The following is a 144,179-nucleotide window of genomic DNA, read 5'->3' on the forward strand; positions in this document are numbered from 1 at the left end:
TTTGGAAAGCTGAATTTCCCTATGTCTAAGTGAACAGTTAATGTTTCAAATGTCTTGGGCAATAATGGTTTCCCTTAGTAGCAAGAGCAGTTCTGTCTTTGGGGATGCCCATGGCAAATTTCCTTTCTGTGGGACTCTTTACCACAGAAAGTGGTAGCTCTGTCACTACCAAGGCTTTGTTGAGACTCTGGGCTACATCTGTGTTCTATTGTGAACCCCATGGAGTTTTGCTTAACGTTCATTACCTATGAGGACAGGAGGACTGGCAAAGGTGGGCGTGGTGGAGACTGGACATGTGTTGGGTGCTGGTGATAAAAATGTGATCCTTGGTTCTTCCCTAGGTACAGAACAGCCTTGTGTTTAAGTAGGGTGCCACGAAAAACACACAGTCTTTGAACTGAAAGTTACTATTACAATTTTCTGCTTCTCAGCACAATTTGATACTTTTCTAGGCATCTGAAGTAGTTTTGAACAAAATTTAAATTACCAAAGGAAACATGGAAGAAGATTTAATCTCTTGACTTGTTTGCATATTTACTAAAAAAATAGAGGAAAAGATTATTATTATTATTATTCTGTGGTGCTGGGGTCTGGGGCCTCATGCATGCTAGCAAACACTCTACCATTGAATCACATCCCCACCCAAGGGGGTGGGGGGTTATTTTTTAAATAAAATATTCATGCAAACATCTGGAATTCAAATTTCTCTTCTTATTTTTGTGTCAATAAATAGCATATTTAAAATGATGCTTAAACATTGGTTATTAGTCACCTTATTTCAAGTAACTAGGGATTTTATGTATAATGCAAAAAGGTCAGTTTTTTGACAATAATACATTTATTATAAAACTATTCACAATTATTCCTATGTCCCTTTAAAATTTTTAAATATTAATTGGTTTTATTTTTTAAATACATGACAGTGGAATGCATCACAATTCTTATTACACATATAGAACAATTTTTCATACCTCTGTTTGTATATAAGGTATGTTCACACCAATTCATGTCTTCATACATGTTCTTTGGATAATGATGTCCATCACATTCCACCGTTCTTGCTAATCCCCTGCCCCTCCTTTTCCCTCCCACCCCTCTTCCCTATCTAAAATTCATCTATTCCTCTCATGCTCTCCCCCTCCCTACCCAACTATGAATCAGCCTCCTTATATCAGAGAAAACATTCAGCATTTGTTTTTTAGGGATTGGCTAACTTCACTTAGCATTATCTTCTTCAACACCATCCATTTACCTGCAAATGCCATGATTTTATTCTCTTTTATTGCTGAGTAAAATTCCATTGTGTATAAATGCCACATTTTTTTTTATCCATTCATCCACTGAAGGGTATCTAGGTTGGCTCCACAGTTTAGCTATTGTAAATTGTGCTGCTATAATGTTTTGATGTGGCTGTGTTCCTGTAGTAAGCTGTTTTTAAGTCCTTTGTGTATAGGCCAAGGAGAGTGATAGCTGGGTCAAATGGTGGTTCCGTTCTCAGATTTCCAAGGAATCTCCATACTGCTTTTCATATCGGCTGCACCAATTTGCAGTCCCACCAGCAGTGTATGAGTGTACCTTTTTTTCCACATCCTCACTAAAACTTATTGTTGTTTGTCTTCATAATAGCTGCTATTCTGACTGGAGTGAGATGGTATCTTAGAGTAGTTTTGATTCGCATTTCTCTGATTGCTAGAGATGATGAACATTTTTTCACATATTTGTTGATTGATTGAATATCCTCTTCTGAGAAGTGTCTGTTCATGTCCTTGGCCCACTTATTGATTGGGTTATTTGCTTTTTGGTGTTTAGCTTTTTGAGTTCTTTATATACCATAGAGATTAGTGCTCTATCTGATGTGTGAGGGGTAAAAATTTGCTCCCAAGGTGTAGGCTCTCTATTCACCTCACAGATTGTTTCTTTTGCTGAGAAGAAACTCTGTATATCAGTGACAAATCCTCTGAGATGGAAATGAGGAAAACTCCCCCATTTACAATAGCCCCCCCCAAAAATAAAATATTTGGGAATCAACTTAATGAAAGAGGTGAAAGATCTATACAATGAAAACTACAGAACCCTAAAGGAAGAAATCAAAGAAGACCTCGGAAGATGTAAAGATCTACCTTGCTCTTGGATAGATAGAATTAATATTATAAAAATGACAAAAGCACTATACAGATTTAATGCAATTCTGATCAAAATCCCAATGGCATTTCTCATATAAATAGAAAAACAATCATGAAATTCATCTGAAAAAATAAGAGACCCAGAATAGCAATCCTTAGCAGGAAGAGTGAAGCAGGTGGCATCACTATACCAGACATTAAACTATACTACAGAGCAATAGTAACAAAAACAGCATGGTATTGGCACCAAAACAGATTGGTAGACCAATGGTACAGAATAGAAGACACAGAGACTAACCCACAAAATTATAATTATCTTATATTAGACAAAGGCACCAAAAAACATGCGTTGGAGAAAAGATAGCCTCTTCGACAAATGGTGCTGGGAAAATTGGAAATCCATATGCAACAAAATGAAATTAAACCCCTATCTCTCACCATGCACAAAACTCAACTCAAAATGGACCAAGGACTTATGATACAACCAGAGACTCTGTGTCTAATAGAAGAAAAAGTAGGCCGTAATCTCCATCATGTGGGATTAGGCCCCAACTCCCTTAATAAGACTCCTATAGCACAAGAATTAAAACAAAGAATCAATAAATGGGATGGACTCAAACTAAAAAGGTCAGTTTTTAAAAAGATTCATTAACATAAATTATAGAAGAGTATAAAGATTGTATGTATGATAGAATAATAAACTAATAGAGACTTACAAACTCCTTCAGAATTTAGATATATTTCTTATTGTCTCTCACCGTGGTTTTCAGATCATGTGTGTGTTTGTGTGTTTGTGCATGTGTGTGTGTGTGTTTGTGTGTTTGTGCGTCTGTGTGTATGTGTATTCCCTGCAGCCCTCTCACCCCCCACGTGGACAGGATTGAGAAAAGGGTTAGTATTCAAAACATTCCTGGCCATGGCTAAAGCATCTGATGAACTGCACCATAGCCTTTTCACTAGGGCAGGGATGCTATACCCAGGGCAGGGATGCTATACCCAGGGTTGCTGCATTGGCATGATAGATCCTGTAGCTTTTTTAGGCCACTCATTTTAGAGTCATGTTCCGTTCCCCAGCATGGACTCTGACTAGAGCATTAATGTGGGAGTTGAATGGGCCTTTTCCTTTCAAAATGGTGAAGGACTTTTTTATGAGGTTGATTCCTCTTACAGTTTAGAATTCTAACAAGAATTCAGTTAGATTATTTCCCTTTTACCTTAAGTGATCTATGAAATGCCCTTAATGATAAGAATTATAACCTTTGAGAACTCTGAACCAATAAGGGAGATATGATACTAAAAGTTTCTAGTGACATTTCTGCTGTGTTGGTTAGGGAGGTTCTTTTGGTGAGAAATCACAGAAAGTGATTGGAAAAAATAGAAAACTTACTAAATCAATCCTGAATATTCTCATATGATTCAAGGAAGAGTTGAACAGATAAGTCTTGGAAAAGTGAGGAACTATAGACATTTAGAGACTATGTCAACTAGTCTTTGGGGGTGCTGGGTCTTTTAGTGCCAAATTACCAATTGATTTAGTAGAAAGAGTCTTACCTGACCAGTGTGGGTCAAAGGCTTGGTGAGAAGGATAGGACCACATGGCACATATCATATGGGTACTGGAGGGAAGGAAGGAATGTGATTTATAGGCCACCCCTGTGAGAGGTGTTGAATTTAGACATCTTAGCTTTCAATTCTCTGTGAACTACACATGTACACACACATTTTCTCTCTCTCTCTCTCTCTCTCAGTAGTTTTATTTTCCAGTTATAGTTATAGGGAAAAATGATATGCAATACCAAACAAGTATAAAGGAATATCATCTTCCTTAGTATGAGGTCACTTCCTTACCACGAGGTCAATGGAACAGAAATGTAATAAGTGGGAAGTAGTGTAGAAGTCATATGTAGTGAGTAAACATATACCACTGAAATGCTTTGTGCTACCAAGATCCCAAGCTTCATGTATCCTTTACTTCACCTCTGGGGTCTCAAAGGTCCTTCTTACCATTATTCCCTGATTAATTGATTAATTTGCTATTTAAAAATTTAATTTTATTGTAGTAAGGACATTTAATAAGAGAACTACCCTCTTAATTTTTTTTTTCTCAGTACTGGGAATCAAACATAGGGCCTTGTGTATGCTAGGCAAGCACTCTACCCCAGCCCTCTTAACATTTTAAGTGTACAATACATTATTGTTAACTATAGGTACAATGCTGTGCAGCAGGTCTCTAGAGCTTATTCATCTTGCTAAACTGAAACTTCATGCCCACGGATTAGTAACTAACTATTTCTGCTTCCCCGGGACCCTGGCACTACCATTCCACTCTTCAACTCCATGACTTTGGCTATTTTTGATAATTTATATAAGTGAATCAGATAGTATTTGTCTTTCTGTGACTGGCTTATTTCACTTAGCACTGATTCATTCATCAGTGTTTTGTGGCTTTCAGTATATAATTTTCCCACTTCTGTAGTTAAATTTATTTTTATGTAGTTTGTTCTTTTTGTGCTATTGTAAATGGGATTGTTTTCTTAAATTTTTTTAGATAATTTGTTGTTAGTATATAGAAACACTACTGATTTTTGTATGTTGGTTTTGTATCCTACAACTTTAACGAATTTATTTATTGGTTCCAATAGTTTTTAAATGTAGTCTTTAGGATTTTCTATATATAAGAACATGTCATCTGCAAACAGACAATTTAATGTCTTATTTGAATGCCTTTTATTTATTTTTATTATCTAATTGTTTTGGCTAACACTTCTGGTGCTATATTGAATACCAGTTGTATGAATGACAATGTTTGTATTGTTTCTAGTCTTAGAGGAAAACCTTTCAGCTTTTCACCATTGAAAATTATGTTAGCTATGTTCTTATTACAAATTTTCTTTTCTTTTAAAGGAGGGACTTCTGTCATTTTGTTCTTTGATTTTTGTATGTTTTATAGCTTTTTTTTTCATTTCTTATTTCCTGTATCACTGTCTTCTTTCTTATTTAATTGATTTTTTTTGGTAGTGAAACATTTAAATTCATTTATTTCCTCATGTGTATACTTCATATCTATTTTCTTTGTAGTTACCTTGGGACTACATTTAATGTGTACTATAAATTGGATTTATACTAGCTTAACATTAATAATATAAAAATGGTGCTTCTTTACATCTGTCTCCCCACTCTTTACAATTTCTGATGTTCACAGTTTCACTTTTATAAATGTGAGTCCAAAATATAAGAATAACTAAAAAATGTATTAGCTTCTTTGATTATAATGAAAACTAAATGGGGAGTTACAAACTGAAGTTACAATAATAATAAAGCTAATAATAATAATAGCTTTCAGACTACTTACTTTTTTAAAATATTTGTTAAATAACAGAAAACAAGTAGAATTACAAACAATTGTTAGAATAATTTTAGTTTTTATGCCCTGTATTTACATTTACTGAGATGTTTATTTTTTTTTTTTTTATTTTTTTTTTTTAAGATTCAAAGCAACCGACACAATAAATTTTATTGTTTCCATAATAGGCTCTAGACAAAGTGAAGACAATGGAGACAATGACAACACACTTAAAACTGCCATCACAAATTAATCTGTTACAAATTTCCAGTGGTTCCACATATTAAAATGTAAAATGTATGAGGAAAAAAACCAAGAAATATAAATATTCAGATTTTTGCAGCACAATGCAAGGTCCTTAAAAAAAAAAAAGTTACAGAGAACTGTATGTAACTCTGACAGTAATTCAAAATAAAATCACACCTTTTTTTCCTAAGCTCCCCCATGATCTGGATCTGGGGATTGCAATAATAGAGAAATATGCAAGAATAAAAACATGTTTAGTGCTCAGAGACAAAATAATTTTCCTAATTTTAATGCAAGACACAGAAAAACAAAAGACCAATTCAAAAAAGCTAATCATTGCTATATGCAGATAAATAAAACAGATTTGACAACAGTTTTATAATCAAACCCAACTAACATTATACTAAAATATATATGTGTGTGTGTGTATATATATATATTTATATATGCAATACTATTTTAGAAAAAAGGTGCGTTGGTGAAAATGATTCTGAAAATATTCACTGATGCACATTTATGTACAAAAACTTCTATATAAAAAATTAAACTATTTTCAATGAAATTCCATGTTTACAGCCCATCTGAAAACTGTACTTGAAAGATAAATAGGTCTACCTAATGTTTTCTCTCTGAAATCATGGCTAAGGCAGTTCTCTTTCCAATGTTCTCTTTTTATCTACTTGACACCACTAATACTAATATAGACAGTATTACACAGATGCAACTTAACATGCCTATGCATTATTACCTGGAGCTGTGTTCACTGTTAAAACTGGGGATTGTTTATAGTTGCTATAAAGAATATTTTTCTTTCTTAAAATATATTGTTTCTCTATTCCAAGTTAAGCACTTACTTAAGACATTAAGAGGCTACAAAGCCACTCCATTTGGTGTCAATATCATTAGCCCTATAAGAAAGAACTCTGTATTGGAATAGCTAGAAAAGTTCTCATTAAAATAATAGTGCATCCTTCACCTGCATAGAGTCAATTTGGCTTAATAGCTCTTTGCCCCCAGAACACTAGTCTGGAGTTCAAATATGCTCCTGAAGGTCCATCTTATATGAAAAAAGATCTCATAGAAGCAATATGAGACTATTATAGGATAATAAAAATTGTTAAATTTTGTTTGATGAGTCTTACAGCATTCCTCATTCAGAGTAGCTGCTAAAGGATAGGAGGAAACAAAATGGATAAGACTGGGACAATGAAATTGAGTTGGTCAAACTATATCAGTAACCATTTAATAAATCTTTAAGCAAACAAATGAAATGACAGGGTACCTGTAGCTCATCATTCTATAAGCAGTGAGGATTTGAAGCTTTTAGGTGAAAAATTGAATACCCTTAAAAAAGGGGAACAGTCTGAGGCAAAAGTTGTAGATCTGTAAATATATATTTCATATGCACACACAATTGTGTGTTTTATTCTGTATATTTACATACATATTCACAAGATGCCCTGCAGTGTAGTTCAAAAGGCCTTTAACAAACTACTTCTATTATAGGCCCTAGAATTCATACCACCGGTATAAGAAACCAATGTGCATATATTCACATAATGTAAACCTTATCAACAAAAACATTGCTATTAATACTAGGTTAAATAATAGGCGTTAGGTTAATTTTTTAAAACTACTATTAGTGATGTAATCACAACATTTCTTACACGGAGAATCAAAAATAATGGGGAGGGGGGACAAAAAAACAAAACAAAACCCACCACAACTGGAGTTCAAATTCACAAGAAAGAGATGTTCAGTATGGCAAACAAAGTTCAAATTCCAGAGTAGGGAAAAATATCAAAACTTTATAAATCTCCTGGGATGCAATTTAATTAATGCATCATTAGAAAAATAGATTCAGAATGAACGGTGCTGCTGAGGATTCTCTTAATACATCAACCCATATGTTTATCTTTTTCCTCTTTTGTTTCCAGCTGGAGGTTTCTTCAATTGAAGGAGTTGTCCTCCTGTTCCAAAACCTGCAGAGGCAGGATTGGACACCCCAAATGTCAAACCAGCTGATGCCGTGATGCCAGGATTGCTGAAGTTAAACCCAGATGTACTTGAGCTGCCAAAGCCTGCACTAAGACTTCCTGAGGGTTTATTTGTTGCTCCAAATCCAAATGTGGAGGCCCCTGTGGTGCTGCATCCAAAACCAGAGCTAGTTCCAAATCCTCCAAGGTTTGAAGAACCTAAGCCACTTGATTGCAAGCCAGTGCCAATACCTGAGCCGAATGGCGTTCCAAAACTAACTCCCAGAGATGGCTGTGGCCCTGTAGCAGGCTGTTGCTGCTGCGTAAGTGTTGCAGCCATGGCAACGGCTGCTGCATTTGGCATGGTGCTGAAAGGGGTTGGTCCAGTAGTAACTCTGGGTGCATTCTGCCACTTCTTAGCTTCTGCTCGCCTGGCTTCAAATACATCTACAGCATCTCCCAAGAACATTTTTCTGTAGCCAAGGTACTGTTCTTTGAGTACCTTTACATTTTCATGAATAGACTGAAGTTGTGCAGCTAAAGCTACAAATGTTTGATAAATTTTCTGCATAGCCATTGACAAATCTTGAGGGGTTATATGTGAATTATTTGCTTGGGTGGCAAGATGGTTTTCTAGTTCTTCAATCTGCTGTCTGTATTGTTGGAGCTGTACCTCAAATTGCTGAACCAAGATTCTGAAGTAGTCAGCAGGAGCTGTATTTTCATGCTGAAGTCCAGGTGGTGTTTTTTGGGTTCTTAAAGCTATTTCAGCATTCTTTAACTCCTGAGCAGTTTCTACTTTCAATTTATCAATATTAAGAGTGTTTCTCTGTAATCCACTGGCAGCCAATGATAGAAGTTGCTTCAGAGCTTTAATATCTTCTTGTACTTTAAGCATTGCTTTTGAAGACATTCTACTAATTTCTTCTTGGACCTGTTTTTGTTCCTTCACAAATTTCTGGAGATTTTCAACATCCTGGCAGATGACAGGAGGTAGATTTTCATCCTTCAGTGCCTTACTATCCTCTGGTCTTGTTCCTGTTTTGTCACTCTTTTTATCTGATGAGCTACTAAAATCTATACCACCAAGGCCTTCATTGCCTGCAGCTGAAGTAGCTGCTGTAGTTCCCAAAGTCAGGCCTAAAGCATTTTGTCCAAGTCCTGATGCTGCTGTGTTTGTACTCTGGAAAAGTGAACCTCCCAAACCAGCTAAGGCTCCCCCTAAAGAAAGGCCTGTTGATGCAGCTGTAGTTGTGGCTGTTGTTCCTCCCAGATTATTTAGAGTAAATCCAGTGGATGCTGCTGGAGTTGATGTCAGAGCAGATGAAAGAGTGAGACCGCTTGCTGAGGTAGAAGTAATAGGAAGAGCAAATGGTGTGGCAGATGCTGCAGGTTTATTGAATCCTAAACTGAAGCCAGTTGTAGATGCAGATGTAGTGGCTGGTGTTCCCAGAGTTAGTCCTGTAGTTATAGTTGTTGCTATTCCTGTGTTTGTTCCTCCTAGAGTGAACCCAGTGGCAGGCTTAGATCCAAAGAGTACAGTTCCAAAACCACCAGAAGAAGTAGACGTAGTTGCTGGAGTTGCAGTGCTTCCAAGAGTTCCAAAATTGAGCCCCACAGAAGGGTTGCTAGATGCTCCAGTCCCGAAAGAAAAACCGCCGCCAGTGCTGGTCCCACCCGCAGCAACGGTGGTGGAACCCAGCGTCCCGGACCCGAAGGAGAAGCCCGTGGCCATGGCTGCCTCGGGCTGGACGCTGTCAGCAACCTGAAAAAGGTCGGAGACCCTCCTCTAGCCTTAAAGTCGAAGTGGACCGGGCAGCATTGTTCTTGGCCAGTTCCGACTTGGCGGGCACTTCAAGCCCTAGAGGCGACCGCGAACCACGGCCAAAATGGATGGAGCCACTAAACCAAAGCACGCCCAACGGCCGCCGCGAGCTCCTGAGATGTTTATTTCTTCATATAACTCCAAGTTACTCAGGTACTCTGTAGTGTCTTTCACTTCAACCTCAAAGACTTCCTGTCAGCATTTCTTGCATGGCAGGTTTAATGGTAATGAAGACCCTCAGCTTTTGTTTATCTGAGAATGTTTTAATTTCTGTCACTTTTGAAGGACAGTTTTATCTAGGATTCTTGGTTGACAGTTTTTTTTTTTTCTATGAATATATGAGACCTCTACCTACTAGCTTCCAAAGTTTTGGATGAGGAATTTGTTGACAATCTTATATAGGATCCCTTGTTATGTGATGTCCTCTCTTTTGTGTTTAGTATTTTTTCTTTAATTTTTGATAGTTTATGTTTACCAGTGTGGGTCTGTTTGAATCATCCTACTTCGAGCTCAATGAGCTTCTTAAATGTTTATATTCATGACTTTCATCAAATTTGAGATTTTTAAAAAATATTGCTCCTTTATTCTTTTGACCTTTTTTTCTATTTCTTCTCCTTCTGGGAGTTCCACAAAGTATAAGTTGTTTTACTTAATAGTAACACATAGTGCCCCTATGCTTTGGTCACATTTCTTAATATGTGTTCATTCTGTTTCTCAGACTTGACAGTTTCCTTTGTCCTCATTTCAAGTTTTTTCTTTTGCCTGTTCAAACATGTTACTGAAGTCCTCTAGTAAATTTTTCATTTCAGTTACTTACTTTCCAATTCAAGAATATCTATTTGGTTTCTTTTAAGGTTTTATATCTATTGATATTTTCATTTTATTCATACATTGTTTTATTTGCTTTCTCTGTGTCTTCTTTTAGTTCTTTGAGCATCATATGACCATTGTTTTGAAAGCGTTGTCTAGTAGATCCACCATCAGTCCTTTTTTTCAGAGATTGTTTTTAATGTTCATTTTGTTCCTCTGAACTCTTCTATTTCTTTCATTTCTTTTATTCCTTGTGAAATTTTGTTGAAAACTATACATTTGAATCTAATAATGTGCTATCTCTGGAAATCAGATTCCCTTTCCTGGGGTTTATTGTTCATTTAAAATAATTGTTGTAGGTTGTCTCTGTGTTAAAAATCAGCCTAGGACATAAACTTAAGGTCTTCTCAGGTATTTTCTGAGACTTTATCTTTCCTTGCACATGTATGATGACTTTTTAGTTTCCTTTCTATATATGGTTGCTTTTGATTGTCCTAGCCTTTAATATCTGGCTCCCAAAAGGGAAAAAGAGAAAAATTAAGGGGAAAAGTCATTTGGAGGGGAGGGAGTTGCAACAATGTGGGGAGTGAGATGCAACAATGGCCACCAGCTCTGTCTACACCTATATAATCAGAAGCAGAAATCAGAGCACAGCTATTAAATATTTGGAGGACAGGGTCCCTTTTACTCAACATGGCTCCTACAAACTGTATACAAATTGCTCCAGGAATACATGCATGGCTACCTGCCATGGGGTAAGAATGTGGGGAATGGACAACCCGTTAATCTGTGGAGAACTGAACTGACCAGAACTAATTGCATTTACCATCCAAGCCTTCACCTGAAAATTACAAGTCTTCAATAGACTTCAAGTTCTAAAATAGTTACATCTGACAGATTGTGACAGAGTAATTGTTGGATTGGTTGGAAAGACAGATTCCTGATATTTCTTACTCCATCACCTTTTCAGAATCTTCTTACTCGTGTGTGTGTGTGTGTGTGTGTGTGTGTGTTGCTGAGAATTGATCTCAGGGCATTAGATATTATAGGTAAGTGCTCCATCAGTGAGCTATACCCCAGCCTGTTTCGTTCATTTTTGGTATAATATTCTCGCTTCACAGTTATTTTTTCTTTCTTTCAGCATTTTGAGTATATATCCTACCCCCTTCTGACCTGCAAGATTTCTGCTAAAAACATCCATGATAGTCTTATGGGGTTTCTTTGAATGTGATAAGTTTCTTTTTCCCTCTGGCTTTCAAATTTCTCTGTCTTTTGACAATTTGATTACAATGTGTCTTGATGTGAATTTCTTTGGGTTTATCTTATTTGGTGTCTTTGGGTTTCTTGGATCTGAATGTCTATTTTCCTCTAGATTTGGGCAGTTTTAAGCCATTATTTCTTTAAATAAGCTTTATGGTCCTCTCTCTCTCCTTCTAAAACATTTATGATGTATATATTTATCCATCTAATAGTATTCCATGAGTCCTTTTATGTTTCTTCACTTTTTTCATTCTTTCTTCTGACTTAATTATTTACAGTGACCTGTGTTTGAGTTCACTGATCTTTTCTTCTGCACAGTCTAATCTGTTATTGAATCTCTCTAGTGAATTTTTCAGTTTAGCTATTGGGTTCTATTTCTGTCCTTCACTTTTTAATATTTTCTCTCTTGGTTGAAATTTTCCCTTTGGTCACACATGTTTTCCTGACTTCAGTGAGCATCTTGAAGAGAATTATTTTTAGGGAATTATTTTAAGGGAAATCATATAATTCCATATTATTAAGGGTCAATCTGAGATGATTTATCTTATTTCTGTCTTTGGAATATCTTTTCAAAATTCTTCAACTTTCTTACTCCCTGTTTTGCTATCTGTGCATTAAACAAAATGGGTAGCTCCCACAGACTTCTTGGAATGGTTGCATACAGGAAAGGACCCCCCATTTATTAGCTTGCCCAGAGATTTTTCATGCCTCTACAAAGTCTTTCCTTTTCCAGAGAGCCAGAGAAAATCAAGCAGCTATGGTATTTGTCTACTCTTGTGAAATTTTGCTGAAAACTATACATTTGAATTACTTGATTGATTAACTCAGGGAAGGGTTATGGCACCCTCCAGCTGAAGCTGCCATCTTTATTTTCTTCTGGATGGCTAGACTGTCCTGGACCCATCAAAGTTTCAAGATTGGTGAATCATATGCCAGTACTTTAGGCAGATTTGGGGAGCTGACACTCTGAACACATAGATAAACATTTCCTCTCCAGAGAGAAACTGAGAGCTGGGCTTTTTAGTCCATTTACTATGTGTAGAGCAGGGGGAAGGGTCATCATTGTCTTCCAGCCATGCTGCTACCTCTGTTCTCCCCTGTGTGGCTAGACTGTGCCAGACACATCAGAGCTCCAAGTCTGACAAGACAGAAGGCAGTGCTTTAGGGAACTCCTTTAGAAAAGTTGGGATGCTAGACATGCAAACTAATCTCTAACCTTGCCTGATGAAGCCATGGGGACTCTTCCTGATTGTATGGTGCTGCTCTTGGGGCAAGGTTCATGGCAAGAAGCTTCCCAAGTTTCTCCACAGGTTTTGATTAGTTTGATTTTGTGTTCTTTCAGGGATGTAGAGTCTTTCAATTAGTTTATGTCTCCTCACAAAGGGAATTTTTCTGTGGATTGTTGCTGAATTGGTGTCTTTATAGGGTAAATGAGGGTCCAGGTCTTCCTACTTTGTTGCCTTTCTTATGTCATACTATTCAGATTTATCTTTCTTGACATCTTATTCCGGGCCAATCTTTATGTTAAACACTAGGAACTTAACAACAAACATTTTATGGTTCTGCCTCCCAAAGAATTGACAGTCTAGAAGGCAATTCTAGAAGGCAGTCTAAAAGGTAAAGGATAAGTCATGATTTCAATGGGAGTAAATTTCTGAGTAGGAGTAGATGCTAGGGAAGACTTCCTGGAAGAGTATATAGGAAAATGAAGTTGGGAAAGAGGACACACAGATGACCATGAGTGAACATTTCAATCATAATATGCAAGATTCCAAAAGCAATGGAATATTTTTTTTTTTAATTTTGAGAAATGCAATTCTCCAAGTATAGATTATGAAGAATAAGGTATGGAGCATCATGTGAAGCTAGGTAGATCAGCTAAGATCAAATAATAAAATTATGGTGAGTTAGATGAAGGACTTTTCTTTTGAAGACAGTGCAGGTTTTATTGAATTATTTCAAATGTAGGATATATGATCAGATATTTGAGTTATAAAAATTACTCTAGAGATTGGACCAAAGCTGGTAAGACTGGGGGCAGGGACACTAGTTAAGAGAATAGCTGCAATTCCAAAGAGTGAGCAGCAAACTGAACCAAAGCAGTGCTAGCAGTTACAGAAAGAAGTAGAAGAACGTAAGAGAGCAATAGGGTCTGTTATTTGATGGTAAATGTAGAGGGGTAAATAAGGAGTGGTTGAGGATGGAACCAGGCTTCTGGCTTGGGCAACCCAGAGGATAATGTGGCTGGTCACTGAGAATAAGACTAGAATGGGACAGAAATAGTGAGTTCAGTCCATGGCATGGTGCACTTTAAATACCCATGGAACAGGCAAGTTGAGGTGTCTAGCAGTTATTACAGGTCTGTGATCAGAGAAGGATCTGAGATTAAGATGTATATTTGGGGGCTGTGATGTGGCTCAAGCCGTTACACGTTCGCCTGCCATGCGCAGGGCACTGGGTTCGATCCTCAGCACCACATAAAAAAAATAAAATAAAGATGTTGTGTCCACCAAAAACTGAAAAATAAATATTAAAAAAATTCTCTCTCTCTTTAAAAAAAAAGATGTATATTTGGGAGTCAATGAGAGTAGCTAAGAGAAGTATTAAAAAGAGCTTGTTTCTGAATTATTTTTCTCAGCTCTGATGGGGTCCGCAAATGGTCATGCCATAAAGATACAGGGTCTTCATAATTTCTTTAAGGGAATGCAGTTGGGAGGATCTGATATTGGTATCTTTGAGAACAATCACCAGTGAGACTGAAGCTAACATAAACAATCCAGGAAAAACTTCTCTTTTGCAAGGCAAATTTTGGGTGATGCAAAGGCAGAGAGGAAATTTCTTTTTTCATATCAAGTATTGTGTTTGTTCAAATGAGGTATTAAAAGGAGAAAGATATCCCTAGTGCACCCTTTCAAGCTACACAAGCAGGCACTTGGTTTAGCATCTGGACATACTCCTGTTCATGAGGGTTGGAGCTAGTGTAGCTGGAATACTGATCAAGTAGTAAACTATGTTCTGTCTGCTTCCTGGAGTCACTGATAATCATATTTGTCTGTAGATTTAGTTCCTTGACCAGGGTCTGGCAAATGGAAGGTTTTCAGGAAGTGTTTGTTGATTGTGTGGAGGGTTTTTCATTTGGCAGAATGAAAAAGAATTTCAGTGTTTTGTCTTAGAATAGAGTCAGGGTGACTTTTAGGGTGGATTGGAGGCAAGGTCCAGATCTTCTTGTCTAACATGGAATGCTTGTGATTTGTCTGGCACTCTGGACTCTAGAACTGTGGAAATAACACATGATTCTATTGACAAAAATTTTCATGTTCAATTTTTGTTTGATGAACTGATTTTTAGAAGTTATTAGTTAAACATTACAGCAGGGGTTGGGGGAGGAGTAGCATCAATGGCTGTGTCAGGGTTGTTAAGGTTGTAATTCATGGAATTCTTAAACTGAAACCAACTTAAGCAAAGCAAAAATATAGTTTTATGCCTGGTTTTAAATATGGCTCAATGAAGTGATTCTAGAAAGTTTCTCTCATCAGTTTTATTTCTACTTTCTTTGGGTTGATTCCATTTTCAGGTAGGCCCTTCTTTTGTAGTTTCAAGATAGTTACTAGAAACTATAAAAACCTCCAAGCTGAAATTCTAAGAAAAAAGAAGATGTTGTGGCATTCCCTGCTAGAGTCATTTTGTCATCAATAAAACCATAATTATGATCAAGAGAAATGACAATACAGATTAGATTAGACCTAATCTTATGCTCTACTCTGAGGCCAAAGTACATGGGCTAGCTTGGAGGAGTAGGTTGCTTTCCTTAGAGGGAAATCTAGGTCCAGTGACCAGAAGAAAGGGGAATGAATGCTGCGTGACAAAATTAATTTATGGCATGTGATTATTTCCCACTTCTGCACCCAGAGCAGATACTGACCCTCTGTTGTGGTACTTCTCCTTGCTGTCAATGACTTCTCTTTGTCAACGACTTCTCTAGTCAGCCACTAGCAATCCATCAGGAGTGGCAAGCAAGATGAATGCTTTATGCCATCACTTGCCTAGAAGCAGAAAATACCAGGAAAGCCTTAAAGAGAGGTGTGCTTTCTTTCACCAGTAAATGAAGGCAGAAGCAGATGAAAGAAATTCTATGGTAAGGCCAAAGCTGGTCATTGATGAGCGTTTTTAGTTACCTGCCTCTATGTGTGTTAGTTTATTAATAAGAAATATTTTATTTATAGGTTCTGAAAAACTCGCTGGGTTGTGGAACAGTAATAAACTTGTTCTTTTCAGAGAGACCATGAAGTGTTGGGAAACATTCTGTGATTTCAGTGGGCACAATGTGGCCAGAATAACTCCTTATTTTCCTACAAGAAAAATGCAAAACAAAAACAAATGAGGTCAGACTTAAACAGATTGCTCCTCCAGGGGCCCAATGGTCAGGATTTCAGGAATTCTGAGTGGCATCCTGTTCTGTGCTCTGGCACCTGACACCAGCATGAGGGGAGTCATTCTTGCCACCACAGGCGTCCAAGGAGACCCTGCCTCCCTGTGCAATGTTCCAACACTTCCATTACTGGCTTGCTTAGGCCAGAAACTCTAAGATTAAAGATTCGTGTGTGTGTGTGTGTGTGTGTGTGTGTGTGATTTTAAAGCTTAACTTTCTTGGTCTCCTCTTAAAACACCCTTAGAAGGGATCTGTGAAGAACAGACCATTAAATTCTGCTGGCCCTTTACAACTCTAGCAGGAGTGTTAAATTATCCTTTGAAAGCAGCTTTTATTGTACAGGAAGTGGGAAAAATGTTGTGGGGTGGGTGCCACAAAGGAATAAAAGTGTCCAGAAAGAAATGGCCAAAGACAAATGCTGCTTCTCACTTAGCTGCAGCCTTGGGCATGTAATTTGAGAACCTCCAAATTGCAATGTGATTGTTTTGTCCATCCACCCACCATTAATTGAACAGATATTTATTTTGAGCACCTAGGTATTTTGAGGCACTTAGGTATATAAAAAGATACTGACTCTGATTGAGAAATAGATATCTATAAATAGATATCTATATCTAAATAGATATCTAATCACATGCAGTAAATAATAATATCACTCTATTTTGTAAATTTAAAAAAATTTCAAGTTAATGATTCTAAAATGACCCTAAAAGTATTTGTACCCTCCTATATAGAAAATGTTATTTTCTTAACCATAAAATGTATTTTCTTAATATTCTTTCAGAGTTGAGCAAACAAGTTAGCATGATAATACTGAAGCATTTCACTTTGTCAATTCTATAGCATATGTAAATTGTTCCAGCAATATCTACATTTCTTTCCTCTTTCAAACTCTCTTCTATTCCTCTCTTTTCCTTCTTTCTTCTCTATAACCATCTCTCTGCCTCTCTTTCTTTCTATAACCTCATGTCTTTTCTCTTCATTCTTCCTGCTCTTTAATTCTACTTTCTTCTCTTTTTCCTTCCCCTCCTCCCTCTCCCCTCTTTTTTCTCCTTCCTTGTTATCTCTCTCTTCTACTTTTGGAGTTTGATCTCATTTGCTTCTGCTTCATGTTGAAAAAAGGAGTAGTTTGACCTCTACACTAGTCCTCTCTTGACCCAACAGAGGACCAAGAGAACTCCACTCTTTGAGTACACATCTATAAATTACTTCAATTATCCAGTTTCTCACATTACTGGGTCAATCTCTTGGCCAGGGGAATGAGCACCATAATGAAGTCCACCCGTGTTGAGGGCCTTAGTTACCTAAACAGCATTCTCATCAGTGCTAACTGGAACTAGAGAGGATGGTCTCTCCTACAAAGTGGGAGTGTTATAATCAGAAAAAATTGGGAGAAGGAACACTGAACAGGAAAAAGCAAAGCAAAACAAAACCAAAAAAGGCAATCTCCATCTTCCTGCTCCATGCCTAGAAGACAAGTATTTTCAAGACCATACATCATAAGAACTACCTTAGAGTTTTAAGGAATTTTTTTTTTCTGGGAAAAAAAATCACGGAAGACAAGCTGATATCCATGAATATTTATTTCTATGCTATCCTAAGTCATTATCTCCTATTGAACATGATAACTAACATGTTCTTTAACAACTGGTGACATTCCTTCTGATGCAAAGAACAGGCTGTCATAAAAAAGCAGTTTGTGAAAGCTATACAAAGCATTTAGAATGAATAGTATAAATAATTAAGGGATCAATTCAATTCAGTTCAACAAATATTTATTGTCTATTTTTTACTTTGAACACAAAATTAAATTTTACCAGGAGGAAAATAATAAAGTCAATAGCTGACACACATTTTAAAGGAAGAGATCTACTGAGGAGATCTATAGCATAAGTACTCAGACTTGGGGTGGTGATGTGGGGGAGTGCCGCAGTCTGGCTGGGCACAAATCAGGAGCCACTGAAGCAGGAACAAACTTTATTTTTGAACTTCAGGAAAACACTTCACACAGCTCCCGGGGAATCCTCCCGAACGCCACTCGGCTGGTCCAGGAACCCCCAGCAGGAAATATCTCTCCCCGAAATCCCTCCTCCTGCACTTCCCCAACCAATGGGAACTCTCGGGGAATCCCCAGAAATCCCCACGAGAACTCCAAAATAGTGCGAGAACTCAAAAGTTGCGGCAGAGGCAGATAGTAATGCCTCACCTGTCAATCAATACTGTTGGCAAAATGCCAGGGGCCATACAGACTCCGCCGTGGCTCTCAGCAGGGGAGTAGTGGGGGTTGACCCTGCTGGTGAATGAGCACCACACTCCCTTGGTGCCTAAAGGGAGTGCTCATTTGCACCATCTCCCTTGAATCTGAATGACTGTTGGGTGAGGTGGGCAGGAGAATCTGCATTATCCCCAATGAGCAAAGGAAGTCCAGGGAGGCCCAGCATCACAAAGATCACCTAAGGGAGCACTAGGTTTTCTGAGTGCAAGGTAGGAACTTCCCTCAGTGCCTCAATACCAAGCTTTCTTTGTCAGGAGAGGATTGATGGAAGACCAAGTCTCTTCCTTCTTGGAGTGCCCTTCTTCCTTCGGCTACTTAGGATTCATCTTCTATGGCCTTGCCTTCACTGGTCACAGATCATCCCTGGCTTTCCCAGTGCCGGTATCATTTAAGGAAGTGGAACCCACAGTTGGTTAACCAACAAACTTTCCTTGGGGCACTTCAGTATTCCTCTCAGCACATTCTCACCTCCCCTAACACACACAGTCCTGGTCCCAACCCCATCAGGACTTTGGCTAACATTCTGACTTTGTTTTAGGCTAGGAACTTCAGAAAGCTGACTCTGAGACATAGGTAGTAAGGCAGAAGGCTTTTCCAAGGAGTGACAGTGGGGAAGGAAGAGAAGCTGAAGGAGGATTGGGTGCTGGGAGCCATCAAGCTGCACACAGACCCAACAAAGCCTCTCAGCCCAATGAAGAATTCTGGAGCAAAGACCCCATACTATTGCCTTGCTCAGTTATAGTCTGAAGGCTCTCAGGAAAAGCATGATCTTGGCTTGGAAGCTGAAGAGGCTGACAGCTGGAGGCTGCTGGTTTGCCAAGGTCCTCACAGCTGAGCACAGCTCTTCCCCAAGGTGGATCTGAATTACACTCCACCATTATGCCACAAACATCTTAGAGAATGGTGATTTATGTTGGGTATTTAATTGTGTTATGTCTTCAGGTGTCATCTCAGTATGAGTACAACCTTGGGGCTGGGGTTGTAGCTCAGTGGTATAGCACTTGTCTAGTATTTGTGGGGCACTGGGTTCTATCCTGAGCATCACATAAAAATAAATAAATAAACAAGTAAATAAATAAGTAAAATAAAATAAAGGTATTGTATCCATCTACAATTAAGCATTTTTTAAAAAGAATATAACCTTGTTAGAGTTAGGTTTGTTTTATAGACTTGTAAAAATCCCTTTCTATATAGAAATAAAATATAAAATATATATTATAAATGTATACTATATAAATCTAATAAAAGTAAATTTCCTATTTGATCATTGCTTGAATTAGGGAAGAGAATGACTTGGTGCCTCTGAAATAAAAAGAATGATGTCTTCAAAACATCCACAGAAGAGAGAGAATTATTATCCCTCTTGGATGAATTTGACCAGTTGGAACTAAGACTAAATGATAAACCTTGGATTTATTTAAAATTTAATCAAGCTTCATTTTTTTTGTCTTTTATAGTGCAAATAGTAAATGTATTAGTAGAAACAAATTCTTGATGTTTATACTTTGGAAGATGAGTAAGTCTAGGCCAGTCACAACTCTTGGATTTAGAGTCGATTGCCTAAGAGACATGCCTTTCAAAAGAAGCTGGCTCTCTGTCCTTGAGTGATGGGCTGGCCAGGATGTATGCTACCAGCCCTCAGATGCCTCTTTGTTTCCATTGTGGCTGCCATTGTACTGCCCCTAAGTACTCTCAAGCTCATGGAATAAATTTAGGGACTGATGAGTGCCACTGGGAATCCTTCTGTGCAGGAGGAGCTGGGAACTGGACCAGTCATGAACCCTGGCAGATACGTGGGATCACCACGGTGCAGCATTTCCACATGCTAAGTCCTCTTCTTCTTCATTCAGAAGCAAGAGCAAATCACTCAATTTATTTTGATGGTTCAAAAGCTTTAAAATATGTTTTCTGGGTGACAAAATATGCTTGATAAACAGAACCATCCTTTAGAAAGTAGTGCTCAAATAGCTGGCTTCCATTCTGGGCATAGAAAGGTAACAATTAAAATGACTAATCTCATTAAGTATTGCAATAAAAGTGCTGACAAAACCTTAACTATATATTTCACATCTTTTAGTACCCCTGTAATTACTGCTCTAGTTAAACACACACACACACACCTTTTAGAGCACATTTGACTCCTATCTGCCTTTATCATCACCGTCCTTCCCATTGGATAGTCAGAGACTGACATGTTGACCCTCCAATATCAGTTATTTAACTGTCCTGAAAAGGTAAATATGCTTTTGAATAAAATATCTTTAAAAAATGCCATTTCCATAATATGAGATGATACTTTGGAGGAATAATAATTGATACTGGTTGACCAGAATCGGGACTTGGACATTTACTAAGTATTATGTTCTGTCTATACTTCATTATCTTTTCCTGTGCAAATGAACTAGTTTTATATCAATGAAACAGAAATCTAGCAATGAAAATCATCTCTAGGAAATTATTTTAGAAAATGTTCACTTGAAAAGATGTTTTAAGTTTACCCAGAGGTAAACCAGGAGGGCTTTCTTTTTTCTATTTCTTTTTAAATTAAGTTGATCTCTTTATTGCTCAATATGTTTGGAATTGTTCCTCAAATGTCATTAGTGCTCCAGGTGTGTTTATAGTCAGAGCTGCTTTTCCTAATATGCTTTCATTTCCACATTTTCTTTAAAAAGCCTGCAGAGAGCAGAGGGTGAGAAGGGTTGCACATGTCCCATCTCTTTAAGACCCATTGAGAGATTGGCCATTCCCGGGAGAGCCTCTGGGCCTATTAACACCCTGTCTTTGGTACCAATGGTACAGCTTCATCCTGCCAGTCAGATTATACAGAACATCTGGGGATGATTAGGAGCCCAGGAATTGTACAGACTGGACTTAGATGCAGGGTCTGTCACTTAGAAAGTATGTGACCTTGGGCAATTTTATTTAGCTTCTCTAAGTTTCAGTTTTCTTACATGTATAAGGAATGATATTAGAACATCTCATGGATGCTATGAGAAGAAAACAATGTGCATAAAGCTCTTAAGATACTGCGAAGCACAAAGAAAGTATTCAAAAAGTGATAGCTATGTTGAAATTATTATAGAAATACAAACAGGGAATTAAAAAATACAATGTAGAATGTCAACAAAAATTTTTAGGCATAGGAATCTACTTTGGGAGAACTCCTGTTTTACTCAAGATTCTTTTGGTTGTAGAGAAACAAAACTTCATTTGAACTAACTCCAGACAGAAGGGGACTTAATGAAAATTTGTAGATGAATCTCACTGGGTGAAGGGGAAATGTGGAATCAGGAGCCAAGTAGGAGCTGGGAGTAGAAGCCAGGGCAGGGGCAACTCCTTATCCACATAGAGTCTTACTGTCCATAAGGCCTTCCCATCCCTGCTTCTGTCCCTACTTTTGCTCCTTCCTTTGTTTCTGCTGACCAACCAGATTTCTCCACTTACTCATCTTGCATGACATCACAATGGCAACGCCTCTAGATACACAATTTGTGAGAGAAAGTCTGATTGACTGAACTCTTCTGTTTGAACCAGCCTGCTCAAGTCATAAGGCAACCTGTCTAGCCAGTGGGTTGGCTCCTTTTTAGATAGCTCTTCATTCATGATACAATCAGTCTTGGCTCATGCAGTTTAGGGTCGCGTGGATGGGGAGAGCAGGTTTTTTAGAAAAGAGTAAGAATATCTAGTTCAGTGTTTCTAGGGGAGTTGACAGTTTTACTTGTAGCAGCTTTGTTAACTGGGTCCAGGCTCAGAGAACTAGGAAAGGCCTGAAAACTGGTGGTCCCCCGACTCTTCTACCAAATGCAGCTATAAGACAGTTGCTTTTCAAAGCAGTAGGTTAGAATGGGAAAGAGCAAGAAAAGATAGTGCTGATGGGAGAGTGTAGGGGGGGCTAGGAGTAGGAAGTACCTCAGGTGGGCAAGGATGCTAAATCAATGTGGCCCAGGATGTTGAGTCAATGTTTCTCCTCAGAAGGGCCAGAGGAAAGTAGGCAGGGGCAGTTCTTTAGGTTCAGGGAAATGGCTAACCCAACGGAGAGAAGTTTTTCTAAATTTCTGAAGCCTGGAGCCCGAGGGGTATGATTTTTCATCTGTTTTCTGGGAAGGGAAGTGGCCATTTGTCTGATGGAGCTGCTTGTGTGCTTCATCCTCCCACGGGCATTTTTGCATTCTCTAAAGAACTGGGCGATAGTGGTAGGTCAGTGAGGACTTGGGCCCCCCAGCTTAGCCAAACAAGGAACTCTTCCCATTCTCCCCAAGGAGGGATGGTTGAGTCAGTGGTACAGTTGAAATGAGAGAGAAGGAAGTCTGTGGTTGTGGAGAGATCTGGAATGAGGCCTAGCCCTTGAACTAACTGATACAGCATCTAAAGCTTTCACTACCAGTTAAACATCTCTACATTTTTGCAATGGTTAGGGAAGGAGGAAGTTTGATTATGTTAAAGTCTCCCAGTCTCATTCAGTTGTAATTTCCTTTTGGTAAAGAATGTGACCCACTGGGTCAAGTAGATGGGAAGGGAGGGTCTATTCTCTCCTGGGCAGTAACACCACAGCCTTGACCAAGAGAAATAGAAATTTGGTTATGGATCCGTGCCCATGTCTCTGCCCATGACAGAGAAAGGAGAGGATGATGATCAGCAACATGGCAAGGGGAAGTCCAGGGAATGGGATTGCCAGTAGATAGAAGTAATGATAATTCAACCAACAACAATAACATTTACCATTTATTCAGTACTATCAAGAACTTTTATATACTAATTTCTCCCCAAACCAGGAAAAGTAGCTGTTGAAATATCTTTTGCACAGATGAAATAACTGAAGCTCAGAGAGATTAAATAACTTGTCTAAGTCCATATAGTGTTTGACTTGGAGTCTGTCTACAGGTCTATCTGATGCCAACCTATGGAAGTTCTATTACCATTTGTCAATTCTCCAGACTGAGATTCTAAAACTAATACAGAAGGTAAAAACAATAAGAAAGGTCTAGATGGAGAGAAAGAAGGAAGTGACCCAAGTAGGCAGAATATGAGGAAAGAGGCATAGGATGGGCAGCCATTTGGACATAACAAGTTTACTGAATGAAAAGTTCAGGTCATCTGAGTTTTCTGAATAAAGAAGGAAAGGTAGAGGGCTTTAGAACCCCTCTGCTACGGAGGGAATTTTTGTTGGAAGGTGCTGAGAAAAGGATAAAAAAAAAATCCATCCTTCCCTGGTCCCTGCCCCATAACCTGAATTCCTGTACAGTTGAAAATAAGCATTTTATAGAGTTAAGGAAAAGAAATGAGGTGTCCTTGGGCACTTTTTCCCCCAAGCTAAGAACCAGTGTACTTTTCTTTTACTAACATTCAAGTAACTAGAAGTATTCTGGATGGAACTAAATTTCAGAAAGCTCCAAGGAGGCACACAGGTGCAATGCCACTTGTGACAGCTGACAGGCCACATCCCCACCCCTCCGGGTCCTGCCTCCTGCTCCCTCCTGTCCTACAGTAGCAATGCTGACAGCTGATCTACAGAGACAGGCAAATCTAATGTTACGTGCCAGGGACTAATCCACGGGTCAACTTCTGAAAAGTGAACTCTTCCCTTTGGGGCATTTACCATTTTCATTGGAAAAATTATACTGTACTAAGAAAAATTTCTAGTAATATCTGCGTTCTGCTGAGTAAGGGGGAAAGGCCCCATTACGTTCTCTGTGAAGATTTCCCTGAATATAAGACCACTAGGAATAAAATAGTGAGGAAACCTTAAGGCTGATGTTTTTAGCCTGAAGAGTGATGTCTTATTTCAAAGAATGTCAGCAAAACCCCAGATACTTAGGATCATTTGTATCTACGCATGACTATAACCCTCCCCCCAGAAATGTCACACAACGTGCCATTTTCCTGGAACAGTGTAGGATGGGGAGACACCTCATTTCCTAGATTGTGCTCTGAAGAAACTATTCCCAAGAGAATTCCTTGAAAAAAGGACTATAGTTAAATAAATTTGGGGATTGCTACAAAGAAGAAAATCATCTGTTAGAGGTTCATGATATACATTAGTTTAGCAAAGGAAATCTGTTTGTTTAACTCAAAATTTCCCTACCTTATTAATCTAGGAAAATGTTTTGCTACCAAATACTACTCACACTCTACAGTGGGCTGGGTACCTGTGCTTCTGAACAGTGTCATGAAGAAGCTGTTTGGGAAACACTGACATCATCTTTTACAGCATGCTCTGAAGTCAGCCAGGCCTGGGTTCAAATCTTATCTCTGCTTTTTTATTTCTAACTTTCTTAGCCTCAGTTTCTTCAATAATGTGTACTGTGAAAATGCAGTAGTTCATATATAAAGTATTCCTTTATTTGGGCACTTACGTTATTTTTACAATTTAAAAAAAATATATGACAGTATAACAAACAAATCACATGTAAATTATAAATATGTTTTGATTGTAACTGACAATTTCCTTTGACTAAAAATAACTGTGTTAGGTAATACGTGTTTCGAAGTGTGAGTTCTGACTATGGTATATACTCTCCAAAATGGTCATGTTCCTACTCAACAGCATGAGTCTCCTCTCCAAATCTTTGTCAACTCTTAGAAGGGCTTTTAATTTTTTTTTTGTAATCTGAAAGAAGTAATTTTTTAAAATTTGCATTTCTCTAATGGCTAGTTCATATATTTATTGGTCATTTTAAGTTACCTTTTCATACATTTTGTCTGTTTTTTTAAATTTTCGATTTTTTTGATACCAGGGATTGAACCTAGGGGCACCTAACCACTGAACCACATCCCCAGCCCATTTTACGTTTCATTTTGAAACAGTGTCTTACTAAATTGCTGAGGGTTGGCCTTGAACTTTCAATCTTCCTACCTCAGTCTTCTAGATTGCTGGGATTATAGGCATGTGTTCTGTGCCCAGCTGTTTTTAAATTCATTTTTTTATATTTTTGTTTTTCTTGATCTATAGGAGTACTTTATGTATTTAGGATACAAAATAGTCATTAGTTTTTTTCTTTGTGAATATTTTCTCTCAATCTGATGCAGGTCTTTTTATTGCTTATCAGTATGTGTTTATATTTAGAACATTTTTACTTTGATGTAATCTTATTTATCAATATTTTTCTTTATGGTGTGAGCTTTTGTGTTTTAATTAAAAATCCATTCTTATCCCATGGTCAAAAAGATTCTCTTGTATTTCCTTCTAAAAATTTTAAGTGTCACTTTCCTCAATAGATCTTTTAATCTATATGGAATTGATAATAGAACTCAAATTTATTTTTTTTCCTCCCTATAATTTCACTACCTCCTATCCAACAGTTTATCTCTCCCTCACTGGTTTATATCCCTCACTGGTTTATATTGCATAAACAGAGTCCACCCTGATCCAAGCCACTGTCTTTTTTTCCTGGATTATTACAATAGTTTCTTAAGTGTCTCCTTGCTTTGGTTCTGATTCCCTAGGATCGAATTTCATTCCAGTAGCCAGAGGGATCTTTATAAAACGTGTCTGATCATGTTGTTCCTCTGCTCAGAATTCTTCAGTGTTTTTTTCATTGCACCTAGAGTAAAAGTCAAAGTCCTTCTTTTGACACTAAGGCTTCACATAATCTGTCCTCCTCCCCTGTTATTACTCTCATGTCATCTCTTACTTCTCCCCCTCCACTCCGCAGCCTGATTAGGCCAGGCCTGTCCCCACCACAGGGATTTTGCTGTTGTTTCTTCTGCCTCAAATGAGTTTTTAGCTCCCTTACTTTATCAGGAATTTACTGAAGAGCCCCTTTCCTAGGTCACATGCCAAGCAAAATTATGACTTCTCCTTAATACTTCTCCCCATTCTTGATTTTACCTAACACTTATTTAACTTACAAAATATTTACTCATTACAAAAACTTTTATGAAATTAGATATTTTAGAAAATCTGTTTTTGCCTCCCCGCCACCAACTGTTTAGTTCCAGTACCTGTCATATCAACCTTCTACCTATGTCTGGGTTTGTTCCTGGGCTCTCTATTTTGTTCCATCACTCTTAATTGCTTATCTCTGAACAAGTATAACACTGTTTTGATTATTAAAATTTTGCCATAAAAGCCTTCTTATCTGGTGGGAAAACTTTCCTCCTACCCTCCCAAAAAAGAGTTCAAAACTCTTTGTCTATTGCTGCTTCATATGCATTTTAGAGTTGGTCTGTCAAAACCCCATTGGTATTTTTACTTGGAACGTACAAGGAGAGAATTTCCATTTCAGGGAGAATTTCCATCTTCACAATGTTGGGTCTTCTCATCCATGAACATGTGATGCATAGTTCAGTATGTGAAGGAAGCCAGTTGTGACAGGTGAATTGTCTCTCATCTTCTCACACCAGTTCTATTCCTTCTGCTGAGTTTTGTAGAACTGGTTATACTGGGGCAGGACTCTGCAGCTTTCTGTGCTTACTGTCATAACCTCCTCATTAAACACCAGCTCATGACGCCCCTTCACAACTACTGTGCTCTGCAACTGACTCGGGGTAGCTGTTGGTCTATCGCCAAGTGTAGTCTTCTCTGAGTGATACTTTCATCTGTGGGAAAAGCTGGGTCATCATCCTGGAAGCAATTTTTTTAACTCACATTTAAATTAATTACCTTGGGAGTAAAAGTGAAAGTTTAAAAGAAGACTGTCATCTATAGCATCCAATCTCTTTTTTAGTTAACTTGGCTAACTTGTTCCTTATGACCCATGGAAATACTTGAGTTGAAAATTGAAGTGCTTTAGCAACCCTTTTAGAGATTACAAGTCCCTTATGTGTCATGATTTGAGCCCATCCCATGCCAGTGGCTGACATTGTTAGCCAAATATTGCCCTCCTTTCAATTGGCCCTCAACCAGGTCTCAGAATCATTTCCACATGGTGCACTAGGAAGGTCTATTAATTGGCTTTGATAAAGGAATGAAACCTACTTTTCTACCTTGGTCTAATAAGTTTAGAAGCACTTAAAAGTGGGATGAGACCAAAATCATAGACTTCTCTGTGGTTTCAAACACTAGGAAGCTACAAAAGAAAGTGCTAGCATCTTTACATAAAGGCAGAAAGTCTGGAGTGGAGAAGCAGGTTATTTACCAACTGAATTTGTAGTAGAAGTTTTGTTTTGATAATAGGTTAGAAAACAAAGTATTCATGGGGGCTCAGAGGATTCAGAGGAAGCTTAGCTTTCTATAAAACGTAGTTAATCAGGGGACAGACAGATGACCCAAAAGCAAGTACTGGTATGGGATGCAATGTATAAATACAGCTTTTCTCCAAGAATGGTTAAGAGACACAGCTACATTAAGAGGCTAAAGAAGAAGAATTGCATGATTATGTCAACAGATGCAGGAAAACATTTAACAAATTTCGACACCCATTTATAATAAAAACTCTCAAAACTCAAACTAGTAATTATAGAACTTTAATAAATTACATGGATAAAAACCCTACAGCTACTGTCATATTTAATGCTGAGACACTCAAAGCTTTCCCACTATGATCAAGAATGAGCCACAGACGTCCCTTCTCACCTCTACTTTTCAATATCATATTGTGAATCCTAGCTAATGCAATAAGACAAGAAAGGAAATAAAGGAATAGCAATTGGGAAGATACAAGGATATAAAACTCTTTGCTCACCAGTGATATGATTGTCTATGTTGAAATTCTGAAGGAATTAGCAAAAAAAGCTACTGAAACTGATAAGTAATTATAGCATTGTTGAAGGATGCAGGGTTAATATACAGAAATCAATTTGTTTCCTATATCCCAGTAATGAACTGATGGAATCTGAAATTGGAAGCACATTGTCATTTACATTAGCACCCAATAAAATGAAATATTTAGGTACAACTCTCACAAAATATGTATAAGAGCTATATAAAAAACTATAAAACTTTGATGAGAGAAATCATAGAAGAACTAAATAAATAGATATTCCATGTTGATGAAGAGAGGCCAAGAAATAGACCTACTTAAATATGTTTCATCCATATTTTGACCTATGGTGAGTATGACATTTTACATTTGTTCAAACTCATAGAATGTATAACCTCAAGAATAAACCCTAATATATACTATGGAATTTGGGTGATAATGTGTCAATATAGGTTCATGTATTGTAACTAGTGTACCCCTCTGGAAAAGGGTGTTGGTGGTGAGGTAGGTTGTGTTTATGGGAGAACAGGTGTAATATAGGAAAATATCTGTACTGTCTGCTCAATTTTGCTGTGAACTTAAAAATATTACAAAAAAATTATAATGAAAATATAATTATTATTTTTTCCACACATTCTTTTTCCTTATTTCTTTTTTTTAAATATTTTTTTATTTGTAGATGGACACAATACCTTTATTTTGTTTATTTTTATATGGTGGTGGGGATAGAACCCAGTGTCTAAAGTATGATAGGCAAGCACTCTACCACTGAACCACAACCCCAGTCCTTTCTTTTTAAAAATTTGTTCTTTTTAGTTATACATGACAGAAGAATCTGTAAAACATGGAATATATATTATTCTAATTGGGATCCCAGTCTTATGGATGTACATGATGTTGAGATTCACTCTGGTACGTTCTTACATGTATATAGGAAAGTTATGTCAGATTCATTCCACTGTCTTTCCTATTCCTATTTGCCCTCCTTTCCCTTCATTCCCCTTTGTCTAATCCACTTAACTTCTATTCTTTCTTCTCCCTGCCCCTTTATATGGGTTAGCATCCACATGTCAGAGAGAACATTTGACCTTTGGTTTTTTGGGATTGGCTTATTTCACTTAGCCTAATAGTCTCCAGATCCATCCATTTACTGGAAAATGTCATAATATCATTCTTCTTTATGGCTGAGTAATATCCTCTTTCGTATATATACCGCATTTTCTTTATCCATTCATCTGTTGAAGGGCACCTAGTTTGGTTCCACAACTTAGCTATTGAGAATTGAGCTGCTATAAACATGTTGTGTTCATATCACTACAATATGCTGATTTTAAGTCTTTTGGGTATAGACTAAGGAGTGGGATAACTGGGTCAAATGGTGGTTTCATTCCAGGTTTTCTGAGGAATCTCCATACTGCTTTCCAGATTGGTTGCACCAATTTGCAATCCCACTAGCAATGTATGAGTGTGCCTTTTCCCCCACATCCTCGTCAACATTTATTGTTATGGTGGTGGGGATTGAACCATTCTTGATAATTGCCATTCTGAATGGAGTGAGGTGAAATCTCAGTGTAGTTTTAATTTTCATTTCTCTAATTGCTAGAGATATTGAACATTTTTTTCATATATTTGTTGACTGATTGTTACTTCTTCCTCTGTGAAATGTTTGTTCAGTTCCTTGGCCTATTTATTGATTGGGTTATTTGTTTTTTGATATGAAGCTTTTTGTGTTCTTTGTATATCTGGAAATTAATGACTTTATCTGAGGTGCTGTTGGCAAAGATTTTCTCCCATTCTGTAGGCTCTCCTCTTCACACTCTTGATTGTTTCCTTTGCTGTGAAGGTTTTTAGATTGAAGGATTCAATCTTGCTTGTAGCTTGATAAAATCCTCTGCTGTAGGCCCTTAGGGTTTTTTTTTTTTTTTTAAATCTTATTCTACTAAGGCAGTTATCAGTTTTGTCTAATTACATCTTCAAAAAAAATGATGGTGCCTGCTTTTCAACTTTCTATGCAGTTTTTTACTTTCAAGAAGAGGCAAAGAAAAAGTAAATGCATGAGTTTACTCCACCATGTTTAATCGTGGAGAGAGAGAGAGAGAGAGAGAGAGAGAGAGAGAGAGAGAGAGAGAGTGTAAGAGAGAGAGATAGGAAAATGCTCAGTATGTTAAAAAAAATCAGGAGATAAAGTTTTGAAAGGAAATATGTGAGTTTATCCCCAGGCTATGAAATTAATGATTTATTATTTTCTTAAAAATGATTTCTGTATTTGCTAATTATTATTTTATTATTTATTATTTTATAATATGCATGCATTACTTTCATGGCAAAAGAACTTAAAATGCATTTAAAAAATCCATACTGATGCTTATATTAGCTCAACAAGGTCAACTTTATTTGCAGTGAATATCAGTGATGTGGAGAAGGAAAAAAGTGTTCATTTTATCCATGTCAAATATTAAAGCTTTAATAATTAATTAAATGTAGGTAGCTATAATCCTTTTGGTAAAAAGTAGTGAATTTTCTTTTCACTACTAATGCTGATTCAATTTCTATAGGTAATGGTAAGCAATATTAAAGATTATATAACTAGTAGGTATTTAGGGTCTAATATAAGAATATATTCTAATAGAAATGTTTTTCAAGACCTTCCTATAACCTAAGTCAGAATATTCCCAAATGGGTTCCATGCAGAGAATCGCCAATCGATTCTCTGCAAATAAATGTCTGCAAATTGCTACCTATTATTTTGTTTCCTTTTAGAAACACATGGAAGCCTTTGATGATACTGCACTAAAGAAACTAGGTTAAATTTTTTGGCTTAACTCTTATTGAGTTAAGCATTTTTGAAGCTCATTTTGCGGACAATGTAGTTTTTTCACAAAATCCTTCCATATGATTCAGGCCAGATTCATTATCATCATTATTGTTGCTTATAATTGAACACCCAATGTTTAATGTCTTTCAGGCCATAATGATGTTCTTTAGGCAGGGAAGTGCTAGGGCCCCATTTACTCATGTAGGCTGATGGCGTCAAACTACTCAATTTATTTAATCACTGACTAAAGTAAAATTAACTGTGCTGGACATGCTCTCACTTGCTTTATGTGAGATATAGGGGAATATTTTACTGTTGCTGTGTTGGAGAGTGGAGCAATTTTGTTTTGCTTTGCTTTTTTTTTGGGGGGGGGATAACATCTTAGGAGGTCATTGGTTCCCAGCTGTTTTCCATCAGCCATGGTATTTTGTAAAAGCTGAAGCATATCGTGGGAGCATATCTACTAATATATATCTGTAGGTGCTGGTTATTGTCAAATTGTACAGCTGGAGTTCTGAGATATGAAGGTTTATTGTCTAATTTTCAAGCAAACACAATTTTAATGAATGTAATCATTCAGGGATTTTCTTTACCACATTTACTTTTTATGTCTGGACCCCTTTATGAAAGGAAATGAGAAAAATAATCTGGGAATCTAAAATAAATCAGACTTTAACTGTTGATATTCTTAAACTGGACTATGAGTATATAAATGGTGGACTTTACAGTAAAAATAAATTGCTTGGAAATAATCGACTCTTCTAAAACAATTTTTTAAAGCCTCACACTCTAGGTAATCCTTCTCCTGGGGGAGGCCACAGGACTTATTGTAAATTGAGAGCTGAGATGTTGTAGTTCCAGCTCTGACTTTAAACAGCTCTTAGTACTTTAAACAGTATCAGTACTACTTAATAGCAACCTTTATGGAGGGCTTTGCTTATACTAGATATTGAACTATAGGCTCCACAAGCTTCAGCTCTTCTAATCTTTACTATACCCCTTCAGAAGGTTGGACTAGATGACTGCTCATTCCTTTTCCAGCCGTACACGATCCCAGGAGTTATATCTGCTGCCAGACCTTTGTTCCACTCTGAGGGGGAGTCAGGAAATGTAGGAATCTCCTCTCTGAAAGGAGGAGAGGAGCCTATTAGGGAGCCTAGCTTGTAACTCACAATCATTTTCTATTCCACACCAATTTTGAATAACAGATATTATACTCAGATGTCTTAAGTGGGGTTTTCTGGTGGCCTCAGCATATGGTACTATAGTTTTCTTGCGTCACAGCTTGTTGAAGTAGGGCAGTGGGGAGGAGCTGGTATGGACTTGCCCATCATTGTTGGATCTTGGGTTTGACAATGTGGCCCATCAACTCTACCAGTCAAGTGGCATCATGTAACTCCACACGGTAACTCCCCCAACCTATATTTACAAAGTGTCTCAGCCAGGATCTCATTTGATTTCTAGTCCTCGTATTTGTTGCACATCTGGAAGATGAGAACTTCTAGAACATTGCTTTTTACCCTCTGAGTGCAGGGCTGTGCCACCCCGCAGTGGATTCTGGGAAGAAAGGTAAAATCTAATGACTTCTTCTCAGTTTTGGCCTAGGAAACTGCTGACCAGTTTTACCTCCAGATTGCCAAGTGATTTCTACTGAGTTTCTCAGCCTTGCCAGCATGGCATTGCTCTAAGGGGCCATTCTGACCCCGGGGATGGCTTGGGAGACAGAATCCTATTTATCTATCTTAAACACAAATCATCTCACACTTATGTGCAAGGAATTGGGGAGTGTGTCACTTTCATAAGGATTGCTCCCTTTCTTGAGGCACAGGCAAGTGAGAATTCACAATTCATCCTTCATCTTCCCCAAAAAAGTCTCTCTCCCACAACACCCAGAGGGAGTTTTGAGCTTTTCTGGGAAACCCAGATGGATGTTTATTGGACTTTGCTGTTTTCCGAGATCATCTTTCTTACCATTTACCCTTTGATTTGTTATCTGTTGAGAAATGGTTGAGAAAGAGTTCTCTACTCAGTTCCTGTTAGGGTTTTAATGATTCTACTCCCCCTGCCCCCACTAGGAAATAACTACATGCTAAAAAGTTTACTGAATAGAAAGATAGAATCAGTTAATACCTAGATGTCCTTCAATAGATGAATGGATTTTAAAAATGTGGCATATATACACAATATTACTCAGCAATAATAGAGAATAAAGTCATGGCATTTGCAGGTAAATGGATGAAGTTAGATAATGCTAAGTGAAGTTAGCCAATCCCCCAAAACCAAATGCCAAATGTTTTCTCTGATATAAAGAGGCTGATTCATAGTGGGGTAGGGCAGGGGAGCATGGGAGGAATAGACAATCTCTATATAGGGCAGAGGGGTAGGAGGGAAAGGGAGGGGGTATGGGGTTAGAAATGATGATGGAATGTGATGGACATTATTATCCAAAGTACATGTATAAAGACACAAATTGGTGTGAATATACTTTGTATACAACCAGAAATATGAAAAATTGTGTTCTATATATGTAATAAGAATTGGCTGCGTTGAAGAGGGTGGGCTGGTGGGGGGAAGGGCCACACAAAGATGGATGACAAGGACAGACGTGCAGGTTCTGACCACACTGTGTGCTCGGGGCATGTTCTACTGCTGGAGGGTACTCTGGGAAGGTGAACGGGACTGCAGGAAAGCCATGTGTCTGTTGCCTGTAAGTATGTGCAAACCTCAGGGAGATGTTTGCCTGAGTTTGAGTCTCAGTTTGAGTATAAGTTTTGGTTTTTAAACTATAACTTAAAGCCTCACTAAGCCAAGAAGACCTTTCAGCATAAGGGAATGCAATGATCTAAATAGATGAGCGATACAGGTTTATATATCAGTGTTATCATGCGTATATTCATACCAAAAGTTTTCAGGTGATTATTAATTCATTTGGGTAGTCCATCAACACAAGACTAACAATGAGGTGAAACTGTGGTAAACCCCACTCAAAAGTAAATGCTATCCCAATACTAAGACCTTTTTTTTTAAAAAAAAAGAGGAAAATTTGGATTTATTCATAGTACCTCATGCTATTTTCTACATAAAGGAAACCTCAGTATAAATGATCTGATATGAATGGAAGGTACTAACTGCTAAACACACTTGGTTTCCATGTTTTAAAAAATGTTTTTTTCCCTATTAAGTCCAAAAACTACCTGACTTAGCCTCTTCTGCTTTTATATTTTATATCTATATTTGAGGGTTTAACATTGAGTCTTTTTAAAAATTAAGAGGATAGTGATCAGCAATGAAATCAGATAAAATGGAGACAAGCCAACACCAAACAAGCAACAAATTTGTGTAAAACATTAGCTTGCTAATGGAAAATGAAATCTATATTTCTGGGTTTCAGATGATTATAGGAACAAATATTGTAATATATACATTCTTAATTCCATAAAATCAAGCCAGACCAATTTTTCTACTTTATATACAGTCTAAGCTAGAGTGCAGGAAGAGAAATGTAAACTCATAGATGGGAGTCTGTATCCTCTCCCTCTTCCTGTGTCCTTGTAGATGGATCCCATCCTCTCCTTTACTTGGTAGGTTGCCTCTATTTACCAGCTGTGATACCTTGTACAAGTAATTTAACATCTCTGTGCCTCAGTTTCTTCAATTTTCAAACAATGTTCTCAGTCTGCATTCCATAGGGTTGTTGGGAGGATTAGCTAAATATTTGTAAATTGCATCAGTTGTCTAGCATAGAAAGTGGCATGAGAGCCAATACTAAGACTTCTTTTTTAACAATACTTTTATTCATTTATTTATTTATTTTTTAAGTGGTGCCCGGGAATCAAACCCAGTGCCTTGTGCATGCTAGGCAAGCTCTCTACCACTGAGCCACAACCCCGGCCCAATACTGAAACTTTTTAAAGAACATTTTCAGATGTGTTAAGAAAAAGGCTTTAACTTTCCTAAAATCTTGGTCTTGATATAAAACATTCAGTTTCACAAAAAATTGTTTTTTATGTCTGAAAACAAAAGACATACTCTGATCTGAAGCCCCATTTTCAATAGAAGGAAGAAAAGTCCTGTTGAATTAAAAAACTCTTTCTGTCATATCTTGCACCCCTGTGGACCCTTTCTGCGGCTCAGACTCTGAGCAATGAACCTGGGGGCCAGAGCTCCTGTGGCAGTTGCACAAGGTCAAGGGTAAGAGGCAGGTAATGAGAAAATAAATGCTTACAGGGAACAACCTTGTAAAAATGAAGAGAGGGAGGCAAGCCAGATGCTCTGACTTTGATTTCAAGATAAAGTTCCAACAGGTGCTGGGACTTATGTCAAAATTATTAATAGGATGGAAATTCTCATGAGAATAGCAGAGTGACGCTGGGAGCTAAGAACTAAGGCTTAGTGAGGGAGGTCTACGTAATCTCAGATGGCACCTTCTTCCAGCCTCTTTCCTGATGCCCCAGCTGTGTTTTCCTCTCCTGCTTCAGTTCAGGCAATGATCCACTCTGCTTTGAATAATATTTGTGTATTTGGTTTAGCCAGACTACTCCATTGAATCTACCTGTGTATTTTACTATCCCCTCTCTTGTGCAAGACGAGGTTTAAGTTGGTGTTATGTGGAAAGACGCTTGAGGTCAGGGGAAGTGTGTTAGTCATACTGTTTCCAACAGTGCAGGGCTGCTATGTAGTAGGAGCTTGGCAGAATGGCTGAAGAGGTCTTGGCTTCTGATGAGTTTATTTTCCTGCTCTGTCACTCATATCATGTGAGTGACAAGAAATCTAATTTCTCTCAATTTCATATTTCTCCTATTAAATGAAATAATATATTTTAAATGCTAGTACTTACTGTAGTATGATTTGTCCTGTCTACTATTTAACACTTACTATTATTATAATCTCCTTAGCTTTAAGATTACAGTGAACTGTGAAAATTCTATTCCATTTTACCACACCTATAAGTGTGTTTCCTTACTTTACAAAATGGAACCAAAATACTCTACAGAATTAAAAACATACTAGTTAAAACACATTTTCAAGAGAATTAAAGGTCATTGTTGTGCTATTCAAAGAAAGCTATTTCTTAGATACCCTGAGAAGTTTAGTGGACTCACATAGGATCCTGATTTGGATGGTTAGTAATAAGATAACAACAGTACTAATTGTATTTTTCAAAGCACTTTCATATTTCAAAAATCTCATTATTTGATAGCTAACAAGATCTGAATTCTCTAGGGAACATCTGTAATGTAGTTCACGTAGAGGCAAATTTTCTTGGTGTTCTTGATTTTTGGAAACAGGGTATTCTCAGTTTGAGCCTTAGGTTCTCTGTGTAACTTCAGAATCTAGTTTTCTTCTACCAGCACCAATCCTCCCTCCAAAAGTGTGAACCACAGAATGATTAAGAAATATTGGGCTATGAGATGATTTTGGGTTCCCCTGGGAACTTACCAGGTCCTGGACTAAAATCTCACATTCAGTTCCTTATTTGAACTTCACACCACCTTGAGAGGTAAACTTAAGTTCAAAGATGTGAAGTAATTTTTTGTAAGACTCCACAGCTCATAAGTGGAAAGGCTGGGATTTGAACAGAGTTTGGTCTCACTCCAAAAGCTAGCTCATGAACACTGCACAACCCTGCCTCGCCTAAAGCTTGCACATGCCAGCCACCAGCCAGATGACACTGAGCAAGCCATCAAATCTCCCAGAGCCTTGGGGCTCTCAATTGCAAAACTGAGATAATATCTATGTTACAGGGTTGCCATGAGAATAAATTTATATGGCAATTTCCCACGAGTGTTTGCATCTATCAGTGGGCAGCTATTGAGGGTTAAGTGGGAGTTTTAAAGGGGAAGTCTCAGAGTCAAAGTCTGCTCCCCCTTTCCTGTGACACCAATATCACTAAACAGCTGAGGACTGTGCTCTGATAGAGAGCAGATGCACATCTAACACTTGGCCCAGTGCACAGCACAGAGAGGGAGCCCAGTAAATGTTTTTTTAATAAATTGACTCTATAGCTATGTTAATGGGTTTCAGTGCAAGTTTTTTTTTTTTTAACCTCAAGAAGTTCAGTTTTGAAGAAGGAAATAGGCAAACAAAAAGTAGAATGCTATAGTGCATGAATTAGATGTCAGGAATATAAGAAAAGCACTCTGGGAGCTGAGTCTTAGAGGAGAGGAGAAAAGGAAAAAACGTGGGCAGGGGAATAGCATGTCAGAGACATGAAGGCATCAGGGCTGTTTTAAGAGGCCCGGGTGGTTCTGGAGGAAGGAGTGTGTGGCGAATGGTGGGGCAGTGGTGAGATGTGGTCCTAGGACCTCGGATGCTGTGCTGAAAGATTGGGCTTGCATCCAACCAGTAATGTGTAGAGTCCTGAAAGGTCTTACTGAGAGGAGTGTTAAGGGCATGTTTTTATTTTAAAAAATTCACACTGATGGGAAATGTTCAGAATGGTCGGAATAGGATGAGGCAAAGATACAAGTAGAGTTAAAAGGTTATAATTGTAGTTCAGGGAGGAAAAGATATGAGCCTGAGCTATTATAGCCAAAATGCAGGGAAGGAAATGGACTTCAGCTGTGTTTAGAAGGTAGAATTCATTGGATTTAAGATCAGGTTGGCTTCGGGGGCGGGGGTGGTGGGGGAGGAGGAATGATGTCTAAGGTACTTGCCTAGTTTGAACAACAAGATATTAGGTAGTTCCATTAATAATTTCAGCTATTATTTATTGAGTGCTTATTATGAATGTAGCACACTGCAGAATGCTTTTCATGAATTGTTCCATTTCATTCTCATATCATTCTGCAAAATGGTTATCATCTCCATTTTGTAGATGATGAAGATGCAGCTCAGAGCTTTTAGGAAACTTGCATAATATCTCATGGAGTTAGTGGTGAAGTTGGGATTTGAACCTGGGTATGACTCCCAAACTCATGCTGTCAAACACTGTAGTATGTACAGGCATTTCCTGGGAAGAGAAGGTTTGGAGAGGAAAAGAAGATGGTGATCCCATGGTGTTTGTTCTCATGTAAACCCAGCTATTCAGGGATTTGGTGCATGGAAATGCATAGAAGTAAAGGTGGGTCAGATGGAAATGTAACAAAAGTGAAGAGCTTCTAGTCAGTTCTCTTAACAGTTGGCACCTGGGTGAACTCCAGAATGGGTATGAAGCCTTGGGTGACGCAGGCATGACTTCTGAAACTCCAGATGGACCTTCCCCTGAACTTAGCTTTCTTATACATACTTTTTTGAAGACTGAAATTCTACAATTAGAAATTTATCTCTCCTCTTTCAAAATGCACCTCTTTATTCTAAATAAAGGTTCACCTAAAGTCTTATTAGTCATTTGCTCATGAAGGGAAATAATTCTCTTGAGTCTTGTCTTGTGAACACTATTTGATAGTAGGACAGGGAACAAATGACATGCCTGTCAGCAGACAGTGCAAGGATGCCTGACTTGGGAAGGCTGGAAAATTCAAACTAATTCAGCTGAACCATTATGTCATTTTTAACGCAAGTCAGTACAGGTTGCTTAATAATTGCAGGCAAATAGAAATTTAATTCATAAATTTGTTCATCATCCTGTGTTATAATTTAGACCAGCCAGAGAAAGTCAGAAAACCCTGACCCAGAGCTGTGACCTCTCAGTGTCCTTCTGTATCTGACTTCCAACAGTTCTCCCTTTGGGATTTACCACTGAGACTTCAACATCTTTAAAGGTATACTGGTGTGAGGTGGATGCCTGATTCCTTTTGCTATCTCACCCTGTGGCGTGTGTGTGGAGGGGTGTTGGGCAGGGTGGGAAGTGGGAGAATGTCAAGAATGGATGGGCATTATACAGCAAGGTGAGTCAGTTGATGGTTTCATTCACCTGAAAAGTAGAATTGACCGTGGAGCAGAAAATTTTATTATTGTATATTTTGTAATTACTCTGCTGGGGCCTTGGAATTATAAGAATGCGTGTTATGTTCACTGGGCTACAGTTTTCCAATCCCTTGCCCTCACGAACCCTGGAAGTCTCATTCTCTTCCCTTGTAGAGGCGTCAAGAGTTTCTGTCTCCAAGTTTTTGGGGGCCCTCCAATCTTTTGCTTCACTCCATCTCCCTCACCTTCACAGTCAGGTCACCTCATTCTCTAATTCCAGGGATTTGGTGCATGGAAATGCATAAAAGGCAAAGAGTCTGAACCTTGCTGATATTTCCAGGGCCTGGGACGTGGAATGAACCACCCAGATTATCAACATTGGGACAAATTTGCCCCTTCTCCCTCTCCTCAAATCCTTATTTTAAAATCTAGCAAATATAAGTTAGGTATCCAACAACTGTATATATAAAAAGAGACCAAAAAAATCAGTATTTCTGTTCAAAGTTTACAGGGAATTAATGCAGCTCCTTTTCTTAATAGTTATTTTCTTGAAACCAGGCACTAGTAATTAAAGACAAGACAACAACCATGACAACAGTGGTATTAAAGGTTAAGCAACCTTCCACTGCCCTTGTTTATGTTTCTATCATCTGTTGAGCTTTCCATTTCTTCAAAGGCCTGCAGAAGTGGCTGGCAATTTTCAATCATCAAATCAAAGCCCTTTGTTGAAATTGTTTCTTTGGTGTAACGTAAGATATGCTGCGGGTAATTTGATCAGTTCAGTCATTTCCATAATTAGAACAAGACCATGTCTTCCTGAAGTATGTGCTCATTCCATGGTCTGAAGTCATACAAAAGGGAATGCACAAAGCCCTTATGTTGTGTGGTCCTAAAATAGCAGCTGCCTTTCAAATAGTTATATATGGATGTCTGCCTGTATTTACCTCTAGTAGTTCCCACACCACTCCAGCTAGGCACGTTCACAGCTCTGCTCTATGTTTGGCTCATCTGTGGATGACTAATGAAAAGCAAGTCAGATTATTTCACTATAAGTTTATTCTTTCTCTGCTTAATGAGTGTGGTATGGATGCCCACTCACATGAGGCATTCAAAACCTTTCTGGGTTCCTCAAGAGCAGGGGCAAAGCATGCTTCAATGCGTTGTACATTCTCTCTTCATACCTTATTTACATTCCTGCAGAGTTTTCTGCAGATAATCACCATGGTGTAGTGTGGTAAAAGCCTCCTGGGGTTGCTGAGATTGTAGGTACCCTCTACCCACTTTAAAGAGGGCAAGATGTGCAGGGAGTGCATTTATCTGCGACTCCTTTGTGAGTGGTGTAGATGGCTGTGCTCCAACACTGAGGGATGCCTGGGTGCTCACCCCATATCTAAGAGCCTTCCTCAGCTTGGGTGGCCTCCTTGTCCTGGTCCCTCCTCTCAACTGTCCTTCACCCAGTAGTTAGGATACAGTTTGTTAAACACTTTTATTATGTCCCTCCTCATTTTCTAGCTTATAAAATTCAGACATCTCAGCTTCTTGATAGCTGTCCCCATGTTACAGGAGCCTGGTGAATACCCATGGAACATGCCTTCAAACTTTTTGAATTAACAAATTCAAATTAACAATCTAGTCACTGTTCTGATGACTTCTTATACTTTGCTGCTCACGTGAGACCCTTTTATCTTCTGACACAGTAATGAAAGCCCCTCTCATCCAACAGCCTTTCCTGGGGGGTTTAGATCCTTTCCAGATCTAAATACCTTTTTTCTAATCATTGAAAGATTAGAGAAGTATTAATCTAAACTTGCAACAAGGAACTTTTTAAGACTTTTCCCTAATCCTACTATCCTAACACAACTTATTTAACTTCCCCAGGTTTCCTTCCATCGTTCTATTTTTATATAAAACCTTACATGGTTGTGACGTATATAGCTAGTATTATTATTCATTCAACATTATATTGAAACTAATTTTTCATTTTACTATACTATCTTCATTGTTAGTAATGGTAGTATAGTACTCTATCTTTGGACAATGAGTAGGGAGGGGAGAGAGAGTAGGATTTGTAGCTTTATGGGCAAGCATAGCCTTTGGATTCTTAGTTTGTTCACCTGGGAAAGGGAATAAAATGTACATAAAGCACATTATGCAGTGTCTGGCATTTGACAAACATCACCTGTGACTTATTACCCAGTTTGAACCATATGTTTTTATGTTTTGTTGCTTTGAAAATTTTTGTGACTGTTTGATGGGCAGTTCCCAGACAGTTGTTATGGATACAGATGGAAACTTTTATTTGTATTGTATCATTTCCTAGATCTTCTGTTAAAAGATAGTCTAACTTGATGCACTCTCAGGCACACAATGCAGTTGACTATTTCATTCTAAATAGTTTTATCTTCTCACTGAAATCTAGTTACCAGCCTTTTATACTCCGAGACTCTAGCTTACATTGCAAGTCGCCAAAATAGGAAAAGCAGCTGTGGCAAGATCCCCTTATCTCCTATATCCCCCTTTCAAATGAGGAAACTGTTCAATCTGTACTTCATATTGCTCCCACCTCAATACCTTAGCTCTAAAAGACAAAATAAGACAACCAACCAAACACAAAAACAAAAAAACCTAAGCAAACCTTAGCAAACAAACAACAACAAAACCTAAGCAATCCTGAACAAAACAACTTGGTCTTGTTGTAAAGGAATATGCTCATTGCTTGGAGTATCTTGCTCAGAGCATTTATCTATGGACTAAAGAGTGGGGCAAAGGGCATAGAGGGTGATCTCAGTGTCACTCACAGTGCAGTGGAAAAAACTGACCTGTCTTAATGCACTGATTTTTAATATGAAAATGGGGCGAACAGCTGCATGCCAGCCCCCACATTTATCCTCTAATTTACATATGGTTCCTGACAGCCAATTACCAAGCTCCAGCCCAATCCTTCTCCTTCCTGAGCAACGCACCTGTTCAAAGCTAACATTTCATGTCAAGTTTAGGAGATTGAAGTTGGAGTTCTACATTAAGAAATGACTGTGTGCACATGTGTTCTGGTGTACTCTTTTCCCTATAACATTAACTTGCTGTTTTAGAGCTGAGCATTTTTGGCACATTTACCAAATGAGCAATATCAACACCCCATGTATATCAGGGACCCAAAAGATCTGCTGAGAAGGAAAGTGATTTTAAAAATTCTAGCTCTTCGCCAGTAAATGGATGGAGTTGGAGAATATGCTAAGTGAAATAAGTTGGAGAATATCATGCTAAGTGAAATATGCCAATCACACAAAACCAAAGGCCGAATGTTTTCTCTAATATACGGATGCTAATTCACAATAAGGCAGGAATACTAGAGAAGAATAGTGTTATCTTAGATCAGGTAGAGGCAAGTGATGGGAGGGGAGGGGAAAGAATGTGGGGATAGGAAAGATAGAATGAAACAAACATTATTACTGTATGTATATATGTGACTGCATGACCAATATGATTCTGCAATATCATTCTTGTACACTCAGAAAAATGAGAAATTATATCCCATCTATGTATAATATATCAAAGTGCATAATGTATTCTACTGTCATATATAACTAATTAAAACAAATAAAATATTAATAACAAAATTCTAGCTTTTGTTTCCACTGTTGATATGTCTTAACAGCCACACAGTTTTCTGTGTTTTCAATTTTACTGCTAGTAGTAAAATTCTTGTTTCACAAAACATCTTGGCAGTTGCCCCAAAGATTTCGGTTGCCTTGTAAGCATTGTTAAATTTAATAATGTTCAGTAGAATTTGCAGGAATTCTTTATTTCAATATAAGTTTCTGATAATCTGAAGTTCAAACGAATAGTTTCTGTGCTTATTCTCAAGTCAAACGAGGAGGCTCATTTCTGATTATTGCTTAATCTTCATCTCAAAAAGAATCTTTCCACCTGAAAAAAACCAAAAGAATTTCTCCACACCAACTTGTCTGAACACATATACTTTGTTCCTTTCTTCTCCATTCTGGAGACCTTATGGCATGACTGAAGCCTGGGGAGCTGCATAATTTGAGATGACAATCTAGGCTCAGAGTGACATGGAGGTAGGACGCGATCAGTTCAGGTGTAAGCTTCCCGCCTTACTTTGAAGTTTAAGGTTTAGACCAATGGCCTTATTTCATGTTGTGCTGTATTGACTTTTAGGAGAATCATTTCCTTCAGGTAAAACTTCTAGCAAACCAGCTTACTCTGCGATGATAATGGGAACAGGCGTTTTGTTAAAGCTCGAGGGTTTGAGCCTCTTGTTTTATTTTTGAGTTTTTATTTCAAATCTTATTCTCTTATGCTATAAAAAATATTTGATAATAAATGATAATAGATATTCAGATAGTCAACATATACAGATGTTCCCATTGGGAAAGCACTTCCACAATCAGAATGTAACAATCTTGGATGATAGACGGTGCTACACGATGCATAAAAAGTTCTTAGTAGGAAGGTAAATGGAGGATTTTTTCCCCATGATGTGGTGGTGTACATTAGCATCGCTCCCATTTTAGAGTAATGTAAGAAACAACTCATTAACGGAGATGAAAGGACTGTTGTTACATGTTTTAAGATTATTTCAAGAGACATTGTACCATATAAGATAGATTAATTAATTGATAAATTAATTTTAATTAGGTATATATGACAGCAGAATGCATTTTGATCCATTGTACACAATTGCAGCACAACTTTTCATTTCTCTGGTTGTACATGACGTAGCATCACACCATATGTGCAGTCATACATGTACCTAGGGTAATGATGTCCATTTTATTCCCTCATCTTTCCTGCCCCCATTCTTCCTCCCCATCCCTTCTCCCCTTTGCACAAAGTGGAGGCATTTTTTCCATGCTGTGTCCCTGTTATGGATCAGTGTCTTCTTATCAGAGAGAACATTAGGTCTTTGGATTTTTGGGATTGGTTTACTTCACTTAGCATGATATTCTCCAAATATTTACCTACAAATGCCATAATTTTGTTTTCTTTTGATGCTAGGTAATATTCCATTGTGTATATATACCACGGTTTCTTTATCCATTCATCTATTTAAGGGCATCTAGTTTGCTTCCACAGTTTGGCTATTGTGAATCGAGCTGCTATAAACATTGATGTGGCTGTGTTACTATAGTATGCTGATTTTAAGTCCTTTGGGTATAGACAGAGGAGTGGGATAGCTGGGTCAGATGGTGGTTCCAATACAAGTTTTCTAAGGAATCTCCATACTGCTTTCCAGATTGGTCGCACAAATTTGTAGTCCCACCAGCAATGTATGAGTGTGCCTTTCCCCCCACATCCTTGCCAATACTTAATTGTTGTTTGTTTTCTTGATAACTGCCATTCTGACTGGTGTCAGATGAAGTCTTAGAGTAGTTTTGATTTGTATTTCTCTAATTACTAGAGATGTTGAACACTTTTTCATATATCTGTTGATTGATTGTATATCATCTTCTGAGAAGCATCTGTTCAGCTCCTTAGCCCATTTATTGATTGGGTTGTTTGTTTTTTTGGTGTTAAGTTTTTTTAGTGCTTTATATATCCTAGAGATTAGTGCTCTGACATGTGTGTGGTAAAAATTTGCTCCAAAAATGTAGATTGAGCCTCTTGTTTTTGAAAAATAATTATGAAATCACCTCATTTTTAACCCAGCAAATCAAATTTCTGATTAAAACTGAGTAATATTGTCCAAATTATATTATTATATTATGTGAATGTATGATATATAACGACAAATCTCATCTTTATGTACTACTATAATGCACCAATAAAATAATGTGGAAAAAAAAGGAAAAGGATTGAAAGTTTTATTTTGCTTTGTTCTGAATAGGACTCCTATCAGGAGTTATTGAGTAGAATTTTATCTGAATATGAAGAGAATAATGTCATTAGAAAAACATGTGAGGGGGCAGAGACATGTTTTTAACATGCTTTCTAAATTGTTGAACCAACTCCTCCCTGCAAAACTCACAATTTTTGATATGTTTCAGGAGACTGAATGAGAGGCAGCACAATACAGAGTACAAAAGCACAGACTGGGTTTGATTTTGGCTCTACTACTGACTGTGTGTAACTCCTTTGTGCCTCAACTTCCTCATCTGTAGAATGGGGACAATACCACTAGTACCATTACTGCCTACCTCAGAGAGCAATTGTAATGATTACATGAGCTGTTATTTGTAAAAAACTTAGAATGGCACCTTGTCATATATTAAAGGTGATGTGTCAGTTGCTGCTATCACCACAGAGGTAGGATCTTTTGTTTATATATTTAATTGGCACATAAAAATGCATGTATTTATGGTGTACAATAAGATGTTTGGGTGTGTATATTGTGGAATGGCTAAATTGAGCCAGTTAACAAATGCATCACTTCACATACATTCTTTTCGTGGTAGAACACTTAAAATTGGCTCTCTCGAGGATTCCAAACATTGTTCTTAAGTACAGTGACCATGTTGCACAATCTCTTTAAATTATTCCTCTTGTCTGAGTACTTTTCCCCTTTGACTAAATCTCCCTGGTCCTCCCCAAGCCACCTCCAGCCCCTGATAACCACCATTCTACTTTCTACCTCTGTGAGTTGGGCTTTTTCCATTCCACGAATAAGAGAAATGGTGTGGGGGTGTGGCTTATTTCACTAACCTCTTCCACGGTAGATGTAGAATATCCCAAGTACAAACACAGAAAATGGCTTCCTGTCACCTCAACGTCTGACAGAATTAGGGCATGCTGCTGTCCCCCAGGCAGGTGGGTGCCTTGAACATCACCAGGATAGTATCGATAATGACAGTTTGAAATGAATGTGCCATCTTGATAAGAATTTACTCTATAGGAAAATGGATTATTCTTTTTTCTTTTCTTTTCTTTTCTTTTTTTTTTTTTCCTATTTAGCACCTGAGTTGTGCATAGAAAAGTAGTCTTTACCATCAGGAAACTGTTGTGAGGAAATTACAGTTTGGGGCTCTATTCTATCAATAATTCCCTCTTTCTGTTATAATTATTATTATTCCCTGTTGCCCTGCCCTCAGATCAGATCCTAAAGCTTGTTTCCTCTAAAACAGCTCCCAACAGATTTGTAGCCAGACCTTTGCCCTCTGTCCCCTTTGACCTTCCATTCCGCTCTGATTGTTCTCTAGGTTATATATACACACAGGAATCAAAAGCGCAAATGGGGTCGGGGTTGTGATTCAGTGCTGTACAGCACTTCCTTGGCATGTGTGAGGCACTGGGTTGGATTCTCAGCACCACATATAAATAAATAAATAAATAAATAAATAAATAAATAAATAAATAGAGGTCCACTGACAACTAAAAAATATATGTATTTAAAAAGGAAAGCATAAATGTTCTTGTTTTTTTTTCCTTTTTTTTTTTTTGTTCCTCTTAGCACATGTGGATGTGATTTAGTTCCTGCAAGAGAATTCTCTGGACACTTACTCTTTACAAATTCCTTAGAATCAAGAGAGGTTTTACTGTTTCCTGAAAGTGTCAACCAGAAACATAATCAAACCAAACTGAAGAACAACCAAATTAAGTCCCTAGAATAATGTTTTATCACTGAGATGAGATTATAATGTTAGGCAATTTATAGCCATTATTACCAAGACAGGCATCCCCAGTTATTTATGTCGAAGTATAGATGTCATTGTCTATTGGACATATTAGTTTCTTATTTCACAGCCTCCATGGTGGATGAAGTTTCCACAATACCATGATTAGTTGGAAGCCTTGTGTTACATTATTTATTTATTTATTTTGTTAGCTAATGTTTTACCATAAAACTCTTGGCTTTAGTCCTTGATGGAAAACTTTCTAAAATAATTTCTTTTTTTTTGCATCAAAAGGATACACAGTGGAAAAGTCTGTCTTCAGTAGTAAAGAACATTACAAGTCCCTAGGGATCATTTTCTGACTATTAAGTTTATTACAGATAGAGGTTGAGGTATTGACGGAGATACAGAAACTAGTTAAAAACTGGATCCCTGAGTAGTGACCTCTGACTTTTAAAAGTGGACCATAAATAGTATTTATTGAGCACTTACTACCTTTCAGGCCTTAGACCCTTCCCTTCCAGGAGCCTGTATTGTGGTGTGGGAGAGACTGAGGTGTTTAAAAAGTTACTGCACAAAGGGAGAGAAAAGGGAAATTGCATGGTAATGGAGGGAGACCCTCATTGTTATACAAAATTACATATAAGAGGTTGTGAGGGGAATGGGAAAATAAACAAGGAGAGAAATGAATTACAGTAGATGGGGTAGAGAGAGAAGATGGGAGGGGAGGGGAGGGGAGATAGTAGAGGATAGGAAAGGTAGCAGAATACAACAGTTACTAATAGGGCATTATGTAAAAATGTGGATGTGTAACCGATGTGATTCTGCAATCTGTATTTGGGGTAAAATTGGGAGTTCAAAACCCACTTGAATCAAATGTATGAAATATGATATGTCAAGAGTTTGTAATGTTTTGAACAACCAATAAAAAAAAAGTTACTGCACAATGTAATAAGTGCTTAAAAAGGTGTACAATGAGTTCTATTGTAGCGCAGAGCAGGGAACTACCAATAGCCTGAGGAAGTCAAAGACCTTCTCTTAGGGAAGATAAAAGTCTGGGTCTTGACATACACTCAATGGTTAAGTAGAGGTCAGGAGGGAGGAAGCCTTCGGCCAAGGGAGCAGACTTTGCCAATACACAGAGACATTGTGGGTACTACCTGTTTAGGGCTTGACATGTATTTCCATGCATTAGGGCAAGGGTGGCAGTTGAGGCTAGAACAGCAGACTGGAGCAGACTCTAAAGGACCTTTCATGCAGCATTCAAGTGCTGTTTTGTAAATAAACTTTAAAGGTGGAGTTAAGCAATTTGATTTGGGCGATGGTGGGAAAGAAGCACTGGAAGAGGAAGAGACCATTCTGATTAACAATCCAGTTCATATTTCAAAAAACCTTTTACTGTTTTAATATTTATGTATTGACCTGAATCATAGTTTGTAATATTATTTTATCTCTAACTCATAAAATGTTTCAATTCTCATCTCTCATTTAGGTGCCATGTTATTATCTTCACTTTCAATATTGGGAAACTGAGGTCCAATGAGCAGGCAATTTCCCCAAGCTTCCAAATCTATATATTGAGAAATTGACTCTAAGCCAGGTCTCTAAGTCTCTTCCAGTGACTGCTAGACCATACTCCCCACTATTACAGCATATTTATGATATAATTAACTTTCAGAAAGCCATATGGCTTTTGTTACAAAGACTAAAGGAATGTGCTTTTCATAACAAATGGCATATGGCCTTCAATAGCTCTTTGCTTGCATGTTTTAACAAAGTGAACATGTACATAAATTAGATGCCTCAGGTCAGTTACCAAACTGAAGTTGATTTTCTTTTGCTCTCCCTAATTACAACTGCATTTCTGACAAATATCAAGGAGATTTTTGGCAGCCTGTGGGTAGAAACATACATAGTGTGACTCAAATGATCCTTTTCTTCTATGGTATCACCCCTTTAAAAAGTCGACGTCTGTGCTCATTCACAGTGGAGTGTGTAGCCTGCAGAAACAGGCATTTAAAAAATTTTTTTTTGTAGTTGCAAATGAACAGAATGCCTTTATTTTGTTTGTTTATTTTTATGTAGTGCTGAGGATAGAACCCAGGGCCTCACACATGCTAGGCAAGCGCTTTGCCACTGAGCTACAACCCCAACTCAGAAACAGGCATTTTTGATGAAGCTGCATGCTTTTAGAATGGTGGAAAATTCAGTTGAGTTAAATAAAAAAGGATAAAGGGGATGAGAACTAGTGAGCTGATAGATGACATTTATCTTTGGTTACTTAAATGGTGCAGGGGAGATGGATCCATGGTAGATGCTCTTTTGCTGAACCGATTTAACAGCAGATAAGCATGAGGGCTCACGCTTAATCTCTCAGAGTTATTTGGAAGCCTTTCTATTTTAGGTAACATGCTTTAGAGTTCTCCTTTCTTAGTTCATCCTATTGTTGATTTAGCAGGTTTTCTGACAGAGTCTGAGAATGAGCTCTTTGCAATTTTCACATTATCCTATTCCAATATTCACCACTTATTATTTGTACTCAAGGTCAATGACATTATCTTATTGGAATTCCCTGGACTCTGAATTCATAAGATAGTCCAAAATGCTTTTGTCTATGATGGAAAAATACAGCGCAATTACTGTAAGTCAGTTGGTTTATAAAGTAGTTGAGTTTCAAATTTAGCTACTCATCATATTGACAAATTGCTTGCTTGATTTAAAAAAAAACTGCTTGTACTTATACTACATTACTAATATATTTTTGATTTAATTAAATAGAAATTATCAATTATAAAAGGAAATTTAGAACAGACACATTTCTATAATAGCTAAAGTAAACAAGTAAAAAGAACATTTTAATTAATATTAAAATATTTAAACCCTTCTTTTCAAAAGCTCAATTTCCTAAGAACAGAAAACACATAATTTAGGATAATTTATTCATTAGGAATAAACCAAATGTTGTAAATAATAAAGCAAACTTTTAGCCATTTTTCCCCAATCTGAAATGACTCACTCAAATCTTGTTCATACAAAAGGAAAGTGTTTGTTAACTTGTGTTCTAATTCATCTTATATTTACTATAATGTATATTCCTTTTTTTGGACAAGTCATAGCTTCTCCTTTCATAAAATAATATCTTCCATTATGCTATAATTACAAACTGTAGACTCATAGAATTGGTGAATCATAAGGCTAGATGGGATAAATCTTAGCAATTATCTTTGCCTCCAGGGCATCTTTAAACCATGAATTGAACAACAAGGTGAGTAGGAGATACCTTTAGCCGGACTCTTCAGCAAAATACTTCTTCATTTTTTTTTCAAAATGAAATTTACCCCAAACTGATATTACTACAATGACAACCTCACTGTAAAACCTATTGGGTTATCATGTAGACTTCACGTTTGGGAATCAGATGTAACTATCTGCAAGACATGAGGTAAGCAATGTTTTAAAGTCAAAAATTTTGTCCCCTCCTATAATCTATTACATGACTACAAAATATGAAATCAGGATGTACAAAATTTGTAAACAAATTAGTGCTACACACATCTGTAGAAATCCGACAAACAATTTGAATGTGAAAGTAATTAGGAAAACATTTATGTGCTAACAAGTCAGTTGGAAATAAGCATGAAATGTTTTTCTCAACCATCACAATTCACTCCTATTCAGATGGCCCCCATGTTGCTTTTGAGCTCCACAGCAGTGGAAGAGCTCACTGGAGGATGTGCTTCAAGACCCTGAGCCAGCCTGGCTCACTATGCAGAGAAGTCAGGTCAAAATTTCAAACAAATGTAATCCCTTGGCGGCTTATATGATGGTCTTTTCAGGACTGAACAGACATGGCCACAAGAAGAGAGACTTGGCTCACTAAGTGAACTTGAGTATTTAGGTTATTTCTTTTTATTTTTTATTCTTTTTGTTTTGTTAGTTCTTTTTAGTTATATATGACAGTATAATGTACATAATTACAAGTGTGGAATATATCTTCTTCTAATTCAATCCCCAGTACCTCTCCTTCCCCTCCCCTCCCCTACCCCCTGCTCCCTTCCCTTTGCATATACACGAATACTCTACACTGAATCTCACCAACGAGTTCATCCATGGGAAATTAATTAAAAAAATAACTATGGATATTTAGGTTATTTGAATGTTATATCCTAAAAAAGTTGTGATAATGCAAAGGCATAAACAACTTGTTTCTCCAGATTTTCAAATCCTGTACCAAATTGTTTTAACAAACAAATATGGTTATAATTTAAAAGGAGGAAATGGCCAAAACCAAACACATCTGGCCTTGAAGGAAGGCGAATCCTGTTAGGAAGATGTACATTTGTTCTGCTGAGCACCATACTGGATCTGAATATCCTAAGGTGGTCACAGTAGATTGGACACATTTGAAGATGGGACACATTGACAGCTCAACTGGAGTTGGGAGATACAGAAAAGGAAAGGAAAGGAGGAGAAGTATTCATGGAAGGGTAGAGAAGAACAGTCTGATGGGTGAGGTGATTCTGGGAAAGGCAATGAGTGAAATTTTTGAATATTGAGCTGCTGAAAGATTTTTATGAGCAGAAATGTTGAATATTTAATGAAGATGTTTTTGTTTCTACAATTGTAAACAATTCTATTCCTCAACTTATAGTAAACTCTGTTGTAAGCATTAATTCTTTGAGGACTTTCTTTTGCTTTTGGATTGAAATTATAGAAAGGCTTCATTTCATGAGGGGTGAAATAGGGTCAGCACAAATAGCCAGGACCATAAAATGAATAAATTAAGCAGAAGCAGGCATTCAGAGCCAAGGAAGCCCTACAAATATACCATCTCCTTCCACTTGCTCTCCCTACCTACCCCCAAATATCTAGAAATGTCAGTGAGGGTTTTTTGGTCTTCCACAACCCATGAGATGAATGTTTGCATCAAGAACAGAGTAGATTCCAGCTGATATTTGTGTTGTAATTATACAGTCTGAAATGTACTGACTTATTAAGGGAGGAAAAAAGGATGGAAAATTTTGATCTCTAGTGCCCCACTTTCCATCATGGTGTTGATTATCTGCAGCACATGATGCTGTTGGCATTCTATTATATAAACATACCAGGCATTTAACATTTATTTTGATTTTTTTTTTAAAGTCAAGTCTGAACTAGTCAATTACGTGTCTGGTAAACCAAAAGATATTGCTGAAATACGTGGTGATGGTTTTGAAACTCTTTTGTGCATTGGCATTTATTGGAAGTGTAATTGTAGGTTGCCTGTCTCTGTAGCACTCCCCATGGTATGCAGGGGAAACTGTTTGTATGTGGAAATTTTTATATGAAGTAGCATTGTTGTGTGAGGCTCCCAGACTTGTACCTATGTGTTTAAAGAGGCCCACATTTTTTTGGCTTATCATCGCTTGGGAATAATGGTCTTGGGATACAGTGAAAAACCTATCGATGACCTATTGTTTGAGCTTCTCTTTTAAGAAGTCAAATTTCACATGTCCAAAATGAAAATGAATTTGAAACTTGTTTTTGTTATCTCCACTGGTGGTGTCAAAATATGCACACAGTGGAAGAGAGTGTGAGAGAAAGAGAGAGACAGGGGAAACAGATTCATTTTAAGATATGGCATAGACTGTGCCTAGTTCCTTTATTTGGGAAGTCATTCATACTGTTTTTAATAGCTATGCCTTGTGCTGCCACAGCTTGATGTTCAGAAAGGGTCCTCAATTGAATTTTATTTGATGGAGCAACTCTTATATGGTATGTCCTGACATTTGAGACCTTCCAGAAAACACTGAAGTGTGCAAACAGAACAAGTGCTTTGACTACTTACCTACATTTAGGCACAACTATGCTATTCTCATAGTTATGGGAAAGGCCTGAAGGCCAAGTTCTTGTCTGGCTTTGAATCTAGTCGAGTCTTTACATGCTCACATGAAGCTCAGGGCAAGGTTTAATTTTCTCATGAGTCACAGAGTCAATTGTTTAGTGGCACAAAATTATATTTTTTCCTTTAAAAAAATGACACAGTAACTGGTTTCATTGAACTCTAGAATGCCAATCAAACGTTAGGCAATTTTAATCCAAACAAAATATAACCCATAAAACCCAGAAGATTATTATTACATTTGGAAACACTATACCTTCTGTCACTTTCCAAGGTGAGTCTAGAACCATTCAGTCCCATAAAGTCACCTTAGCCTAGGGTCTGGAGGTTGTACCAATGTGGCTTCTAAGGACTTAAGTTCGTTCTCAAAAGTCTGCCCCTCTCCTGTGTTCTAACCTTGATTTGTAGTGGGGGTGTGTGTGTGCTGGGGGTGGGGAGCGTGTATGTGTGCGCATGTGTGCACGCATACTCTTTTACACTTGCCCTTTCTGAAATTCATCTTTCTAAATTAGGACTATTGTTCCAGACTATCAAGATTTAGGAGCATTCTCATTTTACTCAGCTTATAACTTACCCCTTGCAGACTCTTGCATTCACAAAATAGCAAATGCACCACCCACAGATTCACTGAATCTTTGGCAAAAAACGATAATGAAGGTAGGGCGTGGTGTCTCACAAAGTGGCCCTGGTGTCCGCCCTTCCGGCACCTTCACTCTGTGGGTGCGGCTGTTTAAGCACTTTAGGTGTTATTTATTCAAGAAACATTTATGAAGTGCTGCCTGAGCCAGGCTTCGTGCCTGGTGGTGGGAATGATGAGTGGTACTGTCCTGTACCTCATGCAGCCCAAAGGGAGAAAGGCACCAAATCCCAGAGCCGCTGCGAAATGTGACAAGGCCAGACGTACACTGATGAGCCTGCCTGGGACTTGCTGAAAGCGTGCTTTCCAACGTAGCTTATTCACTTGATATTTTTAAAAAATTCATTTCACTTATAATAAAAAACAAAGGAAATGAAAATGTATATACAGACTGGTTTACCATAGTATGTGCCGATTGGGAGCTTACAAATGAAAAAGAAATGTTATCTGCTAAATAAGATAAAAATTGGCTATCAATCAGGCTTTCAAGATGTTCTTTAAAGATTTCATGAAGGGGCTGGGGATGTGGCGCAAGCGGTAGCGCGCTCGCCTGGCATGCGTGCGTCCCAGATTCTATCCTCAGCACCACATACAAACAAAGATGTTGTGTCCACCGAAAAGTAAAAAATAAATAAATAAATAAATATTAAAAAATTCTCAACTATATTTGAAAAGGAGTAATAAAATAAACGTACATAATTTTTACTGGTAAATAGTGATAGATTGCAAATTATTTGATTATCTACCTAGCTATTTTAATCTTTCTTTTCTTTTGAACTATGTCAGATGCTAAAATAAATTCTAATTTTGGCTAAATATAAATAAATAATCTCATAAAAGTAAAATGTTTTTGAATTTGTTTAAAATATATCCAGTTTATTCTTTCAGATAAATTTTAGAAATAGTTCATTGATGAATTACCAAGAAAATCCTGTTAGGCTTTTGATTATAATTGCACTAACTGTGACTTTGACATGTAATATTCTCATCCAGAACCATGATATAATTTTCATTCCCATATTTTTTTAAAGATTTAAAAAACTTGTTCTAATTAGTTAAACATATGAGAGTAGAATGCATTTTTATACATCATACACAAATGGAGTATAACTTCTCATTCTTCTGATTGTACATGATGTAGAATTAGACTGGTTGTGTAATCATACATATATATAGGGTAATAATGTCCAATTTCTTCTACTATCCTTCCTACCCTCATACCCCCTCCCCTCCTTACATGCCCCTCTACCTAATTCAAAGTATCTCTATTTTTCCCTAGCCCCCCTACTTACTGTGAATATGCATCTGCATATCAGAGAAAACATTTGGCCTTTGTTTTGGGGATTGAGGTATTTCCCTTAGCATGATATTCTCCAGATTTATCCATTTACTGGCAAATCCCATAATCTCATTATTCTTTAAGGCTGAGTAATCCATTGTATATGTACCACATTTACTTTATCCATTCATCTATTGAAGGGCACCTAGGTTGGTTCCATAATTTGGCTATTGTGAATTGATCTGCTATAAACATTGGTGTGGCTATGCCACTGTAGTCATATCTATCTATCTATCTATCTATCTATCTATATATATATAAAATATATTTTTTTTGGTACTAGGGATTGAACTCAGGGGCATGCTACCATTGAGCCACATCCCCAGCCCTATTTTGTATTTAGAGACAGGGTCTCACTGAGTTGCTTAGCACCTCACTTTTGCTAAGGCTGGCTTTGAACACACAATCCTCTTGCCTTAGCCTCCTGAGCCACTGGGATTACAGGCATGGGCCACTGTAATTATATATTGCACAGTCTGGCTGGGCACAATCAGGAGCCACTTGTCAAAAGAAACTAACTTTATTTTTAGAACCACACACGCCAAACAAAACAGCCTCTCAGGAAAAACCCTCAGAGCCTCAACTGCCACCACCGGCTTTCCACAAGCCTCTCTCTCCCACACAAGCTTCTCTCCACCTCCCACAATCCTCCTGCTCTTGAGGCCGATTGGCTGGGTCACGTGGTGGAGCCAAAAAAGTCCCCCAATGAGCAGCTCCGTGGTCTGAAAGGGCAGGGAAACAGCCCAATGAGCATCACCGCAGAGGAGCCAATCAGCTAGATGTTGCTGGGGCCGAGGAGCCAATCAGCTAGATGTTGCTGGGGCCGCTGTGAGCCAATCATCAGCCGGCAGCTGGAAGTTTGCTGGGGCCCCTTCGGCTGTGGCTCTCAACAATATATATATAATTTTTTTTTACATGTTGATGGACCTTTATTTTATTCATTTATTTACATGTGGGGCTAAGGATTGAACCCAGTGCTTCACACATGCTAGGCAAGTGCTCTATCCCTGAGCCACAACCCCAGCCCCAGCCCCAGCCCCAGCCCACATATTTTTAAAAGGTGATTTTTAAGATTTTGTTGTTGTTGTTGTTGCTCCTGAAAATAGGGCTATTTTTCATATGGTTTAACTTTTTTTTGAGTGGGGGTGGATTTCCAAGAAAGCTATGGGTCTTTTTCATGTCTACCTTATGTTCAGGTACCTTTCTTGACTGATTTCTAAGGGTTTTTCAGCCGACTCAGCTGAGTCAAACTGAAATAAAAAATAAAAAAATAATTGTGGATAACGATCACTTAATCCTTACTTTTTAAATCTCCTTTTTGGTTGGGCATTCATCATATTTTAGACTTTTAGAAGATTGTAAGGTAAAAGTTTGGACTTTCATCACACTCACTTGCATTTCAAATGATGGTGGCCCACCTTCCTAGGATGCCACAGACTTAGACCTCAGCAGCACAGGAAGTACTGGGCTGCTTAAACTCGGGGTGTGTGACTTTCTGTTTCTAAGATGGCGCACTGCTTAGTGATATCACAGATGCCATCGCCATCTTTATTGTAGGTTTTGGGTTATTAATTTTTAACATACAAAAGACATAATTAAAAAATTTAAAAAATTTAGGGTGTGAGTCAGAGTGGGAGGAGTATAAAAATTGAAGGACTCTTTCCTGAGATGAGTTTATGCCTGGGGAGTTTCAATTTATGAATGCTTCCCCAGTGATATATGCCAGAATTACACTGTAAACTTGGTCAAAAGGTATTGCATACAGCTAAGTTCCTATTTTATATTCTTTCCATCTGAGGCTCTATTTCCTGAAATAGGAGTTGCCCTGATGGTAGAAGCAGGCATTCTTATTTTAGTTTTTCAAAGATGGAAGGAACATACACATATTTGCATTATAGAAAGGTCACTCTGATGACACGGTGATGCTATGATGACAAGAAGAAGATAAAGTGACACTAGAGAGACTAGTAGGTACTAAAGAAATATTGGGAAGAATGGAGAAGGGCAATCTGAGGGGTGTGAGAATCAGCTTTTCTTTTTTCTTTTTTCTTTTTTACTTTTTAATTTTATATCATGTGGTTTGTTACAAATAAAAAAATCATCTATTTTTAAAAATACTTATTTGTTTGCATTAACACACTTCAGCAAAGAGGAGGAACTGGCATTCAAATATGGCTAGCTAATCATGACCATGTTAATTGTACAGACTTTTCTTTCTTATTCTTCGGTACTGAGGATTGAACCCAAGGACTTGTGCGTTCTAAATACACCTCAGCATTGAGCAACATGCCCAGTCCCCAAAGATACTTTTCTAAGCAAACAGTTCTTACATATTATGAACTTGGCACTGAGCTAGGTGCCATAAAGAATAAGCATAAATCGGACAGAATCGAATCCCTTTAAAAGGTTTAGTCAGCGAGGAGGAGGGAGAAGGACGTGAGTAATGTAGGAGAACACTGGAATTCTCTTCATGTGTCCATTTAGTTTTGCTGTCCTTTATGGAGTTAGTTCATGCTTCTCGTCTTGACAAGTCTTAGAAATCAACTAGAAAATATATATTTTATAAATGAATTTGATTACTAAACAAAGTATTAAATATATCAATTCTAGACTATTTATCTTTATATATTTCTGCAGCTCTTTCTACCCTCTGTTTCTGGATTCTGTCATTTTTTGTTATGAAAAAGAAGGCATGGAGGAGATCCTAAGCAGGTGGTCTCTTCACATCTTTGCTCCATTTGATATATGTCTGTGACAATGAAACCCAATAGGTAGCAGAGGTGCTAAAAGCCCCAAACAATGAGTGTGGGGTGGGGAGATCAGAGGGCATTTCACACAGCAGGCTGGGTAAGTTTCTAGTCCTTACTGAGGATGGAAGCATTAGGGTGGAGGAGGCAAAAAGATTATTTGCATGAAAAATGTTTTGCCTACCACTTGTTGTGATTCCCATTTATCTGTAGTTATGTTTTAAAAGCTGCTTCCTAAGGAAATTCTTCCAGCCATTTCTCAAAGTAGTTTTTTGTTTGTTTGTTTGTTTTGTTTTTGTTTTTTTGTTTTTTGGGGTTTTTTTTGTTTTTTTGTTTTTTTGTTTTTTGCAGGAGGGAAGGGATTGTCGAAAAAATTTAAGTCATCTTAAAGGACAGAGGTTTAGAAGCATTTCATTATTGCAATGATCCAAACCCATATATGTCATTTCTTCCTCAAAATCCCACTTGGTGCTCTTGCCTGGCAGGGAGCATTGCTGGTGAGGATGGGGGGTATAGGTGAACAGAAAGGGGTCTTCCTGTGGTGGATGGTAAGCAAGAGAAGGAATGTAGCTGTTGAAATCCACAGGCACTTTCTCTTCATAAAGCTCGCCCCCTGGATTTGGCCATAATGGGTGGCAGCTAGTTTTGGCAGCAGGTGGTTCCAGGGGAATCTGCTGGGGAAAGTTCTCCAAAGAATTCTGGGAAGGAAAGAAGTCACAAGGCCAGCTGGTCAGAGGAAAAGGATAATTGGGACAATAGTTGTCATTGAGAGGGCTTCTCCCCAAAGCAGCGTTTTTATTCCATGCTTGCAGATTGTCATAATCTGAGTAGACTCCAGAGGCTGAAGGCTGAAACAGGTCTCCACTATTGTAGATCCTATTACTGGAAAATCTGCATTTTTCATACAGCTTAGTGGGGTCTAAGGTGGAAGTCGGGTCTGCCAGATCAGTGGTTCCCCCTGAACCATAACTCTTGGAGAATTCAGTGAATTCGGCTGGGGAGTGTTAGCTATTAAATGTCCACTGTAACTGCCAGGCAATTGGACACCTTCCTGGAATGACCAAGTTAAAGGTAAACTTCCCTGACTTTGTGTTTCACCTGGAAGAGACTTGGATCCTGGGTTCCCTTCAGCTTTAGGGAGACAGAGGCAGGTGCCCCATGCACTTTCTTCATTGCTCTTCTTGCCTCAGCTTCTAACTTGGTTTCTGGCTTTGGATGATCATGCTCTCCCTTTGACTGGAAGAATATGAAGCGTCCATTGTGTCTCCAGAAGTTGGTGACGGGGAAGCCCCATGGCCTCGGGCAAGGAATCAGCTTCAAAGGCCCATTACAGTTGGGACAACTTTTCTTCTGCTGCTTCTGCCGGGCTTTGTCACAGATCACAGGTCTCAGGTAGACCTTGCGCCCCTCCTTGGTAGAGCAGTTGTGGCCGCACACCACCACACCCAGACAGGACTTCTTGAGGATGCGAGAGTTGTGGTTGTTAGTGTTGCGCATGGCCCAGCTGCTCAGGTGCCGCTGTGCATTCCTGTTTTCTGAGCTGTATATGTGCTTCACATAGGAATCTGGCCACTCCTGGAACCAGTTGGTCTTTTTCACATTCTGTGGCAGTTTCATGTCATTAATGTCCCAGTTTAATACCTCTTTGTCTTCAGAATCAAAGTCTTCAGGTTCCATGATAAAGTCAGGTCACCCACACGTTTTCCTCTATTCAATTTCCTTCAATTTGAACTTGAGAATTTGCTCTCAAAGGTTCTTGATATAGATGGATCAACCTTCTGACTTCTTATCCAGATGTAGACAATATTGTCAAGAACTCATCTCCCGTTCAGGTCCCAGTAAGTTCTGGTCATTTTCCTGTTCCCTATTCCAGGTCAGGGTACACTATGCTAATGAGCTCTTGCAACAATCCAATCAAAATCTAGATGCTCTCAGCTCAGGATAGGTAAAAGCAGCCTGTTTCTTCTCAGCAGTCAACAATGTAATGAATATTCTATGGTGTGCTTCTGAACTTTCCCCTTCTTTATGTTGAGGACCTTGTAACTGAAATGGACATTGAGAAGAACCTTGTGAAGAAGTACAGATGTCTTCCTTCTTGTTTCATAGGGTAAGCCCAAACAGATTCAATCACTGTAGATCTTCATTCTCTTATCATTTATCCAGCCTGTCTCCTCTTCATTTGCCTAAATTGCCGAAGGCTTGGTGCAGTGTGATGAATAGGCCTTCATTCTGGAGCAGCAGAATGGTGTCGGAGAGCTATGGGTGGAGGCCCAACAATGAGCAAATCAGCTTTTCTTGATGAATTAGATGCAGGGTTTCTTCTCTGAAGAGGAGAAACCAAGAATAGCTCATAGATTTTTGGATTGGAAGACTAAAAGGATTGTGATCCCAAAATCTGAATAAGGATTAAAAGAGGAAAAGCAGCTGTGGAGAGATGACGTTAAATTCAGGTCACATTCTGGTTTTGAGATACCTGTGTGACATCAAGTGATCTGGTGGCCAATAGAGGGATTTAGTGCACAGGAAAAAGGTAAATCCACCAGGCTTTGTACGTACCCATTGTTTCTCTCTCTGGAGCACAAGGAAGTGATCAAGCACAGGATCATAGCAAAGACCCAAAGAGAATGCCCTAAATGACTTGTGTATGTACTCAATTGAAACTCCTTTGCAGAAGTTTTCTTGGGTTTTGCTGCACTGAATTGTTTGTAACTGGCTTAGTTGGCTGATTTGGAGGCAGTAAATTTGGGCTGGTGGTAAAATATACTTAAAACAAAATTTATCATTTTAATCATTTTTTAAGTGTACATTGCAGTAGCATTAAGTGCACCCATCACTACCATCTATCTCCAGAAGTTTCTAATCTCCACTAACATTTGGTGATTTTGAGCATCTTTCCATGTGATCAATGGCCACTTTTATATCTTGTTTTAGAGAAATATTCATTCAAAGCCTTTGCCCAATCTTTAATTGAGTTGTTTGTTTTTTCACTGTTGAGTTGTAAATAAGATTTTTAAGTCCTTAAAGGAGAGTCAAATTTCAGAATTCTAATTTTTATTATTTGAAACTAATAAATCCATTCTCTTAGAAAACAGCATATGAAGCATTGAATTAAAAATGTGATTGCATAGAATGCATTTCAGGTTCCTTTGGCACAGATCTCATATTTCTAGCTATCTTTGCTTCTCCAGATGCTTGAGATAAATTTTCTAGATAATGAATCATTGTGTGTTTCTGTTTTGTGCACATTTCTGTACTTGGTTAAAAGTTCTAAGAACTTCTCTCAGATTCTTGTCTTGCTTACCAAAATACCAGATAAATATATACAAATGACAGTGTCTTCTTTTTTTAGGATACGTTTGGCATTAAACTGAAGGCAAAAGAAGATGCAGACATCAGCCAATGGGTTGGGTCCCCCAGCCCTTACAAAGGTGCCATTGCTGTGAGAAAGAATGCTGATTTTCAATTTGGTGAAATTTTTGTGGCAGCACAGATGTTTTTGTGAACTCTAGCCATGAGGTTTCTCTTTTCTGAAAAGATAACACTTGAGGAATTATTTTTGAAAGGGTAAACTATGTAACTAACTACTCTTATGTGTAGCTTTTTGGAGTGCAGCTCTAAATAAAGCTGCACTTAATTGTTTGTAACTGGCTTAGTTGGATGATTTGGAGGCAGTAAATTTTAATAGATTTCTATGATATTTAGCTATTCCTACATCAACAAAGGGAACTATATTATTTTAAAATGCCCCAGAGTATAAAGTAATGTTCATAGAAACACTCAATAAAATGTTGCTTTGTAAATGTCCTAAAATCATTTTCATATGTTATCATTTATTTATTCCCAAGAAGATTGCAAGCAATTCAGAGAAGCTGTTTTTAATCCCCTTTTATTGGATAATATAATGGTTTATGTACAATGCTAGCTAAATAAATGGTGCTGACTGACTGATCTGGCACTCAATGAAACTTTTTTATTTGCAATTCAAAAGTTGTTTTAAATTTTGTGTGGAAGGAAGAGGCTCTAAAATTTAGAGCACTTATGTTAGATAAATAGTTTTAGTACATTTTGGAGATTTTAAATGTACAGGGTGGATGAACGTAAGTGTTCCATGTTCTAAGACATTCAAAATTGCTCTTTGGCCATATCTTATTTGATTTCATTCACCATTCAATTAATGAAATCAACACTCATCAGTCTGTGGTAGACAACTCTGTTTGTTTTTTGGAGGGGGGTACTAGAATTGAATCCAGGGTTGCTTCATCACTGAGCTACACCCCAGCTCCTGTCCCCCTTTTATTTTTTTTTTTATTTTTTATTTTTTTTAATAGAGAAAGAGAGAGAGAGAATTTTTTAATATTTATTTTTTAGTTCTCGGCAGACACAACGTCTTTGTTTGTATGTGGTGCTAAGGATTGAACCCGGGCCGCACGCATGCCAGGCGAGCGCGCTACCACTTGAGCCACATCTCCAACCTTCCCCTTTTATTTTGAGACAGAATCTCGCTAAGTTGCTTAGGGCCTTCTGAGTTGCTGAGGCTGGCCTCAAATGAGGTCCTCTTCCTGAGCCCTTGGGATTACAGGCCTGCACCACCACACCCAGCTATAAAACTCTATTTTAAAAATCCAGGCAAGTGCTCTACCACTGTGCCACAACTCCAGCCTTACACAAAGTTTCTTGAAGACTTACACAAAAATTATGTAAAATATCTCAAGTATTTTAAACTATTGATTCCATGTTAAAATTATAATATTTTGGATATATTAGGTTAAATAAAATATATTATTAAACTGATTTTCTATTTTTACTTTGCCTCAATCTTTACTTTAATGCTTCCATTAGACATTTTAAAATTATGTATGTGGCTCATATTAAATTTCAGTTGGACGCTACTGCTCTAGAGCAGTGTTTCTCAACCTCAGGATCATTAATATTCTGGGTCAGGTAATTCGCTGTCATGGAGTTGTCCTGTGCTTTGTGGGACATTGTAGCATCTCTGACCTCTGATCATTAAATGCCAAGTCAATTTCAATCCCTGAAGTTGTGACAAACAAAAATGCCCCCAGACCTTGCTAAATACCCCTGGGATGCAAAATATCCTAGTTGAAAAGCATCCTTGAGAGTGTAAAATAGAGTTTTTAGAGGCATCTGCTAGTGTATTTGCTTGTACATATCCTAAGATCTGTTTTGGAGGTTTTACCCAACAGATGATACAACTTTTGGAACTTATTTTTAACCTCATCATTGTGCATGTTATACAGTGTTCTCTGCATAATGGAAAGTAAATAATTGCTTTTTACCTTTTCAACTTTTTTTGGTCCTAATTTTCACCATGCCTGAGTTTTCTAGGCTATTAGTTCATAAGGGAAAAGGTTCTATTGGTCACACATTAGTCTATTCAAGTCATGACATTTAAAAACCACTGTCCACAGTGTTGTTTTATATAAATGATCAGGGATGTGAGTCAGTTAATCATCCCAGACCTATTGCAGGGACAGAGTCTGCGAAACTGTCAGTGTACTAAGTGGGGGAAATTCTGGACAACAGCTGGGACCCCTGCCTGCAAGAGCCCAAAGATCCTATAAAAGAAGCTCACTAACTTTAGAAGAAATGGTTTTCATTTTAGTCACAGCTGTTGGCATTCCAAGGGCCCTCATTTTGTCTGTTGGAACGAGGAAGTTCTGTAAGAGGTTTGGTCCTCTACAAGGATTTGGTGACATCATTTAGATAATTAGCTGCCTGTCAGGGAATATGTTTTATATATAGTGAAAAACTGTTTAAAAATGGTTTATACAATAAGGTTAGGACTCTAAAAGTTAACCGTGGAGTTTATTACTAGAAAAAGATGCCTCATTTATGAGAGCACTTTGTTAAATTGAATTGGGGAGATTGCTTTCCTGGAGGATAGCCAGGGTAACTGGCTACCCATTCATAGGAATATGCTGAGGGCCAAGGTAAGATGTGCTGGCCACATCGAGATATCTCCAAACTTCATCTTCTTCAAGCTCCAAACATTGGAATAACTTGCTAACAAGTTATACAGTTAACTGTAGTGGTGGTGTTGTCTTTTGAATATTATGACTTGAGAAAACCTCTCCGTCTGTTGCCACAAACATTGTATATTTTATATAGCTTTTGAAGGTGCCCAAGAAGTACTGTCTCATGTTGGACAGTGGATCAGTTTTTAGCTTGCCTTCTGGCTCACCTCCAGATATGTTCAGAAGCCACTGTAGTGGAGGTTATGATCACTGCACATTTGTTTATCATCATCAAATTTTTAGGTGGTTGAACTCAGTTAAATTTAGTTAAATCAGAACTAGAAATTTAGAACTCAGTTAAAATCATATTTTAATAAAATCAATTTTGTACTCCCTGAAAGGCTAGCTTCCTTGGCTTACTAGACCTTTCTTCTAAAAGAGATGCTATTTCCCTTTTTGTTAATTTGCAAACTGGGTTTTTAGGCCAATATTCACTGCTATTTCCCATGTCCCCCTACCTCGTCTGTGCTGGGGATTGGACCCAGGGAGGCTTTACCACTAAGCTACATCCCCAGTCCTTTTTATTTTGTTTTATTTTTTAAATTTGTTATAGGCTCTTACTAAGTTGCTGAGGCTGGCCTCAAACTTGCAGTCCTCCTGCTTCAGCCACTCCAGTCGCTGAGATTACCAATGTGTGCCACTGTGCTTGCTGTTACTTAGCAGAGAAAAGTCTTTAGGAAAAGGTCTACACAGAATACATTCATTTTTGACTTGAGACTTTAGAGGTTGGGGAGTTTTCAGACTCAGGTCACATGGAGCACTTTTTCTTTTGATGTGACGTTGCATTATTAGTGTACCTGTTTCTGCTAATAGACTATAAGGGCAAGAAGGGAAAGAAACATGAATTCAAGGGATCTGGCATGTTGACAAATTTATAAAATAAAAAAATTTAAATGTGTCAGAAAGCAATAAGTTTTTCACTGTATTGGAAAAGGAGAAAGTTGACAGAGGGAAACCAGACACATTACAGAATCAAAATATTCCTCTTCCAAACTTGCTGCTAATAGACTGCATTGTCACCCCTCAGCCCTGGATTGTGGTGTAGGAACCACAATAGTGAGCCCTGTCCACTTGCCTCCATCATTAGAGCTACTTGAATTTACCTCCTAAGTTTATCTTTTTCATTTTTTAAACAATGATGTTTTGATAAAAAGAAAAATACAACTCACTCATACCCTTCCCTCCCACCAAAGAATCCTGTTCTTATTGCTTCCTGAGCTACTTCAATATAGTAGTTCAGAAACACCGTTGCAAAACAGAGAGACTGGAAAATTTAATAAAGTAAGTTTAGTGTCGGGCCGTCTGAACATTGGCTATGATCTAAACTTGGACATAAATCTGATGCATTTGGAAGTTGCTTAACTACTTGGCTACATAAAATACAATTTTGTGCAATTTGAACACTGTGGCCAATATTAATCTGTAACTGCCAATATGAATTTAAATAATTGTGTTACACCAAAATTTCAGGGACCACAAACATCTATTCTACTCTCAACTTTAGCAAATTACAGATTATTCTTTAAATAAACAAGTAAGATAGGTAATACTAGCAACAACCCACCCTATTATGACTATGTAAAATCTGCCTACTTTTCTTGATCTTTCTTAAGTTTCACAAAGTTATTTATCAAAAAAATTGCTTACTCAAATAAGGATTTCTTTATCAACTGTGTCTAGTAAGTTCAAAGCACATTCAGGTTTCTTGAATTGATTGCTTGTTTTGCTTTAAATTCTGTGTTTTGCAATGAGCCCATCTTATTTTCACCTTACCACCATGTCTAATTGAGATTGTAAAGTACCAGAAAATCAATGTTTAGTAGTATTTATATAGTTCATATTTTCTATGGGTTTAAAAGATCAATCTAAGCATATAGCCAACCTAATGATATTGAATTGCTAACATTAATTTCATGAATGTGGGATTTTTGTTGGTTCTGTTCACTGTGACAGTACCAAGCCTAAGGGTTCAGTAAATATTTTTTAAATGAATGAATGGATTAACCCACAGTGGTAATTTATACTAGTTAGATCTTTCTTTAAAATGCAGAGAACAGTTCGTTCTGTCACTATTGAGAACTTTAGAGAATTTTTACAGAGTTTTGGGAATTTTTCACTCCTATTTAACACACTGATTTTGTAAAAAAATTTAGACCAATATTTTATAAATGATTTAAGAGACCTTCATATTTATTTTTGCATCAGTGTGGACATGGAACCCTGGCCAGGGTTTCCTCAAGTGAATTATTTCCTGGGATCATAAGGGGAAGAGGGTTGAGTGGTAGAATGAGAATAGTCTATTTTTGAGGGGTAAACTCAGGAGCACTTGACCACTGCACCACACCCCCAGCTCTATTTTGTATTTTTATTAAGAGACAGGATCTCACTGAGTTGCTTAGTGCCTGCCACTGCTGAGGCTGGCTTTTGAACTCATGATCCTCCTGCCTCAGCCTCCTGAGCTGCTTGGATTATAGGCGTGTGCCACTGTGCCCAGCAGGATTAGTGTATTTTTTTATTCCTGTTTAGCATACTACATAAATTGCACCAATCTCAAACAATCTTATCAAAATTTATAATATTATTTTAGATATTTAAGTGTTAATAAAATATAGGTGGTTTCTATTTTCCATGTATTGATAAACAATGGTGAGAGGTGGACAATAACGTCAGAGTAGATAGGCAAACACAGAATATAAATAAAAGATTTTTTTGTTTGGTGCATTTTTATCAGCAGAACTCATTTGCTGTTTAGGCCAAAGGTTATTTGTCCTCCATTTCTGAATGTCTGGTTAATGGAAATAGAAAAGTTCCCAGTGTGAGATACATTTTAGGTTTGGAATTTTCTTATTGATTATGTCATGTGTTGAGGTGGAAAGAGAATGGGTCTGAGGGCCAAAAAACTGGGGCTCTCTCATCAACTTACTTTTGAATTAGAGCAACAGATGGCATTTTGGAGCATTGGTGCAAAGTGGAGGGATGGGCTATGGTTTCTGTATTGCTTTTCCTTGTCCAGTGCTCTCTGCAAGGGGGAGGGTATCTTTGATTGAAATATCCTTGCTGAAAAACAATTGTATTTCAGAAATGAAAATCTTTTTTCTTTTGCTTCTCACATTCTCTCATCCCTCTTTTTTCTTTCCCCCCTTTTTGGTAAGATGCAAATGGCACAGTAAAGAAATTGATTCAAGAGGGTAATTTCTTCAGCTTCATTTTCTTCCTCTGGTCAGCTAAGGGCAGTGCCTTTGGCTTGTCCTTCCCATTCATCCTCTTCCATCTTAGCATCCCCCTTAAAGTCTCAATGACATGCTAGTTTATTGTCAAAAAATTCCAGAAGTGTCTTGGTGTTAGGTATAACACTTGCATGAGGACAACGACAAGCTCTAGAGCCTGTTCCCCAGGACGACACAGTCATCATGTATAGTGAGCATTCCTAGTGCAGGCCCCAGTGACAGGGTGGACAAAAACAACAACAACAACAAAAAAGGCAAGTGTATGTTCAATATGGGTCACAGAGTTCTGTCCAGAAATAAGTGCGTGTGGCTAGCTTTAACTAGGTGTGTGCTTCTGAGGTTTGTGGGTAGCACCTTGGTGGAAATGCTGGACCACCAGAGAGACTGAGTCCATATATACTGACTCCTTCCTCTCTCATTCTGTGAGTTGAAATAGCCTGAAGACCTGGCAACGATCTCTGTCCGTCCTCATTTGTCCTTTCTCTCTATGAGCTATTGTTTATTCTGTGTAATTAAGAAAAAAAAAAGAAAACATTTTTGCAAACACAGTGCCTAACAAATTTTATTTTAAAACACCACATAGACAGACAAACTTTATAGGAATTTATATCCACATTTAAATCTGGCCCAGCTTATCCCCCCACCCCCAGCTTCAGCAGAGATCCCCCTTTACCTTCTACCATGTTAGTAGAAGAAGAAAATTCCCAGCATGTTTTCTTGCAGTGTAACAAAATACAGTTCACATCTCCAATTTTGGTAAAGTTAGGACTTCTGATTTGTTTCTTAATTAGAAACAAGTGAACAAATCAAAACACAACAGATTTCTTTTCTTCATGAGAGCGATGTAAAAAGGAGATCTCAATTAGATCTTAAAATTTAATAGACTTCCATCGTTGTTAGATTTTAAATTCTTTGGAGAAAGCAATCATGTCTTTCCATTTGTCCAGTGGACTGTCCATGGCCACTTGACAACACCAGTTCAAGAAGCACATTCCATCTATTGACACAGCTTCTGTCAGCAAATGCAAGCTGGCTCCAGCCTGAGATGCAAGTCTTCTGGAGGTTTGGGGGAACAGCAAGACCACAGTTAAAAATGCATGGAAGTTAGAAAGCTCTAGAGATTCTTTAGACAGCCAAATATTTACCGTGTGTCTTTCAGGATATGGTGTTGGGCTTGCTGCAAAGTAAACAGCCCAAGGCCTGACCTGCGCTAACCTGAAAGAGTGGAACATTTTCCTGGTGAGGCAGTGCAGTTCGGCAAGGATTTATTGAACTATTCAACACTTTGCTATGGAAAATACAACAGAAGTTCAGCAGTTGAGGGTGTGATAATAGCCTTTGAACAAATTTTGGTCTCCTTTGGAAAGACAAGATTTAACAATGGAATGGACAATATTTAATTAATTTTGATGCACAGAAAACTCTCAACTTCCTAACGTCTTTCACATCATGGTACACATAGAAAACAATGGTATTTAGAGAGTAGATGGATTTGGAAGTAGTTGAAAGTCATTCCTATACAGGATTGGGTTAAAAATAAACATTTTACAACTGTGTAATTATGATAAGAGAATATATTAAATGTGGAGTTTGAAAAACTTAACAAAATCTTCTCAAAGGTTTTAAGGAGAAACTTGAAATTTCTTTTTCCTTTACACTTATGCTTGAAATGGCTAAATGCAAATCTGATCATTTCTTCAAAATCTTAAGAACAACCATTAATGAGAAATGTTGTTAAAATACGCATGTGAAATAAAATGTAAAACAAAGTTTAACATGATTGCAAAGTTTTATAGTCATTGAAATTACGGTTGAAGACTCAAGCAGTTCTTTCTTTCCTTTTCCTGGAAAATGTAATGTAACCTTTCAAATTGTAGAAGAAGTCAAAGTTTCAACTTGTAGAATTCATGTGGTATATATACTTTTTTCATATCAGGTGAATTCCCATAATATAGAATCATCAATCTTTTTTGTCTGCCAGAACAGAAAGGCATTTTTATTTTTATTCATTTTTATTTTTTATTGGGTCTTTTTAGTTATATATGATAATAGAATTTATTTTAACATATCTACACAAGCATGGAACATATCTTATTCTAATTAAGATCTCAGTCTTGGATTTTAAAGTGTAAATTCTGCAATATTTCAGGCATTCACAATGTAGTGCAATCAGTAATTCTCTTCAGTTTCAAAAGGTTTTCGTCTTCCCAGAATAGCACCTTGTATGCACCCAGTGATAGGCGTGCCCCCTTCCCAGCTGCCCCCACCCCTAGTAACCATTCTTTCATTTGACCTGTTTTTTGAGGTTCATCCAAGTTGTACCATCTATCCGTTCTTCATTCCTCTTTGTGCTTAAATAATATGTCATCATAGGTATGCAACACAGTTTATTTATCCATTCATTCACTACTGGGCTTTAGGGTTGTTTCTGCCTTTTGGGTATTGTGAATGTTTCGAATATTCATGATCGAGTATTAGTTTGAATACTTGTTTTCAATTCTTTAAAATTTTTTAAAATTTTTTTTAATTAGTTATACATGACAGTAGAATACACTTTGATACATCATATATAATGGAGTGTCATTTCTCATTCTTCTGGTTATACAAGATATAGAATCTCACTGGTCATATAGTTATATATGTACATAGGGTAGTAATGTCTGATTTTGGGGGTAATTTATATAAGATTGGAATTTCTGGGTCATATGGCAATTCTGTGTTTAACTTTTTTGAGAAACTACTACTGAATTATTTTCCACAGCAGTTCTACCATTTTATGTTCCCATCAACAATGTATGAGAGTTCTTTTTCACCACATCCTCTCCAATACTCATTTGCTATGGCTATTTTTTCCCCCAGTACTGGGGATTGAACCCAGGGGTGCTCTATCACTACACTGTATCTGTAACCCTTTTTATTATTATTTTTTTAAATTTGGAGACAGAATCTTACTAAGTTGTCCAGACTAGCCTTGAAATTGTGATTCTCTTGCCTCAGCCTCCAGAGTTGCTGGGATTATAAGCTTGTGCCACAGAGCTTCACTATTTGCTGTTTCCTGTTTGTTTTTTAAATAGTAATTCTAGTGTGGTTTTGAGTTGCAAATAATAATCAATGATGTTGAACAACTTTTTGTGTACTCATTGGCCGTTTGCATTTCTTCTTTTGAAAAATGTCTATCCAACTCCTTTGTCCATTCTTTAATGGGGTTGTTTGTCTTTTGCTGTTGAATTATAAAAATTCCTTATATACTCTGGATACTAAATTCTTATCAGATGCATGACTTACTAACATTTCTCCCATCCTATAGATTTCTTGTTCATTTTTTTTGCTAACATTCTTTGTTGTACAAAATTTTAATGTTTATGGGGTCTAATTTTCTGTTTTTGTTTGTTGTTTATGCTTTTTGATAGGGATGGATTTCTAAACCCAAGGTCATGAGAATTTAACACACAGTTTTATTTTTAGGAGCTTTAGAGTTTTAGCTTTTATATTTAGTCATTGATCCATTTTGAGTTAATATTTGTATATGGAATACTGACTCAGTAGAGGGTCCAACTTAGATGGGTCCAACCATAGATGCTTGGGTTTATTTTTGGGTTATAAATTTTGTTTCCTTATTATATATGTTGAGTCTCATGCTAGTACCACATATCTCGTTTACTATAACTTCGTAGTAAGCTTTGAAGTGGGGAAGGGTGTATCTTCTATCTTTTCTTTTTCAACATTCAAGGTCTGTAGTAATTCCATATGAGTCTGAGCATCAAATTTCCATTTCTGAAAATAAGGACATTGGAATTTTAATAGAGGTTGTATTGTATTGGTAGATCGTTTTGGAAAGTATTACTATCCTAGCTATATTAAATCTTCTAGTCCAGGAATATGGGATGTCTTTTTATTTATTTAGATCTTCTTTAGTTTCTTTCAGCAATATTTTGTAGTTTTCAGTGTACAAATATCTCACCTCCTTGATGAAATTTATAACTAAGTATTTTATTCTTTTGGATATTATAAGAGATGGAATTGTTTTCTTCATTTTCCTTTTGAATTATTATTGCTGGTGTATAGAGACAAACTGATTTTATGTGCTGATATCGAGCCCCACAACTTTGCTGCATTTATAAGTTCTAGTTTTTTTTGTGTGTGTGTGTCTGTGTGTAGCTTTGATATCTTCTGCATATAGAAACAAGCTACCTACAAATAAAAGAATTTTATTTCTTCCTTTCCAATTTGAATACCTTTAATTACTTTTTATTGCCTAATTGTCCTGCTGAAGGCTTCTAGTGTAATACTGAGTAGCAGTGGTGAAAGAGGAATTCATATCTTGTTCCTGATCTTTGGGAAAATCATTCAGTCTTTCATCGTAAGTATGATGTTAGTTATTTTTTCTCATCAATGTTAATATTTCCATCATGATGAGAAAGTTCCATTCTATGCCTCAATTGATGAATGTATTTTATTATGAAAGAGAGTTGAATCTTGTTAAATGTATTTTCTATGTCTAATGAAATCATCATGTATTTTTTTACCTTTCTTCTATTAATGTGTTGATTTTTTTTTATGTTGAACTGCCTCTTGTCTTCTTCAGTCAAATTTCATTTTATCATGGAATATAATCCATATAATGTGCTATCAGATTCAGTGTGATAGTATTTTATTGAGGATTTTTACATGTATATTAATAAGGATATTAACTTGAAATTATCTTTTATTGTCATCTTTGTCTAACTGTGGTATAATATGCTAGGAATTAGCCTCTTTTTTGTTTTTTGAAAGAGTTGGGTAGGATTGGCATTTATTCTTTTTAAAATCTGTTTGGTAGAATTTATCTGCTTCAAGAATTTACTTTGTTGGAAGTGTTTTTGAATTATACACACACACACACACACACATGTGGTATGCATGATGTTTTGAAATATGTATGCATTGTGGAATGGCTAGATCAAGCTAAGTAACATATACATTACCTCACATATTTATTGTTTGTTTGTGGTGAAAACACTTAAAATCTACTCTCTTGGTGATTTTCAAGTATATACTCCATTATTATTAACTATGGTCAGTGTTGTAATCTAGCTCTCTTAACCTAATTCTTTCTATCTAACTGAAATTTTATATCCTTTTACCAATAGCTTCCTCTTGCTTCCCCCACTCCTACCCCAGCCCACATACCTACTATCCTATTCTCTTTTTCTGTGTATTTGATCTTTTTAAGATTCCACATGTGTTATTTATTTCTCTGCCTGGAGTTTTTCACTTAGAATAACATCCTCCAGGTTTATCCATGTATGGAAAATGAAAGGATCTTCTCTTTTCTAAGGCTGAATAGTATATCACTATGGATAGACACCACATTATCTTATCCATTCATCAGTTGGTGGAACTTAGATTGATTGCATCTCTTGACTATTGTGAATAATACTGCAATGAAGGTGACAGTGCAGATACCTCTTCAATGTACTGATTTCATTTCTGTTGGATATATAGGTAGTAGTGGGATTCTGGATCTTGTGGCACTTCTGTTTTTAATTTTTTGAGCAACCTCTATAGAGTTTTAAACAATGACTGTACTAATTTACATTCCCATCCACAGTGCACAAATGTTCTCTTTGCTCCAAATCCTAACACTTGTTATCTTTTGGGAGCATATCCAAAAAATTGTTATCAGTGTTGATATTATGGAGGTTTTGATTGCTGATTGAGTCTCTTTACTTATGAGGGGTCTGTTAAGATTTTTAAAAATTTCTTCAGGTAATTTTTGTGTTTCTAGGAATTTGTCCATTTTATTGAGATTATCTCATTTGTTGGTGTACAATTGTCCTCAATATTCTTTTAAACTTTTTCAATTTTTGTAAGGTCAGTAATAATGTCCCCCTTTCATTTCTGATTTTAGTTTCTGTATCTTTTTTCTTTTTCCATAAATTTATATAGCTAAAATTTTGTCAATGTTCTTGATTATATCAAAGAAGCAATAATTGCTTTTGATGATTATCTCTATTGTTTTCTATTCTCTATTTTATTCTGTACTAATCTTTATTATTGTCTTCCTCCTGCTATCTTTGGAGTTGGTTTGCTCTTCTTTTTCTATTTCCTTAAGATGTAAGGTTATGATGTTGATTTGTGATTATTGTTCTTTTATAAAATATGTACTTATAGCTATCCAGCTATACATTTTTTTCTAGTCACTGTGTGAGTAGCATCCTATAAGTTTTGGTTTGTTTATTTTTTTTATTTATAGAAAAATACTTTATAATTTTCATACCAATTTCTTTGATCCATTCATTTTTTAATAGTATGCTGCTTAATTTTCACATATTTGTGTATTTTCTATTTCCTTTTGTTATTGACTTCTATCTTCATTTACCTGTGGTCAGAGAACATTTTTTTTGTAGGCATCAACATTTAAAAATATATTGGCAATTGCTTTCTGTCTTAATATATTGTCATCCTGGAGAATGTCCTATGTGCCTATAAGACTATCCATTCTGCTGTTGTTGGATAGTGTTTTCATAAAATCCTTTAAGTCTAGTTGATTTATGGTGTTGCTTAAGTCCCCTATTTCCTTATTGATACTCTGTCTATTCTATCAAGTATTGAAGTTTCCAACTATCATTTAGAACTATTCATTTTCCTTTTTAATTCCATCAATGTTTTCTTCACATATCTTGGGTTCTGTTTTTTAGTGCATGTATGTTTATAATTGCTGTATCTCCTTAATTTATTGAGCTTTTTGTCAATATACAATACCCATCTTTGACTTTCATAGTAACTTTTACTTCCTGTTATTTTCTAAGTGTATCTTACATCTTTATTTTTCCTCTGTTACTGCCTACTTTTATGTTTAAGTTTTTTCTAGTGTATCATTTTAATTCCCTATGTCTTTTGTTTTACTTTATACTTTTAATTAGTTATTACTGATTATTTAGGAAACAAAAGAGTAGTTATAAGCCAAAATATAAAATATTAGGCTTTTATATTTACCTTTGTAGTTATATTTGTTATTGGTATTTATTTATTTGCCTGACTTCGACTTACTTTCCAGTGAACTTTTATTTCAGTCCAAGTACTCCCTTTAACATTTATTGTAGGGTAGATCTATTAATTACAAGCTTCCTTAGATTTTGTTTATCTGGGAAAAGTCTTAGTTTTACCTTCTTCCTTTTTTTGATTAATTTTTTAATAGTATGCTGCTTAACTGGGGATTGAACTCAAGGACACTCAACCACTGAGCCACATCCACAGCCCTGTTTTGTATTTTATTTAGAGACAGACTCTCACTGAATTGCTTAGCACCTCACTTTTACTGAGGCTGTCTTTGAACTTGCAATCCTCCTGCCTCAGTCCCCCATTGGCTGGGATTTCAGGTGTGCACCACTGCACCCGGCTTTTACCTTAATTTTTGAAGAAAAGATTTGCCACATGCAGAATTCCTGGTTGGTGGGTCTTTTTTCCTTTTACTATTTTAACTGTATTTATTATCTCACTGCCTTCTGACCTCTGTGGCTTCTGATGCGAAGTCAGTTAATCATATTGAAAATCTCTTGTACATGACAAGGTACTTCTTTTTTGCTACTTTCAAAATTTCCCCTTTTGACAACTTGATTATAATATCTCAGTGGATGTCTTTGGATTGAATATTTGGAGTTGTTGGGCATCTTGGAAAAGCAGATTCATGTTTTCTATCAAGTTTTGTAATTTTGCCAATATTTCTTCAAATAACCTATCCTTCTCTTCCTTCCAGTCTCTTTTTTTATCTTTCCTCTGAAACTCCCATAATGCATATTTTAGTCTGATTGATGGTGTCCCACAAATATAGTATGCTTTCTTACTTTTTTCTTTTTGTCTGCTCCTCAGACTACGTATTTTCAATTTCTCTATCTTTATAAGTTCACCCATTTTTTTTTCTTATCTAATCTGCTATTTAACACACACACATATATATATATATATTTTTTTTTTTTTTTTCATTTAAGCTATTGTACTCTTCTTCTATTTGGTTACTTTTTGTACTTTTTGTCTCTTTATTGCTAGCCCCTGCTTTTTAATACATAATTCTCCTGATTTCATGTAGTTATTTGTCTCTAGTTTATTTAGCCCTTTTTAAAAAAATTCAACTTTTTTATTATATTTCAGACAGTTAAAGTTGTTGTCTAGTATGTACAATATCTGGGATTCTTCAGGAATGGTTTCTTTCCATTTCTTTTTCCTGTGAAGTAGGCCATACTTTTCTGTTTATTTGTGTGATTTGTATTATTTTTATTGAGAACTGACATTTTGACTATTATAACATGGTAATTCTGGAAATTAAATTATTCTCTCATGTTAGCTTTTCACTGCTGAGACAAAATACATGAAGAAAAACAAATTAAATGAGAAAATATTTATTTTGGCTCACAGTTTCAGAGGTTTCAGTCCATAGACATTTAGCCCCACACTGTGGACTCCTGTAAAGCAGAACATCATGGTGGAGTGTCATGGTGGGCGAAGGCTGCTCACCTCATGGCAACCAAGAAGTTGAGAGAAAGCGAAGAAAAAGCCATAAGCAAGATATATCCTTTCAGGGCATGCCCTCAGTGACCCATTTACTCCAACTAGGCCTTCCCTCCTACAGTTTCTACCACCTATCGATAATGCCATCAAATTATGAATCTATCAATGGATTAATCCACTGATGAGATTAGAGCCCTCATGATTCCCCAAAATTCCTCTCAGAAACTTGCTACATTGGGGTTCAAGCCTTCAGCAATAAGCCTTCAGGGAACATTTAAGACCCAAACCATAACACTTCTCTACCCCATTACCTGTGGAGGGTCACTATTGTCATTTTTTGGGGGAGACATTTCTAAACTAATTTTTCAAAAATTCTATTTCTAATTATGTGTGGTCACTGAATTCTCTATTTCACTATCCCTGCAGTCAGTAATCGGATAGAAATTTCCTTAAATATTTAGATCCATTAAGAAAGGAAAACAAAACATAAGGTATTCTGTCTCCTTAAATTCTTTTGACAGATACTATCAGGAAATTCATTTTCAGCCTTGAAGTACTGAAACAACAGCCATTCTGGTCACTTAGTGAATGTGAGGTAGATCAAACCATGCAACCTGCTATTTGGAGTTCCTTGCTACAGCAGGAAAATGGGTCAGAGTCCCAATGGCTGCCTGCTGCAGGAGAGCAGGATGGAAGATGGGAATTTACTACCTTATTCTTTAATCAAGACTTTTTGATGCTCTGTACATGTTTGGACTGTAGGTTTTCAAAATCATTGATTCTGGTGGTTTGCCAGTTCAGTAATTGCTTTGGGGTATTACTGATTCATGGTTTCCTACTCTGCCATCTTCTGAGATGTCATTCTTCATATGATTTTAATAAATTAATTCTCTGCATCTATGTTGGGTACTATTAAAAAGGTAACATTAGTCTTAAGCAAAGTATCAAAAATAGGTGAAGACAGAAATGTAAGTCTGCTGCTTGGAGCTGAGCCTGCTAGGAGCTCCTCTCTGGTCTACCTCCTCATCCCTACTCCACCACTGGATCAACTTTGGACTACCCTTTGTAACTATGGACTCCAGGCCTCTCGCCAGTGATGAGTGGTGGCTACCCTAAAGCTGTCTGGTAACAGATGGTCTGAAAGCAGAGGACCCTCTTCGCTGTGCTTAGAATATTGGATAGGACAGCATGTGCTAGAATAACACATCATGCTGCCTCTTGTGGAAACCAAGGAATCTGGATGTAGCCACTCATGGCCAGAAGTGGAGAAACTTGCAGACTCTCACCACCCAAGTTGCCTCAAACTTTCCCTGGCTTCCCCAGGTGCCAAGGAGATTGGTCACAACCAATACAATCTATTGTTAGGCCACAAGTACGCTCACAATACTGACTGGAAAAGGTCTGAATTAGACAGGAAATACTATAAAACCTGAATTTTGTTGTAAAACTAAAAACTATATGAGCTAAACATATGATCTTTTTTTCACAAAAAATAATTTACATGTATTTAGAACCTTTCTTCCTAAAGTAATCTCTACACATATTTTTTTATAACCTAATTTCAAGCTATATATATAAGACTCTCCCACCTGCAATAGGGCATTAATCAAAGTAATAAAGATAATTCCACAAGTTCACAACAAATAAAGAATGAAAAATAGTGTTTTTTACTTTATTCCTTTATGCTCTTATGTCAATAGGACTGGAGAATCCATGTTGACCAAATGCACCAGCACAAAAGTGGAATTGAGTCTGCTATAAAGGAGACCAAAGTATGTGAATTACTTCAGATGAATCAATATCCATTTACTCTTTGTGGGAGACCTATTATGGGAAAACATGAAATAAAAAAATGACACATTTCCTGTCTTTAAGGAGCTCAATAATTGAATAAATCATATTGCATTTCCACAGTTCTAATACTTAAACCAACTAAAGACAGCTTATATAAAAACCATTTATATTTTAAATACACTATATATATATATAATTTTTTATTTGTTCTTTTTAGTTATACATAGAGTAGAATGAATTTTGACTAATTATACATACATAGAGTATAACTTATTCTATTGAGGCTCCCAGTCTTGTGGTTGTATATGATGCAGAGTTACCCTGGTTGTGTATTCAAATACAAGGCTAGGAAAGTTATGTCCAATTAATTCTACTGTCTTTCCTATTCCACCCCCCCTTCCTTTACTTCATTTCCCATTGTCTCATCCAACGGATTTCTATTTTTCCCCTTCTTATCCTCCCTTGATTTGGGTTAGCATCCACAAATCAGAGAAAATTTTCATTTTTTTTTTTTAGGATTGGCTAAATACTTAGCATGATATTCTTCAGTTCCATCCATTTACCAGCAAATGCCATTATTTCATTCTTCTTTATGCTTGAGTAATACTCCATTGTGTATATAAAACACATTTTCTTTATTTATTTATCCGTTGAAGGACATCTAGGTTGTTTCCATAGCTTGGCTAATGTGAGTTGAGCTGCTATAAACATTGATGTGGCTGCATTACTGTAGTATGCTGTTTTTAAGTCCTTTGGGTATAGATCCAGGAGTGGGATAATTGGGTCAAATGGTGATTCCATTCCAGATTAGAATCTCCATACTGCTTTCCAGAGTGGTTGCACCAACTTGTAGTCCCACATAATAATGTATGAGAGTACCTTTCTCCCCACATCCTCACCAACATTTATTGCTAATTGTATTCTTGAGAATTGCCATTTGGACTGGAGTGAGATGAAATCTTAGTGTAGTTTTAATTTGCATTTCTCTAATTGCTAGAGATGTTAAATATATTTTCATATCTTTTTTGACCATTTGTATTTCTTCTTCTGTGAAGTGTCTGTTCAGTTCCTTTGCCCATTTATTGATTGGGTTATTTATTTATTTATTTATTTTGGTGTTAAATTTTTGAAGTTCTTCATATATCCCAGAGATTAATGCTCTATCTGAACTGCATGTGGTAAAGATTTTTTTCCCATTCTGTAGGCTCTCGGTTTACATTCTTGATTGCTTCCTTAGCTGTGAAGAAGCATTTCAGTTTGAATAAATCCCATTTATTAGTTATTGATTTTACTTCTTGCACTTTAGGCGTCTTATTCAGGAAGTTGGGTTTTAAGTTGACATGTTGGGGAAGTTTTTTCTTCTAGTAAGTGCAGGGTCTCTGGTTTAATGCCTAAGTCCTTGATCCAATTTGAGTTGAGTTTTGTTCAGGGTGAGAGATATGGGTTAAATTTTATTCTATTATATGTGGATTTCCAGTCTTCCCAGCACCATTTGTTGAGGAGGCTATCTTATCTCCAACTTATGTTTATGTTGTCTTTGTCTAGGATGAGATAACTGTATTAATGTGGGTGTGTCTCTGTGTCTTCTCTTCTGTTATATTGGTCTTTACCTCTGTTTGGTGCCAATAATATGCTGTTTTTATTACTATAGCTCTGTAGTATAATTTAAGGTCTGGTATTGTGATGCCTCCTGTATCACTTTTCTTGCTCAGAATTGCTTTGCTTGTTCTGGGCCTTTAATTTTTCCAAATGAATTTCATGATTGTTTTACCTATTTTTCTGAAGAACATCATTGGGATCTTAACAGAAATTGCATTAAATCTGTATAGCACTTTGGTAGTATGACTATTTTGATAATATTAATTCTATATATCCAGGAACATAGGAAATCTTTTCATTTTCTGAGGTCTTCTTCTTCTGTAGTTTTTATTATAGAGGTCTTTTACCTCTTTTATTAGGTTGATTCCCAAATATTTTTTGAGGCTATTTAAACATATGATCCTACCTCATGGATAAGTAGCAATCAAAGGCTAAATACTTGGAAAAGAGCAAATCCTGAGTCCCAGATTTGTCTCACCTCAATCTTTGCCTCTTTTTATGTACTGACCCTGTTTTGGCAAGTGGAAAGGTATGAGGACCAGGGTGACCAAGCTTCTTGGCTGAGGACTTTGTTGGACTTTGAAGGTTTTGAAGAATTTGGAGAAGCAGGGAGCTAGTGGGCATTCCATTCTTGTAAGGAGAGCTGCAGATATTTCCAAAGGTATTAGGATGGTATTAAAAATAAAAGTTAGGAAAAGCAATGAAGATGGCATCTCATGTGTGTAATCCTCCGTTAGAATGGGTTGTTTTCAGCTAATGGTGATGTCTCCTAACATTTTTTTTCCTCACTGAATAAGTATGGTTGTTATTTAAAACAGAGTCCAAACATGAAAATGCCCTGAGCAATGTCAGAGGACCAAGTGTTTCCCCTGGCTGTGTGATCTTGGGAAACTCACACAACCTCTGTGGTAGTATGCAGAACCCATTTGATATCCCTTTGACACTTTCAAATTTGGATCATCTGCTTCTCAGAGAGACAGACCTCAACCGGGTCTCATTTTTTTATACTCATTCATTCTGCAGCTATTCATTGTACTGATCATAATACTTCAGCCCTGGGATGTTGCTGTTTTGAATATGATTCAAGTATGTCCCTTAAGGCTTCATCTGTTGAAATATTGTGAGATATTAGGAGGGTAGAAATTTAATCAGACTATGGTGTTCAGAGGTGGGGCTTTTGGGAGGTGGTTGGGATTAGATAAGGTCATCAGGGTGGAGCCCCATAATCTTGGTGACTTTATAAGAAGAGGGAGAGAGACCAAGACACAAACATACACACCCACACACTCGCTCCCTGCCTCTTACCATAGGATGCTCTGTGCCAAGACTCTTCCAGTAAGAAGGCCATTACCACATGTGGCCCCTTGACCTTATAATAGATATACAAGCCAAAATAAGCTTTTTTTCTTTATAAAGTTACCTGCCTCAGGTATTTTGTTTGTAGTAACAAAAATGAAGTAATACAAATGTGTAAAACGAATTAAGCCTTTCAAAGCTACACATAGAGCAAGAAACATTACTAAAAGTTATTACATTATCTCAAAATCCCTACAAACAATCTGCCTATTTTAAGTAAGTAATTAATTATTAAAAATAATGTTGGAGTTTTGTGTGGTGGCACAGGCCTATAATCCCAGCTACCCAGGAGGCTGAGCCTGGAAGTTTGCAAGTATGAGGCCAGCCTAGGAACTTAGGAGAACCTGTCTTGATGAAAGAAGAAAGAAAGAAAGAAAGAAAGAAAGAAAGAAAGAAAGAAGAAGAAAGAAAGAAAGAGAGAAAGAAAGAAAGAGAGAGAGAGAGAGAGAGAGAGAAAGAGAGAGAGAAGGAAAGAAAGAAAGAAGGAAATAAAGAAAGAAAGAAAGAAAGAAAGAAAGAAAGAAAGAAAGAAAGAAAGAAAGAAAGAAAGAAAGATTGATTTGATGTAGCTGGACATTGAAGTGTAAGTAAAACCAATAATGTTTGTTTTAAATACATCATCCTTAGTCATTCAGGATAGGGAATTTTTTTTTCTTACATTTCTTTTAGTGTCCAGGCTGCAAGTCATCTTCTTCTCACCAAGAATAGAGACTTTTTGGTTGAAGTAGTTTGAAAAAAAAATGATGCTCTGATAGTCCCTCCTTTTTCTCTGTTGTTTGTGTCTTCCATCTCCAAAGTCTGCAGTGCCAGCTGACCTGGAACTGTGGTTATTATCAAGAGTTAAAGGTGCTGCAGTGAAAAGGTCTGTAATTGCTGAAAGACCCAAGCTTCGGGAAAGTTCCTAGCCATAGGAGGAAGCTCAGCTCCTTTTATTGCTTGTAATAGGTGAATTGCTATGATCAGTGCAATGAATAGCATTGGTTGGAGTAGGAGGCCAGGAAGAGTGTGTTTTAAATCAGAATCCTATGACTCAGAGCAAGAGAGTACCCATTTCCATCCATTTTCTCCAGTGAGATGGAGCAGATTATACACATGGGTTTAGAGAAATCAAAATAGATTTTAGAAATTGATCAGAGCTGAGTATGTCAACAGAATCACATGAAGGTTGCTGCTTCGAGTAAGAATGTAGCACCTTTCTGGTTTCTGTGGATCACTCCTGCTGCTGGGTGTTCTCTACCCACTGCTTCACCTACTTATTACCTTCTCTACCGAAGAGAACAGGCAGCAAGGGCTGGGGCGGGTGCTACCAGAGTCATATTTCTCATTTTTGGTTCTGGTTGAGGTTTGTGGTGAAGGAGATGATGCTTGATGCTTGTAACCATAAAATGTGGTTTGGGGGCTATCCACAGGTGGAATTCATCCATGCTGCCCTTCCTCACTCCTCCCCTTTACCACATGCAACCAGGAATTGGCTGTCTAAGCAACTCTCCTATGCTGGCCTGTGGCTGGGTGGGGGAGGGGGAGAGGACCTTCCCACTCTGTTAGTCTACAGCATTCTCCCTGCCGAGCTCAGTTAGGATCAAGGACCTGTTTTCTTCTTTCATAAATTGCAATGGAAAGAGCTGCCAGGAAAATAGATTGTGATTTGGAGAGCTGCTGCTGTTTGGTTGTAAAATGGTTAACTGTTTTAGGAGATGAAAACACTGTTGACAACATTACCTGGTGCTGAACTTTGGCTCCTGGGTTGAGTTGTCACTTTGTCCTTAACTAGAGATTTTATTTTGGGGGGGGGTGAGTGTGGGGGGTACGTCTTTTTAATTAATTTATTTATTCATTTTCATTGGTGCAGTATAGTTATACATAATTGTGGGATTCATAGTGACATACTCATCAATGCACATAACGTAATTTGCTCCCTTTCAATCCCCAGTACTACCCACTTCTCCTTCTTCCTCCCTTCCCCAGTCCCCTTCCTCTACTCTATTCCTCTTCCTTCTGTTAATTTATTTTTTCTAACTGGTGCATTATAATTATGCATAAAAGTGGGATTCATTGTGATACATTCGAACATGCACATAGTACAATTTGGACAATCTCATTCTCTAGTCCCTCCCCTTTACTACCCTCTGTTCACTTTGTCCCCCTTCCTTTACTCCACTGTTGTCCCTTCTAAACACCCCTTTAAAAATTTCCTCATTTCTCTGTAGCTTCTATGTAGGAAAGAAAAAAATTTGACCCTGGGCTTTCTGAGTCTGGCTTTTTCACTCCAATTCCATCTGTTTACCAGCAAATGACACAATTTCACTCTTCTTTATGGCTGAGTAGAACACCATTGTGTCTGTATACCAGGTTTTATTTACACATTATTCATCTGTTGATGGACACCTATTGACTATTGTGAATTGCACTGCTATAAACATTGGTATGCATCTATCACTGTAGTATGCTAATTTTAGTTCTTTTCTAGTCTCATTTCTAAGAGTGCTACTCAAAAAAGAAAAAGAGGGGGGGGAGAGAAATCTGTTTCAGTATCTGGGTGACTTAAGGGTTGTGTATGGATTGATAATTGATTGCAGATTGGCTTTAAATATAACTATAATGATGATAACAATAACCATATTGATGAAGACAAATTAAGTCTATTGCTCACGCTAACCTATCCTTGGAGACTCCCATTTAATGTAAGCTATTCAGCCCAAGGGGAGCAGAACATTATTGGGGAGACTGGTGTATGGGATCAGACAGACTAACTTGGTCATTTGCCCTTCTCTGTAACCTTAGATAAGATATTTAATCTTGATTTATCTCAGTTTCCTGGTTTGAAAAATAGGGATTATAACATTGGGCATATAGTCGTTCTTTTTGGCTGTTCAGCATGTGAACATGGCTTCAGGGGCGCTTTCACTATATAATGCCAACTTCTTTGTCTCTCAGCCTCCCTTGTAACTAGGGTGCCAGGCATCTGACCCAGTGATGCAGGACACCAGGGGCTGCTCACCAGGTGGTAGTAGGATAGAGGGGGGAGCTGTGGTGACCTTCAGTATTTTGTTTTAAGAATGTTAATGTTACAGGCTGTGGCCACTTTCCAGAACAGCAGTGGCTGCCTCACCAAAGTGGTTCAGTGGTGTGATTTTAGGTGGTGTATTTGCCTGGAGAACCTCAAAAGTGGCTTTCTAGTCTTGCTGGCAGTACTCCGAACTGTCCAATAATTCCTTTTAATTCAGCCCGAATTGGATTCTTCAGCTAGCACTACAGGTTCTGATTTGCATACTAACTCAGAGAGATGAATATTAAATGAGATAATGTGAGGAAGATGATTGGCACAGAGCATGACAGGTAATAGGTGCTGGAGGAATACTATTAATAACAGACATAGCAGTAATAGTAAGAGTCACCAGAGAAGAGACACTGGACAGACTTAAGGTGTTGCAAGCTTTCTAGGAAGAGATTTTAGGGTAAGTGTGAGACAGAATCTATAAATGAAATTTTGGTCATCACAGAATTATCTGGACTTAGCCTCGCCTTTTCATTTATGGTTGAGGAAGCCTCAGGACCGAGTGAATTATTCAGTGCCACCAACTGGTGAGCGACAGAGCTGAGCTAGGACCATAGTCTTCTGGGCCTTTTGTTCTTCACCCCACGTGCTGTCTCATGCTGTTTCAATGTAGGGACTTCACAAACATGTTTGCCTGGCGAGGGTGAGGTTCTGGGAGGAACTGAGAAGGAGCGGAGGTTGGTACCCTGGCTTGTTCAATGCCCTCTCGTGATCATCTTTGAACCTGATGAGGCAGAGCATTCACGCCTCCTTGAACGACTGGAGAACAGAGAAAATGAGCACAGGACATGCTGGTCCCTGTTACAGGGACCCATAAAACAGGGTGGCTGCTCTAGGCTCAAGTCAGGAAGGGTCTACAGGGAAGCAGAGAACTGAAGCTGATGGGTGGGGGTGACTTTGACCATCTGGAGAAGCTGGGGTTATTTTTAAAAAAGCAACATTTAAGGAAGAGCCCAAGTTAGACCTTCACTTGTGGGCTTGTTTGTTTTTGAGAGGGCATCAGGGTAGAACTTTTAAAAATACCACAGAAATTATAGGATATGAATTATGATGCCTAAATTAAAAAAAAATCTCTGCTGTAAACCCTTAGAGGGCTACTGTGTGAATTATTTGTCTTAACCATCTTTGGCAATTTAAGCCACATTCATAATTAGTTGAAAACAATAATGAAAATGTCTTGATTGCATTTTATATTATCTGGTGGTTTCTAAGTATGTGCATGACCTTGGTTCACTGTGGCAGCATTGAGACTTAGGTGGGGTTTACCAAAATCAGTGGTTTTTAGTCTAAGATTCTATTTGCTAAGAAAATAAAAATAATCCATGTGTCAAGAATTCACTTTAGAAAATATTGTATATTGTTATAATTGCCTCTAGATTGCTTGATATGCTTCTCTCATCATTTCAAAGCTGCTTTACTGTGAACCTAAGGGAATTTCTGCACACAGAAATTGCCAATTCCATGTTGTCTGAACAATGATGACTTAATTGGGTTTCTGACTGCTAACTGGCCTGGGGACCCCAGGCTGTGGATATGTCATGAATTCCAGTTAAGGAGTCCTGACATTTCCTCCTGAGGTTGATGTAGACAGTGAGAAAAAAATTAATTTTTAAAAATATTTATTCTTTAGGTGTAGATGGACATAATACCTTTATTTTATTTGTTTTTATGTGGTGCTGAGGATCGAACCCAGGGCCTCACATGTGCTAGGCAAGCGCTCTACTGCTGAGCCACAACTCTAGCCCTAATTTTTTTTTTTAAAGAGAGAGAGAGAGAGAATTTTAATATTTATTTTTTAGTTTTCGGCAGAACAACATCTTTGTTTGTATGTGGTGCTAAGGATCGAACCTGGGCCGCACGCATGCCAGGCGAGCGCACTACCGCTTGAGCCACATCCCCAGCCCTAAATTTTTATTTTTTAAAAGCAAAGTAATCCATATTTAAAACTTTTTATCAAGGGAGAACACTGACATAATTCTAATATGTTAAAAGGGGGAAGAGAATTCATGCAATCTAGGTACAAAAACTTGTACCTAGGAGAATTCTTTTCTGCTTGCTGGCCTAAAATGATAATGAGAAGAGGAATCTGAAACTTAAAATCTCCAATCTGTTAGTGGAGTGCCAAAAATCACACCTCTAGGTTTTTATTTGTTGTTGTTGTTTTGCCTTAAGAAGTTATCTCCCTCCCTTCCTTCTTTTTCCTCTTTCTCTCTTTCACTAATAAAATTCTCCTTAGCTGGAAACTATATCCTGCTACAAAACAGCCTGTTAATTCAGTTCTCATTTTACCTGGATTTCCTGCAGCAATTCATACTATGGTCTTCCCCACCTCCCTACACCACTTTATTGAAACACTCTTTTCTTTTGATTCCATTGTCTGCTGGTTTCCACCTAACTTTCTCTCTGAATTTCCTTAATTCCCTTTCAGGCTCATGTTTCTCTATAAATGTCAGCACCCGCAAAGGCCCTTTCCTGGGTCCTCGTATATGTCCTCTGCAGGCCAGCTCTGTGATTGGAAATTTATTTCTGTAGTCCAAGTTTCTTCTTTGAGAGCCAAGTTAAGTATGTCTTTATATATCCATTGGGTGGGTGGGTGGAGCTCAAAAACATCTGAATTCAACATGAATGAGGCATGTATCATGTTCCCTCCATCAATCCTGACCATCACTCACTATTCCCAAATTTTAGTGAATGTGGCAGCACCCTGCGATTGTGGCAACCTGCACGTTGCTTTTCCTCAAACCCCATTCCCAACCCTATAACTGTCCGATTCTCCACGTTCATCTACTTCTACTATTACTACTGGCCCTGATCTCGATTGCTCTTTACCTGGTTGATGGCAACTTGCAGGAGTCTCCTCACAGTTCTGTCTGTATCTTTCCAGCCTTCTCCCATTATCACAGGTAAACAGTGCAGTTAAGTTGTGAAGATACTGACATAAAAAGGGTCCAAGATAGTCAAGTCCAGGGACACAATAGGTACAGAGTGGACCCTGTTGGCTGTCATGTTTCCTGTGGAGGGTGGGAGCCTGAAGACTCAGCTTTCTAACAGGGCAAGATCATCAGTCTATCGTTATTTTAACCTCAGTCTCCTCGTCTCCTTCTCCAAACTTTCTGACAAAAGCCAGAGAAATCATGCTTTTGTAACAATATCAGGGACAAAATAAACCAAGAGAAATAAATTAAAGAACAGGTTGAAATAATCAGTGATACCTAGTTTCAATTTGAGCTCAAACCAACAGGGCAGGACAGAACAATTAGAATTGTTTTCACAAAAACTTACAGATAAAGACAGACACAAGTATAGCTGTACTTACACACACACACACACACACACACACAAACACACACACCCTATACTCAGTGTCTAATTCAGGCCTGGCACATAGTAAATATTGGTTGAATGAATGAATAGAACTGAGCCTGCTCCTTGTCAAGTTTAGATAAAATATTACCTGCTTATTTTTGTAGGGCACCAGAAAATGAAAATCAAAACAAAACAAATCTACTAGTTAAGATGTTTTCTTAAAGGAAGAATTGTTTTTCAAAATTACTATAGGAAACATTTATCATCCCAAATTCTACTCCCTGACTCTATACCCTTCTAGTATTTCAGTCATAATCCTCAGAGGAAAACATCCTGTTTTTCCACTTTGTAGATTAGGAAACCAAGGTGCATCCAACGTGTTGGAGATGAGATTTGAATCTAAACTTTGGACAATTATCTTCAGAAAAAAAGGCAGGTTAATTGCCCAACAGGAAATTTCCCTTAAATCTGTGTTTCCATACTAGTAATCTGCCTCCAACTCAATGATATTACAAAAAATACCCAGTAAAGACAATATTTTTAAGGCTTCATTTTTTTCCTAGTTGACTTATAGACTGAATGCATCCCCAGCCAAAATGTCAGAAGGTTATTTTGTTAGAAACTGAGAAACTAGTTCTAAAATGTATATGAAATGCAAATGACTAAAGTACTTTTCAAAAAGAAGAAAAGAGAGGCTTTCTATTACCTAATTTCAAGACTAACTATTAAGTACAGTAATCAAGACAGTGTGATTGGTGAAAGGGTAGACATACATAGCAAAGTGGAATTGAAAAGTCCACCAATAGAGACTTATAGTTATGATCATTTGATTTTCTTTCTTTCTTTCTTTCTTTCTTTCTTTCTTTCTTTCTTTCTCTCTCTCTCTCTTTTTTTTTTACAAATATGACAATTTGATGGCAAAAATAAAGTCCTTAACAAGTGGTGATGGAACAACTGGATGTTGTATGGAAAAAAATTAGCCTTGATTATCAGATTGTATATAAATGGATCCCAATTGTAAATCTAAGAGCCAAAATGATAAAAATCTAGATGAAACCAGAGAAAATATTTATGTTCTTGAGGTAGTCAAAGTGTTCTTGTATACACATAAAAGTCATGAACCATTTAAAAATTGGATTTTATCAAAATTAATGTAAGAAAATTGTGGCAATGCTGTGTTCGTTATCTCCTGTTTTGTAATAAATCACCCTACAAATTTAGCAACTTAAAACAACTAACATTTATTATCTCACAGTTTTTATTGGCCAAAATCTGAGAGATTGCAAGAAGCTGCTGGCTTGGGTGAAGTCGTCCAAAACCTTGACCAGGTGAGAATTCACCTCCAGTCCCCGACTACCGCAGTTGAGAGAAGATCCACCTTAGTGCCTAGACACATGTGCCTCTTCATAGGCTGCTTTCCTGTTTGTCCTTATGACTCTAGCTTTTCAGAGAGAGAGAGAGAGAGAAAGAGAGAGAGAGAGAGAGAAAGAGAGAGAGAGAGAGAGAACTGAAGACAGAAGCCATAATTTTTTAAATGATCTATTCTCTGAAGTGACATTGGTTATACTGTGATATTCTATTTGCTGGAAGTGAGATCCTAAATCCATCCAATGTGCAAGAGGAGTTGAATTACTCTCTACCTTCTGAGTAGAGAGGAATACTCAAGAATTTGTGGACATATCTAAAAAACTGCCAAAGTATAGACCTTATAAAGAATTTCTGTGTCGGACAGACAGAGAACACAAGTCTGTCATTGCAAACAGTTTTTTTAAAAATGGGTGAAAGAACTTTAAATAGACACGTCATAAAAGAAGATACGCTAACATATAATAATCACATGCAAAGATATTCAACATTATTGATCATCAGAGAAGTGTAAACAGAAATCACTTTATGTCTACTAGAATGACTAAAATTTAAGAGACTGAAAATTTTGGCTAAATGTTGGCAAGGATGTGGAGCAATTGGAACATGAATATTGTTGGTGGGAATGTAAAATAATATGACCACGTTGGAAGACTGTCAATTCCAAAAGTAAAACCTACACTTAACATACAAGAGTGGCATCTCACTCTGAGGTATTTATTTAAAAAAAAATAAAAGCATGATTGTATAAAAGTTTGTAAACGTGTTCATAGCTGTTTTATTTAAAATAGCTAAAATAACTATAACATAAACATCTTTCAAGAGATAATGGAGAAAAAATGCAGTACATTCATTCAATGGAGTATGACTAAACAATACAAAAGAACAAATTACTAATAAACAAAAAAGAATGAATCTCAACAATCATCATGAGTATGTGGAATATAACTTATTCTAATTAGGATCCCATGCTTGCGGTTGCACGTGATACGGAGTTACACTGGTCAAAATACACTCTACTATTATGCATATCTAAGAAGAACAAATTAAAAAAATATTTAAAATATCATCATGCTAACCCAAAAAGAGTACATTCTATGTGAATAATTATGTAAAATTCTAGAAAAGGCAAGCTAATCAATAGTGACCAGTGCAGATCAATTTTTGATTTGTGTACCTTACATGGACGATGTTTTCTAAATATGAGTTATATTTCCAATAAAGTTGACTTTTAAAAGATGAGTGTGAGAGAGGGGGTAAAAGTCAATAATTTTCCACCTCTAAAACTGTTGAATGTCACTTTGTGTGAGTAGGTTTGCCATTTGCATAACCTGTGGCTTGGCAAATCATTGAAGCTATCTGATTTTCAGTGCTCTTGTCTGTGAATTGTGCGTATTTGGCAGAGTTGAACGCAAATGGGAGAGGGACAGAGGGCTTGCTGTGCTGGATTAGGCAATCTCTGTGGTTCCTTCCAGTTGTTGCGTAATCCCATCTCCTGTCTCTGTGTGGACAAGAGCCCAGGGTGTAGAATTCAACAGACCTGGATTCAATTCTGTCTCTGCTATTAGTAGTAGTGTGACCTTAGGCCAGTTACTAAGTCTAAGTTTCCTCAGAGGTAAAATAAAAGAATGATATACCTATACTGACATGAGATGTCATAAAACACTCAACATGCAAAGAAAGCCCTGAGAAGATATTTGGTAAATATCCATTTTGTTTTTCTTTCCCCTTCCAGAAAAGTCTTAACACCATCAAGTTTGAAATTCTGAATCCTAAATATTATAGTGATTTTCAAGAGCATTACAATTCCCATAAAATCTTTTTTTTAAAGAGAGAGAGAGAGAGAGAGAGAGAGAGAGAGAGAGAATTTTAATATTTATTTCTTAGTTATTGGCGGACACAGCATCTTTCTTTGTATGTGGTGCTGAGGATCAAACCCGGGCCGCATGCATGCCAGGCGAGCACGCTACCGCTTGAGCCACACCCCCAGCCCTCCCATAAAATCTTTATCTTTAGACTATGTAGACAAGTTCAGGAGGTAAACTGATTGATAAAGACAACTCTAAGGAGAAAAGTAAAATAAGAGTTGAGTCTTTCCTTTATTTGTTTTAAATCAGTACCTCAAGTCCAAAGACACAATCACTTCTTCAAAAGACACTGTGGGTGGTAAATTTCTATCATCTCTCTCTCTCATCACATTATTAATAACTATAATTTGAAAAATAAAAGCTGTAGGATAGTTGAAGATGATAGTTAACCTATGAAACTACACAAACTACCCAAAGCACCTATCCACTGCTAGCTTCAAAACAAAACAGAAGCTCAATGACTGTTGAACTACCCATTTTGCTGCCATTAACATTTTCAGATTTTTTTTTCTTTATCGTGGATGTTTTAGTCAGGTTTTCTTTTCCCTGCTGTGACCAAAATACCTGATAAGAACAACTTTAGAGGAGGAAAAGTTTATTTGGTGTTCACAGTTTTGGAAAACTCAGTCAATAGATGGTCAACTCCATTGCTCAGTGCCTTAGATGAGGCAGAACCCCACAGCAGAAGAGTATGACAGAGGAAAACAGCTCAGCACATGACAACCAGGAAACAGAGAGAGACTAAGCTTGGCTCACCAGGAATAGAATATATACCCCAGAGGCACACTCACATTGACCCACCTCCCCCAGCCACACCTCACATGTCTACAGTTACCACCCAGTTAATCCATTCAAGTGGATTGATGCACTGATTAGGTTAAGGTTCTCATAACTCGATCATTTCACCTCTGCACCTTTTGCATTGTCTCTCACATAAGCTTTTGGGGGACATCTCATATCTAAACCATAACAGTGAATATTATCTAGTTCTAAAATAAATATGAGCTATGTAATTTTTATATTAGAAAAAGCTAGTATTGTATATAGAGTTAAAATGCAAGAAAAAAATAGTTTTAAAATTAGAAAATTTTAATCTTCCTGTCTTTTTAAAAAAGTAGGAAATAAAATCAAAAAGGAGAAAATTTTCTTGTAGATGTGTCCTTTTTTGTTGTTTTTAATCATAGTTTGTTGACTCTTTCACACAAGAAGTTCACATGGTAATTAGGAATGTTGTTTCATTTCATCAATCAGAGGATGCAGCCAGGAGTCTATTTCTGCAATAGCTTGTTGCCAGTTATATTAAGACATATTGAAACCAACTATGTAGGAGTAAATATTCTTTTAGAAGAAATTTAGCTTTCACCATATAATTCAATTTAGGAAGTAGATATTGAATACCTGCTTTATAGTATGTGATTGACGTGATTGTCTCCTTGTTTCTACTCCATGCACTATTTCTTTCTTGTGCTGTTCCATATTGCTTTTTTAGATTACATGTTCCAGGCTGGTAGGGATTGGGGGATTGGGACTTACATTACCAATGGATACCTGCACTTGTGAATGTCCTGTGTAGAAGCGGCATTCACTGTGGAGTGATAGCTGTTAGAAGACCAATTCCTTTCCATATAGAATATTTTTTCATTTGTTTTGTACTTCTTCTCATCTAGACTGTCATAGATGCTGAAAATGAATGCAGAAAGAGTTTAGGATGCTGTCTAGGGATACACAGGCAGGCAGTGATGCATGTCATGGAAGGCTCCAACTGCTTAGAATTTTCTCTACTGGAGTATATGTATCATGTCAAATGTCAGTGAGCCACTCACCCCTTGTATGTTTCAGGGGGCTGTTTCTCCCTAAATTTAGAACAGAAAAAAAAATTCATGTTCACACTAAATAGCTCTATCGCTTTTATACTTTTCCAGTATAATTATGAGTAGAGGTTAAATCCTGGCCCGATTGTCTGAAACACTGAGAGGAAATTTCGTAGCTCAGCTTTGCAAAGATGTACATTTTCCCCTTTGGGGTTGAAAATGAAGTGAGTAGGCTAGAAATTGGAGATTTGGACTGTTTGCTTCAGCCTCTAAGAAGCGTGCGTGCACGCGCGCACACACACACACACACACACACTTAACAGAAAGCTGAATAGTTTATTTTGTCTGGGATGGTTTGGGTGTGGGTTGCTTAGAAATGAGAGAAGTAGACTAAATGACTTCTGGGATACTCTCAGGAGTCTTTTACTTACATGTCCTTTGCAGGACATTCCAGGTTCTCCCCACATTGTCCCCAAGCTGTCTGCCCAAATCCATAAACCTCCTTCCCATATAAGATTTCTATTTCTGTCAACTTGATATTTTAATAATAGACTTCTCTACAACCCCTTTGTTCTCCTTACAATATATTTATTTATTCAACAAATATTTATTGAGTACTTCTCTAGGTTTTGGGAATTCAGTCGTAAATAAAACAGACAGCATTTCCTGCTTTATGGAGTTGACCTTCTAGTAGAAGAAAGAAAAGTAAATAACATAAATAATTAAAATGTAAAGTAGATAAGGCAGTGATAAGTACTGAAGAGAAAAAAATCTAAGTAGGAGAAAGTAATATGAAATTTTAGTGTTGAACTTTGAGACAAGGTGGTCAGGGAAACCCTACTGGTAGGGTGGTTTTGAGAAAAGACCTGGAAGAAACATGTGGGTGAATCATAGGTATGTCCAGGGCAGCATTTCACGCACAAGATGAGCACATGCCAGGTCCCTGGGGGGAGAACAGGTTTGTGTCTTGCCCTTGACCTCCACATCCTCCTTTCCTCTCTTCCAGGCTGTACTTCCTGCAACCACTGCCTCTGTCTCTGACTCTGTTTACTTTTTTTTGCAAGGTCTTCCCCATTCAGGACGTGGTCTTTTTCTACTCCAGATTCTTTTTTTTTTTTTTTTTAATTTTTTTTATTGGTTGTTCAAAACATTATAAAGCTCTTGACATATCATATTTCATACATTAGATTCAAGTTGGTTACTCCAGATTCTTGAAGGCTTTTTTGGTTTGTATCAATTCTGTAATGCTTAGGATAGGCTGCCTTCTTGCGTGTTGGACTATGTAGGCCTGAGTATATCTAACTGAAGTGTAAACCCGTCGAGGGCTGGGACCGAGTGTCCTGAAAAAACAGAGTAGGGGCTCAGCACATTTCTTGATATCATTGTTTCTTTTAAACTACAAGGATATGGGGTTTCCCCTTACATTTAGAATTTGGGTTATGCTTCATTTAAATACCGTCCACAGTGGCATTTCCCTCAGTGACAGACCATGTATACTGCAGGGGTCTCAAGAAACTACATGGCCTAGTGATGTCATAACCATCTGTTTTGTCAGTGTGCTCTGTGATGTTTGCACAAGGACGAATGGCCTAGTGATGCATTTCTCTATACGTGTCCTGCCATTAAGCAACATATGACTGTAATTAGTCTTTTTTAGGATTTCCAGGAATGTGTCCAAAGATCCTAGATCATTCCCGTCACCATGTTTTTCTCTGTTATCATCTGGCAAGTGAAGCAGTGATTAGATACTAAAAACTAGAGAGGCTCCCTCCGGAAACCAGTTTGAACTAGCTGTGACTCTCCAGAGCTATCTTTTGAAAAAAAAATTGTGAAGCTTTTTAATATGGAAGGTTTTTTATTAAAATAATATGCCATTAGGCTTTGCTTTTCCAGTTTTAGTGCCGTAATTTATTTTCCCCATATATATGTATATGTACATATACATACGTGTACATGTATATATATGTCCATGTATGTATTAATATGTCAAAATGATGTATATTTTCAAAGAACAAAATTAGAATGTTTTTCTTTAATGAGGTTAATTTGCTTTATTTTTGATTCTAGAATCAGACAACCCTGTATTCCATAAAATAGAATAAATGTTCGGATGGACTGAACAGAAGAGGTTGGTTTTATAGACAGAAAGGCTGAATAAAGCCTAAAGACAAGAAGAAAATGTGAACTTCTCATTTCCGTTACTTTTTTTTAAGGAGGAGGACAATAGAAAAAAATAGAAAAAAAATCCGATTGATGAATATCAGGTTTCCTTAAGTTATCTTTTGTATGAAAGGATTAAGACACAGATTATCGTGTGGATTGAAATTGGCCTGTGGGAGAAATTTGGCTATTATCCTTCTGATCTTGATTTCTCAGAAGTTCAGATAAACAGCTTTAGCATCAGCCTGATGACCCAGAACTTTAACATGAGTGACTCTATTTTGATTTCTAGCCTGATTTGTTGGGACCTAGTGCAGGAGCTTAGTCCAAAACAATGACCTCTTATTATTTGTATTTAATAATAGTATGAAAAATTATTTTGGACTATATAAATATTTGTGGTGCGTCAACATATAAAAATCAGTGGCAAACAGACTGAACTTAAACATCAGGCAAGTGAGAATTCAGTCAGGGAAGTACTGGATGGATTATTGGAGAAATAGTGAGCTCTTGGGATGACTGTAGTTTAGTGCATTGGGGAAGAGTGACAGAAGATGAAGTGGGTTGAGTGGGTTTTAACCACTGCCCAGGCTGCCTCTCTTTCATAGAATTCAGGAGTCAAGGTTCAGAGGCCATCTCCTTGGGTTCAAAATTCTGCAATGACCCTTAGGAATTGTGGGCTTATTGGAAGATCATTTAATTTTTCATTGCCTTGGTCTCTTCATCTATAAAATGGGGAGGATACAAATAATAGCTCCAACATCATGATAAGAAATTGTATGAAGATTACGTGGATTATTATTTATAAAGTTCTAATAACAGGGCTTGGCATACAGTAAACTTTATGTAAACATTGACAAGGTTGATGATGATCATGGTGCAGGCAACTGTGTTGCACAGCAGGTCCTGGTAGAGGTAGCTCAGCCCAAGTTGACACTGTGTTGTCCCTTTCTGGAAATTATTGGAACTGATGAGTAACTCTGGATAGGAAAGTGGAGTCATTTCTCAAATTCTTCTGAGAATTTGGCCTTGACAGTGTATTGGCAGTGAGATCTTCAGTGAGTTTTCAGAACACTAGGTACATCCCTAGCCAGATGCAAGTTGAACTTTTCCAAAAGGCAGTACCAATAACTGCCTATTTATCTCCTGTTGCAAGGTTCATACCTGAAGTGTTTGTTAAAACAAAAATGTAGTGCTTTACTTCCAGAATTTGTGATTCAGTAGGTCTTGGTGGGGAGGGGTGCGGGGCAAGTATTTGCTTTTCTAACATGTTCCAGGGTGGTGTGCTGCTTCTGGTCTGGTCTGGGGTCGGTACTTGAACTCCTGCCCTGTTATGTGTTCCACTACCCTGTGTCAGAGACAGTGAGTGAGACAGGATTCTTGACTTCCTGCTGCCTCCCAGACCCTCTGTTGAGCACCCTGGATTCCCTTGCTATTTCTGATGTACTGGTTCTGCAGGCTCCCGGGGTGTGTGTGCTGCTTGGGTCTCCTCTTCATCTGTAGAAACAAGAATTGGGCCAAATCCTCAGGCTTCCTCAATCAGAATTCAGAGTTAACATCCCTCCTGGAGAGGCAAGGACCTCCAGAAACTGATTTCTTGCCATCCTGACATTCATTTCTCTATTGTCCCGCTGAAGTCACTTGCTGGTAAAGTTCTCTGGCTCCGTGCTTTTGAAGAAAATAGGCAACTCTCTAAAAAACTGATATTTATCACTTGTGATTTTGATCTTCCATCCCATAGTTAACTAGTCGAAAGGATCGCAAACCAAAGTTATCATCCTCATGAGTTATTTGGGATAATGAGTGCAAAATAGACTGTTGACAACTCAGTGGTTATGATCAGCCTGGGTATCATGGATTTATTGTGCCGTTCTGGCTCCTGCCACTTGGCATGCCCTCCTCTGAAACACAGGGTACGGGCTGAGTACTTGGAACAGAAGCCTGATGAAAATGACTGGGCATTTTCTTAGAATGAGATAGGAGAAGAAGCATAAGACACTTGGGGTTGGCGGGCGGGCTCCATACAGTTTTTGTGGTGGGGCAGGTAGGATTTCAATGGCATGTTACACCCTCCGAAGGGACAGCACGTACATTTCAGTGGCAGAAAAAGAAAAGCACTCTGATCTACCATGGCTAATTGTTATTAATAATTTAAATGTTGCTTCATCATATTGCATATTTCTGCTTGCTTCCAGTGATTTAATAAGGAAATCTTTTAAGTACTAGGTTTTTAAACCAAATAATCTTTTTTTTTTTTAAAAAAAAAAGCATAAAAGTTCAATCCGAACCTAATAAATATATATTTTTTTCCTATTGGAATATCTGTTTTTGAGGCTTTCAAATAAAAATACTTATTAATGTTGGCAACCTTCTGGTGATTGGTGGCAGGTCATATCTTCTCAGTGTGACAAATGGTAAGCTCCTACCAGGTCAGGGCACAGCACTCGGTGTTATGGGGATTAAAAAATGCTCCTATGTCTTTACCTTTTAATAGGGGATTAAACAATTGCACATTTATAGTGTAAATGGAATATTTAAAATATCATGAGACGTGCTAAATGCTCTGGAGCCTGGGTGAGAGAGCATTCTAACCTGGTTGCGAGGTTTGAAGGGGTTTTGGGGGGAGAATAGTTTTGACAGGTGTGGCTGATGGGAAGGGCCATCTGTTCCTGAGTCAGGGGAGGCGATGTTTTTGCTCTGTGCTGTCACTGCGGGACAACTTTGATGAGACTTATTCTTGGAATACTTCTCTACCCACCAACTGCTGCTGGTCTGGTCTGGGGTCTGTACTTGAACTCCTGCCAGCTACTGACTCCTATAGATATCCTGTCTTAGAGGCCATGTCAAACCTTGGAACCCACTCTTTGGGAAGTAACTGAAGCCAACTTTCAAGATAGTTTTATTTCCTTCATTCTCTTACACCTTTCTTAAACCATCTCAAGTTTCAAAGTTGGCATTTTGGAAGCCATACATGTGTCAATTGGTAGCATATAGAAACCAGCTTTGGTCCGTGTAGCCCACCAGTACTGCATATCTGCTAGGGTTACAGTAAACCTAGAACTGCTGGGCTTCTGCCGTCTCTAGAAACGAGAGTTGGGTGCATTTGGAAGGAGAGCAGTTGGAGTCATGCTTTACCACCACAGGGTCATTGACATTTCTCATATTTATAGGATAGAGTCTTTATATTAACATTGTTTTTTCTACATCTCTTTGCATATTACTCAAAACATGCAAGGCTAAAAAATTTGTTGTGATTTGTCTAGTCTTGGCTATTGGCATATGCCTTTAGGTGTCCTCTGTGAAGGTGACTTAATTGACTTGGAAACAAGGGCGCTACCAGACACCAGTTTCTTCTCATTAGCTTTTCCTATACTTTCCCTTAAAGTTTAAATGCACTATGCTTTATCATTTTTCCCCCCGCAAACATCTATTGTCAGTGTTTCTTCTTTTCTCTTAACTTTTTTGGTTGATTTTTACTAATATTGATAATGACTTTAGAAATTATTTTGTATCATTCTAAAATGCTGGGTTTAAAAAAAATAGACTATTTTATAGAGCCGTTTTCATTTAGCAGTGAAATTGGAAGATACAGAGATTTCCCCCATCCCCCCATCCCCATATGTGTGTGGTCTCCCCTGTTATCAACATCCTCTTTGCAACGATAGAGTGGTGAATTTTTTATTGGCGAACCTACATCACAATCACCCAAAGCCCACACTTTGTATTGGGGTTACTATTGCTGCTGCACATTGCATGGGTTTGATAACCATAAAAGGACATGTATTTATCATTATAGTATCATACAGAATATTTTACTGCCCTAAAAATCCTCTGTGCTTCAGCTGTCTCTGTTTTACCTTTCCTATAAGGTCATATTGTTGGAATCATGTAATATGTAGCCTTTTTATATGGGGTTCCTTCATTTAGTAATATGAATTTAAGGTTTTTCTATGGCTTAATAGTCCGTCTCTTTTAACACTCTGTAATATCAGATTGTCTGAATGAGCCACAGTTTATTTATCCATTCACCTACTGAAGGACATCTGGGTGGTTTCCAAATTTCAACAATTATAAATAAAGCTGCTATACACATCCATGTGCAAGTTTTTGTGTGGATATAAGTTTTTAAATCCTTTGGGCAAATCCCAAGGAGAGTGATTGCTGGATTGTACGGTGAGGCTATTTAGTTGGTAAGAAACTGTGGTTGCTGTCCAAGATGACAGTGCCATCTGCATTCCCGCCAGTCCTGCACGGGAGCGCCTGTCTCTGCACACCTTCTCCAGCATTTGGTGTTGAATATGTTCTAGATTGTGTTCATTCTAATGGGCATGTGGTGTTATCTCTTGGTTTTCGTTTGCAATTCTCTGATCACATAGGATGTGGAGCATATTTTCCATAGGTATATCTTCTTTGGTGAGGTGTTTGTTAAGTTATTTGGTCCACTTTTTAGTTGGGTTATTTGTTTTGTTATTGTTCAGTTTTAAGTGTTCTTTGTAAAATTTGGTGTTAGAGTCTGTAAACAAGTCAAAAATAACACCTGGCATCTTGCCAGGGGAATGTTAGAGTTCGTAAACAAGTCTAGATGGTGCCTGGAAAAATGCCTGAGGGAGTGGTTTAAGAAGTAACAAAAACAAGCCATTAAGTGTGGAAATTCCTTATTGGTTGACTGATGTATCTAGTTTATGCTAATTAGATAAGCTCTGTGAAATGTATAAATACTGCTCCTGTCCTGCAATAAACGGCTCCTACTCCTGCTGTATCAACGTTCACAAGTTGTTCGTCACCCCCCGGTTATTTTGCTGCAGCCGGACTGCGGCAATTTGGATAATAGTTCTTTGTGGATATTTTTTTTTTCAAATATTTTCTCCTAGTCTGTGACTTGTCTTTTCATTTTCTTGGCAGTATCTTTCACAGAACAGACCATTTTAATTTAAAGGACATCTAGCTAATCCATCTTTTCTTCATATTGGTATTGAGATACAAATTATCATTATTATTATTATTATTATTAGTAGTAGTAGTAGTAGTAGTAGTAGTACCAGGGATAAAACTCAGGGGCACTTGACCACCGAGTCACATCCCCAGCCCTCTTTTGTATTTTATTTAGAGACAGAGTCTCACTGAGTTGCTCAGCTCCTCGCTTTGCTGAGACTGGCTTTGAACTCGTGATCCTCCTGCCTCGGCCTCCCAAGCAGTGGGATTACAGGCATGCTCCACTGAGCTCACTACAAGTAATGTTTTGGTAAAGTAATTGTCAACTCAAGATCATCTAGATTTTGTTCTATCTTTTAGAAGTCTTACAGTTTTGTATTTTAGGTTTAGATTTAAGATCCATTTTGAGTTCATTTTGTGAAGGGTGTCAGGTCTGTGTCTACCTTCTTTTATTTTTTCCCCCGTTTGTTCTGGCATCATTTGTTGAAAGATTCTTTCCCCCCACTTTATTGCCTTTGCTCCTTCATCAAAGATCAATTGACTGTGTTTGTGTGAGTCTATTTCTGAGCTCTCCATCTTGTCCCATAGATCTATCTGCCTATTTGCTATGGTTTGGATGTGAAGTGTCCCCGTAAAACTCACTTGTAAAACAATGCAAGAAGTTTTAGAGTAGAAATGATTAGGGTGTAAGATTCTTAACTCAATCAGTGATTTAGTCCCCTGATGGGGATTAACTGTGTGCTAATTGAAGTGGTAGGGTGTGGCTGGAGATGGCAGGAATTGGGGGCGTGGCCATGGGGTATATATTTTGTATCTGGAGATTGGAGTCTCTCTCTCTCTCTGCTTTCAGACCACCATGTGAGCTGCTTCCCTTTGCCACACTCTTCTGCCATGATGTCCTGCCTCACCCTTGAGTCCTGAGGAATGGAGCTGGCTGTCCATGGACTGAGACCTCTGAAACTGTAAGCCTCTAAATAAACTTTTTCTTCTCTATAATTGTTCTGGTCAGAAAACTGACTAAAACACTGTTCTTTCAACCATACCACATTGTCTTGATTACTGCACTTTATAGCAGGTCTTGAAGTCAGATAATGTCAGTCATCTGACTTTATTCTTCTCCTTCAATATTGTATGGGCTCTGCTGGGTCTGTGTATTAACTTTAGAATCAGTTTGTTTATATCCATGAAATAACTGGCAGAGAGTTTGACTGAGATTGTATTAAATCTTTGGATCAGATTGGGAAGAATTGATAGTTTTACAATATTGAGTCTCCTACCCATGAGCATGGACTATCTTTCCATTTACTTATTTCTTTGATGTATTTCACCGTTGCTTTGTTGTTACCCTCATATGAATGTTGTATATATTTAGTTAGATACATACCTAAATATATATATCTTTTTTGGGGGGGTTGCCATTGTAAGGGGTTTTGTGTTTTTAATTTCAAATCATACTTGTTCATTTCTTGTATATCAAACTTGTATCCTGCAACCTTACTATGATTACTTATTATTTCCAGGAGTTTGTTGTTGACACTTTTAGATCCTCTGCACAGATGATGATGTCTCCTGTGTCCAAAGATAGCTTTATTTCTGTTTTCCTCACTAGTATGCCTTTAATTTTCTTTTCTTATTGCATGATATATCTTCAATAATTTAACTCTAAACTATTTGTGTCCTTCTATTTGGTGGGTTTCTTGTGGACAACTTACATTGAGTTTTGTTTTTTGATCACTGACAGTCTCTTTTAATTGGTGCATTTAGACTACTGGTGTTTAAAGTTATTACTAATATCTACTATGTTTGCTATTGCTTTATATTTTATTGCCTTTGTTATTTGTTCCAGTTTTTGTATTCCAATTTTTCTATCATTTATAGTTTTAATGGAGCATTTAATGTAATATCATTTTCTCTGCCTTCTTAGCATAAGAATTATTTTTCTTTTAAAAACTTTTTTGATGGTTTTCCTAGAGTTTCCAGTATGCACTTAGAACTAATCCGAGTCTGCTTTCAAATCACACAATATTGCTTCATGATTAGTGCAGTACCTTATAACATAATAATTCTAATTTCTGCTTGCTATCCCTTTTGTAATTCTGTTATTCATTCAGCTTTTACATCAAGCATATATACATTGACATGTGTACAAAATAACAAATACATTGTTGCTATTATGACTTTGAAACAAACTGTTACGTGTAGATCAAGTAAGAATATTAAAAGTTTTCAATTTTACCTTTGCTTATTCTCTGTCTTCATTTATGTAAATCTGAGTTTCTGACTTTTCTTCTCTTTAAAGAACTTTTAAAAAACATTTCTTGTGATATAGATATACTGGCAACAAATTCCCTCAACATTTTTTTAAAGACCATTATTTCTTCTTCACCTTTTTTTAAAAATATTTTTTGTATTTGTAGATGGACAGCATGACTCTATTTTTTAATTTATTTTATTTAATGCAGTGCTTAGGACCAAACACAGTGCCTCACACGTGCTCCCACTGAGCTACAGCCCCAACTCTCTTAATTCATTTTTGAAGAAATTTTTTTCCAGGTGAAGAATTTCAGGTTGGTGGGTTGGTTTTTCCTTTTTTTTTTCTTGTCTTAACACTAAATAATTCTCTCTAACATCTTGCATGGTTTCTGAGACATCGGAAGTAATTTTTGCCTTTGCTCCTGTATAGGAAAGGCATTTTTTTCCTCTGGCTTCTTTGAGAATTTTTTCCCCCATATTTGACATTGTGTGGTCTGAATGTGATATGGTTTAAACATGGTTTAAGTGTAGAAGTGATGTGTGTGTGTGTGTGTGTGTGTGTGTTTGCATGCATCAGCTTCCTGGATCTGTGTTTGGTGTCTGACATTAGTTTGAGGAAATTCTTGGTTATTATTGCTTCAAATATGATTTTCTCCCGTTTCTCCCCCCGCCCTTTTTGTTATTCCCATTATGTGCATACAGCACTTTTCATAGTTGTCCTACAGTCCTTGGATATTGTGTTCTACTTTTGTTTCAGTATTTTTTTTTGTTTGTTTTTCAGTTTTGGGGGTTTCTGTGAAAATATCATCAAAGTCAGAGATTCTTTCCTCAGTTGTATTCAGCCCACTAATAAGTCCATCAAAGGTATTCTTCACTTCCATTATAGTTTTCAATCTGTAGCATTTCTTTTTGGTTATTAGGAGCCCTATCTTTCTGCTTACATTTCCCATTTGTGATTAGAACCATTTGTGTGTGGTCTAATATATCTATTAGAGCTCTTAATATTTTAATCATAGTTTTTAAAAATTCCCAGTCTGACGATCCCAACATTTCTGCCATATCTGATTTTGGTGCTTGCTCTGCCTCTTCACACTATGTGTTTTGTCTTTTAATATGCCTTGTGTTTTTGTTTATTTGTTCGTTTGTTTTTGTTTTTGGTGTTAGCCAGACATGATGGACATGGGAACTGCTGCAACTAGACCTTTAGTGCTATGGTGGGAAGGTGTGGGGGTGAGGAAGTGTTCTATCCTTTTCTGTAGGTTGCGGTCTTTAGTCTGTTCCTCTGGACAGTGAATTTCAGAAATGCTTCTCAGTTGCTCCTCCTCCTTTAGGTGGGATGGGATGGCTTGAATGGGCTCATGTTGAATATTTCTCTCCTCCCACATGAAAGGTTAGAGCCTGTTGAAGTTGAGTATTTTCCTTCCCCAAGGTCTGTTAGGCTCTAATAAAGCCACACAAATTAGGCTCAGATTAAATAATTTCTCCTGAGGCCATGCCCTGGCATACTTAAAAGTTGTTCCTTCAAAACACAACCTTTTTCTCTCCCCCCGCTTACCCCAAGGCACATTTTTTTTTTCCTCCAAAATTCACTGTGAGAACCTGGTAGATATCCAGCAGTTAAAATTCACAAAATGGGGTCCCTTCATGGATTGCATCCCCCTAAATGTTGTAACTCTCAGACTTATCCACATTGAACTTATAGAATTCATTAATCAAGGTTTCAGTTTTATTACGTAAGCTTACTTCCCTTCAAGGTTTTTGATCGTTGAGTTTCTGCTTTGGGGTGTTGTGATTCTCTATATTCACCTGCTTGTCACTCCAGGTTTTTTTTTTAAATATTTTTGTAGTGGTTGAGAGACTTTTATATATTTTTTTATTTATTCATATGTGGTGCTGAGAATTGAACAGTGCCTCACACATGCCAGGCAAGTGTGCTACTGCTGAGCCCCAGCCCCAGCCCCATGTCATTCCAGTTTTGAGGGCAGACATTTGTGCCATGAGCTCATCCTTCTAACAGGTCTAAGGAGAGGTATTGGTTTTTCAGCTTGTTCAGTTTTTTACTTGATGGTACATTGAGTTGGTAACTTCCAAGTTGCTAACATGCTAGACCACTAACTGAAAATAACTGTTAAGTTTTTTAAAAAAAATTTAAAGATAGGTAATTTTATGCAAATACTCTTGAAGAAAATAGATAAGTTCTCTTTGACATTTTTCAGTTGTGGTTTTGATTTCCACCCCATAGTTAACGAGTTTAAAGGATTATAAGTCAGTTTACTACCATCACAAGTTAATCTGAACAATAGATGCAAACTATCTATTTTGACCATTGAATGATTCTGATATTAGTATAACTGTGCAACGCTCTTAGGTCATTAGGAGAAAATCAATATGGAGAGTTTGGTGAAGTGGAAATATAAACTATTTTCTACCAGTAGAGTTGTTGATCTTTCATTAGCTAGCACTTGACTTCATATCAGTTCTTTTTTTTTCTTTTTTGTATCCTCAAAATAAAAGTATCTGAATTCTGAAATTTGCTCCAGGGAAAATAATTGAATCTCTTGGGCTGGGGTTGTGGCTTAAGCGGTGGAGTGCTTGCCTGCACATGTGGGGCGCTAGGTTTGATCCTCAGCACCACATGAAAAAAAAGTATTGTATTCACCTAAAGCTAAAAAATAAATAATTGAATCTCTCTTTTTTTTTAGCCAAATCAGAATGCTTTCGATTATATTTATTTATCTAAGTTTAACAGGCCTGTGACTTTTAATCCCATAGGCTACCCACATGATATTCTGACATTTATTATCTTGCTGAAAGGTGAGCAAAGAAGCAGCTTTTCTATCACTCCAGGGTTTGGGGACTATTGCTTGGTGACAATTGGCTTAGCCCTAGTGCTTTTGTGGGTGGTTGTGTTTGTCTAGTCAGAACTAGGGGTACAGATAACATCATTCCCACTCTGCCTGACTGGGCTTGGCCTTGGATGCTATCACAGATGGGGTTGGAAACTTTCACAGTAGATCACATCAATTTAACCATTATTTCAAGATTATGTCTTTTTTGTTTGAATAGTTTAGCTCAGAGATCATACTTTACAGACCCATGCTCCTTCTTAACTAATGTCACTGTCATTTGGTCCTATTCTGATGTCTCTCCCATAGACAATGGCTTTTACTGAGTTATCCTGGGTCTGGTCTCTCCTGATCCTCACTGAGCTATTTGTGAGCCCAGGGAGGATCGCCAATGAAATCATCAATCCTTGACTATTGATTTTATCTGTGCAAAACAAACCAGAACAGACAGGGATGGAGCTGTTGACAGAAACTCCTCACTACTGTGCTGGGAAGCATAGGATTAAACTGTATTAGGATGATTAATGTACAGGGCAGGGGCTTCTGTTGGCATTTAGTTTGATTCTGGTTAAATCGTTAGCATCAGCATTGTTTGATAGGATAAAATCTCTAAAGTAATGTCTGTGGAAGTAAATAGCTGATTGATAAAATACTCTTGATTGGTCTTTTCAACAAAGTCTCTGAACTACATCTAGTGGTAGGGCTAGGGTCAGCTGGGTTTCCAACTTCTCATTATAAGATGGTGTTTGTTCCTCACATCTTATTTGGCAGCACAAAAGATTACCTATGGGTCAGTAGAGCTAAAGCAATTTAGAAGGTCAAAATTTAATACATTTAGAGAGAAAAGAGCCAATTTAGATAATTTAAGCACAAAGATTATTTTCTTTGAGTATAGATTGTCCAAGAAGACTCAGATTCTGTCCATGGCTATGCAATTGTGTTTTGGCTGGCTGGCTTATAGGTTATGGTATCCCCCCCACACCCCTCAAGTAAAATATTGACACAAATGAATTCAATGAGCTGATGAGGAAAGAAGAATGGGTGGAAAGATATTGAGCAGATTCTGAGATTCTGTAAACATCCTGCTGATTTGGGAGCATTTGATATTTGGGGTGTGATTTGATATCTTCTAATAGGAAATGGAATCATGGGCAGCCAGGGGAGCACGCCACTCTTGTTCTGTTCTCTTGCTCCTCTCCTTCTCTGAGAGCTAAGGGCTATGCCTCTGCCACCTGGCCACACAGTGTCAGTGTTCAGCCCAGTGCTCAGGTCTCAGCCAGCTGTGCATTCTGGTTCTCATGCGGCCCTTTTTTTTTCTCAGTGATGCCCCTCAGAATAGCTGGGACTTACGTGTGCACTCCCTTCCCCAGCACCCGGAAGACAAGCTAGGTGGTCCTAGACCCTAACTACTCCAGTCCAAACCTAAATAAAAGAGGGGCAGCACCCTGTACCAGCCGATTACACACTTGATATAGGAACTAAGAAACCTGAGCTCTCTTCTCAGTCTGCTCTGGAGTTGGACAGTCAGCTTTCAGAGGGCCGATGAGTATGTGTTACACTGCCCTGCTTCTCATAAGACTAAGCTTTGTCCTTACTGCAACCCTTCTACTTAAATAATTCAGGAACATTGAGCTCTATGTACTGAGGTTAGGGGAGGCAGTGAAACCTCTGTGGACTGAGCTTCCTATTTCCCTGTGAAGAGACCTCCTTTAGTGCTTCTCTCCAGGCACTCTCCACCTGGTGATACAGAATGGGGCTGTGGAACCAGCTGTGGGTGAATCAGCTGAGCATGGGTGTGGTTTCAGGGGGGGGGTCTAGCCTTCACATGGAGTGTCTTTGGTGCATTGATTGAAGCTCCTGGTAAGAGGCTTGCCCTTTGTGCCTTCATATCTGTCAGTTATTGGCTGCGGGGCTGCAGGGTGGGAACTGAGGGCATTGTGATTTCCTCATTGAGGCAATACCCCTCAGCAGAGGGCAATTCTCTTGGGAATTGAGCAGCTGGGAGAAGGGAGCTAACCCTCAGGAAAATTGGGGAGGATGTGCTGGCTGGGTGAAAGGGATCTGAGAAGCAACTAAATGACATCTTACACCTCCATACAATGCAATGTCCAAGAGGGCTGGGACTTTTGTTTTGCCTTGTGCTATATCTCTAGCACATAGAATAGAGCCTGGTACATAATGGATCTTCAAATAAATATCTGTTGAATGATGTAATGAACTTATTGAACTGGCCCAGGCCGGGTCTCAGGGATACAATGATGAATTAGCTGTGAGCTAATGGGAATTTAGATACAAGTAATTAAAACGGTGTTGGTAAGCACTGTCATGGGAAAAGCAGGGAGGGCTAGGAGCACACAGTAGGGACACTAAAACCCTGAATTGGGAAGAGTAGGTATTGCAGGCCTTGTGGTAAGGTGAAGGACTGTGCTTCCCAGTGCAGTTATTCATGGTCAGTGGAGGGCATGTAAATAAAATTGTAAACACACCCACAAGATTGCAGCCTTGCTCTGAAGATCCCAGTTCTGTTTTGTTTCACCTGTGATTTCTGTCTCAGATAAAATGATCAAAAGGAGAAAAACCTGAGCTCTAGGACCCTTCACATCTGTCCCTGGTCTCTTTCCTCATATGCACAATGAAAGGGTTGAACTTGAATTTCCTTGGGAGCTGACCTGCTTTGAGTCAAGGGAAGGGCATGTACACTGGGCTCTGCCTGTCTTCTGGTAGGAAGCTTGGAAATGCCAGACAGGCAATTAGTACTGCCAACCAGCCAGTATTCCCTGGCGTCTAGGGATCCATTGGGGCATTTGGAAGTTGGTTGTTTTTCCCCTCTAAAGGCATCAGTGTCACATTTGAGTGCTAAGGAGGTAGGTCAGTTTTTAAAAAGAGAACCTGAGTGTGCTGAGGAAAACAAGCAGCTACCACAGTGATCCTTCTGCCCCACTCAGTACTCAGTAAAGCCTGGTAATTGATGAGCTCACCTGTATGGTCTGGTCCACCTGAGAAATTCTACACTGGATGGATGTGAATGGCCTTCCTCAATATTTTTAAATTTGTTTTTTGGGAATGTGTGTGTGTGTGTATGTGTGTGTGTGTCTGTGCACGCACTCGTGTGCATGGATGTACTAGCTAATGCACATATAATTGGGGAAAAGGCCACATGAGTTGGCTTGGGGGAATGTCTTCAACTGAACGTGAGTTTTAATGTTGGATAGTCATGTGCCCGTTAGACATTTCCATAATTCATCTTGGAAAATGGAAAAAAAAGGAACTTAGGTAAAATATAAAGGCATTATTGAAATGTCATAGAGTAGTTACATAACATTGATTATATAAAGCCTGAGGGTAGGGGCAGGAGAGGATTTATTATTCAGAAACTTCTAGTAATTTGAAGACATTCAAAAACATCAGTGTTCTCATGCATTATCATGTTTGTTGCTAATTTTTGGCAGGACATTTTTTTGAAGGATTTTAGTTCTTTTGAGTCTCAAGTCAACTTGAGCCTAGGGGTGGGTCTCTGGCTCAATATCTTACCTCTGCCCCATTCTTGTGCTACTTTTTAACCCCTGGACGGGTGCTCTTGATTGGCTGCTGCCTTTCCCACCCCTTGGAACACTGGCCTTGAGGTCTGCCATGTTTAATGGGACCCACCCTGCTAGATTATTTTCTGGTTTTGTGCTTGAATTACTCTAGCTTCAGAGCTCTGATTGAAGGGGTATAATATGTCAGAAACCAGGTGGTTTGATTTACCAGATATTAATTTTTTTGCAAGATGATAGTTCTTTAAAAGGAGATACTCCCTGAATACTAGTTAGTCATAAAATATACTTATGTAAGCTTGTATAATGTTAGAATACATGCAAAAATTGAGACTGGTGCATACTGCCATGGCTCACTTATTAATTAAACACCAATGTAAATAACAATATCGTGGTGTGTTGGCAGGAGCTGTGTCAGGTAGTAGGAGAGGCTGGTTTCTGGTATTGCTTGGTCACAACCTGTGGCAAGTAGCATGGCCTGGCTTGATTTCAGTTTCTCCACAGAACTAGATCATCTTTAAGGATCCTTCTAACTCTGTGAGCAAAGCCCAAGGTTATGTAGCTGAAAAGCTTTGCCAAAGCAGCAAGATGTGTGTTTTCATTCAGGTATCTTAAATTCATCTCCCTGAACTTTGGGTCAAATCTTGACTTGTGAAAAATGAAACCAAATAGCAAAGGCTCCAGCTTATCAGACACCCTAACTTAATTTTGATCAAATGTTGTTTTTCTATGAAATTGATTACTAAGATAATAATATGCTTGGGTGAAGGGTATTGGCTCTAGACAAAGGGATTGCTTTTTAGCCTGGCCAGTTCTTGAGAGGGAAAGCTGATATTGTCATCAGAACCGTGGTGCATTCTCCCTTGGGAAGCTCGCTGCCATATAAGCCAACACATACATGGAAGTTTATGCTGGAATCAGTCAGACATGTTCATGTATTTCCATTTTCTTTTTTTTTATTAGTTACACATAACAGTACAATGATTTGACATATCATACATTTGAATCAAATGGAGTATAATTTCTCATTTTTCTGAGTGTACAGTTTGCAGAATCACATTGGTCATGCCGTTATGCATATATACACAGCAATACTAGTGTCTATTTTATTCTGCTGTCCTTCCCTTCCCCCCTTCCCCTCCCCTCCCCTCCTATCACTTCTCTCTACCCAATCTAATGTGACACACTTCTTTCTTTTTTTTCCCCCTCATATCATCATACATGTATTCTGTATAACAATGAGGGTTTCCTTCCATTTTCTTAAGCAAAACCCAACCCATGTGGAAATTGTCATATTTGAATTGTTTTCCTTTTCAGAGGGAAGGTATGCAATACTGGACAAAGGGAGAAAGGCTTTTTCAGGAAATGTTCTGTCTTCTTTTTGTAGGGAAGAACCCACTTCTGAGGCAGAACTGTCATCAAATGTCATTCGTATTATGACCCATCTCATAAACAAAACTCTTCCCCTTTGCAGATAGGTGCACTGATGAGGTGATGGCCAGTCAGGATTACTTAATGTCTCATTACACTAAGAGACACCTTTAGGGCTATTAGCTGTTAGTTACACTAAGCAGAATGAAACAGAAAACTGGTAGATCTAGGAGGATTTGCATGTTTTGCCCTTCACAGTCATTTAAAAGAAGTTCCATAGTGGTAGAGTAGTTAGAATGGGTTAGTTATTTGAGTTATTCCATCAATCCTAGATCAGAATTGCCTGATCTTGCATGGACACTGCAATTGGAATGGGCAGAACTCAGCTGACCTGCTGCTAGGGAAACAGCCTCTGTTCATGTGGTTATTTCCATAGGCGGGTTTAAGCTACACATAAGAACATTTCATACAATTTCAGATTTGTTTGTTTGTTTTGCAACATGATAAATTGGATATGAAGAAATAATTATTGTAGTTTATTTGATGGTAAGTGAGCCTTAGCTCCCTCGTAGCCATTCATTCACGGCTACTGCAAGATGAGATGACCCTGGCACGCTGGGGGTTAATGTACTACAAGAGAGGGAGCAATTTTCTATCACCTCATAAGGAGAAAAAGACTCAGTAATGGATTTTACTTCCCTCCTTGATTTATTAGATTTTACGGAAAATTTAACGTGGTATGTCCTTTGTAGCAAATCACTGAATGAAGGCATTTCACTTTGAGGAAATCCTATACACTAAAAAAGGAATTCAGCAATTAAGTAAGGAAAAATTCACATGAGCAAAAGTTTCATTTTACTTTACAAAAGGCTCTTTTAATGAGCCAATTCCAGTGCTTTAAAAAGAACATGCTAAGTGAGGAACATAGCCTGTTTCCTGAGTAATGACTTCAGGTAAATTGACACAAACACAGCCAAATGTTCTGGATGCCCAGCAGGACCTAGAAGAATCAGCTAATTTATAATTATAATGCCCATGTGCCCTGGCAGCAAACTTTCCACCCTCTTGAATGCAAAATTGTACTTTAGTTCTCAGGAAGGTTTTCTTCTTTTTCTTTTTTCTTTTTTTTAATCCCTTTTTTTCTTGCTACCTCTTTGCCTTAGACAAGAAGCTCTTTGGGTAACACCTTTTTATTTATGAGGAAAAAAAAACATTTTAAATCTTTTATTTTTTGTTTAAGTTAGTTTTTTACCAGAGAAGAAGGGGTCATGTACGGTATGTTCATGGAGACTAAATTAACTAATGGAGTTTCACTGTCGGTTGAGTGTTCTGAGGAAATATTTGGGAACTGAACTTATAAACAGAAGTCCAGTGTTCAGGGCCCTAGAGAAATAATGATGGCTCCTGCCCACTGAACATTTTGTGCTGTGGGTCAAGCCAAAGGTGAGAGAAGAGGGAAAGAGCCACAGGGTTTGTCAAAGTTGGGGCTATGTTTGGACCAACCTGATTGTGTGGTATTTTTCTTCTAAGTTATGATATGTGCAAGTTGTTATTTAGAACAACTGATGAAATCATCTAATAAATATGTTTGTGGATGATTGGGTGGGCTATTAAGGGAAATCCAGAGCTGGGTTTGAAGTTGTTTTAAGACCACTGGACCCTGCCTGGAATGAGGGTTGCAAATTGCTTACAAGAACCACCATCTGACTGGAGCTCTTTCTACCACTGAATTTAAGACCCTGAAGGATTTTTTTTTTTTTTTTTGGTACTGAGGGTTGAACCCAGGGGCACTTAACCACTGAGCCACATCCCCAACCCTTTTAAAATATTTATTTAGAGACAGGGTCTCTCTGAGATGCTTAGGGCCTCATTAAGAAGGTTTTCTTAGTGAGAAGCTGAGTCTGCCTTTGAACTCACGATTCTCCTGCCTCAGTCTCCCGAGCTGCTGAGATTATAGGCGTGCACCACCATGCCAGGATTTTTAAAATCATTATTTTAAAATGGTAAATTACATAGACATGCCAATCAGGATAAACAAATAGGCTTGTAAAAAAAAACCAGAGTACTAGTGTCTCTTGCTAAAATGAGGAGGAGGAGGAGGAAGGAGAAAAGGGAAGAGGGAAGGAAGAAGACAGTTTAGAAATTCTGAATATGCTTTTTTTATAATACACTAGGCTTTTAATTGTTGACTATTTGGTGTGTGTGTGTGTGTGTGTGTGTGTGTGTGTGTGTTATCTCCTCTTACTTGAAGTGATCAGGGAGCCATCTGAAGAATCAGGATGATTTTTTTATAGCAGCAAACATTCTAACTTTTGTTTGTTGTGTGCCCAGGAAGCAGAGAACAACAAAGCATGGCCCTTGTCTTCTGTCTTCACAGGTATCTATTCCTTCCTTTCTATTTCCTTATTTAGTCTGAATTTTAATATGTAATATTCAAGTGGCCTCATAAAGCTCATTTCCTTCTAGTGAGATTTTCCAGAAAGCCTACTGTTGTTCATTGGAAAATACCCAATTGGTGGTGTGGCCCTTTAACTTTACGTGCACCTAAAAGCCCAGCATCTGCTTCTGGTCAGCTGGATCTATGTATGCCCCTGGACCTTTACTCTTCCCTTTATATGAATATACTTCTATATTCATATAAAACAAGTAAAGACAAAATTTTACTTCTTAGGAGCCATTCGTTGAATAATTGGTATGTTATTTTCATTCTTGCAGAAATGGATTGTAACTGTTGCTTAGAATAGGAAACTGGTAAAAACTGACTTTGAAATGACAGTTACATAGAAACATTGTTTAAAAAAAATCACAGAAAGAGCAAAAGCACAATGGTGGCAGAGTTCAGAGTTTGCCAGGGAGGTGAGGGTTTGGGGGTACAGGTCTTCAGATGAAATGTAGCTGCCAGAGAGACTCCTTCTTAAAGAAAGGACTCACAAGGGATTACAGATGAGAGAGAGAAAATGTGAAAGAACTCCACCCATCTCTAAGGAGGCAGATACCAACTTGCCCTTGCAACCAAGGCAGTCTTATTTGTGCAGAATAAGCACAAGTACTTCTCATGGAAAGATTTTTTTCCTCCAGGTAAAACTTTAAGATAGTCAAAATCTCAATAGTTTCTAAACACAATTAAGCACCAAGTGATCACAAACTCAGTCAATGCCTGTTGTCTGTCATATTTATTACTAACATCCAGTTTCCCTCTAAACAATGTCTCGGTTTCCATGGTAAATTACATAGACATGCCAATCAGGATCAGACTTTGGAAATGTGACCTTTATTGAATTAAGTTTTACATCATAGAATCCTATTTTGGCTGTTAAAGGTTTTTATAATCTAAAACAGAAAATTTGAGAAATGGTTTTCAGTGTGGAGAGAGGATGAATGTTTTTGTCTTCTGTTAAGGAAAAATGCAGGGGCAACTTCACTGGTGCTTCTCTAGGAGATTTCAGCTTTGTACAGGGTCAAGAGAGGAGCAGGAAATAAGACTTTATGTGACATATGTATATGCATATCTTTACATAACTAAGGTTAAAAACAACTTCTTTTTCTGCCAAACGTATACAAAAAGGCTGCCAGCAGTTTCAGTCTCAGAATATTAGTGAAAACACTGAAAGATAGCTATCTGCTTAAGCCTAGAGCCTGCCATCATTAGAAGATTCAGGGGAAGACAGTTAACTTGCTGTGGCTGCTACAGTGATGAGGAGACATATGTGTAGATATTGTCACCTAACCACAGCATTGAAACAGAGTTCTTTCCTTATGGTATTGGGTGTTTAGTAGTCCTGAGGATGCCCTTCTCTCAAATGCTCCCCCACAAACGGTGAGTCTGATGGCAACAAATGTAGTTCAGCGATTCATCCAGTAGGGAGAAGCCACTAGCTCAAACATGAGTGCTTTTGTCTCCTTCAGTCTGTTCTTTCCCGTTTCTTGCTAGTTCAGTGTCCCCTAGTGGTAACTTGCCGTATTAATGAAGGAACTATTCACAGCAAATAGACTGTGAGACCCAAGGGCATCGTGGTCTCTTTCATTAATATTTATAATGCATACAAATTCTGAGGGCCTACTAAGTGCCAGGCAATTTGTCCTTTCAGGGGCCTTCTGAGTAAGAGATTAATATGACCATTGCATAGATAGGAAAACGGAGGTTCAGGGAGCTAAACTGGCATAAAGTTGTAAGATGTAGAGCCAGAATTCGAAATTGGAATGTCTGAGCCTTAGTCCTGGTTGGTTTTTTTTTTTTTTCTTTTTACTGTACTCTACTGTTTCATGATCTCAAGATGACAAACATTTTCCAGATACAAGTGAGGCACAGAGGCCCTAGGACAAAGAGCCTTAAGAAGACTGGGCCTGTCTTACCTCACCTGGGTTGCCTCTGACCTTCCTAACTCTGTGAGTACTGCGAGGTCACAGGATGGAGTGAAAAAAGAACTGGCTTTCATCTAGATACACTGGGTTTTAAATCCTAGTGCCACCACTCTGCCATTCACTCAATAGCTATTTGTTGAGTACCTACTCTAGGTCCTAGAGTTGTAGTGATGTGGAAGATAAAAAATATTCTTGTCACGTTTTTTATTCTTTCTGGCCCACAGTTTTGTCACATGTATAAATGGGGTGGAGTGTCATTGAACATTTGGGGAAGGCAAATAACTTAAAGTTATCCAACACATTATGAAAAGAAAAGTACTTGGCAACTGAGGGCAAAAATGGCAACATTGATGGCCCAGTGCAAAGCCAGCAAGCTGAGGACATTCCAATTGGTCCAACATTCTCAGAAGCCTCTTTCAGGCCAGCTGTCGGCAGATGCAAGGAATTACTTGCACCATCACATGTAATTAGCCAGCTCCTGAATTTTCCTTGTGATGTTAGAGGAATGAGTGGTCTCTCCATCCATCCCAAACTCTGGAGTCTCACTAGGGTTTCCAAAAATGAAGATGGTTTGCAATTGTATAATTGAGGATCAAAGTCCCCATGAAGGCAATGGGAAAATTCAGTCTCTTTCTCAGCAAAATGGTGGTGTCTAGATATGTGAGATGACATCTTTGGAAGAATATATTTAAAATAGAGGATGGTAACGTGCTTTTTTCTATGAACAATATTTTCTCATAGAAATGATAATATATTTTCTAGAACTTTTGGTTTCTCAGAACTAAATTGTTCCTTAAGAAAAAATTTCTTTTTAAAATAATGATTGAGAACACTATCTTAGGAAACTCAAGAAGCATTGAACCTTAGAGGATGAGAAGAAATTGAAGATTTTCTAATTCAACCCCCTCCTTTAAGACTAGAACACAAGTGGGAATATGTGTCTTGTGCAAGATGATGATGATGATGATGATGATGATGATGATGATGATGATTATGTGTGGTATTGATCCCAAGGCACTTTACCACTGAGCTATATCTCCAACTTTTATTTTATTTTATTTTAAGACAGTCTTGTTAATTTGTGATCCTCCTGCCCCAGCCTCCCACTTGACTGAGATTACAGGCATGGACCTGGACCAATGTCCTTCTTGAATTCATTCATTCAACAAATGTTTGTGCCTATCATTTGCTGGGTTCTGTGCTGTTCTACATACTGGAGATAAGGTAGTGAGTAAAACAGACATGGCCACTGTTTTCATGGACTTAGATTCTAATAGGAAAGGGAATAACTAATAAAATTTCAACAAAAGATATTCAGTAGGTCAGGCAATGATGACTATTAAGAAAACATGATTAATAAGGTGAAGGATAAAGGTTGTTGGAGGGGATTACTCTTTTAGGCAGAATAATTCAGTGATGTGACAGTTGAGCAGATCCTGAATGCCAGGAGAAAGTGGGTTATATGAATACCGGAGGAAGAGTACTCCTGGCAGAGAGAATAGCAAGTGCAGAGGCCCCGAGGCAGACTCACACTTCAAGGTCATGGTGGTCACAATGCACTGGGAAGGGCATGAGTGGCAAGGACTGTGATCTGAGAGGAGTGAGGGGAAGACACCTCACTCCTGGTAAGGGTTCTGAGCTATTAGCTCCTGAGAGTTTTGAGTAGGGGGCAGATCTGATCTGATCTATGTTTTAAAAGGGTGGCAAATGAACCAAGGTCAGACTGGAGTCTGGATCTTTTTTTTGGAGGTGGGTACCAGGGATTGAACTCAGGGGCACTTAACCACTGCTCCATATCCCCAGCCCTATTTTGTATTTTATTTAGAGACAGAGTCTCACTGAGTGGCTTAGCAGCTTTGCTTTTGCTGAGGCTGGCTTTGAACTCATGATCCTCCTGCCTCAGTCTCCTGATTCACAGGTATGTGCCATCAGGCCCAACTGCAATCTGGGACTTTTTAAGGTAGAGTCCACACTATAGCAGGCAGCACCACAGAGTTTTAGCTGAAATCAAAGAACAGATCTTGGAAAAATTTATGAAATCCGTATATTTTTAGTATTACCAGGACTGATACTTTCAACCAGAGTTTGGTACACACAAAATGATAAAATTATGCTCACCCCTTTTCTTTCCCTTCTCTCTCTGAAGGAGAAACATTTACATTATTTAACATATCTTCATTAGAAGCCTTCATGACAATACACACACACACACACACACACAAACACTTACACATGTGTATACACACAAATATGGAAAAAACAAAACAAAACCATGTGCCTCCTGATGAGAAGCCATGCAGCCTGTTTAAGGTTTAAGTGAGTGGAGGAAGAAGCTTCCCTCTGAGGCCATCTGTCTTATCCCACGGCAGGCGTTTTTAACCTTAACTGGTCAACCTTTGCTTGTTTCCCATTTCAAAGAAAACTGAGGCTCAGTCAGCAAGGGTCAGAGCCAACAATTGAACCCTGGATTTACCAGGGGCTAGCTTTCTATCCACACCAAGTCATGGTCAAGAATAATGGAGAATGAGCCAGGCCCGATGGTGCACACCTGTAATCCCAGTGGCTCGGGAGGCTGAGGCAGGAGGCTCTGGAGTTCAAATCCAGCTTCAGCAAAAGCGAGGTGCTAAGCAACTCAGTGAGACCCTGTTTCTAAATAAAATACAAAACATGGCTGGGAATGTAGCTCAGTGGCTGAGTGCCCCTGAATTCAATCCCTGGTACCCCCAACCAAAACAAAAAATAATGGAGAATTAATGAATTAGGGTGATTTAATATAGTTAGGGTATCAAATGTGCATTCCTGCTCTGCTATTAGTAAATACTTGCTTTAGAGTAAAGGAATCACAGATTACAGGGTTTGAGAGACTTTGGAGACCATTTAGTCTAAATTCCCTGTCGATTCCTGCAAAACTTAGAGAGAGAACTTTCTTTCCAGCTAGGCTTGTGCATCTCTAGTGATGTGGAACGTCCCAGGCAATATTTCCATCACTGGGACTGTTTTGAAAATTACAAAGTTCCTCCTTACACTGAGTCAACATCAGTCTCTCTTTCAACTTCTGAAGTCATGCAGAACAGTCAGCAGCTATGTACTAGAAGTTAGTAATCAGGCTCTGTAATAGAAACTAACTCCTTTCATACCTGAGTTTTTTCTCATATGATATAGTATGAGGCCAGGTTTCCACCTGGGTTACATTCTGTGCACACTTTTGAGTTCATCTCTATCCCTTTTAAAGAGGGGCATCCAGGACCTCAGGGAGTTTTGCTGGGGTCAGGCCATATATCTGTCACTGAGTGTAGGATCATGTTACTGTTGACTCATGGTGAGGTTTCCACTGACTCAAGTCTGGTAGTCTCTTTTACCCACATTACTGTTAATAAAGCACGTCTTTCTCATCCTGTACTGGAGTATTTGTTAGTCCTATTTGTCAGTATTTATCTTTATTAAAAGTTTTTTTTATAAAAATATTGAAAAAGGTGTAGTTCCTTGCTCAAGCTTTTCAAAACATTTGAATTCTAACTTCAAGGAAAACAAACCCTACTTAAAAGAAAATCACTCTGCTTCACAGACAAATTTTTATTTCTTTTGCATGATGTCATTTGTTTTCATTGTGTAGATGATGTTTTGTAGAACAGATAGAAATTTGTGTATGCATTATTTTTAACATTGTGAGAAATGTACCTTCTTCACAGTGGGTAGATTACAGATTTGGGCCTGGAGACATCTTCTGACTTCCTGGCAGATTAGTTTGCATCAGTCTGTTACCTTGATCTCAGTTTGCAGTAAAATGTAGCATGTGGAGGAACTTGAGATCTCAACGGAGATGTCAAATTCTTAAAAGCCTTGTCAATGTACTATCTCACTGTGAATTTTTCTAGATTTTCAGGTATTTGTGGCCCTCAACAATTTGGAACAAGGGTGAAAATGAGGCTTTGAACAAAATACTGAAGTTCTTTTAGTAACTGAATTGTGACATTATATCAAGAGATAAATTCTGTGAAGGTTTACCCTTTAGCAAAAGTGGTAGTGAATGAGGCCCCAGCATAGGCAAATGGTAAGGACTTTAGGTCCAGCTGATTTTTCTAAACTTCAAAGTAGTCATTTGTAGCACTTTCATTTCTTATTCTGGAAAAAAAAATGTAGCACAAAACAAATCTTGTATAGGGAGATAATTTCTTTACTATCTGCTTAGAATCAGCAACATTTTAGATATGCATGCCTAGAGCAAAAGTCCAAGAAAATTATATGAGTTCACCATTTTTTCTCTACAGAATAACTCAGTACTGTTTGAAAATATAAAATTGAAAAAATTTTGTGATTAAAATAAACAGGAAATTTGGTGAATAGTGGCAGGATAATAGTAGCAGGATTTAAGTTAACTTAGAGATAGATAAATCCTGTAAGTTGAAAGAATTTTTAGTCACTTTTGCCTACAAAATGAAATATGCTTTACAAAAATTCCCAAATCACAAAATATAAGCTTTGCTCAGATTTATCCACCACATTTGTAATGGTTTTTTGAGCATTGTAAAAGGAAGTCTATTAAGAACTACAAAGATATTTCAATTGCTTTATTTCTACACCATGACCACATACTTTTATTATTATAACTGTGTAGTATACATTTTAATAAAGTAATATGTGATTAAATCACTTCATTATCCTTTCATTTTAAAATCTAGTCTTTTTTCTTGTTTATTTTCTAATGAAATTTTAGAAAAATCTTTATTATTATTAAACATATATGTTCTAATACTTCTGTCTAGAACTGTCAATTTTATAGTATTATGTCTTCCCATCAAATTAAATTAGATTAATTGGCAATTCATTTTAGTGTATTTTATATTTTTTGATATGATTTTGAAAGTTGCTTCAAAAAATACAGAGTTTGGGTAAGCTAATTATTGTGTAAGCTATGTCTGATTTTTATTATGAAAATAATATTTTCTATTTATTTTTTGAGTTCTGTCAGTGTATAAAATCCAACTTATCTCAATTAGCTTATAATCGGTTGCCTTTATAAATTCTATTAAAGTTTTTTAGTTAATTCTCTGTGGTCTTATAGGTAATTTCTTGATAATCATAATTTGGTCTCCTTTTAACCCATAGTTCACAATCTCTTATTTGCAATTCAGTTTGAAAAGGAAAGCTTATAAGCTTGGAACCAAAACCTGATTTAAATAGATATGAGGCTGTTTATAGTCTTAATGATTCTACTTTGTGTGACTATTCACACATTTTAGTGTAGAAATATTATTGATTACAGATTACTGTTATTACATGACATAGTAAATTAACTTTCCCTAAACCTGAAAACTTCTAAATTTCGCAATTCATCCAACCCCAGAGTCAAAAAAAAAAGGAATGCAGACTGTGTTTATATCTTCTTTCTTTTACCTTTCTTATTGAGTTAGCTAGAATTTTCAGTATGAAAGAAGTGGTAACTTGTTTGACCTTAATGAAAATGTAATGGTCTAGTGAGTTAGAATTGAGTGTGATCGTGGTTAGAATCAAGTTAGACATTCTTTATCATGATTAAAAAAGCAAAGGCCTTTCTAAAATTAGTTTGCTAAAGAGACAGCTTTTTCTTTTGAATTTATATCCTGTGTTTATTGGGATGATTATGTTGTTTTTCTACTTTGAGGTTATGGTATTTTGCATCACTGACCCTGGTTTTCATCCCAGTCGTATGACTTTATGGTTCCTCTCACTAAAAGGAAAGAGTATCATTTCTCTATTCCTTGGCTTAGGATCCCATCAGGTAAGTGGCCTTTCTGAAAATTGGCTATTATAATGAGGCAGAAAGGATAGTATGCTGGTTCTGAAACTGCCTTAAAATCTTTCATATTTGTTTGCTCTCATGCCCCCTGCTAACGTCATGAGAAGAATATTCTTTCTGGTCCAAAAAAGATAAGAGATGTGTGGAGCAGAACCTGCCCAGATGAGGCCATCCTAGATCAGTCACCTTCCATCCAAACCACCTGAACTTGAACTCATGCTCCTTGTTGCATGCTGCTGAGGTTTGTAGTGGTCTTTTATATAGCACTATTATCATAAAGGTTGGCTGATGCAAATGTATTCTTGGCTGATTATACTATTAAATTTTAGCATTAAGCTGCTTTACATTCATGAAACAAGCCTGAAATTCCTGAAACAATAAATATTTTTTATTATTTTAGCATGGAGCTGGAATATATCCACTTAAATGTTTCTTTAGAACTTTTGTGTCCTCATTCATTGGTCAACTTGGGCTGTTTCATTTTCTCAGGTTAGGATATTAAAGTTGTGCTATCATTATAACATGTATTGAGATTTTCCCTAATTCCAATTCCAATATACAATAGCACATCCCAACTGCTGATCTCTGGAAGACTTCTCATGAATCCCTATATAATAAAAATAATACAAAAAAATCTAATTGTTTGAAAATCTAAGTTGATATAAAGAATAGTCCTAAATCCTGAGATTATGTACAACCTGCGTTCTCAATGTTAGATTATTTAGTCCTTTGAAAAATGGGTTGATAAATCATAATAATAATAAAGAATATTTCTACTAGGAAAAAAAATTTAAAGCTGGCAATCCCATGTTGGTTTTTCCGACTTGCTTATACCCCTCCCAAGCTTTCATAGTTTATGAGATTCAGAAGTTGGGAAGCCCTTGTTAGAATTTAAACAGCACAATTTAAGCAGCACATGATAAATATAAAATTGTTGTGTCATAAGAACTGGAATTATTCTAAAGCAGTGTAAAATAGTGGTTGAGAACATAAGCTCTATGACCTCTAGCCCTCATTTAACCATTCCAAGAACTACTATCCTCATCTACAGAACAGGGCTGGGAAGCAGGTTCCTCATAGGTCTGTTATGAGGTTATAAGTTAGATATAAGTTAGATATAACACAAGTTATATCTGGTGTTTAACATAATGCTGTGCATGTAGTAAGTTCTCAATAAATATTAGCATTTACATGACCAATTTTTTCTCTTAATATATTTTATTCTTAAAATGATTTCTGTTCTTGATTTAATTTTTAAAAATTATAATAGAAATATCACACATATTTAAAAGTGCATAAATCAAAGTATACCACTGGTGAATTAAAACAAATTGAACATATCCATATAACCAGCACCTCTAGAGCTTCCCTGTACAGACACAAAGTCATTCTACCAATCAAGTAATCACTCTCCCCAATGGTAACTATTATTTGGATCCTAATATAACAGATTATCTTGTCTGTTTTTGAAAATTTTTATAAATAAAAGCCTATAATATGTATTCTTTTTATACAATTATTTGCTCAACATTGCATTTGTAAGATTCAAGTTTATTAATGCATATGGAGCTGTACATTTTGCATACTTATTAATCAGAAATTTTCAGCTGTATGACTAGAGCACCATTCTAATATTGAAAACAAATATGAACATTTGTTTCCCCCCCACCCAATTTAATGATGTGTCATCAAAGGAATGAGCATTTTGTTGGTCTTTTTGAGAATCAACTTTTGGATTTGTTAATATATTGTTTATTTAGTCTTTATTGTTAGCTAAGATATGTTTTTATTTTTATTAATTCATTTTACCTTCTTCCTGGCAGTTTTCCCCTCTAAAGTGAAATTGAACACTTAGTCATTTATTTTCATTCAGTGAAAATGTGTTTGCTTCTCTCAGGTGGACTTCATGGGATGACATCTAAAGCTGTCAGGAGGCAAAATGAGTATAATTTACTGAATGCAATTAAATTGCTTTTCAATGTTAATTGAAGGTGTTGTGAGTTTCATGCTTCTCTTGCTTTGTGTTTATTATATGGAGTATTGAGGGAGATTCCACAATTGCTGTCAACTGAATCCTGTATGAAACTTGAAGTCTGAATTACTAAAATTCTGCTAGTTACACCCACCTCTTGTCCATCTTGTCCACCTGTCCTCACATTCATTTGTTTGCCTATTCATAATTAGTATGTGTGAGACATGCCCCAAGATGCTAGCAAGTTTTAGGTGACCAATATAGGAAGGTTTTCTTAAGGACAAGAGGTAGTCACTGAACTGTAGGGACTGACAATCAGTTTGCATATCAGGAAGGCAATTCGGACTACAATATGGAGAATGAATTGCAATCAAGCAGATTAGAGTTTAGGAGCAGTTTTTCAGAGGAATGGGTGACCTGGTGTTCATTGCGTATAAGGAGCTGCTGGGATGTGACAGTGGCATCCAGGAGTGAAACATTTTTATTACATAAAACTGTCACCAAGCACCAGACCTGGATTTTGGGGATGAGAATAGGAAGCTATGTCTTTAAAGACTGTGGAATCTCTGCCAGGTACAGTGGCACACATCTGTAATTCCAGCGGCTTGGGAAGCTGAGGAAGAAAGATCTTGAGTTCAAAGCCAGCCTCAGCAACTTAGTGAGGCTCTAAGCAACACAGTGAGACCCTGTCTCTAAATAAAATATAAAAAGGGCTTGGGATATGGCTCAGAGGTTGATGCCCCCTGAGTTCAATCCCCAGTACTTCCCCTCAATCTCCGATTGTTTTTTTTTTAAAATGTTTCTTGTCCTAGTCTCTAACAAGAACCATTAGAAATTAATATGTCTTTTCTAACTAGAAGCAAGTAATAAAGTCTTGAAATTTCTAGAGTTAACTTAAACTGGATCTTACTGTTAATCTATTTATTCCTCTTCCTCTGACTTTTTAAATATCTATGTAGCATCCAAAGCACCCTTCCAGAATTCAACTTATATTTTGGAGGGACTACTTGAAAGTCCTTGAGCCAGCCTGTATCCAAACATTAGGAGTTTCAACCAGATAATGTGAGACTAGTAAAAATTTATGAAGTAGTAAAGTTTATTAACTTTATTAAGCCACCTAGGAAAATTAGTCTTATTCGTTTACTGCTAACCTTATCTTTAAAAAATCTTTTGAAAATAATAACGCAGTATACACAACAAGAAGTGAAAGCTGGAACATTTGGCAGTGTCATGAGAAGGAATTAGAAGAGGTATGTTTCTGAGCTGGCCTTCTGCAGGCTATATTGGCTCAAGAAGGGACGAGGTATACAGGTTTCTTTACCTGCATGTCTTATGGTCTTGGGCTTATACCCTGACTCATGGAACGCTAGCTGTGTGCAGCACAAGTTGAAGAAAATACTGTAAATGCCAGTAAAGAGGACTTCACCAATGTGGTGACGCTCTGAGTCAGTCGTTACCCACAGGTTTGGCATGGCAGTTGCAGGCTACAAACTATATTTTAAAGGAGGGCTGTTAGGAATGAAATCGTAAAAATGGAAGTCTTAGTCCTGGTTCTCCTTTTTTATGTAAAGCATTTTCTTAGAATTAATGGCAATGCCCCAAGAAGATTGTGGTTTGTAAACCTAAGCAGTCCATGTGTGGTTGGTGTTCAGGTTTTACTCGCTCTCTAAACCATTTGATTAAGATGCTACATTGTTCTCTCCTCTTGATTAAAGAGAATGGAGGTGGCTGACTGGAATGGTAGACGGATCCATCTCTCTTGAGGGTGATAGGAGGTGAAGGCTAAAGTGGGAATTGGGAGGATGGAGAGGACCAAGAAGTAGCATGCTGAATCGAACATGTCCCCAAAGCTATTTGAGTTCCTTATATAAAGCTTGCCAAAACGGATGCATCATTAGAGATTATTTAATTGAGCAAGTACAGTAACTGAAAAAAGTAATTGACTCCTATATAATTAGAGTTTAAAATCCTTGCTTTTTCTTCAATTTGTAGTCTCATAGAATGGTTAAGTCAGAGGAAAATTGTTCAATGCTTTTCCAGAGTTTATAAAGAAATTATGAAATCAAGATTAAAATCACTAGCAAGTTATAACTGAAAACAAAAAGAGAATATTGGCATTCGCAGAATAACTTATAGCACCTCAGCAAGGAGATTTTTTTATTATGTATTTTTCTTTTTATTGGTTTTTTTTAGTATACATAACATTGGATTCATTTTGACAAAATTATAAAATCATGGAATATAATTTGCTCTAATTCAGCCCCCAGTATTTCCCCTTTTCCTTCCCTCCTCTACCCCCCACCCCGTTCCATTCCCTCTACTCAGCTCATCTTTCTGCTATTTACTCATAGTTGTTGTTGTTTTTAATTATGTCTTGTGGATGTACGTGATGGTGCGATTCACTGTGGTATATTTGTATGTGTACATAGGAAAATTAGGTCAGATTCATTCCATTGTTCTTTCCTTATCCAATCCCCTGCCTTCAATCCCCTATATCTACTCCACTGATCTTTCTTCTATTTTTTAAATCCCTCATCCCCCTTATTTTCATTTAGCTTCCACATATCAGAGAAAATATTTGACCTTTGACTTTTGGGGTCAAAGTTGTTTTTTCACGTGATAGTCTCCAGTTTTATCCATTTACTGGCAAATGTCATAATGTCATTCTAATTTATGGCTGAGTAACTATCTATCTATCTATCTATCTATACCACTATTATGTATATTTTTTAGAACTGCTGAGTGATAATAGCTTCCAGTAGAAGGGACTAGACAGTCAACTGATTTGATTTTGAGGTTCTATTACAAAATCCAGTTTTAAAACAATTTAAAATAAGCTCACCCCATTTTTGTATATTTACTGTATTTAATTCTTGCTTGATTTCTTGGCTTACTGATTTTGGTAGATTATATAACTTGCTATCATAGTCTAACCCAATGAAATATATTATGTTCAGTTGTCTTTCTAGAACAGTGAACAATTTTAAACGTCAGGACAGTGCATGTATCTTCATGTGCAGACTCATCGGATATGGCTTCAGTCATTCCTCCCAAGCCTTTCATTATCTCAACATGGAGTCCACATTCACCTGAGTCACTACCTGCCTCCATTAAAAAACTGTATTCAGCTCACAAAGTAAATAACTGTTTAAGTATGAGCAACTTCAAAACCGCATGAATGCTATTGTTTTATGCATTACAAGTCTCCATCATGAAAGAGTGCCTACAGAAGGAATTAATTACTTTACCTGAAAAATATGCATTGCCAAAATGAGGCAGAAATCTTTATTATCATAGGTTAATACCTTGGCTATTAGACAAACTGCGGTCTTTATAATACTTCTCTGACACTTGTGACACCTTTGACTTTTTAATGCCTTTCTAACACAAAATTATGTCTTAGAAAGGAGTTTTTCTGAGATTTAATAGTTGATAGTAAATCAACTGCATGCTCTTCTACTACATCTTTAGGATAAGATCACAGCTCTCCTATAAAGTCTGCCCATGTGGCCTGCCTGGACCTGCCTGCCAAGCATCCCCAGGCTTGCAGAAGCCTATTTCTGAGTGGCTGAGAAGCTCCTGGGAGAAAGTCAGGCAAAGAGGATAGATCCAGTAACATATCATATATTAGTGTGATAAAGACTTTTTGGTTTAAGAGGAAAAATTAGAAGAAAAGTCCAATGAGTGAGCTTTTACACAGACAGCATGGAGTTAGAAAATATAAGCAAAATTCAAGCTAGTTGGATGGTTTTGCCTCCCAAGTGGCTCAGCAAGTGCAACAGTAGCAGCCCAGTCCTGATGCTTCCAGCTGACGAGAAAAAGGACCGCTGGGTCCTTTCTATTCAGAGGCCAGTCTTGACTTAGCTAGAATAGTCAGGCATTCACAGGTTGGGCCACCCTGGTACAAGTAACCTGCCCATCTTTGAAATGTAGAGTGGCAGAAGCCAGTCATTTTTATGCTTCAAGCAAAATATCCAGACTGAAATTGTTGGTTTAAAATCAAGTACCCTATCTAACTCTATCTTTAAGGGCCACTGGTACAACCAGTTTAGGTGCCAGTTTGGTGGCACTAAAAAAAGGTTTGATTACAAAGTTCTCAAAGAGGCTTTTCCCCAGAGACACTATCTGGACAAAAGGGAGAGTAGTTTCCATTATATTGCTGAGTACATTGTTGGGATTTACTTCGAAAGTATCTACCCTGTGGGGTGGATACCTAGATGTCCTGGTGAAAAGGGGATAGTACCAAGATTGAAAGAGCTATTTCTCTAAATTCTAAGACAATATTGCACTAACAGCTGGGCTTGAATAGTTCTTTAACAGAATATAATCCCAAAGGAGACAAGGAGATGATCTGGTTCCTTCAACTCTAAGCCCAGGTGTCCCCTCTCTGATACGAAGGAGTCCCCGTGAGGATTGTGATGGCTGGAAGGTGCCCTGGTGGAAGAGAGAAGGCCAGACTTGTTCACCAGGAATAGATTTGTTACTAAGCAAAGGTGAGCCACCTACTGGAGATGCCCAGAAGTGCTTGTGTGGTGGTAGGGATTTTATAGGGGTTGAGGCCCAGGGTCTATGAAATAGGAATTACAACTATACCTTAACCCAGCTGTAAGTATCAACTGAGAAGATAGTTTCAGAGAGGTGTTACAGGAAAGTAAGAAATGTGAATTTAAATTAGGAGATTCCTCTAGACATCTTTGGCAAAAGTTGCTTGGGTTATATTCATTTGAATTTGGAAGTCACCATGCAGAGATGTCACCCTATGGGATATTTATTGACTACCTGTTATATTTTAAGCATCGTTGGAGGCTAAAGAGAATGCAAATAAAATATGACTTTCCTTGGTTTATGGGCTTAGGGTCTAGTGGAGAGATAACTCACTATACAGATAACTTACAAACAAAAGTGGGGTCTAGGAAGATAGGGATGTTTTGCTGATTCTTATAACTAGCACTTTAATTTGTCCAAATTGGTAGATTTGCAATGAATAGCTGCCCTAGGCTAATTTGAAGTGAAAAAAAAAATCAGATATTAAGCTCATGTTCAATTTGTCTTCTAAACTCTTTTTCTCTTTGCTTGAATTTCATGCTTAACTGTCACCCTGTTTAATCACTGAACAAGTGAAGACTTGTTGGGCTTAGTGCTGGCTCCTGCTAATATGGACTCAACTTCGCATTTCTCAGGCTTTTATTTATGTTCGTGTTAACTCCCTAATTTCATGGCATCCAAAATCCTTTTGTTAGATAAATGAGATGTATAAATAACAACCTTTATAATATTACATATCTTCTCATCTAAGGAGGCATGTTGTAAAATGCACCATTATTTTATGTACCACTAAGAAAAAGTTGTCAATTAAATTATGCTACTATGCTTTCTTATCACCTAGAAATTTAAATTGTTACTTACTAAAAGGCTCTTTAAAGATTATTTACGTAGAGAATTTTATCAAAAATCCCCCTTGTGCATATATATGAAGGAACACATAAGCAAAATAAATTGCATAAGGTATTCCTCAAACTTTTTTGCACTGAGTCTAACTCTCCTAAGTTACTTTTTGATTTAGAGTTATTGATGCTTTTCCATATAATGCCTCCTCTGTACATCAAAAATATTGATGATGTACCATTACTTCTTTGGAAAGTTTTTATTGAGAAAACAATGTGTATTACACAAATGTACAGCTAATGAATTATCCCAAAGCAAACACCCATTAAGCCACTAGCAAGGCAAGGAAGAGAACATCATCAAACACCCACGGGGACCCTGTGTTTTCTCTCAGGCACTGTCCTTATTCTTCCACTACTAATGCCATTAATATATTATTGTAGATTAATACATAAAATAGATTGCCTCTTTGTGGCATTTATGCAAATGGAATCATTCAGCATGCATTCCTTTGTGTTTGTCTTCTGCTCAATGTTATGTTATAGGATATATCCCTGTTGTGTGAAGTATGGTTTGTTCATTCTTATTGCTATATAAGATTTTATATATGAATCTTCATCATTTTATTTATCTATTATTCAGTTGATGGAGAGTTTTATTTTAATTTTCTTCCAATACAAATAATTCTGTGTTGAACAGTCTTGTGTACGCATATATAGGTATGTATTTAGGAGTGGACACCCTGCATATTTTCACCTTTAGTAAAGAATATCAATAGTTTTCCAAAGTGCTTATGTCAGTTTACACCACAACCAGCAGTTTTTAAGAATTTCCTAATTATATGAGGACACATCACCCCACAATCAGAATTCCTTCTTCAAGTGCATTTTATCAAATGTCAGTGTACTATGAAAACAATCTGTTATTATAATTGTTTGACTCTTTGTATTTAGATAGTCTTATAATTGCCAATTCAAGAGATCATAAAATTGTGAGATATAAGATATTGGTCAATATCTACATTTAACTTATGACATATCTAGCGGGGGTTGATATATAACTGATCTATTGATTTTTGGTTGGGGGGTACTGGGGATTGAACTCAGAAGTGCTCGACCACTGAGCCATATATCCAGCCCTATTTTGTATTTTATTTAGAGATAGAGTCTCACTGAGTTGCTTAATGCCTCATTGTTGCTAAGGCTGGCTTTGAACTTGAGATCCTCCTGCCTCAGCTTCCCAAGCAGCTGGGATTACAGGCATGGGCCACCACGCCTGGCTTGATGTTTTATAATAATATAAAAACAGTGAATAGTCATTAGTTCAAGGAATGGGTCTAATGCTCTTTCAATTTCTCTCTCTTATTTTCTGAAATAGTCAGTGTATGTGGGTTGAAAGCGCTTGTCTTAGTTACTCATGGGGATTTATTTTATAGAAATAGTAATTTATTTCAGTATTTTAAAGTGGAAATTACTGATTACATAACATTTATGAATTTTTGGATTGTTTCAGGTTTAGTATGTATTCCAATTTAGGATTATGAAGATGGAGAGCACCCCTTCAATGATTAGGAGGGACACAGGATGGAAATACAGACTTTATTACTTATAGGTCCTGGGGTGGTAGTGCAAAAGGATTGGCACAAGTTTCAGGAGGTTGTACTGTGATTGAGATGTGGACACGGTGGTACATCTGCACAGTCCATGGGGGTGCAGCACTCAGCAAGGCCAGTCAATAGGTTGTACTTAGTAGGTTGTACTTAGCTCTCCATGGGAGGCAGTCAGCAGGAGGAAGTTGTATAAAGCATATATCTGGATTGACTACACTGAGGAACTGCGAGGAGGTGTAGAACTGACAAATGTCAAGGGTAACTGAGCCAGGTCTCTGGTATGAAGAAGTCTAGCTGCCATTCAGAATGGCTGCCAATGCAACAACGACAGCAACAAATCATAAAAACTCACGTCAGAATGGTTATGATGAGTGGTTCTGTAAACTTTTTTTGGTTCCGTTCTTTTGGTAGCAAATCTAGACGTTTCTGTTGAGTATGTTCCTAGAAGTAGAATTTCCAGGTCATTTCATGTGTTCGCTTGTAGTAGATAATGCCAACTTGATTTTCAAAAAGAGATTTGGAATTGAATGATCCTAATTTACACTTTGAAGATACGAAAGTTCTAGGTGCTCCATAGTCTTTACTAATGCTTGATATTCACTTTAACCTTCCAATGGTTTATATACTGACTTTTGTTTGCATTTCACTGGTAAGTAATGAAGTATAGCTCCTTTTCATAAATTGCCTTCTGGGTTTCTTCTTTTGTAAAATGTCTATTCAGGTCTTTTCTATTCAATTATCTTTTCTGTGGGTTCTAACATATTTCTTATTGAATTGTGGTATTTTTTTTCATTGAGTTGTGGGATGTTTTTAACATATTCTAGATATAATTCATCTGGAATATGATGTAGAACTCAGAACAGTTTTTCTTATTGTCTATATTTAGTTATTTTATTTAGTTATACTTGTTTCTATAGACTAGTGTTTTAATTGAATCTTGTTTATATCCACAAATTACTTGTCATTATACTATAATCAGGTTTTATATGGCCAGAGTTTTATATTTTCCTGCATGCTTGACAATTTCTTTATTCATTTGTCTCGTGTTTCATTCCTGCCTTCCATGTTCAATTTTCTTCTTCCCAAATTACCTCTTTTAGAAGTGAGGCTGTGTTGGTGGTAAGCAGAGTTTTGATTGTCCAGTTGCACTTATTTTTCCTTGTGTGTTTTTTTTTCACTTTTATTTGTTGGGGATTGAACCCAGGGACTCTTGCCTGCTAGGCAAGTGCTTGCTACCGAGCTACACCTCCAGCCCTGGCCCTTTATCTTGATTAATAATTTAGTGGAGTATAAATATTTGTTTATAGGTTTTCTCAGTTTGAATGAAATGAGTTCATTCTCTTCTAGTTTCTACTATTGCCTTGAAAATCTGTTGTATGTCTTGTTACTTTATAAATTATCTACTTTCCCCAACTCCCTTTCATTGGTTTCATGACTCTTTGGTTTCAAATATTATGGGGTTGCCTAGGCTTGGTTTTATTTCTGGAAGTTCTATTTTAAATGCTTCATATTATTATAATATCTTGTACAGCACTTTGATTTTGATTCATCTCTTACTATTTTAATCACTTAAAGAGACATATTTTATAGTCTTTGTGTAACAGCTATATTATCTGATCTGAGCTTTCTTGGGGACTGTCTCCTTCCTATGGATGGCTTTTATCCTTAAGATTTTAATTTTTATTTTTTGGTGTTTAGCTTTTTGAGTTCTTTATATATCCTAGAGATTAGTGCTCTATCTGATGTGTGAGGGTTAAAAATTTGCTCCCAAGAGTAGTCTCTCTATTCACCTCACAGATTATTTCTTTTGCTGAGAAGAAACTTTTTAGTTTGAATCCATCCCATTTAATGATCCTTGATTTTAACTATTGTGCTATAGGAATCTTATTAAGGAAGTTTGGGCCTAATCCCACATGATGGAGATTTGGGCCTACTTTTTCTTCTATTAGACACAGGGTCTCTGGTTTTATTCCTAGGTCCTTGAGTCATTTTGAGTTTTGTGCAAGGTGAGAGATAGGGGTTTAATTTCATTTTGTTGCATATGGATTTCCAGTTTTCCAGCACCATTTGTTAAAGAGGCTATCTTTTCTGCAATGCATGTTTTTGGCATCTTTGTCTAATATAAGATAATTTTTAATTTTGTGTGTTAGTCTCTGTGTCCTCTATTCTGTACAATCAATCAACAAATATATGAAAAAACGTTCATTATTGCTAGCAATTAGAGAAATGAAAATAAAAACTACTCTAAGATTTTATCTCACTCCAGTCAGAATGGCAGCTATTATGAATACAAACAACAATAAGCATTGGCGAGGATGTGGTGAAAAAGGTACACTCATACACTGCTGGTGGGACTGCAAATTGGTGCAACCAATATGGAAAGAAGTATGGAGATTCCTTGGAAAACTGGGAATGGAACCACCATTTGACCCAGGTATCCCTCTCCTCAGTCTATACCCAAAGGATTTAAAAATAGCGTACTACAGGGACACAGCCACATCAATGTTTATAGCAGCACAATTCACAATAGCTAAATTATGGAACCAACTTAGACGCCTTTTAGTAGATGAATGGATAAAAAAATGTGGTATATATACACAATGGGATATTACTCAGCAACAAAAGAGAATAAAATCATGGCATTTGCAGGCAAATGTATGGAGTTGGAGAAGATAATGCTAAGTGAAGTTAACCAATCCCCCAAAAACAAATGCCAAATATTTTCTCTGATATAAGGAGGCTGATTCATAGTGGGGTAGGAAGGAGAGCATGGGAGGAATAGACGAACTCTAGATAGGGCAGAGGGGTGGGAAGGGTAAGAAGGGGGTATGGGGTTAGAAATGATGGTGGAATGTGATGTTCATTAGTATCTAAAGTGCATGTATGAAGACACGAATTGGTGTGAATATACTTTAATGCAACCAGAGATATGAAAAATTGTGCTCTATATGTGTAATAAGAATTGTAATGCATTCTGCTGTCATATATAAATTTTTTAAAATTAATAAAAAATAAATGAATAAATTTTTTAAAAAAGAGTTTAAAATGTTAGCTAGTGAGCTTATTTTGACAAAGTTTTATCTGCGGGTTTTGTATGACTAGGGTTGAGAATGGTACTCTATGGAGGTTTCACATTTGTTTCCACCATCAGATTCTTGGGTTTTACTAATCATTGGCCAATTTTGTCTCCTTGTTTTTCAGGTTTTCAGATTTCATTTTGTTTTTGGTTCCTGAGTATTTGAAACAATTTTCTTGGGAACCTAATTATGCATTTAAAGAATGTTGTTAATATTTTATTTAATATTTCAAGATTTGAAATGTGGGAGGATTTTTAAAAATAAATTTATAGCCTACCACATTTTCCTAAACAGGAGATCCATGATTTTTTTATACAAGTTATTCCTATTTTAATTACCAATTTTACAAATATGGTTATTTCTTTTTTTCCTCAGGTACTATCTTAGTTTAGATTTCCCCAAAAGGAGACCACGAGGCAAGGGTTTGGTTGTAACTAATTTGAGAGGTGATGTCTGGAAGAATAATGGAGGAGTAAGATAGGGAAGAGAGCAAGGCCTTGAAAGGTGTTAATGAGCAAGTTCCCTCCATGGACTAACAGGGTTCAAGCCCAATGTGTGGAGTGTACCTTCAGATGGTCCCACCAAAGGCCAATGAATATAGGGTAATTATTCATTAACTTCCACTTCTAACTGGCTGAGCATTGACACTTTCAGCCTGTGCATGAACATACTACACTCCTGCAACTACAGAAAGATGCTCCTGTAGCAAACAGGTGTAGGTTCTCAAGACAGCAAATCATGGCACAGGCATTGTCCAGTGATGCTTTCTCTGACTTTAGGATAGGTTGAGGGGCATGAGAGGAATACCTATAGAATCTTCTAGATCTGCCTTAACATCACAATAAATTCATTTGATTCTATGAGCTGAAATTTGTCCCAAGAGTGTAACTGATAATCATTTTCACCATCTTCTATAGCCATTCTAGATTTGCTCAATTTTGGCCCATTTTTTTCTGGTATAGGGAACTTACCCAATGGATCAATTCAATCTCTTTGCTGAGAGATCTGAGCCTTTGGCTACTGTGTCTTTATCAGACCATGGTTGCCACAGATATCATGGTACACAGAAGCATAAAGAGATGCTCCAGTGATTTTCCCACCTTCTGTTTATTGTAGCAGCAACCCTAGTCCGCCATGATAAGCAGGTTTGTCCTGTCCAGCAGGACACATCAACGTGGGCAGGACACATCAACCTGGGCAGCGAACCTAGGTGGAGAGGAATGAAGGGACAAGAGACACACAGGAGAGATGACAGCAAGACAGGAGTTCTGATCAAGCTGCAAACTTTTATTGTTCACACAGGGGTATTTATATGCTGGGGATGGGGAAGCTCTCTAATCAGCAATTGCTGGATGTGGGTGGTAAAACTGCCAGCTGCAAGATGTCTGATGATCTTGATAACCACAGGATGTTCCAGGGAGATAGGTAGCTGCAGGATGTCTCCCAGGCAGGATGTCTCCCAGGGGGCTGTCAGGCTATTCTTTGAAGGAGAATTTCCTTCTAGCCCCTGACACAGGTTAATTACTATTGTTAATGTATTAACACCTTTTCCCCTACTAGTTTAAAAGAATGAGGAAATCTCAAATAGTCAAATGGAAAATGTAGCTTTAGGTTTATTGTAAACTTCTCTGGGTTCTTTGGTTGAGGCCTCATCCTTACCTGTCCTAGAATCTTTAATAGAACAAAGCATGATGTTCCAGAGACCAAAACCATAAATTTCCAGTAGGTACATAGAATTGATGGAATGCAAAAAGTTCATTTTCACTCCATATTCAGGACTGTGTCTTCTCAGGCCATTGGTTCAACATAGATATTACATCATCAAACATGGATATCACACATCCCCAAAAGATGTTTAAATTGCCATGACTGAGGTCATCCCAATGTTCTTTGAGGTTAGCAGCTTCCAGGTGAGGTGCTGTATTGTAGAACCAGGCTCATTTTTGCACTGTCTTCATCATGAAGTGGGTTCTTTGATTTGAGGAGATATTCTAATGGATCTTTTGTTGCTATTGCTCATACTCTATGAGTTCCCATATATTGGTGCTGGGAGAGACACCTTTGACAGAGAAGACAAACCTACTCCTGAAATAAATATTACCTCCCCCCCAACCAAAGGAAGAAAGTATTTCTCTTTCAGGTGGGAAGGGTCTAGTATAAACAACTTGTCACCATGTGGCTTGTTGGTCTCCTTTATGGGGGGCCCTTGTTTGGTCTCTGCCATTGACAGGTTGACAGTTAAGCAGCAGCGGTAGAGGCTATGTAAATTTTTGTGAGAGGAAATCTCTGTGTTCAATACATTTATTGTTGACTTCCCTGCCACCATAGCATCTCTATTCATAGACCCATTGTTCAAGTACCTGGGTGGCCAAGGACAGGAACTGGCTGAGTCCACTGTATGAGCCATCTTGTTCAACAGATTATTCTGTAATTTCTTTGAGGAAGATGGGCACATGCTGGACATTGATATTAAAAAAATCTACACAGATTTTGACTGTTCCTAATAATCTATCTACATGTATTTTCCCTTGACCTCCTTGTTTCCCATGTTTCTGGTTTTTCTCTTTTCAAATTCCTGACCAGTTAGCTAAGTCATTTACATCATTATCTTAGGCTGCTAAACTTTGGATCTTCTATGTCTCCCAAACACCCGTGTGTTAAAAGATTGGTCCGTTGGAGGTTGCAATTGGGAGGTGGTGCAAGCTTTAAAAGGTGTGCTCTAGTGGTAAGTCCTAGGGGCACTGGGAGTGTGCCCTTGAAGGGGACTGTGAGATCCCAGCCTCTTCATCTTTCTCTTTTGTTTCCTAACTTGTTAGGGTGAGAGGTTTTTCTCTTCCATGCACATCCACATGATGCATTCCCTCACCACAGGCCCAAAGACACTGATCCAACCAATAAGGTACTAGAACCCATAAAACTGGGAGTCAAAATAAGCCTTTTCTATTTATAATTTAATTTTTTCAGGTATTTTGTTATAGAGATGGAAAGATGACTAACACACAGGCCATGTTTCCCTCAACATATGAGGATGATCTACTGTACCATTAAAGGCTCTGTGTGCTGGGAGATTTCCCCTTACTCCTGTATTTTAAGGCTGTCTCTGTATGGGACTTGAATGCAGCAACTGTCTATTTTTAACTAACACCATCGACCATGTTGAATTGATCCATCTGTGAACCTGATATGAGCATTTTCCTCTTCTTATTATCCAATTGTTAAGAGACCTTTTGTAAGATCCTAAGTGTGAACTGGGAGAGAAACATTGAAAGAATTGTGGTAGGTGATATGCAGGTTGGGACCATCTGTTTAGGTTTCATACTTATGCCTCCTGTACCTGCTTGGGCCTGATACCAAAAATGCCTCTCTCGTCAAACAATTGATTTATTCTATGCCTATTCAAACTTGTGACTTTGTAAGTCTGAAAGTGCCCAAGTCATGATTAGAAAGCTCTGGTTTCCTAGTCACTTAAAAGATAACCAAGTCATGTGATCAGAGACTTAGTCTTCTTGGTGGCACATCCAAAGCTGATTTTTGAATCTATTCCAGATAGAATGAACTTCCTCTAGCACTCTATGAGTGAGTCTGCTGAGACTCTCCTATTAGGGTGTGATAGAGACTCTACAAAGCATCCTTGTCCTACCTCCCGCCCATGGGATCAGCTGGGCCATCTGGCCTGGCAGCTTGTAGTATAGACAGAACATTTTGAAGAGTTCTTCGTTGCTTTGGGAACAACTCAAAACTGGCAACCTCTCTAATTACCTGATAAAAGATTGGAACTACATTTTCTGTTGTGGTTTATGCTATCTCCCAAATCCACAAAGGCATACTAAGTACTGTGCCTCATTCTCAGGGGCAAAAGGTATAATGTGCACTGACTAATCTTTTACCTTGGAAGAGATTTTTCAAACATGTCCCTAGATTATGGGAACCATCAAAATTTCACTGTCCTCCAATTTTTGGAGGTTATTCCTCACTCTCTGTCATGGACATAAGAATATTTGCCATTTCCTGCTCACCAGGTTCTTAACATAAGAATATAAAGGACAGGCGTGATGGTCACATTGCTTATGTTCAGGACCACAGAAATGATCCCAAGGTGAATGTGCATGTTGATTAGACTCACTGTCTGGAGGGCTTGGGCCAGGGTGCCATTTATCTTCTGGTCTCTATATGCCTTCCTCTAACATGGAGACCACAGTGATGTTTTGTTCTCTATTTACAGTGTCAGCTTAATTTTTATATACAGTAGTCCTTGAAAGATCTGGGCATTCCCTTCCATAATTCTCTTTGGGGGCTGTATTAGATTTTACATATTTAAATAGTGGCATTTCAGATTTGTTATTCAAAGGGACCTATCTTCTCCTTTAACCAATGGGCTCTGTATCTGAGAAATGACTCAGGTCTGTGAACTGAGTGAGAGTCCCCATTACTTCAGTTTGTATTAACTTTCTGCTCACCCACTTTTAACTTTTTTTTTTTTTAAATTTTATCCTGGCTTTCCATTATGGACATTGTGTCCCTCTTTCCTCTGATGATTATGCTCTTCTAGAAGGACTCTGATATTATAGAATCCTTTCATCCCATTGCCACCAGGGAGCCCTATACCATAGCAACAGTTCTAGTCACCATTAACCCTAAAGTCCTGAGCCTCTCAGTGATGGTGACATCCCCTCCCTAGGATAGTCTACATTATTCTAATGAAGGAAGTGTCCTTTGGGTCTTCCCAAGACTTAGAGTTGTCTGGTCTTCCACCACATGTTCTTTCTAACTCTCCTACCTCTCTTATTATTCTAACAGCTTTCTTGGACTCTGACAAGAAATTTCTGGCATTTCTACCCCGTGTTACAAGTAAGCCACCAAAACATCCAAATTTAATTACATTAGAACTGGCACCAGGTGTGCTTGTGAAAATGTTAAATCCTGTGTCATGGGAGAACTCCCTTCAATCAATTAATTCTCCTATACCTCATCTTATATTCCAACCCCTTAGTCTAATATTCTCAAGATTTATTCCCATATATATCCTGCTTTCTTTTAATTCATGTTAGCCACTCATTTCTCCCATACAGCAGGAACTATACATTTCCATTCAGTCAAAACTTTCAAACCTCAATATGGTGAGTTTCATGATGAGACTTGACTTAAATTATTGGTCCAGAAACATTAAGAAAATGTATGGAGCAGATCTTGAAGAGGACAGTAATTATCCTGCAGGGGATCTGCCCTAGATGAGGTCCTTGCATGCTCTCCAGTAAGTGGGAGGCTGTTTCTCTTTGGAAAATGGAAGAGTGCTAACTCTGCTGAGATTCAGAGGAATCTTGAAATCACGAGCGAAAATAAACTTTTCCTTCTTCAAGTTGTTTTTGTCAGTATTGAATGGACTACTGGTGATGGATTACTGGGAGTGTTGCCATGGATTATATCTATCCCTGACCCCTTCCTCCCACCCCTTCCATTCCTCTCCTTCCCCACTGCCATGAGATGAGCAGCTTTCCTCTGCTATACCACCCAAATATCCCCATATAGGTAGACATTGAAATCCCCAGGTCTCAGGGTTCTATTCCTTTTTTTTTTTTAAATCAGGGTCCTCTCTTTTTAAAGAAACCTTACTAGGATTATCAGTCCTTTGGTATCTCTGCCAAATTCATGATCAAATCTTGAGCCGGATTTCCAGCAAGTCTGCCTTCTGGCTATAGGATGTTAGGGTCTTTACCATCATGCCTGGGTTAACAGTTGGCTAATTCTGTGACCAAAATACCTGACGAGAACAACTTAAAGAAGGAAAAGTTTATTTTGGCTCATGATTTCGGAGGTCTCTGTTCACAGTTGGCTGACTCCATTGTTCTGGGCCTGAAGTGAGGCAGAATATCACGGCAGAGGAAGGCTGCTTGCTCAGCTCATGGCAGTGGGGAAAGAGAGGGATAGAAGGGGTGGGAGGAAGGGGCCAGAAACATATAATCCAAGGCAACACCCCAGTAACCCATCACCCAGTAAGTAGTCCATTCAAATTATTAGCTCATCAAATGGATTAATCCACTGATGAGGTTATAGCTCTCATAATCCAATCTTTTCACCTCTGAACATTGCTGCGTTGCCTAACATATGAACTTTTCCTAGATCCAAACCATAATATCTGACATTAGCCTATCATTAGCAGTTGTCTGACATCAGCCAAATAAGTCAGCAAACAATCTTTATAGATATCATTGCTTCCAATGCTTCCAATGCTAGAGTTTTTGCATCAGCCTACATGTATCTGATGGATCCTTGAGAAATTAGAGAACAAAGCAGAGTCAGAAGCAGAAGAGATTTTTGGGCGGAAAGTAATGCCAGTGAGAGATAAAAGAGAGAGAGAGAGAGAGAGAGAGAGAGAGAGAGAGAGAGAGAGAGAGAGAGAGCAGGAGTAGGCAAGGACAACTTCCAAACCTCAAAATGGTGTGCCATGTGAACAGAGAGGGGAGAGGAAGAGGGCTGGAGAGCAGGTGCCTCAGACTAAGTGTGACCCACCCTGTCAAGGGAGGGAGATGTAGGACAAAGGGTGCATGAGAAACACTAACCAGGAAGGGAAAGTACCTGTACCACCACCATGTTCACTCACTGGCTGGGGGCTGCCCAGGCAATGCATGCCCGGGCTCAAGGGCTGAAGCAGATCCTGAAAGCAACTGTGCTCCTTATGGCAGTTTTCTCTTGTAGGAGATTTTTATGTCGAACCTCTATGGCTGCCCCCTTCTCATCTGTTCATTTATTTTGATTGAATATACTAAGCAGCAGCTTTATTGAGATGCTGTGTCCCATTCATTATCTGCACACCAAGTCAAGCTGTGTCAAACTTCTCTGATCTAGTCCCTGGCTTCTGGTGGTTATGTGCCACCAGCTGTCCTGTTTCTTTGGGGCCTCAACATTTCATGGTACTAATGATGTGGACTCTGTGACTGTTTCTCTTGTCATCATTCCTGGCCACCACTGAATTTCCTAGTGATGCTAGTGACCCTCTCACCAATGACATTTCCGATGGTCTCAGGAAATGTCATCCTCTGGGCCCTTTTGCAGAACATATTCCTCGGAGGCTCTTCTGGGTTCACAAAGAGATCAATTCTAGCACGCCCCGTTCTCTGAATCTTTTACTTCTCTATTACCTGCCTTGGCAATTCGGTCATTTCAATTTCATTCAGCCTGGGCCATTGCTTTCTCCTAGATTGGAAGAGCCACACTCATACTGAGTTTTCCCTCTCTTCTAGAATCTCTGACAGGGAGTTATATTTCATATCTCAAGATGGTATCCTCAAATCGAGTCAGTGTATATTCTGATCTCTAGATCAAAGCCATTGACATGCAATCCAGTGGATAATCCTCTGGCTTCTGCTGGTACATGCGAGATAAAATTCTTGTAGTTTTATATGATATATACTTCTTCCATTATCAAACTCAGATCCCAAGCTGGAATGTGTTGGGATTTTATCTAGAGATTGGCTTGGCAATGAGAAAAGGAGGTAGGGACAGCTTTTGATGTGGGTATCTGTTTCTTTATACAGGAGAGAAATCTGTAGTATCTTCTTGGAGAGGGGAATGCTAGTGTCTGATGAGGGAAAATAGGCAACCTCTGCAGACTCTGAGGAATAAGGGGATTTTAAAGGGCCATATCCTTCAGGAATATCCACAGATGTCCCTGTCATATGGTTCAGGATTCCAGGTCTTCCCATATGGGCTCCTATTTTTACTTTAACACGCTTGCATTAGTTGATCCTACTGATGTCTTTGAAACTTTGTAATCCTGACTATCATATCCTAAATTTTATGCTGTCTGCAGGAGATAAGGGCCTCTTTGTAAATGACCAAAGAGGCTTTCCGGCATTTATGTATGTCCATGTAGATGCATACATATTCTGTTTGTTAATCTCCCTAAGTTAATCATAATTATATAGAGCACCAGCACACCTAGTATAAACAGCCAATTTTATTGACCTTGTATATATTATTTTCTACATATTTTTCAAGTGATTCAAGTCTGAATCATTGCACTGGGAAAGGCTTTTCCCCCAAGTCCCAATCAGTAACATTTTTGCAACTGGGCCATTAACTTGTGCCAGGCACTGCATGAGGCTCACATACCACATGAGTGGGATGCTCCAACAGCATATATATCCACAATGCCCACTCCTTGTTGCAGAAGGCTTGCTCCTGGGGCTGTTCACTTGCTCATATTTCTTGCCAGTCCTGAATGTAGGTACAGATGATCCTTAGGCAATGAAAATTCAGGGGCCTGAGGAGAAAGTCACTTGTATACATGGAAATTATCCTCCAAAGCCATGGGTGATCTCTAGGTCAAGGGTGCATGGTGGGACACTGATAGTGTCTGCTACATGTACAAGGTTTTAGTGTATCTTATTCCTACATGTACGAGGTTTCAGTGTATCTGAGTAGTTCTCATAGCTCTGAGTAGTTCTCATAGCTCTTTTATTCATCTATTAGACATTTATTTTAAGAACCTGCCATTAAATCAAGAAGCTAGCTTAATATTTGGACTTTATTTTTGCTCCTTTAAATATTTTAAGAAGCATTTTTCCTTGTTCTTCTTAATCTTATACATTTTCTTTCTAATCCAGATATCAAATGCCCTTGAAATCTAGCTACTTTGAGTATATGTTATATTTTTATTCCTACTCTCTTTTGTTTCATCTTTCCTCTGCATAAATTATAAAACAATGAAAATTAGATCAATAAATTCAATCTCCAGGCAACAAGAAAACAACCAGTCAATTTAACCTCAGGGAGAGCCTTTTGAAAATCTAATCTTTAAAATCTCTGGACTTTAAAAGATATTGATAAATGTAACCAGCTTATTGATATTGAATATTGATAAATGTAACATTTGTTTTGTTTGATATTGTTTTATACTGTAGATACGAGATCTTAGGGACATAAAACACTTAACAATAAGTTGAATTGACCAAATTTACTGAGTGTAACTATACATTTCCATCTTTTTTATCTCTTTAAAAAAAGAGGTTAACAATGTGAGTCTCTTTAAAGACAGAGGCTAAAGATTCGTTCCACATTAAAGGAGGCTAAGGAGATGTGAAAATTAAATACAAAGAGTGTCCTGAAATTGATTTTGAACCACAAATGAATCTATAAAGGACTTTATTGAGAAAATTGGAGAAATTCAAACAAAAACTAAAGGTTAGAAAATAGCACACTACAATGGTTCAATTTCCTAATGTTTTAGAAAATATACCCTGAAGTGTTTGGGGTACGAGTGGAATGAGGATAATAAAAACAACTGATGATTTTGACAAATGACAAAATTGAGTGATGGGTACCTAAGAGTTCTTTATGATATTTCTGTGAACTTTTCTGAACATTTTAAATAATTTCAAAATTTAAAAAATGCAACAAAAGCATAGGAGAGGAGAGAAGTCCCTCTGTGAAGCTCAGAACCTGGCTGTTCAATGAAACTTGTACTGAGTTTACCTATGCTTCAAATTATGGGTAAAAGTGCCATATTATCCTAGACTCGGTATGGCATAAAATAGCTACTGAGCTCTTTTATGGTTAATGGAGATTGTGAATTAAAGGAACTTGAATCTACTTTGAGTGACACATAGAAAGATGGATATTCAGTGGGCTTAGAATGAAGGCCTTTCCTTCCTTTCTTCTGCAGCAGTTCTCAACTGGACACTGAAATCATAAATACAGCAGCTTCAGTTGTGACATCTGTGGGTGATGGAGAGGAATTTGCCCACTTCTCAGGCAATCTCATCAGTGTCTAGGCCCATGAATCTGGGTTGAGGTCAGAGAAAGTCTGAGAACACTTTCCTTATAGTGTTAATAAGGCCTCTGCCATCTTTTTGTTTTTTTCCTTCTATATTCTAACCTTTTAAATTATACTAATCTTAGAGCTAGAAAGGAAATGAAATTGGGTCTAGTGTTTCTAGATAGGTTTCTTTTATAATCTGACTTCTTTTCCTGACATATTCTCAAACTTTTTCTATAATATGGGTTAAAAAAAAATAAAAGCAGAATCACTGTTTTCTCTCACAGTGGAAAGCAGGTTATCTGAATGAAGTGGTGGCTGTGTTTTCTAAATAGAGGAGCAGGAGCTATGGTCTGACAACACATTGTTTAAGACACAGCCTAGGATTTAACATTGGAACTTCAAAATGTTGGAAACTTCAACTCATTTCAAAGATGTGCAGACACAATGGAAAGAATATTTGATTTGCCTAGAGAATTTCAGTTGTATTTGATTTCATTCAATAAATATGTCCCAAACAGGATTCAGTTTCGTTCATTGTTTTCTTTCTATCAACATAGTAAAGATATTGGTGACACATTGACATCAGTTGTGAAGAAACAAGTTTCTGAATGTGTTTAAAACTTTCTTAAGGGTCTACAAAAATGTTTCTTGAAATATTATGCTGCTGTTTTTGCCTGGAATATTATGCCTCCAAACTGTGTCAGTGACACATTTGAATCACATCCTTTAGGTTTTATGCATTTAGAGACCACTTAGTGCAAATTAAAAATAATTTCAGACTCTTTAAGGAGGTTATTTAAGAGAAGGAAAAGGCCAGTTGCTGGATTTGTGGATGACTTGTATAGGGATGGGGCTTCCATTCAACAGGTCTGGTTGGAGCCACATGGAGTAAACCCTATTAGTATTGCCTAGCTTAGTGTTGTTGCTGGTTTAAAAATTCTCCCCTGGTGATTCTGATTATCAGTAAAGTTTGGGTAACATGAGTGGATAGAGTAGATTTTCATATCTTTCAAAATATTTTTTTGGTTGCCATATGTACATAAGTTAAACCTGGTATCTGGAGAAAAACTACTAATTTAATTCAATAAACATTTATTAAACACAATCTCTGCTAGGAAGTCTAATAGGGAATGAGTTAGAGAATTCTCTTTCCTTAAATGTGATTCATGTACCACCTGCATTATAATCAATCACCTTTTGTTTTGATTTGTGAATTTCACCACAGACTCTTTGGATCAGTATTTTTGTATATGGGGCTTGGGAATGTGAATAGTCAGTGTTCTAAAGAATCTTTTGTACATCAAAGATTGAGAAACACTGCTTCAGGACTTCTTGGTTAAATGAGGATTAGAAAAATATTATGAAAAAACAAAGAAGGGAGTGATTCTTTCATATAGGGAGGGTGGGTAAGGAGGAGACGTTTATGTGAGGTCTTAAACAATGAATGGAATGTCCCTATGGGAAGGAGTGAAGGAAATTACAGGGAAAAGGTCAAGCATTTGTAAAAGCAAGAGGGTGCAGCCCAGGAAGAGAGAGTGGCTTTCTGTAGGCAGAGATTAGCAGGAAAGTGTCAGAGAGGAGGAAGAGTGAGCAAAATGCCAGAATAGAGAACAAAAGGAGCAGAGTGGGGTGTCAGAGGGCCAGCCTAGTCTTGCTCCCTGCAGGGAGAGCCGCTTGTCTTCATCCTGACTACCTCCTCCAAGCTCCCAGCACAATCCCTCCCTGAATCCCACTACGGATCTCTTAATGCTGGTCTATAGTCTGAATTTTCCTTCTTTAATAAATGTATCCAAGGTGTCAGGAGAGGGATTTATGAATTTTGTTGTTTTTTTTAACCAAGGGACAAACTTTTGTTGATTTTTTTTGAACTGCTTTTTATTTAAAGTTTATTGATTTGGGCTCTGATTGTAATTATTTCCTGTCTTCTACTGCTTTTGGTGTTGATTTGTACTTCTTTATCAAGGGCCTTGAGATGTAATGTTAGATTATTCAATTAGTGTTGTTCTTTTAATGATAGAGCTCAATGATATGAATTTACCTCTTAGAACCACCTTCATAGTATCCCAGAGATTTTCATATGTTGTATCACTATTCTCACTTACCTCTAAGTGTTTTTTTTTTTTTAAATTTCACCCCTCATTCCTTCTGCTATCCATTCATCATTCAATAGTGTATTACTCAGGCTCCAGGAGTTAAGAGTAGCTTCTATTTTTTATATTATCATTGATTTTTAATTTTATTTCATTATGATCTGAGAGAGTACAAGGTATTCTCTCTCTCTCTGTATATACATATTTTTGTATGTGCTAAGACTTTCTTTGTGGCCCAAGAAATGTTCTATTTTTAAAAAATGATCCATGTACAGCTGAGAAGAAAGTGATGGATGAAATATTCTATATATGTCTGTTAAGTTTGGATTGTTAATTTTATTTTTTAGTTGTATAGCTTATTTATTTAGTTTTGTTTGCAAGATCTACCCAATGAAGGGAGAGGCAGGTTAACACCACCCAGTATTATTGTGTTGTGGTCTATTTGTCCTTGAAATTGAGAAGGGTTTGTTTGACATAGTAGATGTTCCATTGTTTGGGGCATAAATATTTATAATTGTTATGCTTTTTGAAGTATAATTCCCTTAAGCAGTATGAAATGGCCTTTTTTGTCTCTTCTGATTGACTTTGGCTCGAAGTTCATTATATCTGATATGAGGATAAAAACCCCTGTGTGTTTATGAGATTTATGTTAATGATATATATTTTTTCCTATTCTTTCATATTCAGTCTGTGATGTCTTTGCCTATGAGGTGATTCTCTTGGAGTCAGCATCTTACTGGGTCTTGTTTCTTAATCCATTTTGCCAGTCTATGTCTTTTGATTGATGAATTTAGGCCGTTTATACTCAATTATTTAGAGATAATTTTTGTTCCCTATCATTTTGATAATCTTTTTTTTTTAATTTGTAGTATTTTCTCCTTTGACTGACTATTCTTCTAGTGTAATTCTTCCTTCTGCTGGTTTTCAATTTTATTTTTTATTTCTTCTTCATGAAGTATTTTAATGAATATTTTTTTGTACTGCAGGCTTTCTCATTATGAATTTTTCAATTTTGGTTTATCATGAAAGTTTTTTTATTTAATCATCAAATCTAAAGCTTAATTTTGCTGGGTATAGTATCCTTGGTTGGCATTCATTTACTTTCAAAGATTGGTATATATTGTTCCAAGACCTCCTACTTTGAGTGTCTGGGTTGAGAAATCAGCTGAGATATGAATTAGTTTCCCTTTAAATATGATCTGTCTTTTTCCTCTGGCAACCTTTAAAATTCTATCTTTATTCTGTATGTTAGGCATTTTCATAATAATGTACCTTGGTGTGGATCTGTTATAATTTTGTATATTTGGGGTTCTGTATGCCTCTTATATTTAATTTTCCATTTCATTCTTAAGGTCTGGGAAATTTTCAGATGCTATTTCATTGAAAAGATTGTGCATTATCACTGAGCCTGCATCTATCCTGATAAATCTTCAGTTTGGTCTTTTCATGTTATCCCGTATTTCTTGGAAGTTCTTTTCGTGGTCTCTTATCATCTTTTCTCCATGGTCAACTTTATCTTCCAGATTCTATATTTTGTCTTCATGTCTGAAACTCTGTTTTCCAAATGGTCTCTAGTCTGCTGGTGATGCTTTCCATTGAATTTTTAATTTGGTTTATTATTTATTTTATTTTGAGGATTTCCATTTGGTTCTCTTTATTAATATGATCTTTCATTTTCTGTAGTTTCTCTGATTTCACTCTTTACATTGTCTTTTGCCTTTCAGATTAGTTTAACTATGAACTTTCTAAATTTTTTCTTTGATATTTCCTCCACTATGCTGTCATTGGTCTGTTACTGAGGTATTTTGATTTCTTTGGGATGGCTTATTCCCTTGCTTTTTCATATTATTTTGTCAAATATCATTATATATCTGACAAGGGACAAGTATCCATAAAACATAAAGAGATCTAATAATTCAATAATAAAAGACAACTCAATAGCTGTCAAAGGTTATCTCTTAATCTGACAATTGTTTTCTTTGCTATGTGGAAGATTTATTATTTGATATAATATGCTAGATGTCTTTTTTAATAAAAATTGACAAACATTTAAAAATTTATGTGGAAATTAAAAGGATCAAGGCTATTCAAAACCATCTTGAAAAAGAACAAAGTTTTGCAAATTTCCATTTGTATGTCTTCCCATTTATCAGTATGAATCTGAGGTGGCAGAGTTTCTATCCTATGAACTTTTAGTGTCTCTGAAGATTTCTGGTTACCTTACAGTTTGGGGGAAGACAAATAGTAACAACAATCAATGCAAATAATATATAGCATTAAACTAAATACTTAATTCTGATGGCACTACATTTCACCATATTGATCATTTGTATTTCTTCTTTTGAGAAATGTATATTAAGATTATTTGCCCATTTTACAATTGG

At 37.5% G+C, this 144,179-nt stretch overlaps 1 protein-coding gene, 1 long non-coding RNA gene and 1 pseudogene across 3 annotated transcripts; 1 reads left to right on the plus strand and 2 right to left on the minus strand.

Moving 5' to 3' along the window:
- Positions 1-5,611: 5,611 nt before the first annotated feature.
- On the minus strand, positions 5,612-9,622 carry LOC124087412 (nucleoporin p58/p45). Its single transcript, XM_046436294.2, has one exon. The coding sequence runs from the start codon at positions 9,421-9,423 to the stop codon at positions 7,624-7,626; it is 1,800 nt and encodes a 599-aa protein (XP_046292250.1). The 5' UTR covers positions 9,424-9,622; the 3' UTR covers positions 5,612-7,623.
- Positions 9,623-32,209: 22,587 nt separating this feature from the next.
- Positions 32,210-110,575, plus strand: LOC131423873 (uncharacterized). 2 transcript variants are annotated; one of them, XR_009225987.1, is made up of 4 exons: positions 32,210-32,312; positions 58,800-58,873; positions 60,116-60,194; positions 98,612-110,575. It is a non-coding gene; the product is annotated as an uncharacterized LOC131423873 (long non-coding RNA). The 2 variants fall into 2 exon arrangements; XR_009225986.1 differs by lacking the exon at positions 98,612-110,575 and having other exon boundaries at positions 60,116-60,605.
- LOC124086918 (chorion-specific transcription factor GCMa-like) lies at positions 57,147-58,515 on the minus strand (annotated as a pseudogene).
- Positions 110,576-144,179: the final 33,604 nt, after the last annotated feature.

The sequence above is a fragment of the Marmota monax genome, unplaced genomic scaffold (genome assembly GCF_021218885.2).
Source record: "Marmota monax isolate L192 unplaced genomic scaffold, Marmota_monax_Labrador192_F-V1.1 WCK01_AAM20220418_F8-fsc00012, whole genome shotgun sequence".
Taxonomy (NCBI): Eukaryota; Metazoa; Chordata; class Mammalia; order Rodentia; family Sciuridae; genus Marmota; species Marmota monax.

Coding starts and splice junctions, on each gene's coding strand:
- LOC124087412 (XM_046436294.2), bottom strand. CDS start 9,423: ATGGCCACGGGCTTCTCCTTCGGGTCCGGGACGCTGGGTTCCACCACC.